This window comes from Acipenser ruthenus, chromosome 21 (assembly GCF_902713425.1).
Source record: "Acipenser ruthenus chromosome 21, fAciRut3.2 maternal haplotype, whole genome shotgun sequence".
NCBI lineage: Eukaryota > Metazoa > Chordata > Actinopteri > Acipenseriformes > Acipenseridae > Acipenser > Acipenser ruthenus.
The window spans coordinates 1,602,530-1,746,708 of NC_081209.1; the positions used below are offsets into that span (position 1 = coordinate 1,602,530).

The 144,179-nt window shown below is 41.0% G+C and overlaps 1 protein-coding gene across 1 annotated transcript; it reads left to right on the forward strand.

Annotated features, from left to right (window-relative positions):
• The first annotated feature begins 17,646 nt into the window (after positions 1-17,646).
• Positions 17,647-119,770, forward strand: LOC117427757 (transmembrane protein 132C-like). The gene is made up of 9 exons (XM_034046019.3): positions 17,647-18,250; positions 51,817-52,696; positions 68,410-68,550; positions 86,879-87,071; positions 106,239-106,382; positions 115,435-115,640; positions 116,293-116,566; positions 116,934-117,125; positions 118,105-119,770. The coding sequence occupies exons 1-9, from the start codon at positions 18,157-18,159 to the stop codon at positions 119,284-119,286; spliced, it is 3,306 nt and encodes a 1,101-aa protein (XP_033901910.3). The 5' UTR covers positions 17,647-18,156; the 3' UTR covers positions 119,287-119,770.
• Positions 119,771-144,179: the final 24,409 nt, after the last annotated feature.

The window sequence follows — 144,179 nt, forward strand, 5'->3', positions numbered from 1 at the left end:
ATTACTGTGTGTATTTACATAGTAGTTACTTAGTAAATACATGTGTACCTACACACAGTTACAATGTTATTGTGCAGAGTTTCAATGTACTTCATGTGTAAATCTTTTTGCATGATATATGTAAGTACACAATTGTGTCAGAAAAGGGTTAGGGTAATATTGTGCAAAAAGGAAAGGAACATTGAAACTCTGCACAATAACATTGTAATTGTGTGTAAGTACACATGTATTTATTAACTGCTATGTAAATACACAGTAATTATAGACACTCCATGGAAAGTGTTACTGAATGGAATAATACTGTACTGCACCCCCTCACACACACACTCCTCCCCTAGGAGGATTAAAGCATATCTCCAGAATAATATTGACTTGATTTTTTCTGGGTAACAAAGTCATTAGAGACTGCTAGTGACCTTGCCAGTGGGTAAACAGGAGTTTCTCAGGCTGCATTGGTATGAAGTCGGTTTTCAAAGTAATTAAGTGAAGAGGGGCTTCTGCAAAACCGCATCAATAAAGTGTGCTCAAGTCCAGGCAATTAAAACTAAGAGTAAGAAAACGAAGGATATGCCACTGTACCAGGATGCAGCCTTTTACCTTCTGCACTGCTGTAATTTAAATAATTCAATATCCCGAATGAAGGTGAAGAATCAATTGCCACTTTACCCCCAGGAGCTCGAAAGCGGCTATCAGTCACCTACCGGCCCCTGGGGGACCAGGGCCAGCCCTGCAGGTGTCCCCCGGTTGGCATCAGGGTCCGCTGAAGCATGGAACAGAGAAACTGATTTGGCCTCCTTTATCTGTGATTATATGAGCCTGCACACCACATGACTGTGTCTTTAACAGTGGAGCCCTACGGGGGCTGTGGCTGACATTCCTTTAACACAAATAAAATACAGCTAATTACAAGGCAAAAAACAGAGAATTATACAGATCATGCACAAGTAAGAAATCAAAGTCTGAAGTCAAGTCTTACTGGCTAGATTACTGCAGGTACAGTCGGGTGCTTTATATTAGCCACATGGCTGGACACCTAGCTTAATGCCAAAGACTGATCTGCAAATCCTGTTTATGTAAGACACCTCGCCTCCTAGCAGCATCAGCTTCCCATAATCCCTCACAGCTAACCCAGGAGTGCCAGTCACAAGGAGAGATTCACACTCAGAGTTTCCTGGAAGCGCTGATTTAGAAAGGATGGATGCCCAAGGTCACTGAGTCGTTCACCTGAGCTGGCTGGCTAGCTCTGCGCTCAGCAACTTTATAAAAGAGGAGGAAAAATGTATTTAGAATTAAATGAACTTCCTAGTCAAGTGTAAATCACCCAAAACTCTGAATTACTGCTGTAACAAAATCTGAGATACTAACACCAGCAAACCGGAATGCATTATTCGATTAGCTAAGCTGTGTGAGCTGTGGAGTCGATTATCACCTGGTCAGGAACATGTTTGGATTTGCAAACACCTCCGAATAAATAACCAAATAGGAAACATAACCAACGCTGGTGATAAAAAATAAAATAAAAAATTACATATATATACATATATAGATAATGAACAAAACAACAGTAGTTAGAATAAACATACACAGATCACATGCAAATACTGCATATAACAAAAACCCAAGGTTGTCTTCATTTAACTGTACAAACACCAAGCCGTGTAAAGAGCATGTAGGCTGAGTCAAACCTGACCTTTTAGGTGGAGCTAAATTGTGAGTTGCCGCCAGTATTAATGAGGATGTATATTATGCTGAACAATCCTGAATTGCAGGAAGGATCTGAAAGAGCAGCTCATAGCCACGTTCTCAGCACACCATTAGCACTGACATTCATTTACAATGAGGTGAAGACATGAGTGCAACTACATAGCGTTAATTACTTATCAGATCCCTGTGCTTGGTGTTTTACAGGGGCATGAGTACCTTGTGTAATAGAGATTTGACTGGGGTCAGGTAATGGAAGTTGAGATTCTGAATCCCTCTCTCTGTGTCCGTGTTCTATAAAGAGTGACCTGGTGAAGGCACGGCCGCGTGGCGTGCAGGGTGAGCCATGCAGTCAGGAGGTTCAGGTGTGTGAAGAGGATGGTCTTCGCTGGGGATTCCACAGGGAGCGTTGTTTTTATTCGAGGTAATAAAGTCCTTGTTTTGCTGGTCTGCTTGCGGCTGTGTGTGGTGCCGACGGGAGGAAAGAGGAAAAGAGCTGCCACCCTCTTATCATTTAATCTCCTCCTTATCAAAGACATGAAATGAATTCATTTATTAATGTCACGCAGCAGCATGTGGAATGGAACAGAATGAGAAGCTGCAGCCTGTGAATCATGTCTGCTAAATCCCAGTGAGAAGGAGGCAGCTCTTTTCCTCTTCCCTCCCATGACCACACACAACCGCAAGCAGAGCAGCAAAACAAGGACTTGTTTCATTACCTCCAATCTCCAGAAAAAGAGCTAACTAAGTCTTAAAGGCTCTGCATTACAGACAAGCCTTCTGGTCGGGATGGATTTCAAGCCATTTTTTTTCTCGTAGTGAAAGGTTTAGGATTATTTGCTGACATTGCCAAGCCTTAGTACAGCTAGAAAGAGAATTTGAGTTCATATTATTTGTTTGAGTTCCAGTCCCAAATCCCTGCTAAATGCAGGCTAGAAAACTATTACAGAACCCCTGGCTACATGCCTGGATGCAGCAATGAAATATACAATCTGTTACTATTGAAGAAGGTTTCATTAGAAGTCGACCGACACAGAATATTGAAAGCATGGAATGGATCAGGGTTGAAGAACTAGGAATAAAACTCAAATCTCAGTACTCTGCTGGGTACACGGGGGATCAAACTCAGTCAGGAAAAGCAATGACACCTGTTTTGGCAGAAGCTATTTACTGGTAAAGTAAATCATAAAAATCTGGAAGCATTCCAAGAAAAAACAGCGCTTTGATATGATATTTATAGTGATCTTGACAGGAGGTCACTGTATAACCTTGTTATCTTTGGTGATTGCATCGAGAAGGCTTCAGAAATACTGTACCGCTAAATATGGAACTTTATTTTCTCGTGAGAAACAAACCAAAAAAAAAAAAAGGTCTTATTCTAGAGATAGTTATTGTGCTGTATTAACATAAACTTCCAATGAAAAACCACTTCCATCCAGGTCTCAGATGTATTTCCTTCCAGCAGTATTGTAAACATTTTAAATGGTCCTGGTGGAGCTGTTGAGATGCAGGAGATGCAAAATATCTCAGCATAAACACACTCATAAAAGCTGTGGGAGAATCAATAGAGGAGCTCATATTAATGATTCAAAAGCTTTGCTCATGGAATCCGACTCCAGGTAATGAAGACCTCACGGGTGCAATTTAATATTTCAAACACATAAAGAAGAAACGTCTTCATTTTAATATCAGCGACTTTTTGATTATGCGCCTTCCCTTAGCTTTTCTGAATGCTTTGTTGCAAAAACAATATTGGGTTTTAAATGTACTTTGATAACAGTTGCACAGGCTCCAGTCTTGAAGCAGCGTGTTGTAAACCAGTGAACTCAGAGATACGGCTGGTCATTTAATAAGCAGAGCTGCATGTGGAGTGAAAATGTACGTCCGTCTTAACTACCCAGAAAAAAAAAACAACTAAAATATCCTGCTTCTTACCTAGATCCATTAGACTGCAGCAAATAGTTACTCTTCATTTTGAATCATTATTTAAATCAAAAGAAATGAGTGCTTAATTGTTTCCATTAGTAAAGCCCTGCAGTTGAGAATCACGTTCTAAAGTGATACCTATATGATTGCTACATACTGAGTTCTAAAGCGGAATTGAAGAGATTGGCCGGCTGTGTTACTTTGCAGAAAAACAAAAAGCAATTATAGGAACTTTCATGACATGATCAATAATAGAAAAGGTCAGTCTTGGAAGTGGGTTTAGTGAAAGGAGTCTCTGTGTTTCTGCATGCCTCACAGTGTCGTCAGCTCTTCAGTATTGTCACCATCAATCTTGTAAAGCTGAATATGCAAGAGGCAGGCAAGCAGAAATGAAAAACTCTTCTGTTGAGAAGGGAGCTGATATATTACTTTATGAAAAGTTTTCCTGGTGAAATGTAAAGCACCCAATAACAGTTTGTTTGTTTGTTTGAGATTTAGTGTACAGTCCCCAAACCATGAACGCATTGCACACCCATCAGAGCAAACCGCAGGTCTCTAAGGTGTCAGAATTCAAATGTGTTCCTCGCTCTCACAAGTTGGGTCGGTGAAAAGCTTCCAAACAGCCTTCAATCTGCCCTTGCCACAGTTTGCACTGTGCCTGGCTAATCCCTGCTCAAGACACATGACTGGAAAGTGCTCTGTAAGTGTGTTGCAGTGTTGGGTATTCCAATTAGGTCTCCATGTTTACAAGCAAAGCTGACACGCAGCCTTGAATATTCATGGGAAGCTGTTCTGCTCGTGGTTCAGATCCCAAGATAGGAGGCAGATCTGTATGAAAACAGAAGCCAGTGGACTCAGGTTCACTAGGGTCTTTAGAGCCTTTAGTCTCAGATTGCAGCTAAAGCCAACAGACATTATAACTGAGTATTCTCTAAATTCTAAGCTTCGTAGACCCATTTGGCAGATTGTGTCAGCTTATTTCACAAACCATAATGGCTTAAAGGTTTCTCAAGTCTTAGCTGGGCAAGCTGTGATGTGAGTTCGGACACCCTTAACAGAGGAACATTTCAGTAGTAATCTCTCTCTCCCTCCCTCTCTCTCTTTCTCTCTCTCTCTCTCCCTCTCTCTCTCTCTTTCTCTCTGTCTCTCTCCCTCTCTCTCTCTCTCTCCCTCTCTCATTCTCTCTTCCTCTCTCTCACTTTCTCCCTCTCTCTCTTTCATTCTCTCACCCTCTCTCTCTCCCTCATTCCTTCTCTCTGTCTCTCTCTGCCCCCACACCTTCTTTTTTCCTCTGCCAGTTTTACAGTCTTCAATCAATACAGGGCCTGTTTATGTGTGCATTTACCTTGGTGGTTAGGTATTAAATGTGACAAACGATTATGACTTCAAGACATGCTGAGCATAATCAGTGTTTGGAACTGAGCCGAAAGCAATGCTGGGAACGGCACTTGTGATCCTGGCACTGTAAGTTTAGTTAGGTTAAGCAAGGAATGCTAGGACTGGGGGGTGTATTAACATTTAATGTGCTGGCAGTATTATTCCTGGGTGACCTAGAGAACTTTCTGGAAATGCACCAGCTTGTCTACGAAGGAGATCAGGGCTGTCTGCACACAACACTGAGTAAACTGATTAGATATCACAATATTTTAATTCACAAGCCTCAGTGTTAAGGTAAAGACTTTAATAATTTGACTGGATTAATAACACATGCTTTTGGGTCCACACATTAGTCCTGCTGATGCATTGATCCAGACCAGACACTGTAAAATGCATTTCCAAGGGAACCCCAGTGGCTCACCTCACAGGAGTTGATAAGCTCCCTATGCCCCAGAGAAATACTCCTCTAGTGGGGTCTGTGATACCTGGAGCCCTTCAGGAGTATGTATTTTCTGGCTGCTACAAATAAATCTGGAATCATATCATCTGCATTTTCCTTATCTTTCATTTCTTACCCGCTTAATATCATGTATGTGTGTTTCGATGCTCTTAATTTACGGTGCTCTGAAAAAACATAATAAACTTTGCAAAATGTTTCTTAAAACGGTCTTTAAAATTTAGTGAATAGGTGTCATTGTGTCAAAAAAGTATTAAAAAAAACCACTTTACATTGTGTCTTTGATTACTGAGTATTTAAATAGTAGTTACTTAGTGAATACATGTGTTCTGACACATAATCACATTGAAACTCTGCACAATAACATTGTAACTATGTGTAAGTACACATGTATTTACTAAGTAACTACTATGTAAATACACAGTAATTAGAGACACTTCATGGAAAGTGGTTATAAAACTGAGAAAACAGTTCGCTTAAGAAAATCAGTAAACGCAACCTTTCCCATGCCTGCTCAGAGCTTCCATTTCTTTTCAGAGTGGGTGTGAGAAAAACACTGAAGACAAAAGGGTACACACAACAAATAAAGACAAACACCAGTTCTTTCAACAGTGAGTTGAGAGCGGCACTCAGGAAACAGAATTGGTTCAGCATTTGTGTTTGAAAGCAGCAGTCCTGGCAATTTCACGCTCCTTGAAATTGGAACAGGAGGAGTGACAGCACGTCGAATCAGCTGTAACCGGTGCACTCCAGCCAGGGGAAAGACTCTGATTGGGATTGTTTGGCAAACAGGGAAGTTTTAGGATTAACACAGAGAAAAAGGGAGGTTGTTTCTCTGTGAAAAGATTTCAATGAGATCTCTCTCTCTCTCTCTCTCTCTCTCTCTCTCTCTCTCTCTCTCTCTCTCTCTCTCTCTCTCTCTCTTTCTCTCTCTTTAACACATCATTAACCATATAATAATCAAATAATCAAAATGGTGTTGTGATAAAGTGCTACCCGTCCTGGGATAGCTGTTGTAATGCATCTCATACGGTATTTGCAATCTGAAACACTGTTTTTGTTTGTAACTTTACCAGAATTAAATCCACCGGCTACTGTCTGTTGACTTTCAAAACACTGAGCGCTAAAACTTGAGGGAACAAGATAAACACCACTCACTTGCAAATCATGTCTAATGCCATTTCTCCATTGAATACATTAAAACAAATTGTATCTGATCGGCTTCAAGAGTAGACATGTCCAAATAACTGAGAATGAAATTGTGATCTAACTACTTTTAGCAAAGTGTGTTATTATTACAGAGGACTGCAGAACTTTGATTTAATTTGCTGTAAAGACTACTGCAAGCTCTTAAAAGTAAATGTACCCTCAGTCCTGATCATAAATTGTTCAGCTGCATGCCATATCCTGGACTGTGCACTGTAGGAAGAAACTGCATAAACACATTCTGGGGAAATAAATTTTAATGGAAGAGCAAGTCATGCTGACTATAACAACTCCCATTAGACAATGAATCTATAAAGATACCCAGGGTCCCTCCAACAAGATCGCTTTCTTTTCTAATGGAAAACTATTGATTCAGAAAAGCTCCATGTGACGACCTTTTGCTGTGAGATCCATGTTCATGACCTGCAGAAGCTCCTTTCGTTGGCTCTAGCAGAGTGTTTTCACTCATCGCTGTGTTCTGGGGCTCAGCCTGTTTTCATGCTGAATGTTCTGCATGCTCAGAATTCACTGTGTAATTCCTCAGCTATTACAGGTGATATACAGTGTGCTTGTGCAAATGTATTAGAACAGCTGAAGATGTATCATTTCTGTCCTTTATATACCCACCTGCATGAAAACCTCTGGGGGTGAGCATTTCAATTTCCGCTCAGCAATCAGTGATATAGAAACAATAGGCACTCGTGTGAAAATGTTTCACCACTTTGTGCTTTAATTAGCATCTTGAACAACTGTTTTACATTAATTGCATGTGTGGCCTATTACAGTCATCATTAAACACTAATTTGCCAGTTTTGACAATTGTCCAAGATTTTCAGTTCCAGTGGTTTGATTTCATATGCACAACCAATTCAAACAAAAGAAGCAATGGGGTGTTGTAATAAACGTGCACACTGCTGTACAGTGCTCAGGCTGATGTGAGCATGCGTTGCACTTATCATAGTGACGCTGTAGTCCACGTGTCTAACTGAATTGTCTAATGAGCATGTGGTTCACATATTTTGTCCTGTAATACTTCAGCGTTTCTGGGTTTTATTCAGTAATCCAGACAGGCCACTCCTCTCACCTACTGTAACTACAGTCGCGGAAATGTGCTGTGGAGCACACGCGGAAATGTCCTGTAACAGTGTTTATTTGCATGATGAATCTCCTTGCATACATGCCTGACATGTTACAGTCTTCGGCAGTTTGTAATCAATTGCAGTTAATTCATAAATTATGTCTGGCTACGCTTGATGTTGGCTAACTGAGACTCAGAATTGCTGTAAGTGCCCTAACATACTGTGTTTGCATACATAATACTCCCTCCCGCTGCCTCCTCAGCGCCAGCCAGGGGTGGGCACGTAGTCTGCTGACTACCCCTGCTCAGACACCCAGTTAATAGTTACTTAAGCAGCCACCATCTGCCCGTGTGCTGGGATAGAGGCACAGCTCCAGATGGCACCGCCAGCAACAGCTGATCGCTCAGCGAGTTAATGAATACAAAGCTCGTTCCCTGCTAATGATGGCGCTCTGTGAAGTGAACATCTGGATGGGCTGGAGGCATCTTGTTAGCAGCCTTGCCTGCTCTGTGCACAATGCCTATGGTTCCCTCACACCCCTGTCAGTGGCTAGCAGTGGCCTAGCAGTTGGATATCAGGACTGGGTGCCAGGAGATCCTGGTGTAAGATGCAAAAAAAAAATCGCTTTGGCCTTGTTGGGCCAGATTTACACATGCTGCTCTTGTGCAGGGAATGCTCGTTTCATTTGTCATTTTGTTTCTAGTTTTAAAACATTACCAGGGATTTCTAAAGAATGTTGCATGGGATCCTGCTCAGGGTCAGCTGCTGGTTCCTGTGCACTTTATCTCATGCTGGTCCAGGACAGTGAAAGAGACTGGATCTGACTTAAAGTTCCACTGTCACAAGATATTTTTAAAAGCTTGTTGTGGGTTTTGAGTGAGGGTGCCAGCTTTTATCCATTTTAAAAGCAAAAAAATCTGATTTACTTTTGGATTTCAAACCTTCATTTCATCCTGTTCTTTGCTCAGTGAAGTTCTGTTGTTGAAGTAAATATGCAAACATGTGATTTGTAATTTATTTTAGTTTCAGAGCTTGAGGTATACTCAATGTAAATTACCAAGCAGTTTTCGATACTTTTGATGATTTTATTCTTAAGAGTTTTAAGCTCTAATAACCAGTACGTGTTTGATTAGGTGCTGTGCTATAAAGTCAATTATCCTGCAAATGTAACTACATGGGGTAGCAGTTCAACTAGAGGCTGCTGTAACTTCAGTTACAATGAAAAACAAATTACTAGTTTAATTATATAGAACATGTTTTTTTTTCCATTGCAGAAAATGAGGTGCCAGTGTGACATGATTTTTACTGCACCACTGAGCAAGAATAAAAGGTTATGATAATTGGGTGTGTTATTAGAAATGCTTATTTATTTCTACAGTATGTATAAAATATCATTTGAATCATGCACAGCAACACTCGTCGTGCGTCTTGAGGGAATCAGATCATCTCAGTGACAAAAACAATTATTCTTCATCAGTTTTATTAAAGGATTAGGCATTCAGTAACCCAGTTAATCATCTTACAACACAACACAATGACACTTTTCTTCCCAGATGCATTTTTAAGAAGATAAAAACACCCTTTGCTTTTAGGAAGACAGGTGAGCCAGCTGACCAGCTAGGTGAGTCACTAGACTATGTGTCAGGCTGAAACATTTAGCTCAAAACCATGGATGTAATTTTAAATCTGGCTTTGCGCCCCCCTCGGTTAAAGCTTACTTGAGTCTTTGTGATTGTTTCTCCCTATAGATGTATAGTACTATGATATAGTAATATAATATTAGTACAGGAGCCGTAGCTCAGGTCATGGATGGAGACTGAAAAATAATGCATGGATGCATTATTTTTCAGTCTCCAAGCAGTTTTCTATTCTGGGGTTTGGTGTGGGTAGAAGCTGTCTGGGTTACTTGGGAGTGCTGGAAATGGAAACAGTTGTACTCTGTATGGAGAAGTAGTAGTCATAACGTCAATATCTGGTGGTGCAATCTGTGATTTTAAACAAAGGTCTTGTGTGTGTGTAAAGCCACAAGGGCAGCTGATGCAGCCACTTTCAAGTCTGCTATCTAATTAAAGCGGGCCAATGCAATTAGCCTAATTTACTGTGTTTTATTATCCACTACGTGAACACAGCACGAAGGGTCTGAAATTTCAATCACTGCATCGCTGGCTGAGCCGTGGTGGTGCGTCCAAGTGTGTTCAAGTCGAGAAACCGAAACTCATATGCAAATAACCACAATTACGCCTCCCTCATTTGGCAAAACAAGATCTCAATGAATATTTGTATATATCGTAATGGCTATCTCTGATCTTTATGCAGACAATGTGGTCATGTCGTCACCCCCTGGGTAATTTATTTGCTAAGTGGATGTTTGTTTACTTGTTTGGTTACTTGTTACTTGAGAAATGTACTGCATTATTATTTCATGTTGTTTGTACAGCAGGCACAAGGACCCGGGCAAAACAAGTACAGGAAAATTGATTTAATGGAAAGAGTAAAGTAGTCTCCTGTTTCATTAGTTTTGGATTAGTTCGGATTCATTTTTCATATTTTACCTTAGTGAAATGAATCCATCCATCCTACAGTATCTCCTGCAGAAACACTGCTGTTGCAAACTACAGCAACACTACAGCACTTCCAGTGTAGTTTATTTAGCATCTTCTTTACAGCACTCCCTTGCGTGTGTTTCCTGAGGTTGACTGCGTCCTCAGTGTGGTACAGTCAGGATTGGGCCACAGTAACGGCTTGCAGGCAGTAGGCTTGGTATTTATATTGCAGTTTCACGTGTGCATCAAATGTGAAGGTGCATTCTTGCTACTGGGACTATTCACTTCTATTAAAGCTGTGCTTTTTCTCTTTGTTGGAGCCTCCACCACAAGTCTTTTTTGTATGGAATTATATACAAGAAAATAGCTATTTTGTATTGCATTGAATTGCATTGCATTGTACTAGTGGTACACGCCCACATACAATAGCATTCAATGCTGCTGTGCCCTTGAACTGAGAATAAATGAGGCCGATACATCGGGCTTGCAGGTAAATGAGAACAAACTGAGTACCTGGAAAGCACTGAACCTGTGTGGAATTTCTGGGTCTCTCTCTCTCTCTCTCTCTCTCTCTCTCTCTCTCTCTCTCTCTCTCTCTCTCTCTCTCTCTCTCTCTCTCTCTCTCTCTCTCTCTCTCTCTCTCTCTCTCTCTCTCTCTCTCTCTCTCTCTCTCTCTCTCTCTCTCTCTCTCTCTCTCTCTCAGGATCCCAGGGTGTCAGGTTCAACAACATTACTGGGGAGTTGGTTCCAGACTCCCACAATTCTCTGTGTATCACTTGTGACCCCTGGTCCTTGTTTATTTTTTCAGGTCGAAAAAGTCCCTTGGGTCGAAATTGTCTATACCTTTTAGAATTTTGAATGCTTGAAACCCGGGATAATTCTGGTCGCACTTCTTTGCACTCTTTCTAGAGCAGCAATATCCTTTTGGTAGCAAGGTGACCAGAACTGAACACAATATTCTAGATGAGCTCTTAATAATGCATTGTTGGCCTTTTTTTATAGCTTCCCCACATTGTCTAGATGAAGACATTTCTGAGTCAACATAATCTCATAGGTCTTTTTTCAGTATCTCCCATATGATATTTATAATGCACATTTTTATTGCCTGTGTGCAGTATCTTACACTTTTCTCTTTTCTCATTTGCCATGTGTCTGCCCAGTTCTGAATGCAGTCTAGATCATTCTGAATGACCTTTGCTGCCGTAACACTGTTTGCCACTCCTCCTATTTTTGTGTCGTCTGCAAATGTAACAAGTTTGCTTACTATACCAGAATCTAAGTCATTTATGTAGATTAGGAAGAGAAGAGGACCTAATACTTATCCCTGTGGTAGTCCACTGGTTACCTCGCTACATTTTGAGGTTTCTCCTCTAATCAGTATCCGACCAAGCAAATAGGTTCTTCAATTTTCAGTCAGTTCTCAAAATCTGACAATGGGATTAGGATCACTGCACTCAGAACAGCGGCAAATGTTGAAAGAACAGCTCCTGCCAAGTATTCAACCCATACCTTTGTCCACATGAGCTTTCTGAAAAGCCAGCAAATAGTCTGTCAGATCTTTGTATTTCCTTTTCTTTCTTTCTATTCTTTCTACATTAAAACGTTGCTCCAGTTTACTGCTCTGCTGACTTTTACAACACATCCAGTAAACTCTCTGAAAGCATTGCTGTGCTACGGTGTGTCTGTACAAACTACTCATAAAAGCACAGGGCATTTTAAAGCCACACTGTATTGAAATGCACACCCTAGTAAAAGATGACATCAGATGTGTAAAGAATTAAAAGCCCTCAAACACTCTATTAATCCATCAGGAAATGTGCTGTCCCAGTAAAACACATTTGTGAAAATCAGGGAAATAAAGACTGAAAAGTCCCATGCAGTGGCAAAGGGCATTACTCTACCTGTCTTCATATACCATGTCTAAATGAGCTCTTTATTGGTCATCCGGGATCAAATTCTACCTCAATTCCACCCTAACCCTTTGCACTTTGAACCCTGGAGGGCATTGTAAGCTCTTTTGACTGTAGTTCAAATATATATTTGAATGCATTGACCGTTTGTAATTGTCAATGCATTCAAACTTATTGATATAATATTGCGCTGCATAAGCAATGCTCTCCAGCATTGAAGGCAGAGCTCTTGTTCTTTTGTCTTCTGTGTTTGCCCTTTGACCAGTTCTACAAAGAAAAGGTCAATACCATTGTGTATTCAGGACAGGTGCCTGGGATGGTTTAAATCCATGGGGTCCTAACTCGTGCTCCTATCCATCGTGCGGCTGTGTCATCTGCAAGCAGGACTGAGGGTGAGGGTGCATTTGGTTGCCAGCTAAGTGACTCCAGAGTAGGGCAGAGTTTCCCTGGAAAAAAGAAGATACACAATCCGGATTCTGAGTTGAGTTGAAATTTGAATGCAAATTTAACGGAGCACAGTACACAATACGGTACTTTGAAAATGAAGGTCCTGGACACAGCTCACAAAACCAGACCCTTTTCTATATTTGTACTGCAACACTGATTGCGTCCATTTGCAACGTCAAGGTAACATACTTGCAGGTACATTCATTACACTGCAGTTACTCTGTACTTACACTGTTGTTACTTGATTTAATAGAAGTACAATTATATGAGTAGGACAATCACATCCTCACAAACACAGATTTGCAAACTAGCCATGACTAGAGCATGTGATGAACTTTACTAAATGGTGACTACAGTGTAACTATGTGCAGTTAATTGAACTGAGTCCCATATACTTTTCGATGCATGTGTGTAGGGTGTCAGTGTAATAGGAGGTCTGGTCTGGGCGGGAAGCTGTTCCATACATGGGATGTCATAAAATGTGCAGAACCATTTGAACACATACTAAATGATGACTAGTTGGTCTCTCACACCTTGATTTAGAATACACAAAGTTTGTCAAGTACAGTATGTGAGAGACATTTGAATCCTCTTTCTGCCCTTTAAGTAATGGAAATGAACCAAACCTTTCTCTGAAATCCCAGAGGCAAGCTCCTGAATTAAAGGGAAAGAGCAGCGAAGGCACGGCATGGGCCTGGGATTGAAGACAGCTATTGTAGTGACTGGAGGAGAAGCAATGAGATTAGCGCTACCCCCCGCTTCTGAAGTTTAAGTAAATAACAGGATATGTGACAGCTGGTGACTGCAGAACCTCGCAGCTCCAGAGGGGTAGCAAGACACAGCACGATGCCTGGAATATTAAAAAACATGCCCTTTATTATTGAAGGGAGTGGCTTCTCTTCTCCAGTACATTTTATTTTTTACCAGGTATAATTTATCACAGTCACGTTACTGTTTTTTTATTTTCATTTTTTTTATAGAAAAGTAAGAAAAAAAGTTTCACTTCTTAACATGATGCATATTAGACCAAATAAATCCATCCTGCATTCACCAAAGCACCATATCAAGTGCCATCACACAGCAATTTATTTTACAAAAGCTCTATTACTTTATGATGGAAAGGGCTGGTAAACACATAGTGCCAGGCTTGGGCAATGTGGAAATCTAATTCCGTTACTGGAGATGTAAGAATTACAGCCCTTTGCACTGCTGTGGCATTTGCGAAATATATACTCCGTTCAGAATTCATTAGATAGGTTCAGGTCAAGGCCAAATAGATATCAAATGACTTAAATTAGCCCCACTAGTGCCCATTGATTTATACTCAACAGTAAATTGCATCTGCCGAGAAGAAACCTTGAACAATGGCTTTGGAGTCTAATTGAACGTCACTTCTGCAGCACCATTAAGACAGTGTGGGCCACAGAGGGAAATATGGTGATTATTAGAACAATGAGGTTTTCCAGAAGAGAAAGAAAGAAAATAAAATGACTCCACATTGTGCAATCCCTTGAGAACTCTTCACCGGGGTGTTTGCAGTGACAGCCCCTCACAGCCACAGCAACGACAGCACTGCTCTCAATAGCAACGGCTTGTTTTATATCCAGCCATTTGAACAGACCGAACATACAGGCTGATGTGAAGATGGAGATCTCCGACAGACTCCCCCCATAGCAGCTCTAAGTTTTCCCAGTGTGGCCGGCTGACTTCATTTAAAAACAATAGGATCTATTCAACTGATCCCAGTAGCAGAGGTTTAAATACCTTCTGGCTGCCAATGTTGGGATAGTCAAACATTTAACAGTAACACATACCATACAGAACATGCATTACTCCCATCCACAGTGTTGCAGGGGGACAGGTTAATGGATACACTTTGGGGTACCTTCTGAACCTAGAGAGAAGACATGTTTGAGAGCTCTTTTGAGACCACAGGGTAGATTTAAAGGGTACATAAGGACCTTTTTTATTTTATTGTGTCACATGTTCCCATGTGTTGCTACAACTGTTTACGTAAGGGGTGTGTATTGTTTTAATTTTTTTTTTTTTGGTAAAAATGTAAAAAAAAAAAAAAAAAAAAAAAAAAAAAAAAATTTAAAACAACACACACACCTTAAGTAAACAGTTGTAGCAACACATGGGAACATGTGACACAATAAAATAAAAAGGTCCTTATGTACCCTTTAAGCTTCTGAGTTTTAAAAAGTGTGCAGGATGTAATGACCTAAACAGAAAATGAGATGCAAAGTGAATCTAAACGAGAGAGAAGAATACTTAAATTAACAGTGAGGCCTTAGTGGCTCTTTATAGGACTTTATATAGCGCATCAAGATCTGGAAACGGAAAAGGCTGAAATCAAGACCCGACATTGATCCTCTTCAGAGGAAGGACATTTCTCAGCGGTATCCTGTGACAAAGCTCTTTATGGTATAAGTTTCATTTCATCGGGTTTTTCAGAACCCTTGACTTTATAAAATGACGGTTCCCGGATCCCTTCAGATTAAATTATTTTTATGCCAGCTATAGCAACTGGAAAAAAAGTCATTATCGTTTAGAAGACTGATTTTAAAGAAGGCATCCTATAACGTGTCCTGTACCTTTTAAATACTGGAAACCGTATGCAGACTTTGTATTCGCACTGTTCAGATTTAATGTGTTCCTGAGCTGACCCCTGATGGGATTGGTGTTTCATTTATATTGCATCAGATTAGCGTCTCTCTCTTCGGATCACAGCAGGACATCTAGACTGACGAACACTATGCACACACAGACAAGTAGGATACCGTTATTCTAGACATCTCTGCAAACACTGCTGACTGTTCCCCAAATAGCATCGCACTGTCTGTACGGGCTGCGGCTCTGTACCGTGCAATGCGTGTGATCTGTGTGACTTTGAATGCGAGTTACAGAACAGTAATGAAATCCAAACCGTGTCCACGCATTGACCTCCCGTTTCCTGAAGTCTGAGTTCGGGAGCATCATGCGTTTTAAAATGTATTGATTTTTGAGCATTTTATTTTAAAGGAATTTTAAATGCGAGAGTCAGATTATGTTGATTTTAAAAGACTTCATTAAAGAAGAACGCATTCAACAGAAATGCGCAGTCAGGGTGTGCAAGGAAGAAATGAAACCACAAACATAGATGTGTCTGAAGCTGAGGGAACGCGAAGCCCCTTTGTGGCTTGGAATTTGCTGTACCGCACACCTGGGGAGACCTGGGCTTTGATGCTGCAGTTGCTTCAAACTTGTCCCTGAAAAATGTTTGTGTTCCCTCAGCTTTGGAATTATACACAAACCTTACGCAACCTATTAGAAGCTCGTTTAAGAATTCATATACTTTACTGTAATGTTTGTCTTGATAATACGTGGTGTACTAAAGCATAGTCTAAAATAATTAAAATTAACACCGTTTAGAATCGGTTCCATAATTCCTATACATTTTATTTTAAAGAAAAAAAAGACAACCGCAAGCCCAGCTCCAGACCAGCTATTTGTTCCACCAATTTACGCCAGACTAAATTATTACATGAAGTAATTAAACCTTAATCGCTGTCTTAAACGAGTTAATTACAGAAACTATTAAACCTGCAGCGAGATGGCCCTGCAACGCATTGGCCTGTCTTTATTGCTAGACGTATTAAATCTATTCAGCTCGGAGCCCGTCACTTTTCATAACTGGAAGTGGATCAGTAGTGTACAAGGCCCTAGAGACAGGAGAAAGCGGGTACTTCATTTGTTTAAAGGTCTTGAACTGTAGCATTTTCCACTGAACCAGAAATTGGTTAGCTCTGATTTTTAACAGGCAGCCTACATTCTCCCAGCGGTAATGCTGCTTAAAACGACTCCGCCATTCAAATCAGATAAAGAAAAAGCAGACGGATTTGTATACCCACTACATTTCCGTTTCAAACAATCCTTACTGTTCGTGTTACTTTATTATCAATTGCAGAATCTGTCTTTATGTTCTTCAGAAGCGAAGGCTTGAAAATGTGCCACTTCCGCTAATGGCCACTAGGGGGCACTAGCAAACTGTTCACTAATACAGAGACAAAATTCCAGAGAGATTGAATGCTTTACAATTGAATATCGGGTTTCATGTGGTCAGAGAATAATACACATGACATGCCCAATACATTCTAAGCATAAAGATGTGAACAAATAACTTTCTGTTGTCCGTTTCTGAATACGAATAATTCAACAGTGGTACCTGTGCGTACCAAAAGAAGAAGCACATATGTGTCAACATGGTTAAAAACAAACACACACACGCATGCATGCATGCACAGAATACACACACCGGCTGGTATCATTGAATAACTGGACATCTGTTGACATGACGTCATTGAGGACGTCACCGAGGAATTCCTCCCTTCATAAAGTTAAAACGATGCGTTCCTGCAAACGGACACGCTTAGGAGGTAGTCGTGGCTGTGAGGGGCTACCCCACTGCAGACACCCCTAATCATAACTAGCCTGAACACAGTCACCTGAGCTCTGCTTGCAGCTCCACTCTATACACTGTTTTGCTGCCGGAACCGCTCTAGCCAGGTAAGCCAGCTGCTAGTTCCTGTGCGAATCAAAGCAGTTAGTCGAAGTAGTTAGCAGTAATTAGCTTAGCAGTGTTGTGTTAACAGCACATTAACCTCAAGGGCTTTGCAAACTGTGCAGTCAACAGGCATGCCTCACTGGCACAATAAGCCTCGTGACGCCCAGCATTAAAACCAGGTTACAGTAATCACAGCTAGAATTTAAAAAGTAACACATGACACCGTGACCCTAAGCACAACCAATACTTACCTGAACGCTGCTAGCAGCTGGGTGTTTTTTTTTTTTTTTTGTATCGGCGAGGCAAAACTCTTCCTCGCAATAAAAATCTCCTGCACATTTGGATTGGCTGTTTATTGAACCCCTCCATAAAAAATATAAAACTAAAAACGCCCCCAGCCTGCTTGTATATTTTCGATTGGTCTTTTGACACGTCAGTACACCCCTCCTCCGCTGTTTTTTTTTTTCTCTCATCGAGAAGTCCTTGCCTAAATTTGTACTCTGAATCAGATATCTGAGGTAAAACAGCGCTGGGAGCTGGAGTGGAGAAGCGGTGCTGATGAGACTGGAGAAAATGCGCGCCTCGGTGCGGTTATTCATTCCAGACTAGGCTACTTCATTTACTGATGCCCACCGACTTCTGATGATGGAGTAGCTGATTAAAATTTAAAATGACAACAGGACACGGACTGCACTAGCAATACATTCGTTGCATTAAACTTTGGTTAGCAGGAGAAGGAGGGACACTCGGGTGACTACACTGCCAGCGTCTGCCAGCGCAGCCCCTCATCATGTTTGCATTTGGAATAGAAGTCCACATACGGGCTACTGCATTGTAGAGGGGTCCCAAACATCACCGATGAGCGGTTTTGTTCAGAGTTGGATTATGTAACGCAAGTACGATATTGGCAGCTTTAAAGTAACCCCATACAGCTCCACGCAGTAGTTCCCTTGTTGTATGCTGGATGAAGATGATCACCGTACGGTTTGCAAACAGGGTCAAGCAGCAGCACCCCCGTCCTGCTTGGAGACTGATCCTCGTGGCGGTGCTCTGGGAAGGTAAGAGGCATACACAGAACTGTCTGTATGCAGAATGGTACGTCGGCTAGTGCGGTGGGCGACTTGTTGCGCGAACTTCGGGAAGAGTAGGCAAAACGTTTCGGATTCTGACTTTTTTAACATAAAATACATGTATGCATAAGGGGAAAATATAAAATATCTTGTCTTACATTTAACTTTTAAAGGAAAATTATAATTCTATTTTACCAATACTTTTTAAGCACGCTCGCAGATTTATATATATATATATATATATATATATATATATATATATATATATATATATATATATATATATATATATATAAATAAATATATAATATTGCTTCCTTGAGTATTTCATTGCTCTAGTAGTTCATCACAATACATTTTGAATGCACAGGGCGCGTTCCGGTCTCCTCTGCCTGGTTAACCCTGTACACGGGTTAGTATGTTGAAGCCGGGTAAGCGGTATTCTAGTAAATCTCATGCAGCAGCTTCGTCGATGCTTTCCTGGAAGGATATGCTGTTATAAATACTCTAAAGCGCTCCGACATGCATCGATTGAAGAGGCGGCGTAAGCCTTGAAAATGCCTCATTTAATAGCAGACATTTTAAACTACTGATTTCAGTAATCAGAAAAAAAAGTATATGGAAACGATATTGTATTTTAAATAACTTTTAATTATTATTATTATTATTATTATTATTATTATTATTATTATTATTATTATTATTGTTATTGTTATTTATTCTTTAGCATACGCCCTTATACAGGGCGACTTACAGTGGTTTAATAATAATAATAATAATAATAATAATAATAATAATAATAATAATAATAATAATAATAATTATTATTATTATTATTATTATTATTATTATTATTATTATCCGCTTCTGAAAAAAACCCTGTATATAGTCCATTGTGAGAATAATATTCATTGCCTTTCGTGTTCTACGTTGCACTACATGTGTTTGTCACATTAATGGACAAATTGTTCTCTTTCAGTCAAGGCTATAGGATGATGGAGAGCTGTGTGCTTCACACTAGATGTTAAAAGCTAATACAATAATAAATTATCTGGTGATTAAACTGAAGCAAGTTTTAGGGTTTGTGCTAAAACGCACTGATATTCAAAACTGAAAAAATAAATACTAATAAAATAACCAGTTCATGGAAGGAGTTAAGACTGGGCCATTTTTTTTTATAAATCAATAATGTGCAATTGATTATATTGAAAGCCTATAAATCTACAGGGATACTAATGCTTTATGAATACAGAGCTTTGTTGTTTAATTTGCAGCTGGGAGTGTGTCTGTTAATGAGTGTAAAATAGACATGCTGAGGTGGTCTGTGGTTTACACTTCATTCTTGGGTAGTTTTTACATTGATGGGCATCAGCTCGTTCTTGTATTCCCATATTTCTTTTCAACACCATGTGCATTACCCAGCTTCTAAAATAGCCATAATGACCTCAGCAAAGTGCACTCTTATTAAAATGGCTGGCATAATGATACCGCTGCCATGTCAACAAAGCCCACTCCTTCACCGTCGGCGTAGAGGAATACGAAGTAAAGCCCCTGCTCATCAATTAAAACATGCAACTGCACTGATTGAGGTTTTACAGGAAGAAGATTAAGCAATGGAGAGAGAAAACAAACAAATAGTAGCATGTAACGAAGACAGCGCATCGATGGTGTACTTACTGGGGTGCATGTGATTGCAGAGGTGACAGGTGTCACAATAGGAACGCTCCTCTCGGACTGTGTTTGGAAGCAGTTTCATATCCATGTAATTATAATGAGAAAGAAAATCATGAAGGGTATTCCAGTCCCCACTCTGCACCCCATGATAACTCACCTTGCAGTAATAACCAGCTTCTTTCTTGAGACGCTGTTTTCATATGTGGATCCTCCATATATTGAAAGGAATAACATGGCACTCATATCTCATATCATGGAGCATGCTTTGTTCAGTCTTAATTGCTTAACACTACAGTAGTTTGCTGTAGCTGAGTTCCACCCATAATAAGAGCTTGGACATCTCTAAGCACTACAGAGACTGCAGGACTGTTTGACGAGGGCTCTCCTGCAGTGATCATGTTGCTATGTCATATGAACACTGAAGCCTGGGCTCGCTAGGGTCTCTCATGATGAGGGATTCAGTACAGGGGACCGCTGCATTGGGGTAGGACCTTCATGGAGCTGTGCTGGGTTTGTGGAAGGAGGCAGCTTATTTCTGTGATATAATGAAGGATGTTTCAGTACATCGTATTGAATGGTGTATCAGAAAGGAACGAGTCCATTGCAAGCTTTTTATTTCCTTTTAGCATTTACAGCTTTTTTTTTTTTTTTAATAAACGTGGAGTCAGACTCTGTATTACTTTATTACTTCATTCCCAGGCTCTCAGGATTGTCTGCCTCTATTCCCAGTGGTAATATAGTCCAGGTTCAGACACAGCAGGTGCCTTTATTAGTTTAGCTTTAAAGACCCCATGCTTCATTTAAAATTGAATTTAAAGCGCATTTAATCCAGTCTTTAATTAACTCCCATTTTTTGAAAGTAGAGCATTCCACATTATTGGACCAACTTAGGTGTTATTTAAAAATGCAAGATGATTCTGAGGAAACTCCCTCACTTCTACAGTTTTTCTGCTCTATTTCTTTGTAATGCAACTTGCATGTGATTTTCTTGTCCGTTAAAACGTTTAGTTGGAGTAACTGAACTCAAAACAGGATTGGCCTGTTTCATAGTCCTATTAATTGAAAATATTTTATTTAGTTTTTTGTAAAATGAACAGGCGGCATGTTTTTCTCTGTTTCTCCCGTAACGTTCCATTCGAAAGATGAACTATTGATTATGTGGACAAAGATTTCAACAGTTTTCAAGAGAAATCTCATCACCACCGCCTCTTCTACTCACCGGACAGAACAGATCAATTTGCAGGTCATCAGGGACAGGACTGCAAGTGATGCCCCCCCATCATGTTCAACAGTGTTGAGCGTGATTGTGGGACCGTGGTGACACTGCCTGTGTTCGTGGTTCGTGGAGAGGATTTAAGCACCCCTGAGTTTCACATTTTTATCAGATGATCTACTGTACCTCTGCTGACAAGCTGCAATCTCTGAATGTTTTCTGTGATCAATGGGTCTGATTATCACCCCACCCATAGCGATGGTTAAATAGACAAGCTAAGGTGAAATTTGGGAAAATAGTGTGTAGAAGGAGGGGTGGGTGGGTGGGGGAATAATCATATACACTCGCGTCTAGATGTTATTACAAGAGTAATCAGCAACCCTCCAATGCATATATGGTGTTTTTCAGCTGTATTTTTTCCATTTGAAAATCCAATCAATATAACTGAATGCCTGTAATACAAAGCGTTTCACTTACATCCATCCAAGTTCAAAATGAGAGCTGTACTTATGATGACTATGACAAATATCAACAGCATGTGCACAACACTGAAGGCATTGAAAAAGACTTCAAGTCAAAACATTTGTAAATTGAGTTTGTTTGAGTGTTTCTTAGAATGGACGAGAATGGGAAATGGAAGAGTGGTATGAGGTGTTGGTGTGTTTAAATGAAAGTTTGACAGTGTCCTGAAACACCTTTTGTGTTGAAGATGTACACGTGGAAGTGGGATATACAGACGAGAGCCGCAGTGATCTTGCATTCCTTGCTTGTTCTGTGGGTGAATGTTCTTCGAAAAACAACCAAAAAATATTTTCAGCATTCCCACTTTAAACTCTTTGAAATTCGTTAGGATGGATACAGTAGGCTACCACACCTTGAGATTATTATTATTATTATTATTATTATTATTATTTATTTCTTAGCAGATGCCCTTATCCAGGGCGACAATTGTTACAAGATATCACATTATTTTTACAATGTACAGATGTGATGCGCTTGCCAATTTCTTTCCTTCATTATGCATCTGGGTATGCATGTGCGGTCCCATTTATTAAAATTCCTCAACTTTGACAAAACAGGGAGTGCCCGAGCTCTCAGTGTATTAACTTATCACAGAGATAACTGCTTTTAGTTCTTGAATCATCACTTCCGGTCTCAGAATAGTAACATTGCCTATGAAGGAAGCTGTGCATTTTACTGTGCATGCTCCTGAAAATATGTAAGCGTGATGATTTTAAGCAGCTCAGACGGACTGAATTTCCTTTCTAAAGTTGTTCCATTCATCGAGAAATAATCATGTCCCAGTTTCCCCCATTGCACTGCCAAAACCTTTTACATGCCCTGCATACGAACTGAACTGGGCGCTATTCATAAACGACTGTGACCTGCCACGGTTCTGGGAATGGTAGCTACTCTTGAACATTTAAAAATAATTACTATAATAAAGACTGTACCGTGTGCTGTTTTACCAGAGTGATATTTCCTGTACAGTATCGTGTAAGCCTGTTTTTATCTGTGTATATTCTTAAGAAATTATACAAATAATCGAATATTCTTTCAAATTGAATTATCTGGGAAAAAAAAGAATAAATCATACCATATTTCAATGAACTAAATCTCTGAGGAGAAACCTTTTCTATCAATAACAGAATCGACCCCCTGACCAGTAGACGTCATTTATACATCGTGTTTTATGAACGGCTGTTGGTTTTATCGGCGAATGCATTTGAAGCGGTGTGTGTTTGCTTGTTCGCTCCAGGGCCAGTGCTGTGTAAGTTCCTGGCTGTGTTTGTCCTGGTACTCCAGCTCATGTAAGGAACTGTTTGTTTCTGCAGCCCTCGTTTCCTGACCCTCTCACTGCAGTTCATGTTAATTCACAGTGGGGTTTAGACTTCAGTACGTTTTTTCAGCTCGACTGCTCGGTTGCCTGGGAGTTCTCAGACATCCCAATCCTCTCACTATAGAGGGTGGCCTTGTATAAATACTGGGGCTAAGTCCTCCCAATCCCACAGCGAGGCTGCGCTACATGGCTGCATAATTCCTACAATGCATTTGTTTTGGCAAACAACGTGAGCTAAGGGCACCAAGGTTAGGTGATCACAGGCTTATCGTTTAAGGGCTGTTGAGACTGATAAAAAAAAAAGAAGAAATAAATAGCTAACGAATACAGAGCCGAGGGTAAATTAATTTAAAGTTGGCTGCCGTTCACAGCTCACAAAGCCGAAGAGTATTAAGCCTGTGGTGGAGACGCTGGTTCTAGTGGGGTGTGACTAAGCTGGGATTGTTAGCTTCAAGCTCAGGCGGATTTATTTTTGTTTTTTGTGTTATTTCCACTTAGGTACCTCTTCAGATGCCCCATAGAAATACTACTGTGCAGTACATTTGCTCCCATTTTTCTTCGCAGGTGCACTTGCAAAGGGGGAATACAAATGTTTTAGCAGCATCTGTGCAGAAGGAGTCAAGGGGACTATGGCACTCCATGGTGCAGTCTCAGTCCTCTTTAGGATCATGCTGCTGTAGTTTACAGAGGGGGCTTGGTACAGATTGCACACACTGACTTCCAGGAGGTTTACAGTAAGGTACGACGCAAAAAAAATGACTAACGAAAAAGAAAACGTCATGCTGCTTTTAAAGATTTTGGCCCGTAAACATTCTTGGATTTGGCAACTGTACTGTTTGTATGCATGACACATTCACAAAGCAGTGCAAGCGAGGGACCATCCCACACAATGAACACTTGACAAGCCTACTCTTTGGAGCAAGGTTATTGCACAGGCAAAGCTTTGAGCTGCTTTTACAGGTTTGTGCTTTGCAAATGCTTTAGGTTACAACACTCTAATCAATCCTTAGGCAATGTCTTTCATCTATAGATTGCTATATTTGGTTCTTGATCTTTTGGGAGTGACATACACAGTGCTGGAGAGTGCAGTTCTCAGGGGGGCTGCCAAACTGAGGCAAGCGCACTGTATCCTTTGTCAGCTGCTCAGCATAATGGATTAGTATTGCTTTTTTTATGAAGTGTGGTGATCAACCAATTATGTTCGTTTTTTAAACAATAACTGACTAGCCTGCTGTCAACAGGAACTCTATTGCCTTGTTCTGGCACGTTCATTGCAATCGATGACTGCTCATTTACTAAACACTACAGTAGCATTTGTCATAGATACAGTAATCTGGGTTAAATTTACATTCTTGCATACTCTAGACGAAGCAATGGGTACCATATACAAGATTCCTATAGCCTGCAAATATGACTGGAGCAGCTCTGAAACCACTTTTGTTTTCTAATGTTGGTCTTTCATATAGGGGCATTCGTAGCCTCACCGTCACTCTGTACAGTAAAATAAATCACTGTTTTGTACAGTAACGCAGCGTACAACTTGACCCTCTGTGAAGCTGAAGCACACGAGCATATAACGAGACCATTGAGACCTCCTCCTGTGCGCCAAACACACTGGAGAACATGGAATACATGTTACACTGAGCTTCTAATTCATTCACAATTAAGCCAATAAATCTTTTTTAATTATGCTTTTTGTCCTTTGTAAAATGTTACTGTTTTTTTTTTTTTATGCTTTCTACAGGATTGCTGTGCAAAGGAGACGTTGCATCTCAAAGGCTTTCCTGTATGAATAAATAAATACGTCTGGTTTTATTTTAAAGACAGCTGGGGGTTGATCATTACTGTTGGTTCTGTTAAATAATAATTGTCTTCTGTGTTATTTTTCAACTAAGGCTATATTATTTTATTCTATTGTTAATCACTTTATGGGCTGTTTTCAGTTAAACACATCTCATTGTTTTTATGTTTAGATCAGTAGAATGTAATGTTGAGATCATGACTAAGCACATTGTTAATTATTAATTGCACTTAAAAGGGTCTCATTAGACATGACAGATAACGTAAATATGTGTGACAAAAGCAATTAAAATATATCTTTAGTTTGCTTAATTAATTTTATTGGGGAACAACAGATTAATTTCAATCCTTAATTATTTGTTCTTGTATGCAAAAGAAATGTAATATATTGGGTCCTTTTGGCTGTGTTCATGAGTAAATTAAGAAAAAATATTGTGTTTGTAAACTGCATTTTCCTTCTGAAATCCAGACTGATTGTAACGGTCTTTCTGCATTGCGTGGAAAGGAGGTGTGCTTGGTTTTGATCAGTAAGGGTTTACACGATCACTCTGCCCAATGTGTTTCTTGAAAACAAGTTCTTTATAACTTTAAACTATAGCCTGATGAATTTCAGATATTTGAAACAAGAACATGGCAAGCATTATTATTATTATTATTATTATTATTATTATTATTATTATTATTATTATTATTATTAGGAAAGGGTTATGTAGGATTATAAATCATTTGAAACATACATTTTAGCCTGACTGTGAAACAGCGTTCAAAAAAAGTTGCTATGTGCGCAGCACAGTGCCGGCTACACTGTATGTGCGCAGCATAGTGCCGGCTATACTGTATGTGCGCAGCATAGTGCCGGCTACACTGTATGTGCGCAGCATAGTGCCGGCTATACTGTATGTGTGCAGCACAATGGCTCAGCTACACAATGTGGGCTAAAAAGGAAAACGCACCCGTACGCTTACAGAAAGGGCCTGCCTGCTTTATTGGTATAAACCACGTTAGGATTAACGGCTGGTTCTTGCTTCCATCATGCGACCGTTGCTGAGGACAATTTCTGTTCTCTTTAGTCTTCCTACAGTCTGGAGATCCAAGGGGATCACCCGTTGAACTCTTTATTATCTAAAACTGATCAAAGCAACCGGGAGCTCAGTCGTTTCTCTGAGCGTGCCTCGACTAACAGCCATTATGTTACAGTGGAAAGGAGATTATAGTGCGTGTGTGTGTGTGTGCGTGTGTATGTGTGTGTGCGTGTGTGTCTGTGTCTGTGTGTGTGTCTGTCTGTGTGCGCGTGTGTGTCTGTCTGTGTGTGTCTGTGTGTGTGTGTGTGTGCGAGTGTATGTGTGTGTGCGTGTGTGTCTGTGTCTGTGTGTGCATGTGTGTGTCTGTGTGTGTGTCTGTGTGTGTGCGCGTGTGTGTGCGTGTGTGTGTCTGTGCGTGCGTGTGTGTGTCTGTGCGCGTGTTCTTTTTATTCAACCTCGCTTTTTCACCATCTTATTTTTATTTATGGGATGCATTAAACACCTTCAGAAGGTGAAAAGAATCACAACATGAGGTCAAAATGACATCAATTGTAATTCAATGGGAATGCGACCATTACCATAATTATGCAAGTGAACTTCATGGTAATTCAAACATCAGCTCTTTTTTTTTCAGTTCTGCTTTGTTTAGTCATTTTCCTCGGGAGGCTTCTATCTTGGAAAAGGATAGGGCTCGTTTTTAAAAGCAGAATGCCAGTCCGAATTACCCCCAAAAAAGGGTCAGGGGGGTTGGATTATTCCTGTGTGGTGTAAAGGTTCACCTCAGTGGCACAGCGGTGCAGTGCATTGTAAAGGCTGTGTTTGAAATCCTGTGCAGGCATGATCTGCTTCTCCGTCCAGCACTAGAGTATGAGACGGACTTGGAAGTGCACAGCAGGACTGTATCAAGTGCTGAATGCTTCGGGTTATTATAGGCAGCAGCAGTGTGACATTAGTGCTCTCCTTGCCTGTGATCTGCTGTAATGCATCCTGTCAGTCACAGAACATCATTCATATTCAGCAGCTTCCCGTCGTGTGCTCTTATTTAAAGGACCTTGGACCCACATCGATTAGCTGACGTGCTTAGGGATGTGCGGGAAAAGAAGCCGACTACAGCGTTGTAATAATGCTAATAAAAAGGCATACAGCTCCCTTTGTAAGTCCCTGCTTCAGATGAAAAGTTCCCCTGAGGGCCTGATAGATCACTGGAGGGATTGTTTTTTTTGAACTGGACAGTTGCATCCATTTGCCACACAGCTTCGAGCCATTAGCATAATCGTAACCCGTAAAGCTTGTGTCTTCATTCAGACTGATAGAATTAATTACACTGACGTCCCCCTGTCCCCAACCCCAACCCCACTCCAGCAAGGCTAGAGCCCATTGTTACGGTCCTAGTCAGGACTTTGTTAGCAAATCCGCGGGTCAGTGGTTTGTGTTGCAGGGACAGCATTCAAGGAATTAAGACCGTGGATTGAGAAAAGTGATTAACCCAAGACTTGCTTGTTTCTGTCTTTTTTTTTTTAATTTATTTATTTTCAAGCTTTGCAGAACTGAAAAGCTTGTAATTGCAGAGACTGCATGATCTGGGGAAAGGCTTTTTTTTATATTTATATTTTGCAAAGTGATTAATCTTTTACAGGCTGGAATTCGTTGGAAAGACAATATTTTCACTGTTGTGGTGAAAGTCGCCTTCAGTATTTATAATACAGTTTAAGAAAACACCATTCTTTCCCATTACAAAACCAGGAATGAACGGTGAGATTGATTTTCCGCTGCGCAGGAGGAAGATTTTGAAACGCATGTTCCGTGCAGAAGTCCGTACAGTATCTGGTTTTGTTTTCTTGACATGCCTGCTCTTTCTTTCACAGTCTCTCTCCTTCTTTAGGTGCACAGTCACCGCCTGGGGTATTCAAGCTGTTTCACAGGACAGTGCTCTGTAAAGCATGTATGGTTTTAGCTGAGGGCTGTCAGTGCCGATGTCTAAACACTGGCATTGAGCTGCGTGGGAGGCAGTGCTCAAATTCCTTCTGTTTCTCTCGCACACAAGGTCAGATTCTCACCTTGTTACAAAGGAGAGTGACACCACTGCTGTAGGGAGTATAGAAACCCGACAAGGCTTTCAGGACCTGGCTGGCATCCCCTGGAGGAGATCTGCAGGGGTTTTGTCACTCTATATGGATTTGGAACTGCAGGAATCCTTAAATGGAGAGGAGGATCTAACCAGCTCTCGTCTATTGAGGCATCTCACTGGCAGCAGAAGTGGAGTGTTTCAATGCACAAGGGATTTGCTGGGGGGGAAACAAACAAACCAAACAAAATATATATATATGTATAGATATAGATATATACAGTATATAGTATGCTCCAAATACTTTGTAATCTCTGCAGTAGGTGTTAGAACAGTAGGTGTTAGAAATGTACCCACAACAACACTGTGTCTTCTCTTTTTCTAATTCACATATCCATTTTCTTACAGTACCCGTTCAACTGGAACAAACATGCACACCAGAACACCCCATTCAACACAAGTCTGAATTAATTAACAAGACAAGGCTGGTGGAAAGGGTACACTCATCCTTTTGGAGCTTTAATTCATGCGAAGCTGGCTGGGTTTTAAATTGTGTGTTTTCAGCGTCTTGTTATTCTCGTCCTTACTAAATGTGTTTCCGGAAACGATTGTTGTATTATTTGGCCGCTGGCTTGTTTTTCTACCATAATGAGCAGTGTCTTCTGTGAACTGGTATATTATTAACACCACCCCCCCCCCCCATAGAGAAGAGATGAAGTGAAAGACCCCCCTCAGAAGGAACAGCTGTTAAAAAGTTGTGTAACTGCTAAGATTCATCAGAGGCTGATTCATCAGCTGTCACTCTCCCTAATTGCTGGTTTAAAGATCTTTGTAGCAATGGCTTTCTTAATTATTTTGTACCTTTTTTTTTTTTTTTGTACATCTTTTGGGTATTTATTTTTATACAGTGTTTTCCATTTTGTTTCATAATTGTTTTTCATACAAACTGTATAATTTATACCAGGAAACCAAGTCAGGTGTGGTAGTAACATATGGAATATACTGTATGTGTACATTCATCTTCTGCGTATATATTGATGATTAGCATATTACTTACCTTGCAGAGTTCGGAATTGGGCTGAATTTATAGATTTTAAAAGATTTCAATATAGATTTTAAATGCAAGCCATAAGGGTTAATGACCCTGTAACTACAACAGGCATGTGAAAGACATTTTCGAAATGAAGAATACTCTTTATTTCATAGCTGTTTAAAAGCTGCATTGCGCACATATCAGCAATTGAATTTAGCAACGCGAAAGTAAAGGTCTGCTAAGGACTTCCATGGTTTGCTTTTTTTCTGTCTTTTAAAAGGATTACAGCTGCAGGATTCAGTGTGTTGCCTTGAAAGATAACCGGTAAATCCCAGTTCTGTGGGAAAGGGATACCAAATGTTTGTTTTTTTTTCTCGTCAAATCTGGACCTAGACGAGGGAGGAAAACTACATGATAGAATTCTAATAATCTGAGTGAGGCTGCCTTCATTACACACTCTTAAAACAAGTGAATTCACCTTCAGTAATCTGTGTGAGGCTGCCTTCATTACACCCTCTTAAAACAAGTGAATTCACCTTCAGTAATCTGCTTACCTTAGAAGTGGGATAAATAATGGTTTGTGGATAGTTGTCAAGGTAGGAAATTAAATTTAAATCTGTGTCTTTTTTTCTTCAAAATAAGCCATTTAGTTAGTAGATCCTACAATCCTATATTTCTCATAAAATATACATGAAGGAGTTATATAATGCATGTGTATGTGTGTCATTATATATATATATATATATATATATATATATATATATATATATATATATATATACTGCACTCAATCATATCAGCGGTAGGAGAATTTTCTGTTTTGATAAGATTTATGCTTTTTCCATATGTTGCTGGACTAAATAGTGATGCTGAATTTAATCTTTTTTCAGCTTTCCAGTGGATCAGATTAAATCTAACATTACACATACAGTAGCCGTTATTAAACACTTAAATACCTCAGGATTTAAGTCTTGGCACTGATACATATCTGAGCATTAAGGGTTGACACATTTTTTCTGGCGAGCTAATGGAACTTCAAACTGAATTAAGAAGAATTATTGGATTTGTTAGATATTTTTTTTTTTCCCAGGGATTCGCTGGAGAGCAGATTTCAGATAAGGGCTTTGCTGTGAGTGGCTACAGCTTTTACAAACACTCTGCGCTACTCCGTCATTCGTGTTCAGTTTTACATCTTTGCCTTAAAAGGTCCCAGAGGCTTTAAAATCCATTCCCTTCATTTGTATTAGATTCATGTACCATTTCCCTTCTTCCACTATCCCCTGATGAGCAGTGCAAGATTTATTAGAAATGAAAAGCTAAATGAAATGATAAGGAAGTTAGGTTTTAAAAAATGTTCCCCCCCCCGCTATACATAAAATGTAAGACAGTTGTTGCTGTGTATTATTTAGCAGTAGTACTAGTTTGAAGAGGAGGAGGAGTCCCAGTTGTAGTCTTAGTAGTTGTGATAGTAATTGTAGTTGTATTATTACTATTAATATTACCTGTGTTGCCTGCATGTCTATCCATTCCTTGGTCTGTCATTTTGAGTCTTCCTTCAAACTCAGCTGCGTGTGAATTTTGTCATGTGGTTGAGATCAACAAACATATCACTTGCGACCGACTTTTTGCAGTTTCTCGTCCATACTTTCAAAAACGCTGCGCTTACAGGAATGTAGCAGTTTGCCATGTGCTCCTCGTACCATGTATTCCCCGTGTTTTCCCATGCTTAAGCATGTTTTTGTTCTCAAGCTTTACCATACTCGGATGTGATTCACCATGCTTCCTTGTGTTTTATCAAGATTTCACCATGCTTTTAAACATGGATAATGGTTTATTGAAGAGGGGCAATGCCGCTGTCTTAGCCCACTGCAACGTCTCGCCTCCCAGCCTCCTACAGTATGGCCATGCCTGCCAAACGCTTGGGTGACCTTGGGCTCCCAGTGTTGAATCCTGCCAGGAGCAAGGGGATGAGGAGGTGTTCTGCAATCAAATGGTATTAAAGCCTTGTGTCAGGTAAAGTCTGCTCTCCTCTGCCTTGTCTGTAATATCGGGGAATTGCACAACACACATTCTCTTTCTTTGACATCTTTTAAAATACCCTTAACCCATCTTTATTGGTTTTCTTGGAAGCCTACGCCTTGCAGCTGTTTATATTTAATGATAGTTTTTTATTTTTTTTTTCTCGAGGCAAGGAGAAATCCTCTACCTCTAAACACCGTACAGTATTTCTGATCAGATGTCATCATCTGCAGCCAGAGGTTTAATACCAGTCTGCTGTTAAAAAAACATGGACCGTAAACACGGGCCACACTGATCAAGAACAGTACAGTGCGGTCGTATCCCAGATAAACACGGGCCATACTGATCAAGAACAGTACAGTGCGGTCATATTCCAGATAAACACGGGCCATACTGATCAAGAACAGTACAGTGCGGTCGTATCCCAGATAAACACAGGCCACAATGATCAAGAACAGTACAGTGTGGTCATATCCCCCAAATGGGTCTGTCCCAATCTATCTTGGTTATGAAAGAAGGGATAACTGGGTGGGAATTAGGTCTGTAGACTGCTGGGGGAATGTGAGCCCTAATTTAATAAATCCCGGTTTATCTGAAGTTTGTTTGGAGCGAGTTTCAGAGAGCTAATCCAGATTAGACTGCATTTAACAGATAGATGTAGGATTTGTGGGATCAGGAATACTTAGAGCACAGGACAGGGCCTGTGAAAAGCTAAAAGCAACCTGCCCAGTCTGCACATCGCACTGGGAACGTACTGGGTCAGTAGAACGAAGCCAACAAAGGCGGGGTTTGTATGTGAAATTAGGAGGGCCGTTTGTTCACAGGGGAACCACTGGGTTGAGAACAATGGCAGTGTTAACACACATGCCTGCGCTGAGAATCAAACTGCAGGACAATACAAGGGGCTATAATGGAATAAGTGACGCTGCTGGGCTGGACCGCAGCGAAGGACACAGGCGTTACTGCATGTTGAGCCATTCAGCTATTTCAATACCTGCTTTCTAAAGGCTGAACAATAGGCCATGATATTGCTGTGCAGGTTTTAAAAACATAACGATTTATTTCAAATCACAAAGCATGAAAATATGCACTGTGCTTCCCCTGCATCCATTGCAGTGGAGAGATAGGCAGGCGCATACACAAACACACACGCACCACAATCTAGATCAAATATGTAGAAAGACAGGCATTGTCTTTCTGTAGTTTTACAGAACCATGTAGAAAATGCAGGTAACTGGCCCACAAGATTGAAAGACATACTGATGGACTATGAAAGGAGTATCAGCAAATAAATTAGAAGGCAATAATATTCAAAGAATATAAACCAATTGACTGCCTAGAGCAATTGTAGAAGCTGTTGGTTAGTTTTGCATATATTCTATGCACTAAATAAATATTAAATATATACTCTGTGGAATCTGTTTATTTAGTGGAAACAGTGTTGATAGTATTTGGATCCAACATTGTTTCTTGTAAGTAGCCTGCGGTGTGTTGGGTAAAGATGTGTATTGACCACAGGCACTGACTCCATGGTGCTGCAGGGCTCAGGCAGCCATGGGGTATGAGAAGCAGCTGGGGCTGGAGCAGCCATGGGGTATGAGAAGCAGCTGGGGCTGGAGCAGCCATGGGGTATGAGAAGCAGCTGGGGCTGGAGCAGCCATGGGGTATGAGAAGCAGCTGGGGCTGGAGCAGCCATGGGGTATGAGAAGCAGCTGGGGCTGGAGCAGCCATGGGGTATGAGAAGCAGCTGGGGCTGGAGCAGCCATGGGGTATGAGAAGCAGCTGGGGCTCAAGCAGCCATGGGGTATGAGAAGCAGCTGGGGCTGGAGCAGCCATGGGGTATGAGAAGCAGCTAGGGCTAGAGCAGCCATGGGGTATGAGAAGCAGCTGGGGCTGGAGCAGCCATGGGGTATGAGAAGCAGCTGGGGCTGGAGCAGCCATGGGGTATGAGAAGCAGCTGGGGCTGGAACAGCCATGGGGTATGAGAAGCAGCTGGGGCTGGAGCAGCCATGGGGTATGAGAAGCAGCTGGGGCTCAAGCAGCCATGGGGTATGAGAAGCAGCTGGGGCTGGAGCAGCCATGGGGTATGAGAAGCAGCTGGGGCTGGAGCAGCCATGGGGTATGAGAAGCAGCTGGGGCTGGAGCAACCATGGGGTATGAGAAGCAGCTGGGGCTGGAACAGCCATGGGGTATGAGAAGCAGCTGCTCGGCACCCACCCCACCGCAGGTTTTGTTTCATGTGTTAAAGGTGATTAATGATCTCCTGTCAAACTTTATAAAATGTCAAAAATTAAAAGGTCCCACATAGTGTAAATCCATTTCTCAGTCCCATCAAACTGTAGCGTGGCGGCTTCACGATCAGTACTATTGTAGCTGTTAAAAAGTAAAACGTTAAAGTCGAACAAGTAATGGAGTTTTGTGCAAAGGACTTCAATGTGCAGAGATTAAAACTTCACTGAGACACGTTTTTGGATATAACTCTGCAGCAAACATTGCAAAGCCCCCACTGGCAGAAGCAAAAGTCAGTGCTTATGATATTGATAACGCAACCCTCTGTAGAATAGTTTCCAATCTAGGGAGGATGGAAAACACTTATTAGGAGCAGTAGAGTTTCCAGGCTGGTTTTTAATCCCCGTGCTCTGTAAGAAAGTCCAAGAAGATGTAATGCAATTCAATACATAAACCGCTTCTCTGACCAACGAGGATAGGACCTCATTGAACCCCTGCTGTGTACTTCTGTTTTGAAGACAATTAAAAGATAATTTATTCATTGTATAAATCAATGGGCTTTTTGTATGTACTTTGGTTTTTAAGAAATATTCCAAATACAGATAGCTGGTTTGTTTTTACAACAAAGCGTGTGCTTCGAACTGTGCAGCTTTGTGAAGAGTACTGTAGTGGAACTGTTGAAAGAAATTCCTGAAGGGGTTTTTAATATTACATTACAATATTCAAGGAGGTAGGAAAGGTCAATTATTTCCAATGAAAAAGCTCTGAAGATTTGCAGGCTCCTTGTGGGATTGTAAGTGTCTTGAAGCAGTAACTAGTTCACCCCCAGTGGTTTTATACTGCATGTTTGCAGTTGGTTTGCGATTAAATCCACGCTGTATCTGAGTATTCAGATTGAACTTTGGCATTGATTTTTAAACAAGGTTTTCAAAAAGCATCTAGTAAAATCCCTTAGCTAGTGTAACGTTACTGTGAGGCATAACGGTGTGAGAGAGTTCATAGTACTACAGCGTCTTGCTATTTTATATGAATGTATGTGTATGGGTGATTAATCTCTGCTACGTATCCTGCAATATATATACACTATTGACAGCTGCAGTCAGTTTTAGTCACAATGGGGTCAGATTCAGAGGAGGTGTTACTTACACTATATGTGATGGAGACAAATGTTCCAGGGAAGGTGTCATGTGCCTGCAACAGAAGAGTTATGAAGCTCACACAGCCACACATGGTGATAATGTGTCTATTTTTCTCCATGTGAGGGTGTAAACTGGACAAATCGTTTTAGTTTCATTTAAAAAAAAAAAAAAAAAAAAAAAAAAAAAAAAAAAAAAGCTTGTTTGGAAATGATTTGATGCAGCTTGTTGACGGAAGGGGTTGATCAACCCCGCTTGGGCATTGACAGAGGGCTGGGAGATGCTTGGTTGGCAGATGCTTCCTTAACCCACGATGACACACATAACCTCATGAGGAGCAGACTCAAAAGTGATGACTCTGTGGACCATTCTGCAGAACAGATTTCACTGCGGACTTCAGTTAGCCCCAGCGTGCATGAAGGTGTGTGCGGAAAGCTCCTCTGTCCTGGTGGCTCATGCTGCTCCTGTAATCTATTGACAGTGTTATAACAGACCTTTGTAATTTCATTGCAGTGTTTTTAAACCATTATGTGTTGGTTTCTGGTGACACCAAGTACTGATCTATCCCGAGAGCTATTTTCTGTTGCGTGCTTTGCAAGGAGGAAAGCCATTCGGTTTTGTCCACAGGGCTGTTTCCAATTGCTATTCCCTGCAGAGTGGGCACTGCTGGTGGCTATGCAATTACTGCGCTTTCAAACTGAGATCAGATAAGCAGTCGGGAGAAATACCCACATGGGCCTCTGATTTGAAAAAGCCTGTTAGGCAAAACTAGGAGATGCGTATCTCTCTCGGAATTGACTTGATCGTTTGTAGGAAAGGCAGCACCCAGCTCAAAGACACGCAACACGGCTGCTTTCTAATCTAATAGATGGATAAAGCTCACGCTGGATACGTTTGTATCTCTTGTTACACCTCGCAGATGGGCTCTGCCAGTACAGCTCTCGTTATCTTGGAATCTGGAAAAACGTGGGTGAAAGACTTTCTTAGAAGTGCCCGCATCTTAACTAGAGTGGCTGTCACTTAACCTGGGCAAATACTTGTAGGCGTTTCTTGTTTATATATATATATATATATATATATATATATATATATATATATATATATATATATATAATATAATATAATATATAGTTCATAAAGAAACCAGCTTTGTGTTTAAATAAATAAAGTATTCAAATTGAAGATCGAAAATGGAGTTTGCACTATGAAATCAGTTGGTTAAAAACTATGTTGAACTAATTCATATTGGTCCCAATGACAAAACATTTACTAGACTAAAGAATGCTTTCTACAAATGAAATCATTTAGACTACTGTTAAAGCCTGCAAGAGTCTAGAAGGGTTTCATGAAGCTGTCTTTGAATTCATGAAAACGGTCTACGACATGCCTCATGAGTCAAAGCTTGGGTGCATAGATCCCACTGTGTGATTCCAGTGTTTCCAAAGGGTACTGTACCGGTTTGTATTTAAAAAAAAAAATAAAAAAAAAAATAGTGTAGTTTAAATATTCATAGTCTATATATATTCTTGGTCTGCGAACCATGTGTGGTTTTAATGAATCTCTTCTGTTGAACTGATATTTTTAGCATCTGGTAGTTATAGCTGGAGGGCAGCCCCCCCTGGTCCAAGCCCTGTCCCCATGAGGAAGCTGTAAGGCTAATTATATTTACAGTTAATTCACAGTTCAGCTAACAAGGCTCCTGGCCATTAGTAACTTGTGAAAGTAATAGCAGCTGGAATTGAAAACCGCTCCAGGAAGAATCTGCAAACCGCAGCACTGAGACAGGAGAATAAAAGAATTACAATTTAAAAAAAAAAAATCTAAGAAGAAAGACGCTGTGCAGTCCCATGATGTGCGGGCAGCAAGCCCTGTGCACGGCTACCAGGATCGAGCGCACAAGGACTCATTATTCCCTGCTTTCACTGATCTCCAGATGAATAATCCTTACAGGATTACAGAATTGAAGCACCGGATTTCTCAAATTGCAGTTGAGTTTTATTCGTCTCTCATGCTTTTTTAAAATCGTTTTTTCCAGCCCCGTGGGTCCCCATTCAATATCAGCAAATTGCCTTGGGCAGGAGCAAAACTTCTGCCTTTCTTTTTCCTTTGTTCTTGATTCTACAGTGATGAGTGACATCATTTAAAACTTCAGTCAGCCCAGTCCTCGAGCTGGCCGCCGTGGAGGGAATGCTGCACAGCTTCAGAGCAAACACAGAAAGCAGCGTCTGCATGAAAAGGAAGGGAGGAAGCTTCTTGTAAAGCCCATTGATTTCCATGGTTCATGAGACAAGCTATTGACAAGAGACTGGAATTCTGGAACTACTGTAGAGCTTAAATAAATGTCAAGGCTTTACTGTAGTGTGTGGATTCTTCTGTCAAGTCAAAGATAGCTCCCACCCTCTCAGTCATTAGCAGAAACCTCTACAGTAGATGGTGATGAGAGATGTACAGTATTCTAACCTAATATTGTTATCCCCCCCACCCACCACCACCACCACCTTAACCAGAACTTCATAAAAGTAATAGTAATTCATTTTATACCTGTATGTATTTTATATGGACCCGCAGGTAACATACTATGGTGTCAAAATAATATCCTCTATTGCATCTTAATAAGAGGGCCACACAAAAGAGGCTTGCAGCTCTCTCCTCTTTGAAATGCAGACCAGAACCGGGGATAATGAGCATCTCCTCCCTGGCCGAGTGTCCTCACCTGTCTGCTTCCAGCTCGGGTACCTTAAAGGCTTGTGAGATCTCGGTGTGCGGAGGAGACGTGTGCAACCCCACAGTACAACGCAACCAGACACAGCGGGTAGCAGGCTGCTGACGAGTTCAATAAGAATCAATCTGCGCAGAGCTGCAGATGCTGTCTCAGCTTGCTTTCGTTTGCTGTCTGAAGGAATATGTTCCCCCTCACATATTGTCTTGTGCGTGTTGTTCCTGTTGTTTGCAAGTGTTTTCCAAATTGCCAATGTATCACAGGCTCGTTAACAGCGCTGTATATAAGAAAAATCTTACTGACAAAACCCAGATATGTCTTTACAGCACACGCAGGGTCAGTGGGGTATGAAGACATTCTAAATAAAAACCCTCTTCACTTGTTAGAACGAGCAGTCAAGTGGCATTATTATATTAGTAAAATGTCCTAGGTTGAGACTGATCTGCTTTATCAGTGCCCTCATTACAGCTAATCATCTGCGTCCCTGTCATGCTGTCTTAATTAATGTCTGCACTGGGCTCTTAGAGCTGTCTGTGTGAGTGATTGTTAACTCTGATAATATTGGGTGTAGGTCACACTGATTTTAAAAACAGCAGCGACTCCCTTCCAGTGTGTCGGATGTTGATATAATATGTTTAATGGAAGACTTTACCCTGTGACCCACCTCCCAGCTTAAAAGTTCAATCCAGTTTTCCAACCTGAGTTTGCTTCCAAAGCACTGCTCTCCTGTGTCTTTTGAAGGTCTGCACTGCACTCATCCTGTCCTCTGTATATTATTAGCCCAGAGCCTGCATTCTAGAACTCCTAATGCGGTTCTAGAGTTTTGATATTCAGCAGTTCTATTCCGACTCAGGAGTTTAATAATGGAAGTAAGACGGACTGAATATTAATTCTCTGTTTTTTGCGGGCATTCTATAAAATGGCAGATAATGGATCTTTATTCCGCTACTGCTGCAGAGAAAAAGTGGAATGACACTTACAATTGACTTGCCCCAATTAAAATGATTATTATAATTTGGGTTTGTCAAGTCTGCGAGACAGAAAGGCTGAGCATAGCAATTTGTGCTCCAAAAATAAGTTTGGGTGGGAGCGGGGGTGATTCAACAGATATTTTCAATATTTGAGAAGAAAAGGAATGCAGAAAGCGATCCGATAACATCACCCAAGTGCCACAGCAATGCATTCTCCGTAGATTGGCAAGCTCTGGGGCTGTTTAAATCCCCTGTCTACATCAGAAGCAGCTGAAAACAAAGTACTGTAGATTTGCTGCCTTTTTCTGCACAAAGATAAAATTCTTCTCCCAAACTACAGGAGAACAAAAGCAGCCAGTTTGAAATTCTCCTGTTAGATGCTGCTTTTTTTCCCTCAAAAATGTAAAAAAAATATTCAGATAGGCATTTCTTCTGTTCTGTGAACTATTCTATGCTAATGCAGTATCCCTGGTGTATTAATAGTTCATCTTATTTATTTGGCTGTTGTGTTTCACTGGCTCTTGATTAAAAGTTTTGCCAAGGTATATGTTTGAATTAAATGTTCCGATTTAGCTAGCTTTACCATGCTCAGTACTGAATGATGGTTTACTGTGCTTTAACCATGGTAACTCCTTGTCACATTCTGAAAAATGCCAGAACGTTACTACAGTACAGCCAAGAGATGTGTGGCAGACGGGAGCATTTTCATTCGGAGCACATCCCTCTCTGCCATTTTAGGTCCATATCTGACAGCTAAATTAAGTCTGAGGTATCTGGAGATGCCAGCCTCATTGAGGAGTGAAGTTCGAAACAGTTCATTTCAGTTTAGAGTATCAAAGTGAATATTCTTCAGCGTTTAAAAGGAGTTCCTGTGGTAGCCTTGGACAAAAACAGGTGGGAGGCAGGGATACAATCACCTGGCTTGTTAGAAGCCCGCACTTTACAGATCACTGCATGAGTAAAACATGAAATGAAAGCTAGCGGTTAACAGCAGTGAAAGTGCCTTAGGCAATGTGTTAATCCTGATAAAGGAAACGGAACATGCACAATGCACTGTACTGTACTGCAATATCATTTGATTCTGTCACAGTCACTACTGTTTTTTTACTGCTGCATTACAGACTCCCGGAGCCTGATCGACATGCACTGTACATACCACACGTCACACGGTGATTGAAACAATACATATAGAACCATCTCACACATTGCTTATGCTTTATAATTAGCTGAACATCAAACTGGGACCTGATTCGGGCCATTAAGACTGGAGTAAAGATAACAGGCACAGTGTTCCGTGGATTGTGGGTGCAATCTTGCTAGCACCAAAGAGGCACTTCACCATATTATAATGATGCATTGCAGCTCTGTGTTCCTCCAGACCCCAGAGGAGCGTCCCGGCACTTTTATTTAATGTGTGTTTATTTTAATAACAGACAATCGGATCTAATGTCCCTGAGCCGAACGCACAGCACAGATGCAAAGACCCAGAAATGAACGAGACGTGCATTTTTCCATGTTTTAATCAGTGTCCTTGTGATTGCTATGGGGACAGTAACCTGAATGTGGTTCACCAGTGCTTTTATGCAAACTGTGTTCCAAAGGGATTCGGTGCAGCTGTTCTGCAGTATTGCAATATTAGCTGAATCTGGCGCTGAATCTTTCACTATGATCATGATGTTGGGACGAGGAGTTACATTTTGTTATTTGTTTTTTTATTTCTGTAATTTGTAAGCTAGCGGTATTACAACAGGGGGCAGGGGTCTAAAGCCATGGCAGCAGTGCAGGATAACTGCAGACGATCTCAGAAGAGAGGCAGAGGTATTAAAGGGGAATGGAACTGAACTGCTCCACCACCCCCTATGAGGGCGACCCCTTCAACTCTCCCAATGCTGCTGTTTGAGCAATCCCTGTTCTGTGCATCTCTCATCAATCTAGCCCCAAGATCCTCTACAGTTTAGAGGAGGTGATAAAGAGTCGGCAGATCAAGTTAAGATCCCTTGCTGTTCAGACCATTTAGACCCTGCAGGTTGCTGGGATGCTGAGCTGGCTGTGGCCTCATGGTAATATCCCATCATTCTTCTTTTTCTTCTTCTTCTTAGTCTGATGATCATTATTGCTTTTGTTCACTGTGATCACATTTCTCTGCAATGAGAAGCCCTGGAATGAGGTCCTGCTGTGCTGAGATGAAGGTAGCAGACAGACTAGTGCTGCCTGCGCCTCTCCCACCGACACGGCCCTTTACAGATCGAAGGTGGCACTTCGGCAAGGAAGGGGGACGATCTCGTCTGTCTCTCACTCTCGGGTGCTGTGTGATTGTTCCACGGTACATTTGTTTCTTATTAATTCGAATAGAAACAGTAAGAAGTGCTTTCTGAAAGCTGGCGTCCTGTGGATTTGGCATGGGATGAGTTAAGAAATAGCCTGCTCTCTCCATCCTGTCCCGGTGATACACTTGTCACGGCTGAGTTAGCCATCCTTATCTTCTCTCTGTCTCAGGGATGTGGAAACCATCAATCTCACACAAATCCTTTAGAGCTGTCTGGCTGACAGCTACAAGAGCCCCAGGCTCCCAAAAAGCTTAGCTCAGCAGTGTAGCAGCTCCGCTGGCACGACAGTGGACAGTGTTCATTAAAATAATCAAGGAAGGATTTCTGACTTCGATGCAGGGAACCCAATTTGGCTGAACATGATTACAAGATTATGGAAATGTTTGCTCTTTTCAACCTTAGCCGAGAAGCCTCATGCCATTTCTCTTGTCTCTGTCGGGTTATAGATGGTGTTCTAATAGGCAGTGATTTCTGATGCTCTCTCTCCCTTTCTTCTTCAGTTCAACACCCTGCTTACCACGTCCCTTCGCATCCCTGCAGTGCAAGTAAGGAGTTTTGTGTTGGCCTCTAGTGGGCATATGTGGAACTGCAGGGTCAAGTGCCTCAGTAAACAGAACACAAAGCATGTCAATTTCCTGCTAAAAAGACAAATTCACTGGCATATGGTGCGACGTCAGCATCACATTCAGTATTCTGCTGTCATTTCAGTGGTATACTTTTTTATTAAAGTCCTATTTATCAATCCCATGTGTATTCATCAGACGCTAACAGATGCTTTGTCAAATACAGCACATATGCCTACAGTGCTAGGCAATGAATGAGAACCTAATTGAAGTGCGGCTTGATTTAACATTAACAAGCATGTTGTATTACTGACTGATTTATGCATTCTAACTTTTTTAAAAGAGATACAAAATATATTGAAAGGTGGCGATGGTTAAAAACTTTTTTTTTCTGCAGTGCAACCTTCATCTGCCCACATAAACTGAGAATAAAGCAGCAGCCAGATAGTATTGAACAGCAAAGGGCGCTGTCACTTTTCATATTTCTTTGACAAAGTAGTCATAAGTGGGCATAAATCACCCTGTGTCATCCGTCGGAGCCCCAGACCGACATTAAATCAATGTTTTGACATTGAGCCCCATATTTGTGAACGATCCCACAGTATAATGTGGGCTGCACCTACCTGCTATTCCCCCCTGGAATGCCTGATGTCTTTTCCTTTTGAGTGCTGAATTTAAATAACGCTTGACCTTTTGCTGGTTTCGTTTCTGCATTTATCAAGGCAAGCCTTTTTCTCTAAGAAAGGGCTCCAGCAACCCAGTGCTTTTCATTCTTCTGTGAGTGCTGGGTGAGTGGAGGTGATAACTGTCTTTATCAGTGCACTATTAATACAATATTGTGATTAACCAATACTGTCTTTGCCCTTTTTTACAAGGGCTTTGTTTTACATGTGCAGTTCAAGCTTTTGTATGTATATTTTTTAAGAGAGAATGCACATGTGTGCATCACCTTGCATTGCTCACAAGCAGTGCTTTCACTTTGCTTTGCAACGCTGTGCTGTGCTTTTAAAAGTACTGCAGTAACTCTGTGGTAAAAGCAAAGTGTTGTAAACCATTGTGACATCACAGGCAAGCATGGCTAATCTCTGGGAGTTAAGTACATCCTAGAAGAATGGGAACGAATGGGGAAACTTCTGATTACATACGGAAACTTGCATGACTTGAATACCTGCACAGTATGAGCCCAGTGCATTTCAAGTTTTAAATAATATGTATGATAATATGTGCGAGTGCATTTATAAGATGATGGACAGATTTCAAAGGTCTCCAGCGGACTAGCTGCCAGTCAACCCCCTGGTTTTAAAGGCTTAACCCTTTGTGTCCTGCAGCAGGAATTCACGAGCAACCACCCATCAGTCAATTGATGATGACAGCCCCCCCCCCCCCCCCCCCCCCCCCCGAATCCCAATGGTAACATTCAATAGCAACATTCAATACATGTGATTGAATGTTACCACAGAACAAGGGAATAATAAGGACATTATACCTGGAAAGTCTCTACAGAAAATCCAGTACATACTGTAGGTGCCAAACTTCAACATCTAGTAAGTGAATGTTTTTGACAAAACCTGCCTTTGGGATTGAGAGAGACCATTATGAGCTGTAGTGTAACACCTCCCTCTTACTTACTGTACAGTAGTGTGAAAAATACCAAACTACATCCCCAATGCAGTAGTGAGTCCTCTGTGAGGGTAACCCCTGCACACAATAAGCTCTTTCCGAAGGCTGCAACACTAGACGTTCCATTTCTTTTCAGTGGTCACTTAGTTCAGTGATCTCGTTTACATGCTGTACGACTCCTCGTGGGTTTAAATCGTAAACACATGCTGCGGTTATAATGAACGCCATTATCTGCTACTCAGTTACACCCTCTTCATTGTGGTAAATTGATCATGTGCTTCATCTCTTTTAAAGCCACCCTGGTATGTATTATAAACTCAGTAGGGAAATTACAAAAGGCTGCTATTTACTACAATTATTAAAATCAAATTGTAGGGCATACAGTAAGTCCATACAAATGAATGCAATACTGCTTCTCTATTTATACCACCAATGCATTCAAATACATGAAGACATCGGGGTCCATTTTGGCTCAATTCTCAATGCCGGCGCACAGAAAGAATATATGAAAGTTAATTGTACATCGCTGAGCTTTGTAGATAAATAGGTCTGCATGATATACTTAGTGTCTCTCCCTGTCAGAAACCATTGCTTCACTTTAGTATCTCAATTTACCATGTGTCTCTCACGGGCTGCTTGAGAGGTTCATAGCTGTGCCTCGTCTCTGCTCTGCAAAATTCTTCTCAGCAACTTGATTAAAAAGAAATCTTGGAAATGCACAAACTTTCATTGCTACCGTTTCTATGGAACCGTCTCTTTTCACAGGTTCTTGAGGCTGGGCTTCCTACTGGCAGAAGACAAGTTGTGCAGCAAATGCAGAGCTAGAATACTGAGTACACTGCTTGTGTAGAATACACAGCCTGTGCATCCGGTCACTGTAAGGATACCCACTAAAGTGCTTCTCTTTCAGAAACAAATACGACCAAAAGCTGCACCACGAGCAAGCTTCCATCGACTGGTAATCGGGGAGATGATTGTGCACTGTTCAGTGTGTCATCACCCAGCTTCTCCTCGGTACCACTTTGGAGATCCATATTGCCCTCTGGGGACATTGGCTTTGATTCTCCACCACAGCACTGCTCTTACAGAGACTGCTAGTACCCAGCATTAGGGGATGGGAAAGGAGGCTGAGCTGTCAGACGTCTGAATCTAGGAGACAGGAACTCCTACAGGATTTAGAAACGGCAGGACTCTGGAATACTTCACCGTGCCACAGAGCCCTATTCAAATCTACGCACTGTGGGTGGATTCAATTAAAAAAATATGACAAAGCTTCATTTCTTTCTTTTTTTTTCTTTTCGATTGCACTATTCAATCAAACTATGTGATGTAACTTCAGTGTATGAAATAGAAAGTATGTTTTGAATCCTTCCGAATTCAGAGCGTTACTGTACTTTCCTCAGATCAGACTTGGAGTCTGCAAACGGTAGCAATGCAGCGTGGTTTGGAGCAGCGTGATTGTTCCGGTCATTCTTTCAAATTGAGATTCAGTAACATGAACAGTCACTCGGGTGCATTGAATTTAAAAAGAGGAATCTCACTCTGCCATGACTGAGACAAGCACTGTGCCTGTGAATGATAGAGGTTTGCTTCATGTGTCAGCCGCTGGACTGATCTGAGCCCATCCTTCGATCATGCTGGGATCACCACTCGGTGGAGCACCTCTCTTTAACCACTGCATTCAGAGGGACAATGATGAAAGAGTGTTTCAGTACAAGCGGTGGATCTCGTTGCAGGCGTGTTTGTGTGAGGGATGGGTTATAGTAATTGTCGATGTCTTGTGACTGTAGTTTTATTGTTTTTTTTTCCAGATTAAGTTAATTAGATTAAAGTCTCTGGTGATCTGCACTTATCAAAACTACTTAAATGGAAGAAAATTATGTTTGTACTAGTATTAAAATAAACATCATAATCAAGGGTCCTGGGGGAGTTAAGATTAGATTAATGTACTGCTGGTGTGTGCGGTGACAAGCTCCCTCTGTTGATGAATGGTTGTGATGAGTTGCGTACTGTATAGCTGCGTATTGAATACCAAGTTTATTTTACGTATGTGATAAAATGGAGTCCAATTTCACCATGGATTCCAACCTATGCCAGAATCCAGCAGTTGTTCTTTTCACACAGTATCTATGCACCCTGTTCCATCATGACAACACACTGTCAATGCACACAGTATCTATGCACCCGGTTCCATCATGACAACACACTGTCAATGCACACAGTATCTATGCACCCTGTTCCATCATGACAACACACTGTCAATGCACACAGTATCTATGCACCCTGTTCCATCGTGACAACACACTGTCAATGCACACAGTATCTATGCACCCTGTTCCATCATGACAACACACTGTCAATGCACACAGTATCTATGCACCCGGTTCCATCATGACAACACACTGTCAATGCACACAGTATCTATGCACCCTGTTCCATCGTGACAACACACTGTCAATGCACACAGTATCTATGCACCCTGTTCCATCATCACAACACACTGTCAATGCACACAGTATCTATGCACCCTGTTCCATCATGACAACACACTGTCAATGCACACAGTATCTATGCACCCTGTTCCATCATGACAACACACTGTCAATGCACACAGTATCTATGCACCCTGTTCCATCATGACAACACACTGTCAATGCACACAGTATCTATGCACCCGGTTCCATCATGACAACACACTGTCAATGCACACAGTATCTATGCACCCTGTTCCATCGTGACAACACACTGTCAATGCACACAGTATCTATGCACCCGGTTCCATCATACTCTGTGTGCTGTTTCGCTTCTCATGTAAAAGTGCTAACTGATGCCATTAAAATAGTGCACAATGGACCTGACATTGTTTGGCCTTTTCAGTATAATAGCCATGTTAAGGGATGTGAGAACTCCATGACAACACCCTCGTCTGATGAGATGCATCATTATCATTACAAACAGTCTTATAGGGGTAGCTCCAGATCGTGACACTTTGCTTAGCTTTGAATGCTTTCAGAAACAGAGCCTTTCTTGATGGTAATTAAGTGTATGCCAGGTTGTTTTGCCATCAAGTTAATGAGGTCTTGAATAACATTAGGAGCTCCCTATTCAATACAAAAATGACATGAATGTTAATGCGTTAATTATAATAATATCTATCTGCTCCTTAACAGCCTGTTTTTCTGACAGGTCTGCCTTTTAAATCCGAAGTGGCTGTTTCCAAGATGCATGGAAATCAAAGAAATTCAGCATTGTTTGTTTATTTTCGGATGTTGAAAAAACTCAGAATAACGATTTTTTTCGTTCTGATTTTAAACACAGTCTACAGACCGCCCTCCTTTATTTCAGTTTCCGATGCTTTCGAAAAACAGCTAAATATTAAAACCAATGAATTAGCGATGGGTCCTTGTACACTTGTAGAATTTAGTGTCAGCCTGGCCTAACCACGAATTACCTTCATGTCGTGAAATACCGAGGGAGCACTATAATCATATATTATAAATAATAATTGACTTGCATCATCTATTAAGAGAACAGTAAGAAAGCTTGGAGGTTCAGGTGATTGTAAAGTTCACAAGCTTCAATCTTTCAGTCCAAGGCACCTCTAAAGCTCCAGTTTTATTCTTCACTGTACTTCATCTTTTTAGACATCATTTGCACAGGTCTGGCCCACCAATTCAGGAATGCACAACAGTGCACCTTTTTTTAAATGAGCAAACCTCTTAGCTGCGTACATCGCAGGTCACGTCTCTCTCCTTCTGCCATCAGATGTTCTCTGAATCTCATTGTTGTGTCCCTGGATCTGCACAGGTGGTGTGGAGGAATTCATCGAGAGAAAGGGCACAGAGCCCCTGAAGAAGAACAGACCTCTCCTGGGCTTCCTGCTGCTCATCAGCTCAAAGTTTCTTTATGATATGATCTCCTATCAGCAGGATCAAATCCTTTTTAAATTGCTTTTTTCACACTTGTGTGGTTAAAACCGTTTTCACGTTGCTTAGAAGGTTTCCTCTTCTGGGCTGTACACATTAATAGGAAACATCAAGAAAACAGATAGCACTGAAGAAAACACTTCTAACCCTGTCAACGACTGCTTAGCACACTCCCCACGAGTCGCACTGGATTAGCATTACCCAGTTTAATTTTTTGTTTTTAATAAGATGCATTTTTTGCAATGATATTGACCATATAAATCCTGGTCCAGGCCTTGGTACTCTCCCGCCTAGACTACTGCAACTCCCTCCTGGCTGGCCTCCCTGCGTCCGCCACCCGTCCGCTCCAGCTCATCCAGAACTCCGCTGCCTGCCTGGTTTTCTCTCTGCCTCACTTCTCCCACGCAACTCCACTACTCCGCTCACTCCACTGGCTCCCGATCACCGCTCGAATCCAGTTCAAGACTCTTGTACTAGCCTACAGATGCCTTGACCCCAGAGCCCACTCCTTCTCCACCCTCGCTCCGCAGTGGTGGAATGACCTACCTACAGATGTCAGGACCGCCCTGTCTCTGACCACATTCCGGCGCCTCCTTAAGACTCACCTCTTCAGACAGCACCTGTAGAACTCCTCTGTTTTTCCCCTGGGACACTATAACCCTGCCTTAAATGCGCTTTATTTGCTCTTATCTGCCCCCTATTTTACTGCATTTAATCCTGTACTTCAGAGTACTGCAATCTGCCAAGTGTTTAATCTGTAGTATTTTGTAGTTAATCATATCCTGATGTAACTATCACTGTTATCTGCTGTATTATTGAATTGTATGTTGTCACACTTGTACTTGCTTGAACCACAGTCATTGTATTTATCTTGCTCTTATTGTATTATTACTTGTACTGTAACACTTGAAATGTATTTGCTTACGATTGTAAGTCACCCTGGATAAGGGCGTCTGCTAAGAAATAAATAATAATAATAATAATAATAAATCAATAAGATATATGGTCTAACTAACAGGAAACTGCCACTTAGGCAGGTTAACTTATTGTTAGAACGCTGAATCTTCAGCTGCATTTCATTAAATATACAATGTGATTGCAACAACCAGACTGATTAGCAACCTAAAGAAACAATGATCTAGAACATCCTGTGATGTAAGGTACATGCCCAAACCTGAGTGTGTTTAAAGTCATGCAGGTCTGGCGTGATTTTTATGAGTGGAATCATTTCTGTGATTCAATCAATACAGGAAGGATTAATAACCTGTTGTTATTTGTATGTAACTTGTCTAAGTGGATTCAATGCAGCGCTCCTTTAATGGGAATGAATGGCTCTAGCAATTCCATACCTTGGACCAGCGTCTCTCTTCAAATGGAGGAGAGGCTGGGATGAGGCAAGCTCTTCCATTCACGCTTGTAAATATCAGCTGACGCCCAGATCGGTTTTAAGTGTGTTTGCACGGCAGTTTTTAATCGATGCTTAAAATGTTAAATTAGCCTAGAATCAATTAGTGTTACCAGCTAATCAAAACAATTATTTTTGTGGTTTAGTTTGTGTTAATTGACCTCTGGAACGTACAGATGGGTTCTACACACATTCTTGCATCTGTGTGGCTGCATCCTGACTTGCTATGTTAAGGCCAGACAGATTATGCAGTTTTTTTTTTTTTTTATAAAAAGATCCAGTCACATTGGAAATTCTAATCGATGCTTATTTAATAATTTCATATTTGTAATACACACAGAAGGGCAGACGGGCAGAGAGTTGAAATTCAACTCCTTTGGAATATTCAATGTGTGAGCACATACACACATCAAAGACATTTTCCACCCCCCTTTTTAAGATTTAATGAATTACTTTTGAACAGACTTGGATTTAGTAAAAAGTAAAGAAACCTGTTACTTGTTTGTTGAATGGTGCTTCCTTATCCAAGAGGGAACACAAATCCACTTTATGAGGAACAGCGGCTTGAAACCTGGTACCGGGAGACCTAGTTTAAGGCAGCTTTGCTGTGTCTCTCCTAGTGTGCCGTGCAGTGTCCTGAAACCTCGTCTCCTGAAACAGCGGCTTTGTGTTAATAGGCACCTGGCCCTGCACTTTATTGACAGTGTTATGGTGGGTATTTTCATTGTTTAGTCCAGCCTCTTCATGAGGTTTATTATTATTATTATTATTATTATTATTATTATTATTATTATTATTACTAAGCAGTCAAGGAAAAGTGATCTGCAACATGCAGATTAAACTGTTTCTTTCTATTTCCTTGAGAGTATTGTCTAATTTAATGTTCCTGATGGTTGCACTTAATGAGCAATGCTGGGATTTATCTCGGCTTCATTCTCTCAGTGGGATATTGCTGAAATAAGGATTTCCAGCACATTAAGGCATGGGAGCTCTATTTTAATTCTTGTTGTGCAATGCTAGCCGACTATTCAATGGGCAGGCATGTCTTCATCGCTGGAATGAAACCCAAACAGCTCTTGTTATAAAATGTAAAACAAAAAAAAAACCCAGACAAATACACCGCCCTCCCCTATTCACAAACACATTCGAAAAATCCTTTACTCAGACAAATACACCCCCTCCCCACCGCACACACACATTCGAAAAATCCTTTACTCAGACAAATACACCCCCTCCCCTCCATAGACACACATTCGAAAAATCCTTTACTCGGACAAATACACCCCCTCCCCTCCATAGACACACATTCGAAAAGTCCTTTACTCAGACAAATACACCCCCTCCCCTCCATAGACACACATTGGAAAAGTCCTTTACTCAAATACACCCCCTCCCCTCCATAGACACACATTGGAAAAGTCCTTTACTCAGACAAATACACCCCCTCCCCTCCATAGACACACATTCGAAAAGTCCTTTACTCAAATACACCCCCTCCCCTCCATAGACACACATTCGAAAAATCCTTTACTCAAATACACCCCCTCCCCTCCATAGACACACATTCGAAAAGTCCTTTACTCAAATACACCCCCTCCCCTCCATAGACACACATTCGAAAAGTCCTTTACTCAAATACACCCCCTCCCCTCCATAGACACACATTCGAAAAGTCCTTTACTCAAATACACCCCCTCCCCTCCATAGACACACATTCGAAAAGTCCTTTACTCAGACAAATACACCCCCCTCCCCTCCATAGACACACATTCGAAAAGTCCTTTACTCATAGACAGCATTTTATGTGAAGCAGCTCTTGCTTGGTGTATAGCTGCACTGTAAGATACACACACTGCTCTCCCACCAGCCTAGCTAGCAGATGCTGTTTATTTTTCCATACCATTTTCGGGGTGTCACATTTAGCTCGTGCAGTATGTACGTGCCGTAGATGTAGGTCACTCTTTCTCATGATACTGGCAGCTCTTATTTTCACAGTCATGGCGGGGGATGTGTGGTACTAACATGCTTGTTTATTTAGATGTAGATAAGCGCCCTTCGGAGGTCACTTCATCCTGCACTATCACTGAATCATTGGGGAATCCTAACAGCACTAGCTTAGCACGGATGGAGTGCTTAAGACGTTCATGCAGGTGTATAGAACCAAACTCTGCATGGCGTGATTCAGTGCCTCCACTGTAATAGAAGTGTTTTGCGGAATGAAACAGACCTGCTGTACCGTCTGCAGCTCAAGAGGCCACAGGTCAGTTCTTGTATGTGATGTATCAATCTGATTCCCCTCAATACATCGAAACGGACAGATGCAAATCTGTTTCTGACACAGGAGGGGTCATCGGTCGTAACTATCCGGTGACGGATTACTGTGGAAAAAGACACAGGACCCTGTTACAGGAAAGGTCAAAGGCTTTTTCTAGCTGCATTCTCTGGGGGGGAATAGAATTATCCTTTATTCGGCATGGATCGTCAATCTGTGATGCATCGCTTTGACTGGAATAGAGAGGATTGTAAAATGTGTGTCGGGCTGTAAATGGATTTAAGAAGACCGCAAGCAGGACAACTGAAGGAGAATTCATATTGTATTTTGGTAAAATGAATGATGGTGACCAGGTTTAACCTACTTATTATTTTGTTTTGTAGCATTGCAATGCAGATGCATAGATCTGCATCTTGCAGGTGCAGAAGTTGATCTTGACGTTTAAAACTCAGTGTGGGTGGATGCCCTTCACAGAATGGGACGAGTTGTTTGGAAAAATGAAAAAAAGTCTGTTTGTTTGAATTTGTCCAATGTCTGTTAAAACCCTGTCCACTAACTCCTGTCTTAAACCCATCTTGTTTTCATAGATGAACACTATTGGTAACTGTGTTAATGTTTTTTGACTTCATATTTAGGCTGCCCAGGGGCTCACAGTGCTTATTTCCCTCAGTCCTGGGCACAGTATTATTAGACTGGGTTTGGTATAACTGGTTGTTGTGTTATCCACACTAGTGAAAGTGCATTGTGTTTATCTACAATGGCATGGCCACGGTCATACTTCTGAACAGGCTGTACCTTTATAATAGTATCCTTAGTTGTCTCAGTTTACATTTTAATTCTGACTCTAATGGCCCGTTGGGATTCGGGGTCCTCTAGGCTTGCTGTTGGGTGTTTGCTTGGAGCAGGAGAGTGCAGGAGAGTGCAGTTTGTGGGACTCTGTTAGGCAATATGGTGACTCAGCTGTGACCAACCCTGTAGCGAGATCATGTGTGATACTAAATGTGGTGTACTGATTTCTAGAAATGCTCATGGTATGGAACGTAAGCATGTATATCTCATAAACGCAAACCTATCCTACTGCTGCTGTAGCGAGATCATGTGTGATACTAAATGTGGTGTACTGATTTCTAGAAATGCTCATGGTATGGAACGTAAGCATGTATATCTCATAAACGCAAACCTATCCTGCTGCTGCTGCCGTTCTTTCTATTGGAGCGTTTTTAGTAAGCATAAATATTTTTTTTTTAACTGTGGCCTTCTCCAAAGGAAGTGACAGATGTGTGCTGTTGTATCATTGTCCTATTATTTTCTGCAGCAAGGCCATGTTGTAAACGACTGCATGGTTTTCAGTTAGATATTAAAGGCTGCTGTTCTTTAGTCCCTTAGGCTGTCAGGGAACTCGAAGGCTGGAGATCACTTTGACAGCCTGTCATGATCACGTTTGTCTCTCCTAACTGGCAGCTCTTGTCAGGTACCCTGTGGTTGTTTTCCAGGACCTTCTATAAGCAGCTCCAAACAAATGGCTTGCAGGCAAGCATCCATGATTTCGGATTATATAGGTGGAGGCTTGATCCTTTGAATCCCTTTAGTCCTGACTTTTATACCATACAATGTTACAAATCTCCTAAAGCCCTAGCTTTGTATTCAGAAGGTCGGGAGTACAGTCCCCAGTTGTCCCCAGTTTCCAATCCGTGTTCTCTTTTCTTTCCTTGTCTTGCAGCTGTGGACTGCAGAGGAGCCTCGGACACCCAGCAGAGGTTCTCGTCGCCTACCTACCTGCCCGTCACCTCCCAGATCCAGAACTCGGAGTCTTCCTTCTTCTTGAAGGAGGCCGGCCAGGAGCTCATGAGGAACTCCAGCCTGCAGTCCCGCACCGAGCCCTTCTTCATCCACCTGGCCGACGGTGTCCCAGTGCTCAACTCCAGCTACGCCAACCTGTCTGTGGAGTGCCCCATCCCCCTGGAACTGCTGCAGGCCACCCCCCGACTCGTAAGAGACACCAGCCAGCTGACCTTGAACTGGAAAATCAGGGCGCACATCGTCAACGAGAAGGTGCTGTTCAGTAGGCCCCGAGTCAAGACCTTGTTCTACTTGGCTGGGAAGAGCTGGGGGGATTCTGCCCCCCCGGAGAGGCTGCCCTGCGTTAAAGTGTTTGCCTTTCAGGAGACCGAGGAAGTCATAGCAGGCTGCAGGCTGGCGGGTGATCTAGGGATCTGCGTGGCTGAACTGGAACTCTTGTCCAGCTGGTTCGGCCCTCCCTCGGTGGTCCCAGGACGGAAGAAAGCAGCGGAGCAGCTGGAGGGCACCAGCGTGGAGCTCTATTACACCGTGCAGCCCCTGGATAGGAGCGGAGACTGCAGCGCCGAGGACCCCAGGAAGGGCAATGCCATTCGTCCAGGGCAGGCAGAGGCCACGCCATCCATGCAGAGGATTGGTTCGGTCTACCTTTACCATGCTCAGGAAAGCCCCAGGTTCACAGAGCTCAGGCTGGATAGTAACGTCATGATTCAGGTGCCGCCCAGTCCAGTAAAACAGGGGGATATCATCTCCTTTCGGATAGGGACAGAGAGCAGCGCGGGTGTGGAGCAGTTCACGTTAAGGTGAGTGAACTTTGTTCATTAAGGTGATGTTTAAAGTACAATTACAGAGTCTTCTATCCTCCTGTTGTGCTATAGTGGGAATTGAGTTTTTAAATGTTTTACCAATGCCAAACAGATAGTTTGCCAGGCATACATTCTCACAGAAGGAAAAAACATTCAGATACAGGGGGGCAGGGAGTCATTTTAACGCTGAGGTATGTAACCAGGAACACGATACATTGCTGTAGAAGGACTTTGTTGGGCTGTTCTCAATACTGGCTGACCTTGAGAGTGTTCCCCTCTTTCTGAGGGCTGTCATCCCTGCAACCTAATGAGAATGAAATGCAGCACCGAATTAATGAAGAATAAAAAAAACACCTCTGCGAGTTGACGCTATTCCAGCTTTAATTACCCTGTAACTCCCACCTCAGCTTCTGTGGATTTTAAGAGAAATGGAGCCTCAGGTACCAGCTGTCACCTGAGTCCTCAGCTACCCCTTTAATTAGACAGAGCCCTGTCTCCCGTATCTCAGAGGATCTGCCCCAAGCTTCAGGTGTAGAGTTAGGCCTCCGCTGGGAACGGCAGCTCTCAAACCAAGCATCTCCTGCCTGCCTGGCATAAAACTGCAGCACTAATGATTTATGGAGCTGGGTGGATTCTTCAGTGGGATTATGTGACACCAAGTCCTCTGCAGATTTGTGGCGTGATGCTAGTCTTCCGAGCTCATTGATCTAAACTGCGGCGTGATGTCAATCAGGGCCCGGTTTGTCAAGCCTCTTGAATAACCGGATAATGCAGTGGTTGTTTGTTGGGCAAACAGACAAAAGAAGTGCTGTGTTTGCTTTTTCGAAAGAGCGGGATCATTTTCTTATCCCCTGTAAATCCCTTTAATCCGTGTGCACACATCGTCACTTACCTCGGTCGCTGGGAGATGTTGGTTTAGGGACACGGAAGCTCAGATTTTCCCCATGGTCAGTCCAGTGCCTGCAGGGGCAAGTAAGGAAAAGCCAACGGTGACTCGCTTAGAAGCTGCAACTGAGAACAAGTGCTCAGGGGAATTCTATTCTCTGGGGCTGATCTTGAGATTCTAGAGAGCGCTGAAGCCTGCTTGGGTGAGAATCCCATATGCTCAGTTCCTCCTGGCATCCATTATCCACATCGGTAACACTTTATATTAAAGTGCTGCTTATTCATGTTTTATAAATATATAATAGATGCTTAATAACTATGGGTTTGACTGAGAAGAGGCGTACATATTGTCCTTTGATTGCAGACATCTTTGGAAACACGCTGTAGTTGCACAATGGGCTGCCCGCTTTGATCTTCTCTTATTGTTGTCCTGTCATTTTGTCTGCCTCAACCCAGACTGATTAATATACTGATACCACTGGAGCTGCTCTCTTTCTTTCCTTCCGTTCCCCTACACACACTGGACACAAAGCCAGGGACACAAACAACCTGAGAAATGGATCCTGGAAGTGAATCTAGTATGCTCCTTTAGGAGCTGTTTTTACCCCAGCATTCCAGAGTGTGTCCTGTTCTTTGTGGAGTGAGCACTAGGGAGTGCAGTTCTGTGTCAGGAAGAACACGCATGCACAGTACTCCCATGTTTGGTTGTAAAACTCAAAGCAGGACTCTGCCTATAAACTGTACACTATGAATTTCACTCATACTACGGGCTTCAAACCCAGTTATTCTGTGGTGAAAGTCTAAGCGTGTGTGGTGTTGTTGTACACTCTGTTAAAACTGCAGGTGCTTTGCTTTCACCCCTTGTTCTTTTTAATGTTAACTAGCTTTTTAAAGTTGAACAGTAACTAGCTTTTTAAGGTTAAACAGTAACTAGCTTCGAGTGTTATTTGAAATTTAGTCAAAACGGTTGTCATTGCAGTTTCTTTAGTATTTCTAAAGTTGCCGCTATTAAGTGTTTTCTGGATGAAATATCTGTGCTGTAGGCTGCATTAGTTTAGTTCAATTTGCATTTATCTTGGAAGGGTAGACTCTTGGCACAGTCCCTATCCCAGAAACATTGACACGAGAAGAGCTATCTGGACCAGTAATGAGAGAGCAATGCAGACTCTGCCTTTGATAAAAGCTCTGCTAACACCGTTTACAGACATTATCAACACTAAAAGCACTGCTGCCGGGTTTCAGTGTCATCACAGGGAATCACCTTGCATGAATAAACTGCTGTCTGAAAGTCACTTCTGTGTTGTTCACAAAATGACTGCCGGTTGAGTTGGCAGCTGAGCTGAGATGGAACTTAATTTGTCTTTGGTTTGCATCGATTCAGCAACCCATCAGCGTGATAGTGGGGACAGGGAGACACCTTCTGCGCCAAGCACAGCAACACTGGCCTTATTAAGAATCGTGGGGCACTTTGCTAAGCTTCTGCACCAGTTCAAAGTGTGCGCCACTGCTGGCAATTTCTTTGTCATTTTAGTGCCATTTTAATAGAGTTTAGTGGGTTTTGTCCATGTGCTGCATTCATTGTAGCTTTCTCTGTTTCAATGCAGGACTGTGCTTTGGGAGCTGTTTAAAGGCTGTTCACTATCCTTGGAGTTATGTCATTTACTTAGCCATGTTTGATGTGTCATTCAAGCATGTAAAGGTCTGCAATTTACTTTACTAGATTTACTTTTCTAACTGATTATTTTGAGGAAATTGTGGATTAAAATAAATATCAAGAAATCAAAATAACTTTTTAAGCCTATATTTATTAAGGATAACAAAATGAATAAGTCCTGGTGTCCTTCTCATATCTAGATTACATGAAATAAGCTTAAAAAAACAAAAACTCATTCCATGACTGCCCCTGGCACGCAGAGTCTAGCATACAGCTTCAAACGGTATAATGAAATGGGTACTGTGCATCCTCTTTGTATTGCTGCAATGCTTATGAGCTTAATAGATTAATATGCTTTCATTCCATGGTGTCACAGTTTGTTGTGTGATAATTGCAAACTGCAATACGGCAGAAAGGCATTGACTGATATGATGGAACGTCTTGCTTCATTGGGCTTTTCCCACATTGCCTTTTCTCAATACCTTTTTCAATGAACTCGTCTGTATTCCCAATCTGCGGGTGCACTGAAATGAAATATTATTATTTGTATTGAGAGTATTATTACGCAGAGCCCTATACACTTATCCATAATGCAGCATTGTTTATGTGTTTTCCACGTAGATTAGATGTGTCGCTTAGTAGCTTTGAGGAAGTATTGAATCCCTTGAGATTTGAAGGCTTATGAATCTAAATTGAGAAATGTTTTTTTTTTTTTTTTACATGCAGATGTAAAAGTAAAGGTAATTGTTTTTTGGTGATAACTTGGCATAAAACCAAAAAGCACGAGCAGTATTGTTTAAGTATTTGCTTAAGCCTTCAAGCACCTGTCCTCAGTACTCGCTTGGATTCATTGTAACCTCTTGTGGGAGGGAGATGCAGGACTCATCAGAATCTACTGTAGCAAGACGATCCCATTGCCGTTCAACATAGAGAAAGCACCATTCCATACCATAGCGGTGAGTTGAATCAAGAAATACAGAGCCATCGCAGCCACCAAGCGTGTGAGGGTCAAGGCTGGCTAGCGGCAGGGACACCAGAGGCTGGAGTCGGGAGATGCGGTTAAGAGCTTCGCTGCACACATTTATTTAACAAAAAACAAACAAAAAGACGAGAGAAAGGAACACTAGTTGAAGAACACAAGCACCTGCTACTCTTGAATCCCTAAAGTGTCTCCCAGCTCCTCATATTATGTGGTCAGGCTAAATTGGCGATTAATTACCCAATTTAGCCTGAACACATTCTCACACAATTTTAAGTTTCCTTCTGTCAGGTGAGACTAACCAGTCCAGCCATTATTGTCACATGGCTGGCTATTGGAGAAACACCTGCCGAAACACAAGTAAACATATTATTTACAACTGCACCACACAAATGCATACAGCTGTACATGTGCCACAAGATAAAAAGTACTGCCTTTTAACTCACAGCCTGCTTGAAGCCAGTAATACATTGCCAAGCTTTCTTGTCCTCTGTGAACTGCTTGGATATTGTCGCTGTATTGGAGAGGTATGTGCTTTGCTCTGTCTTCATGGTTTAGGGAGAAGCTTTGATAATTGTTGAAACCGCTGCTTAAAAGATCCCTGGGGTGAGTTTACCCAGGCTTGCTTTTGTATGCCTTGTCAATAAACAGGTTGACAGTACACAAGCACGGCAGCGTGGGTTTGCTGTGTCCTGCTTGATTACAGTATAGAGTGTGCTGTGCAAACGGACACAACTGCAGTGGGAAGCATATCAAGAACAGACCAGGAAATGCACGCTGTCACTTCTCTGGGCTTGGAGGGTGCAGTTGATTGTTCTCTGCGGGTGTCAGCAGAGATGCAGACCGCTACTCGCTTGGAGCGAGGTCTTTCTCATTTAGATGCGGTCTCTCTGCTGCAGGGGCGAATCGTGCAGAAAAAGACTCCGATCGTTGCGTAGCAGGTTGTGCCATTCCAGGGCTTGCTATGAGAGTACCAGAGGTCAGCTGTGCTTACAAGGAATGGCTGGTACACCATGGAAAACGCATTGTGGATGGGGGCTTAGAGGCCCTGCAGTGAGGAGTACAGACCCTGGGGTGTATCCAATTGGTCTTAACAGCGAATTGCAATCACTGTGCAAGGCAGTTCCTCCTAGTGTATTTCTTTATTTAACCACATTTTTTAATCGATTTTTAAATGGTGGTGGTATTAAGATCCTAAGATCTTCCACGGTTAAGATCAATAGATTAGTGTAATGAACCCCTGCCCCCCCCAGGTGACACGGTGGCTGTGCATTGGGGCCTCCCCTGCTGAGTTAATTCCTTGGAAAGTTGCCATCCGAACTGACCTGCTGTTCCTTTTAGTTTTTGACCTGTGAGCCTTTTGACACTTTTCCCCCTCCCAACAGTTCCGCTATTGACACAGCCTCCTTCACACAAGCAGGAGACTCTTTATTATCCACTCCACGGATGAGCGAGCTGTCTCGTTAGCGCGTGTGGCTTGGCTCTTTCAGATGTTTTATTTGGTCGGGGTCCAGCGTTATGAATATTCATTGTGACACTCTGCTGTGTGAAGAAGAAGAAGAAGAAGAAGAAGAAGAAGAAGAATCAAACATGCTCTTTTGGAGAGTGGAAGAGAGCAGCAGAATGGAAATGTGTGGTGTGATTTGTGAAACACAGGCACTAGCTCTACTGTTGAAGCCCTGGGATGATCCTTATGTCTGCGTTTCTTTTCCCCCCCCGACTCCCCTCCGGCACTTCTGAAAGTGTGTATTCCACCTGCTTATTTTAGAATAACCATTCAAATAAACCTTATATCTGTTATATGCCAGTACCATACTTAAAATACTGTTTGCAGGCTCCCAAAATCGAGGTTCTCTGCAGTTTTATCACACAAAAGAGATAATTTACACATGCACTGCACTGATTCAGCTGCACTCCCAAAGTATGTATTTGTACTAAGGATCTGTCATCTGTCATACAGTAATTTGCACATTTCTAAAGTATTTCTCTATCTAAACAATTATGCAGACATTACTCTTAGAAAAACAGCATTGGGATGCCATTATAATCCCAGTTTATTACCCACTCTCAGGGTCACACAATTTGTCATCTCAAAAAGAGATGCCATTATCCAAAGTTTTACCAGCAATGGGAAGGCAATGGATATGGATCCCATGTTCAGTATTCCTGAGACAGTAGCAGACCGATAGTGTGTATTAATCTAAAACAAACTTGAGCCATGTGCACCATTCTACCGACAGAGCACACCATTATAGCTGCCGCTAGTATAGAACCATTGCATTGCAGTTGATGGCAATTTGGTAAGGATGGTGCAATCTGACAATAATAAAAACCTCTTAGCCCAATGCTGTCATCACAGTAGTAAAGATGATATTGTGGTGTTTAGCTATTGAAGGGGAAGCCAGTGTATTTCCAGTTCAAACTTGAAGTGGGCTGACATACCAGTGACAACAGTTCTGTCAGGGGGAGTGCTTAGTAAAGCTCTCCATTCCCCACCACCTTGCTGGAGGATTTCCACACCTAATTCATTCTTCTGCACTTTTTTTTTTTATATCACTTCCCTTAAACCTTGCAACCTCCCGTTTTAATATCTGGTTACTGCCGAGCCCTGCACATGCACCTTGCACAAGTTTTCACATTCCAGTCCCAGTTACCTGCTCAAAGTAATTAACGTGTGCATACTGTACTACACCATGCTAATCAGCTAATTAAGTGAGACAGGGTTTAATTGCATATAATTAACACTGCCTCTGAGCTAGGTGCTGAATATTCGCAGAGACGCTGCAATCACATTCAGTAAGTGCGTTGCAGATAAACTGGTGCAGTAATTAGCTGACACACTTCATGTTTAGCACGTTGGTAAAGTTTTGACACTTTAAAAGGAGTGGAACAGCTGTTGTGTTGGACCTTCGAATCTCTCCACTAGTTCAGTTGCCTCTGGCAGTGATATTACTGTTGAAATCGTCACACATCTGCAGAATGGAAACTATCACTGTGCTTGTTTATGGTATTTAGAGTTATTCCTGTTTGCGTGCCACCTCTAAAACATACTTTAACAAAGAAGCAGCTTGCTTTCAAACAGAAATTATACAGCTGAAATACGGGGGTGAAAATGTGAACGAGACTTAAGTACAGTAGGCAATTAGGAAAATGGCGCTTTAGAAACCTTTTAAGAAACGGTGTAATTAATTCTGAACACGTCCTCCTCATTGTATGTGAAACAATAAAGCGGTGTGCTCTTTTAATATCATGTTTATGTTTACAGTATTATCCATGGAAATGCCCTGGCAGAAAAACGTATATAATACTGTGTGAATTAAAACTAGACACGCGCACACACACACACACACGCCCGTAGCCCCATATCTTCAGACAGGATGCTCACTAAATGATGACAATTGCATTTGCTTGACACCTTTGAAGGTGGGATTGTTGATAACAGCAGCCAGAGCCGTGACATTTACAGTAAAAGGATGGCTGACTGAAAGAAGCTCAGAGGCAGGGCATTCTCCAAACACGGGGGTGACGGCCACAGTATGTTTTGTGTCAGTCATGAAGATGGCTGATGCTCTGTTGCAGCACACGTTATTCCTGAAACATCGGCAGCGAGACAGCTAAAACCTGAGAGCTGTCATTTCCTCCGGGATTAACATCTCTAATCCAGCTCCCCTCGCAGGACAGAACTACCCAGGAAATGAAGAAATGTGCCGGGGAGGACAGGACAGTGGAGATAGCGTGGATGAGGGATGGGTTTGCAAAGCCTCCCTTTCAGGGGATGCTGTTGCTGCTGATGCTCCGGAAATGGCTACTTTGAAGACATCAATCAGTACCTGCTGTTTGACTCTAGGGGCGTTCTTCTCTTATTGATTTGTAGGGAGCATTGTTCCCTTACTGAGCAGATATTATGTAGAGATAACACCTCTCTAGCTTTTCACCTCGGTGCACCTTATTGGAGTTTAGATAAGCAAAGGGGATTCATGATCATTTTCGCCTTGAAGACAGGCAAAACATTGAAAGACACTTTTTCTACTTAAAAGAAAGTGTATTTTTCTCATGTCCTTGAAGAAAGCTCATGTGGAATTGTGTTATTAACTCTTGATATAATGCTAATGCCATGACTGATGCTCTATCAGTGTTCTATCGGTACACATTCTTCTGCTTCTAGTAAGATCCCTTTTGAATCTGCTTCAGCTGTTTAAATTTCTGCATAAGCAGTCAAGGTCGGCGTGCCACTTCTGTGGGAGGGAGGATTTGGCTAAATAAGAGGGAGATTAGAGATAAGTCCCATTGACACGCTGCGAATGGCCTGCGAGTGCTTTTGAACAGCGATACATACCACATCAAGCAGGTTAAATATTTCAACTGAAAAAGAAGGAATCATTTCCCTTACAGTGGGGAAACTTGACAAGCTAGTTGTTGGTGTGAAGGGTGCTATGCTGTAAATCAAAAGAGTATTTAATTACAATGTTACTAAAAAAAAAAAAAAAGAATGTAGGGATTGGTCCTGACATTCACTACGGTGCTAAAAAATATTAATTTTTTTTGAAAAACCAAAGTGCACAGAGCCGTTTCATTTACCTGTTTATGATAGGCTAACATCAACCCCCGAATACCTAAATCAGTGTACTATAACACACTAGACAAAGATATTCTCCCCCAAAACATTACTTGTATTTTAATACTTGAAAAGTTGAATTCTACTACTAAGTGAAGAAAAAGGGCATGGTCTGGTAACTTTTAGTTTTCTTTGTGTGCAGGACTAACACCAGAGCTCCTGCTTGACATTGGAGCGTTTTCATTCCCTTCAGTGACTTGCTGTCACCACTTTTAATCACAGCGAGGGGGGGTGTGTGTGATTCACTTCACATGCAGCCTGCCCTCCCCTGAGACCATTTTTACCTGCACAATGGAATACAATTACAGATAAAACAAGAGGCTGCTACACACAATGCATTCACCCCTCATTGCTATTAAACAGGAGTGTTCTTTAGGTCACCTTGGAACGAGCGTGCTGTTAATAAAGTCGGCCTTCATTAAAGAAGTCTTTAGCTTGTTCTCATGCTGTGCTGGGCTGTGTTCTAGCATGCAGGTGCTGTAAACACACATGGGGTGTCTGTGGGTATCGTCACTGGATAACAATACATACTGCTTTCACTGAGATCACCAGTTTTACAATACAGAAGTATATATTTAGGGGTGCTTTTATAATGTACAGTCTGAATAATATTCTAGGATTTGTGTTTTCTGCTGTTTCTTTATTGTTGTGTTATTTATCATGCTGTCTACTCCACTGCTCTTCTGTTAGGTCTGGTTCTAAATGCTGCATTTCTGAAAGTGTTTGACAAATCACAACTATGAGTGTGCAGCGGTAATTTCCGCCCCCTCGGAAACTCCAGTCCTGCTGTACAAGTCATTTGTAAAGCTGAAGTCCAGCTTTTAACAGTCTGTTTAGAAGCAGCGTCCCCGTGGTTTAAAAGGAACGTCAATCAGTAAGCCTGGCAGGTGATCATTGGAGAGCAGAAATAGCAACACAGAGTATTGAGCAATGATAGAAATCACCTTGTCTTTGAATTGTGAGGTGTGACCCCCCCCCCCCCCCCCCCCCCCCAAAAAAAAAAGAATGCTCACTGTAAATTACATTTTTAGATGTCTAGTTAAACGTGTTCCAAATATAAAGCAGAATGTTTCTTCAGCATTAATTGTCACAGTGTATCTACAGAGGTCACAGCGTTAGCGGTCATACAGTAGGAGGTGTGCAGTATAAGGTTATCTCTGTTTTCCATGTACAGGATGATACATCCGTGTTTCACACGCTTGCAGTCTCATCCACGTTACTGTTGAAAACGTAATATTTCTTTTAATGGAGGACTTCTTGTGAAGTTCAAGCGTTTTGGAAATGAAAGTGAATACGACATCTCTTCTGTGGTGACGATGGTTTATAAAAGCTGAAGTTTGAATCTACTCAATAAGGACGCTCAGTTATTGCTGGAGTCTGATGTGTAACGGATTGGGTAGCAGCATCTGTATTACTTGGCATCACTTGAGGAGAAGGAGAAGGAGAAGAAGATATGACTAATCATTCTTAAGAGGGATGAAAGCCTAATGTATTTTTTATCTGATTGAGATGTAGCCAGTGATTGCAATGAATTATGCTTGAAATATTGCCAGTAGATACTTGAAATGTACTAATGGCATGCAAGCACTTTACAGAATATCAACTATTAAATGTCACCACTCTGCAAAATCCCATATATATATATAGTGCTGTATTATAGCATGTCCATCAATATTGTGTTGGAGTTTCTTTCATTTAATTGAAAACATTTAATGCAAGTGAAGGAGGCTGTGTGGTCCAGTGGTTAAAGAAAAGGGCTTGTAACCAGGAGGTCCCCGGTTCAAATCCCACCTCAGCCACTGACTCATTGTGTGACCCTGAGCAAGTCACTTAACCTCCTTGTGCTCCGTCTTTCGGGTGAGACGTAATTGTAAGTGACTCTGCAGCTGATGCATAGTTCACACACCCTAGTCTCTGTAAGTCGCCTTGGATAAAGGCGTCTGCTAAATAAACAAATAATAATAATTGACCCCCCTGTTATAACTGCACCACCTGCTGTTGTTGTTGATTTTGCTCTATAATTGAGCATTAATTTGTTTTGTTTCGTTATAAAACACAGTAATTGTTCTGTAGTTTCTGTGAAATGTTTATCCTCATTGTTAAACAGCAGTGTTCTCAGGCTGACCTTGAGAAATGTGTTATTCAGCAGCCCCGGGTTGCTATGAATTCTGTGTCTGATGATTCCTCTGGGGATTAGGAAAGAGAAAGGAATCCGGTCATTATGTATTTAAACACTGGAGGGACCATTTATTTGATCAATCAATCAATCAATCAATCAATCTTTATTTTATATAGCGCATTTCATAGTGGACCACCATCACAAAGCGCTTTACAAGATGCACCCAAAGGCTCTTCATTACCAGTCGACACCTGACTTTACATTTTATACTAGCGTAAAACATTTCAGGAATGGAAATACTGAAAAGACTTCAATTACTGTGGTCTTACTGCAAGTTTGGGTTTTTCTTCTTCTATGGTGTGACCTAATTAAGCCTACAGTAATACTTACTATGGCTAACAGCCTGCTCTGCAGTGGATGGGAGGGGGGTTTGGTGGGTGGATGGCTTGAACAACACATCTACCTTTAGGGCTTCATTCTAGCACTTTCTCTGGTTTGTTGCCTTGGGCAGAAAAAACCTTAAGGGCTGAATGATAATATGATCCACATTGGGGAAGGCTGCAGCACATCGCCAACCATCCCATACTAGAACTGCCTCCTAGCATTACACCAATGCATCGTTCTCATTGAACTGTCCCAAGCGAGAGTCTTAACCGCTCTACAAAAGGGTGGTTCCCCCTCGACTCTTGTATCCCATTCCCTCGTCTTGCTTGTAGCGCCCATAACAGCAGTGTTCTCAGGCTGACCTTGAGAAATGTGTTATTCAGCAGCCCCGGGTCGCTATGAATTCTGTGTCTGATGATTCCTCTGGGGATTAGGAAAGAGAAAGGAATCCGGTCATTATGTATTTAAACACTGGAGGGAATGCAAAACTGTGCCTTCCAGCCAGCCCACGCAATGATATCAACTCTCCCAATTGAAGTTAAAAGCAATAGTGTTGGCATCTTTTCTGACTGGTCTGACTGGAGGACGGATCACGGTTATCAAAGCAAATCACTCTAGCAGTGATGTGAAATGTTTCCCGTCATGTAGTGTCTGGAGATATAGCCCTACCAGTGCCTGTATTCCACACACTAGCCATGGCTTCTCCTTTGGATCTGCACACTCCAGCTAACAATAGTAACCCAATGCATGCATGCAGATCCAAGTTGCTTATTGTTAGTATTATATTTTCAATCGTTGGTGGTATGAAAAGACAAAATGCTGATGCTATTAAATAAAAGAAACGTGCCACTAATTGTATGTAGTGTATTATAAGCAGCTTCAGAGAAGCAAAACAATTCCATTTCATTTAGAAAGAGCAACGTCAGCACTAGCACCGGTATGTAGAATGTTAGTGTACTTTGTATTCACATGGTTATTTATTCATATTTAATTGAAGCTTCAGATCAAGACATCACTTTTACTTACTTCATATTCCATCAGGAAATGGCTTTACAGTAAATTGCTGCTTTAAATCTCAAGGGTCTGGTTATGGAAACAACTGTATCAGGAGTACCATTGTGCATTCTCAAGCCTGTCACATTAACTAATGCCACAAGAGCCCAGGGCACAGAATAGCAGTTGCCAAGGCAGCCCTGTGAAGGCCTCTTAAGCCTTGTCACTTGTGTACTCTTTAAAAATAAAAACAGAATAAGAACACAGCACTGTAACAATAAGGGAAAAGCCTTCAACTTGCTGGTGTACTGGAGGAAGCCGTGGTATTTTGATGGCTCTGTTGCTCTGTGTATACAAACTGATCTCTGCTGTAACTTTAAAAGTCACCTCCGTACTTCCATTCCAGGTCTTTGTTCCAACCGTGTTCTTAGTAAGTGGAACCAATTAAACCACTCTTAATCATTCAGTGCTACCCGTTAAACCTGGACTGGAGCTTAGGCAATTCTAAGTGCACTTGTCCCAAGGCTTGCACTGTCAGAGAGCTTGACACAAAGCCAGCTCCATGTTTTGTCAGCTTTATAAATGTCTGCCGAATCGGTTTGGAAGCCTCTGGAAGTTGAGCCCCTTGTTAATGAAATGGCACTTTGATTTGCACTGGGCGCACACAATGCTAACTGTTGACCATTGTTTCTCTCTGTAAATATTTTGTCAGCATGTTGCATATCAGATGGCAGAGCCAAACATGCTGCTAAATATAGCTGAACATTCAAGCATTCAGGCATGTTCATTGTTACAGATGGGACGGCAGATCCCCACGTGTGTGTGTGTCGTGAAGAACAGTATTATTATTATTATTATTATTATTATTATTATTATTATTATTATTATTATTATTATTTGTATTTATTTCTTAGCAGAGGCCCTTATCCAGGGTGACTTACACAATATCACAATACAAAGTATCAGATTACAGAATATCACATTACAGACAAGAGCAGTTATAAAGTACAGTGAAATCAGTAGAAAATAAGATCAAATTCAAATTCAAATAAAGAATACAGTAAATAATTACCTTCAAGAGCGAAAACTTATAGTAAAATGATTTGCTTATAAGAGTAAATTCTATTAAGAGCACGTAGTGAGTACGATAAATAGATGAGAACGATCTCAAATAATGTGCTGCTGGTTACTGTGACTGTAACATTTCTGGACCATTTTAATTACTGCTTTATAAGGATAAGGATTTTGTTTTGCAGTAAAAACAACTGAGTGGCCGCCTCCCCTTTGTGACTTTTTCTTTATGAAGAAAGAAGCCTCATCTGTATTACATCCTCCCACACCTCCTTTAGACCCTTTGGGTTGAATTTGGGTATTATCTTATCAGCTTTGACATGTTTTTAACAGATTAGATTGAACACAGACAGCGTGCGTGTCTGCAGTGGTTTGGAGTCCATACTGAGTGACTGTTCTGGACGTATGATCTGGCTGTTATTCGTGATTCAAGTCAAGCATTCACACTGTAGCTGCTGTTTCCTGTCTTGCTGTTAGAAACCTTGTCTCGATGGGTCAGACCCTACATAATGAATGAATGAATGAATGAATTCATAAGCAGTACATACATTAAATGCACTTGCAGGTCAGAGTAGCAGTTTCATCTTTTTAAAAGTTGATGTGCAGAAATAGATAGCTGGCTGTCTGCCACGGTAAACTCCAAGGCCCATCTCCACCGGTGTATCATTCCAGTGCCAAAGCCGGGATCAGAACAGATGTGCATTGTAAATAATCACAATATAAACGTGGTGAGGCAGCGCCTGTCCTTGGGAGGATGTCTGTTAGCTGACTGGCAACAAGACAGATTTGCAGACTTGCAGTCCCTCATTACAAAGCAGCTGTCAGGAGCCACTGTTGAAAGCGTTTTGGCAGAGTTTTTTTTTTCTTTTCTTTCTTTGGTGTATATTTGTATGACTTGATAAAGATCTTGCCCTGGGACACCACTTTAAAAGAAAAAAAAAAAAAAAGCCGATCTGACAATCTAGATCAAAGCAGTCTCTTTGGGTTGATTTGTACCCTTCAACCCTGTCAGCGTGTCTCGTTTCTGCAGTGGTTCCTTCAACCCAGCCCCCCAGAAGCACTGCCTGTCCCTCGGTAACAGAGCTCCAAAGTCCCAAACAGGAGAAATCCCTTCTCACCGGAGAGAAACCAAGCAGCGCTCTCCAAACAGCCTAAACATGGAGTCGCTTCATCCCGAAGGCAGCGCACTTTATATTCTATAGCCTACTTCGATTTTATTAATATCAGGCTTGATTGTGTTTTCTACAGAACACAGAATCAAGAGAATATGTAATAGTCTGTGATACGACTCCCAAAATGAGTTCCGTGCCAGAGTCATTATGAGAAATGGCATCCTGCAGGCATGAAGATTGGCCATGGACAGTTCAATATCACAGCACAGAACTTATTGCTTTACTGGCGAGCCCCCTGCTGGGTGCTGAAGCATGGGGGCTGGTTAACCTTTGCAGTGCAGTTGAGAGCGGATTTCTCACGCGCTCTGCTGCGTCAGGTGACGAGAGTCGGGTCTGTCATACAAAGAGGTAGCAACTGAACATTTATAAATGTATTAGAAGTCATTAAATCTAAATAATAATAATTAAAAAAAAACAGGTGTTCTGTTGTGGATTAAACGTTTTGAATTAATGTGCCAGATCTACACTCTCAGCGACATTATTACTAGCTGCTAATAGGTTCCAATGGTGACGTAAATATCTTGTGTGTGTATATATAATATATATATATATATACTGTATGTACTGTAAGCCTTTGCAATGTGTAATTATTCATCATGCATTCCATGCACATCATATTGGGTTACAGACTTTCAATAAGTTAGTTTAGAGTCATGTTTAAAAAATAATAATAATCCACTGAGAGTGTGGCATATGTCTCCCTGTCAAATTGTCTCTTCAATCCAATTTATCCTGTTGCGGCTTCTAACATATAAATAGCACAGCATGAAAGTGCATTAAACTGACAGCTCGAGCAATCCCTTTGGTAAAATATTGCTCTTAAATGATGCATTGTGTGGATTTCATTTATTTATGTATTTATTTATGTTTGCTGTGAGTTTTCAGTTCAAAGTGTGTATTTAATTTCAGTAGCGTTGGGACAACAGAATAAATTGTTCAAAACCAGCCAGCAAAAATCATCGAGTAACAGGCAGGGCCTGAGAACAGAAAATTGATTTTATGTAACAATTCACTTCAATGAGGCAGCGGTGGCTTGTTCTGGAGCCGCAGTGCTTTCTTTTGGGAGCTGTACTGAGCGCTGTGAAAGCTGCCTGGGGACCGTCCTCTCAAGTGGCAGTCAATACAAAGTGATCCTGCATCGCAAAGCAACGCAAATCACAGCCTCTCTAAATCTGTTGATTCGAACCCTGAAAATAACAAAAAAAAAGCCAAATCTTCTCACTCACAAGTTTAGCAACCATCACGCACGTGTGGGTGGACTTCAGGAATGAGTCGGTTCCCTAATGTATCACACCACTGCTCAGCCTGTACAGAAGAACAAAGAGAAAGGCCAAAGAGCCTAATCAAGCTCTGCATTCTCAGGAGACTGACAGGTTCTACTGGCAGGGTCACAATGACCCTATAATAACTTGTGCATTCTACAAACTTGCAGCTCGTGCAGCTCGTGCCTAGCCAAGGTGATGGATCATCCCTGAATGCATTAACGCAGTAATCGCAAGAGTTCAAATCTACAGATTGGTGGGAAGTGAGTTTGTTACCTGAGGTTACTTCCATGCTATCCGAAGCATGCGTTGAGCGTGAATCTCACAGTACCTGATTACAGGTCTATTCTTCATTCTCCTTTAATATTCAGATAATAGCGCTGTATCCCTCAGTGCTGCCCAGCATTGCTTTGATGGTTTCCTTTAGTTCCCTTACATCTTGCAGTAAGGTACCGAAAATGATCAGCTGTGTAGAAGTTCAGTGCTTGCTGGGCCGGTGTGCTTTAAGGCAGAACGGAGAGACTTGTTTTGATTCTGCTCTATCTTACCTGCTTCTTCTTTGTCCTTCTTCCACAGAGCTCAGTTTAATCAAGGTGTGAATTTCCTGAGCCTGAAGCCCAGCAACGCCGGCACGTGGGATATTAGACAAGAATCAGGAATGGGAAAGTCCGCTGTTTCTGTCCGCTGTCAAAGGAAAAGGACTTCTTCAGGAAACAGGTATGGCAAACGCAAAGCGTTCTTCCCAGGGAGCGGTGTCTGTTGTTTGGTAATGACCACTCCGCTCCATGGGGTTCATAATGTTTGTAGAAACGAGCCAGACTTTTTAAAATGTTACACTAGCAGAATGGCATGATCACCTGTTTAGAACTGGCACTGGATCAATGTGCTTTTTTATGTATATTGACCCTGTGTTAAACTATCCTACCATGGAGCAGCATGGTGCTGGAGGAGTGGGGACAATATGAAGCAACCTTTAGCTTATTTCTAGAGAAATCTGTGCTGTCTTTCCATATGACATTATTAAGCATATAAGTCATATATGATAACCCTCAATGGTGCTTATTAGTCTCACAGTTGTTCAGGTTTCTAAATACTGTATAAGTCTGCAGCAGTACCTTCACCACCAGTATTGCTTTTAAATAAAATCTAGCGGGGGGGGGGGGGGGGGGGGGAATAAGAAATTTCCCAGTGTTAATTAACTTGAGAGCTCCTGGCTTTGTTAACTGTAATGGTTTTACAAGGATCAAGACACAGTGCTGATGGAGCCTAAGTTACTGTGACAGGTATCATTTCACGGATTACAGAAACATACCAACGCAAGGCAGTCGCATTAACTGGGTTGCCTGCAGCTTTCTTATTTTGTAGTTTTCAGAAGTGCACTTTATAAAGTTTCATCCAGGAAAGTGCTGCAGTTAATTCAACTCTGTGCCCCAGATCTTTCTAATTGGGAGAGCCACCACACTAGAGAAGGTGTCTCAACAAGCAGATCTTTGTTGTTCACACACAGGAGCATCTTTTCATGGTAATATACCACGTGCATGATATATGAGATGAGATGCGGGGAAAGTGAATACCGGATCGTTACAAGGGCACTTGGAGGGTGTTTAAGAGATGTAGACAGCGTGACTAAATTGGTGAAAAAAAGCATTGCAAAGCCCAGAGAGGTATGGTAAAGCATATAAAAAAGACAAACCATTGTAAACTATGCATAGTATAATCATGGGAAAAGCATGGGAAAACTGCCAAACTACCATGCAAAAGTACAGTGGTAGAGCATTATAAGGGCCAGCCAGCGCCTAAAGTATTTGATTGATCCTGGTGTGCAATTGGGCAATTCAGGACTAGGTGGGGATTTTGCCTGTGTTTGGAATAGACTGAAAAGAGAGTACCACTGGATTATAGTAACAATGTCAAATCACACGTAAAGGGTTAGGATTAGGGTTAGAATGAAAAAAAAAACACACACACATTTATCTGATTTTTTTTGTCTTTTGGATTTAAAATTGCACAAGAAATTGAAGGATTGCTTTACTTGATGGCCAAGCAGTCAAGCAGTCTACTCTGAGTGCCTAACGAAGACATTTAACACATTTTGTATCCTGTGCTTTTCAAGTGACAACTCTATCTATTTATCTTCTCCATTCCCCATATGCTCACAGGGGGGACCGTCTTAAAAAGAAAATTCGATATTGCTCAAACAGCCACAATGGGAGCGTCTGTCAGCTGGAGGCTTAGTGAATAACTTACTCGCAATTGGCTGTTCACATGGATTGAAGAAAATGAAGTTTTGATCTTTTTAGCAGATTCCTGTCTTGTATAGGATTAGTCTGGGCATCTCCCAGAAGGAAAATCCAATGCTTTCTAGGGCATCTCCGGTCCCAACAAATTGTTTGTCATTTACGGTTTAGTCAGCCACCTTATACTGCCTGTTTCTGTTTCCACTGTATCTACGGTAAGACACTTTTCAATGCAGTTGAGATATAAAAATAAGAAATTGAACTGAACCTTGATTTTCAAATAAAGCCCTCTCTCCTCTCTCCAAACTGTGGATGCTCACTCAATGCTCGGCTTAAACACCTTCTGAGTCACTTAGCAAAAGCTTCAGCTGTCTGTGTGCAGCCTCCTAATTCAATAACACAGACAAACAAAGCAAATCATTCACCCACTAAAAGCATGCTGACCTTTTTCCTGATCAGTGCAGTTGTGCTTCTTTGAGCTTCAGATTGTGAAGCGCGTTGAGATCCATTTCATCAGCGGTGAAGATCAGCATGCGATAGCGCCAGGCGGGTGAAGCATGAATGTCTTCACCACATCAGCTGAGATTTTCTGTTTGTTTTATCTGCTGGGACTCGGATGCCGCGTGTTTGTGAAGTAAAGCATTGGCTGGCAGTGTCGGAATAGATATGCGTCAAAGCATTTATGATACAGACTGCCTCGGTTTGCATTTTATTTAGAATCTGTCTGGAAATGTTTCTGTTCACGCTGAGCATCACCACATGTAGAATAATAAGTGAGTTCCCATTGTCTGTATCAGAGGTAGTGAATTTAGAAACAGCTAGTTTATTTTTGTTAAAATGACTGTTCTGACTGTGTGAAGTAGGCTGGTCTTCGCTGGGGACTCTGACGGGAGCGTCACATTGGCCCAGGCGATCCCGTGGGTTAGGGAGGTAAAACCAGCAGGGACTGTTTCTCCTCATCGCTCTGCAGTGAACCCTGCTGGCCAGATGGCCAGTGAGCTCAGAGCAGACACCTGCAGGGCTGGCCTTTGTTGTTAGGGTTGGGGTTGGGGTTGGGGTTGGGGTTGAGTTTAGGGTTAGGGGTAATGTTAGTGACAGAATTGAACAGAATTAACAATGACAATACAACTGCAGCAACATTCCTTTTCAGTATCCTCAATATATTTTATTAATGTAAATCTACATAACTGAAATTAATTTTAAACTCTTTGTTCTTGCAGTCGTACAATAAGATCCAACCTTTGTATTATTATTAAAAAAAAAAAAAAAAAAAAAGTGAATATTAGGTGTTATTTAAACACTGGGATATACATTCAGATGGCAATTATGGAAACACAATATAATTTGACTTATTTTAATATTAGGAACAGTACAATAAAAATGCAGTTATTTCTAAAATAAATAAACCGTGAAGTCTATTTTGCCTCCATAAAATAAGCTGTTTATATGTAAATGAGCACTTTTGGAAGCTGTAATCTGAGATGCTCAATAGGGACGCACGGCAGTAGAGAAGAGCCATTATCTGAATGTATTCATTATTTATATAGTTTTAAGACAGGTGTCCCCAGGTAGGTATTTTTCTTCCAAGGCAAGTGAAAGCTACATTTCCCCTTCCTCAGGAGAAAACAGCTCTGCAGGTAATTAGGGCACTTTCCTTGCTTGTTCTTCCAGCAAGTATTCTCCTCTGAATGTGTGTTTAATTTTTATGCAGGTGATGTCAAAACCCAGGCAGGCTTTCTTCTGCTGATCCAGTACTCTCCTGAGCTACTGGCTTCAGAGTTAGTGCCATCTCGGCACAGGCTAGAAGTTAAAATGAGGCTCAGGTAATTGGACATCAAACAATGATGTTTATAGAAAAATGTATCCATCTTCTGATTCGTCTGAGAGCTTGCATCAAATATGTGTGAGCTTATTGATTTAAAAAAAAGTTTTGTTAGAATAGTTTTGTTAAATGTTAGAATATTTGTGTGTGAGCAAAGTAAATTGTGCTCAGGTTTATTGTAAGCTAAACTGTATCTCAATACTGCTTCCATTCCAATCCAAGGAAAGGTTTTAGAATAATGTATGCTGTGCTTTTAGTGTTGCAAAAAAATAGCCCAAAATGTCTACTTTAACTTTGAGATTTGGATGCATTAAGCTGCTGTATTGTGTACAGAAGCAACGTTGTTTTGTTCACATGAAAATAGATTTCACATTGTCATGATGGAACATACTTTGTACATGGTGGGTTTCTACATTTTAAAACACACCACTGTTTAGGCCATTAGAATAGACTCCCTTGTTTTTAGGGGTTGCACGGGTGCAGAAGGCTGCTTTCAATATACATGCATTTTTCAAGACACAATCCCACTGATGTGCAGAGTTATTTAATATGCTTCAGGTTTGCAGGTTTGAGGCTGCTGTCTCGCAGGGGCATTCAGTGCTAGGCTTCCCAGCACAATTCAGCTTTGTGTGCGGAACCTTCTCTCCAATTGCCTCTTACTTTAGGGATGTCAAAGTTTACACTTGATTGTGATTAAATAATCCTTTGAACAGCCCTGACCGAAAGTACACCCTCGATACTCTAACTGCATCTTGGAAGATATTCTGCCATCAGGATGAGCTGTCAAACATCAGACTAGCCAGGGAGGGAGAGAAAACCGAATCAAATGTGATAAATGACCCAGAGAAGAGACAAGTTTCTGACAGCTCGTAATATCTCGCAGGGTAAGAAGACTGGTCTAACCCTTGGTAAAAAGCTTCAGGAGACTTCAAATACACGAGCCGGTGTGTTTTTATACAGTAGCTTTATATCCTTTTAAGAAAATATAAAATGATTATTGTGCTTCCAGATGTAAAGAGCCTGTAGCCCCACTGAGACTCATATTATACAGGAGAATAACCTGGACAGCAATTCGTGTCTCTGTGTATGTGTTAATTGTGCATTAACAAAGCTTTTGAGGATGTTAATCTCTATTTTCATCTGTTTGCATTACTTGACTAACGTCCTATTATATAGTTGTTTCTTGCCATGCTAACTCCTCGAGCATGTCCCCAGGCTCATTGTGTGGGGTGGGGTGAGGTGAGGATACATTAGCATTGTGCTGTGAAGCAGACAGGTAAAGCATGGTGTGCTGAATCCTGTGCAGCTCTGATAAATGATAAATCAGTCTTTAAAGAAACACGTTTTTCGCTGGAAGGAACAGTACGTAACTGTTTACTGATCTAAACAGAAACAACAATAGATAACCCTGCAGAACACACTGAATAGGGTATTAAAGGAGTACCACGATATTAGGGACGCGTATTGCAGGGGAAGCACAATAGCACTTTAACCATTTGATTAAGCTATCAAAGAAGACAGGCAACACAAGCTGAAGATACTCCCTACTGGTGACTTCAGAGTATGTTGAGGAACATAAAAGAGAAACTGCGCTGAAAGGCATGAATTAACGGACCTTTTAATAATTCAAGTCAGTTTTTTTTGTCCCCATTCTCTGTTGTTTCAGTGCCACTAAACATGGGAAATGTTTCCTAGCAGTGTGTAGTTTGATTCTGACCTAGGCTTGAATCTGCTGTTTTGAGAAAGGTAACGCATGCAACACAGCAACAGAGGAAAAAAGCACGAGAACATGGAACTGGAAGTGCTTTTCCATGTTCCACTTCCCTTTGGGAGATTTTGACCTTTAAAACATTTGTATTAATTCCTCATTCTTTTTACTCAAATAGTAAAATAAAGTGCTTTCAGCTTATGCATATGACACTATAGATTGTACTGTTTATATACCACAATGTCGCCAAAATTGAATTGTTTCCCAAGGTGCACACATTTCACAAACCCGTATGATTTTTGACTCTAAACACCCGATTTTTACAAAATGTAAAAAAAAAAAAAAAAAATCACATGTTTGTTGTGATAACTGAAAAAAGAAAATGTGAATATTAATATGTACTGGAATGAGTCTGAACACATTTTTGCAGCATGCCCACGCTGAATTTGTTAGCAGGAAGCTTGTCACTCTGCAGTTCATACCACCAGTAACAGCCATGCATTTTTTATTATCATTACTGGACCAATAGGACTGGAAAATCCAAATGACTCCTGATGCATGAAATTAGGATCCAAGCAAATTCTAACCCATCTGAATATGATGTGTTAAAATGAAATCTGCTATTACCATAGCTGGGCTACAATAAGAGAGCCCCTTAGTTATAGCTGGGTTCACGAGTCTCGTATCTTAATGACCATCAAGCTATGTTCAATTTATTCACCAGGTTACATCGGTCACAGCTGATAAATACAAGCCAGGGTTTTCTGTTAGTTTTCTTTTTTAAATAGGCCCTTTTTCTATGATCCAAATGCACATAGTCTTGATGGCCTGAAAGCCATTTACACTGCATGCTACAGAAGATGGTCTTGTGATATCTTTTAGTCTGGCAGGTGAAGTCTGGAACACAGCAAGGCTCCTGGTCACACTGGTATTAACACTCACTACATGTTTCCATATTTCAAAGCAACATTTTGCTCTGTTGTCAACACCTCCTCTACATTATTTTTTTGCAGATGAATGTATCTTCTTTGACTCGGTGTACGTATTTGTCTGGTAGCAGAACAGGTCTTTGTTCAGGCGCATGTCTTTCTTCCTGGAGACCGGTGAACAGGTAAACGCTACAGGATCCATTTTGGGGTCTCTTCAATTGATATAAACAGTGGCGGATCTAAATGCCGCCTCGCTTTAGATTATTAAATTAGGGTTTTTTGTTTACTATGATGACCGAACACCAAGCCGAGCATCATGTGAGTCTATATGGTTGTGCCTCTGCTTTTAAAACTGAGTGAAAGGATTTAAACGACAGTGATTTAGATCCGCAGCCATTCAGATCAATTAATTAGACTTGAATGAAAGCCTTGGGCTGCTTCTGATTAGGACACAAACGGAAGTGCTGGAATGTACCGCGCCAGAATTAGCAGGACGCATTAGAAGCAGCGTTCTTAAATAAACGACATTGATATTACAGTAGACAGAGGTCAAGAGCAAAACACAAAACAAGCTTTAGAGGGAAAGTACTGAACTCTGTGGGCTTATTCAGTGTTCCTAATCTCGCATCCAATCCAGCTGTGAGCGAGTGCGGCTCAGCCAGCTCATACAAACTGTGTAAGGTACTGAACAGTTTCGAGATTATACATTTGAAAGCATGCCATAAGTTACTCCTTTTTTTATCTGGCCCAAGTTGCATTTACTTCTGAATTAATTCTGTCCTAAATGTTGATGTCAAGCCAGTTTAATTAGGGTTATAGCCAACGCTGCTCCTCTCAAATGAGAAACAGAATATTTAAATTGTGCTTTCTGTTTTTTATATTTAGGGTGACAGGTGTTAATTACTTTTTGTTTTGTTTTGTTTTTAGTATACCGCAAAATAACGAGCTGACATCCAATGTCATTATTTTGGTCTATTTTAGAATAAGAATTATCTTGACATGAATATGGAATATCACAGAATTGGTTTCCATTTCTATCTCCTAGGTAAATACGATGTTCCTAATTGTTTAATACATATTAGTATAAAATATATACAATTTGCTGTCTGGCTTGCAGTTACAACATGTGGCTACCAGGTGGCACTATGTGCTATGCAGATATCCTCATTAGATCTATCTTGATATAAAATTTAAAACAAAAAACTGCAGAAAAACATGAAAGTCTTTCTAGTAAAAACTATTCTTAAGACAACCATGGCTGCTAAACTTTGCTTTTTTCATAACCAGCCCTGGGACCAAAAGTTTAGTAAAATTAGTCCTGGAGTTGAATTTTATGAAACAATTGTTTTTAATTAATAAAAATAAACCACATTCTGAATTCAGCCTCTAATTCTAAAGATTTATTTTTAAAATCTTGCCTGGAATTAATGCCCTGCAGTTACATTTCTTTCTTCTTCTTTTTTCCCATTAATAGCGCTGCACTAAATTCTGTCAGAGTTGAAATCAATAAGCTCTCTGAGTGAGAAAGAAATGCACGGCTCACACCAGAGAGCGGTCAGTCCTGTTATTTCCACATCTCCCCCAGGCACGGTAGATCACTGAACCTCCCCCGGCCGCAACGATCAGACCTTCTCAATTAGAATGGGACGAGAGCCTAATTGAAGCATTTCAAGGTTGACCGATAGGTTTAACGTTGAATGAATGGATAAATTGGCAGTTACTAATGGATAGTCCCTTTTTGTCCCTCCCTTCATCCTGGTGTGAGCACAGACCACTCGAGCTGTTCAAGGTGGCTGAATCCAAAAGCTGGGGTGGGGGGCACAACAGGGCATGAATACATTGAATTAAATCTCCTGTCTTTTACAAACAAGAGGTCTACAGGATGCAAGCCCACAGTAGTGTACAGTGTTTCAATTTGATATGGTTTAGTAATGAGCAGCACTTACTGTGTCCCAGCTGTAGGAAGGTACCTGCTGGTGTGCTCTCCCTGCAGACACCTGGGAACCTCTACCTGGTGGAAACCATGTCATTGTGTCAAGATGACTTGGGAGGAGATTGTTAAGTGTGTTAAACCCAGCATCCAGGGCTCTTGAGTCCCCATTCAGTGATAGGGATCCCAGGCAAGATAGCCTTGCCACATGGTGGGACACCAATCGTACATTTCACATTCGTATTTCAGACCAGACATATGTGATTTCCCTTATTGTGGTCTCCCTGGGTCTCCACATCAGGAGTTCAGAACTTTGGTAATTTCGAATTGTCTGTGGAGACTCCCTCAAGACAGGGGATAGTGGAGGAGCCTGTACAAGCTGTCATGTTTACCTTGTTTTTCTTGTGTTCCTGCTGATGGCACTTTAATGTATGGTACTGTATTGAGGGTGCAGGAATCTGACTCTTGATGACCTAACTTTGCATGAGCTGTGTTTTTTGTGCTAGCGACATTTGTTACAGTATGTTAAAAGTGAATTTGGTTGTGTGTCAGGTGTCTCTTATTGCGGGCGCGTTTACAGTACATGCGTGTTGGTATTCTCGGCAGGGCAGATATTACTTTTACCAGTACCAGTAGTCTCTGACTGTCCCATCACCTTGATCCTTCAGATAAAGACTTTCATTCCCTTGGACGAGTGCCCGATTTGAACCCAAACCTTTTGACCGAAGCCCTGGAGCTCTGATGAGAGGAGAAGGGCACTGAGCCACCCCGCTTGAAACCCTTTGATGTCTTCATTAACGGAACGGGACTCTGTAGTACATCGAGTTAACTCTTTTGCCTCAGGGAGATGGGTTTTTTAATTAGCCCGAACATTAAATGGCTGTAAATTCAATTTGTTCTCGGCAGCGTAATGGTTGATGAGCCTCTTTGAAGCTGCTCTGGATGATAGCAGGTCTGCAGTTTGGATGGAGGACTTGTTAAGGGTACAGCGGTGGGCTCTTCTCATGTTAAACACTGGATCAAATGATATACACGGTAGGAACTGTTAAGAAGCAAAGTAGGACAATCAACAAGTGGGACTGCTGTCTGTGCAGGATACGGTCTGTAATCAGTAGAAGGGGCTTGGCAATTGTTTTCCCTTTAGTGCTGCTCAACGGCTGGTGTGTCTTTGATTGCCATCCCAATATACATTTTTCACACGTTGCAGAGGTCGTAAATCAAGCAGGGATCACTGCTTTGTTCACCGCTGTAACAGCTAAAAGAACAGGGTAGAAAGAGGTGTGCTGCTGTTGAATTAATGTCCAATTACATTTACAAATTCTATGATTTCAAATTCTACTCCAGTTACAAAACAAAACTCTTTTTTTTTTTTTTTAAGACAGTGTTTGTTTCTTTTTTTTCTCGGCAGTCTCTGTGGCTTTTCATGGGCAGCTCTTTAATAGCTGACTGCTTTACCATCAAATGTAATGTTGTTGAAGCTGACAATGTTGTTGAAGCTGACACCCTGGGATCCTTCAAGAAGCTGCTTGATGAGCTTCTGGGATCAATAAGCTACTAACAACCAAACGAGCAAGATGGGCCGAATGGCCTCCTCTCGTTTGTAAACTTTCTCAAATGCGGGAAACAGAAAGGAAGCGAAAGCCTTTTTGGTTCTGATAGCACGCCGTGCCGTCACCCAGATGCACCGTGACATTTCAACTGACACATGCTCCCGTTCTTCAGCTAGACTGGCATATTGTTTTATACACATTGTATCAGTCCTAATAGAATAAGCCCTTTATTTGCACTGGAGTGCAAAAACAAATAAAGAAATAAAGAAATAAGATGGCATCCTGCTTTTATCCAATAATGCAGCAATGCATTTCAAACAGAGGACGGTCTGTTCTGTGTTATACAAAAGCCTGTGAAAGAATGCAGAATGCTAAAAAGAAAAGTAATAGAAGAAATTAAGTAGAAGGAATGTAAATGTTTGGGTTTAATATTGTCTAATGTGAGTCGTTTCCCTGTGTTTACTGGTAAGGGGAAATGTGAGGCAGCCAGAGTGGACTAATTGTATTTAAAATATGGAAATCAAGAACATAAACTTAATTACAATATTGAGTGTATTACAGACCCTGCACTGAATTTCTGAATTGATTTATTTTTACCCAAAGGTTAAAATGATATGTTAAAAGAATGATTTTACTGAATCGGCATTCCTCCAACAATATATTCAAGGGCAGTTAAACGTTGTTGTTGTTGTTGTTTCTCTGTTTCCTGTGATGAGGATAAATGCTCCACATGACCAGGCTAGGTCTCACTTTACCCGTTTGACAGTCGTGTCAGCCATGCTGCCATCCGGGTGTGGGGTCTCCTGAGCGATAGATTTTTGGGTTCCTGGTTTCAGTAAGCCTGACGCAGTGTTTCAGTCACTTACATTGCAGCTTTTCATCTGTGCAACACCTGTCACCGCTCTTGAATTTGTAGATCCAGGTATTAATTGATAGACTAGTACAGTACGTAGCCCTTGGTCAGCTGTTTTGGTAATTCCTGATTAAAAAAAGCAAATGCTTTTAATCAGAGCTTGAATTGTGAAAAAGTATATTGCTTTGTTACGAACACAGCGCAGAGTGACGTGCATCTTATAAAGCAATGTGTTTCTTGAAAAGCAATGCGTTTCTTTTAAAGTAATGCCTTTCAGGGTGTTCTCAAAACTAGCCTTACTCCTCCCACGTTACCAGGCGTAGGTGTCCTGCAAATGTGCACCTAAATCTGAAGCGATTTCGACACCCCGGCCTGGTTAATGGTCACCTGGCTGTAACGGTGCCAAGCTGTCTAGTTCTGGCAGCAAGCACTGGGCTGTGTCTCAGCTTCTTTCGCTCGCACAGAAGAAATGATTTGATCCTCAGCCTTAAATCAATATATATATATTTTTTTCAGATAAATAACCAGTTTAGGCATCCTATTTGGTGGTGCTAGCTGGAGATTGGAAGAGGAGGAGGAGGATGGGTGAAGTGACAGATCTGTCACGCATTCATCTTTGGAGATAATTTCACTGAGGGGTGTTTTTCTTTTTCAGCGTGAGGCACAGCACTTCTTATTCCTTGACAACAGTTATTATACACTGCCTGTTTTGCGGCTCAAATTCAATAGCTTCTTTTCGCTCCATAGTAAAAGTGGGGCAGATAAATGGTGCAGAAGACCCACAATAAATCAAAGCACCAGGTTGGTGTCTTGGAGGAAATGAGCGGGTCTGGAAGCAGCAAAAACAAAGGCTGCAAGGCTCGCCGACACACACTCACAGCCTTTATTGGAATATTTTAGATTTTTATTAAATGATCATAATTCATACTGCAATTTGTCTTAATTATTAAAAGTTTTTTTTATATTTCTTTATATTCTTGTCTTTCTTTTTCTCGTGTCTTTTGTGCTCCCTGTAAGCATCTTCGTATGTCATTTGAATTGATTATTTCCATTCCCTTCACTCCCTCTCTGATATTTCCACTCATTCTGAGTGGTTCAGGGTTCTGTCCGTTCCCTTCACTCCCTCTCTGATATTTCCACTCATTCTGAGTGGTTCAGGGTTCTGTCCGTTCCCTTCACTCCCTCTCTGATATTTCCACTCAGAAAGAGACAATCCAGACAGAGGTTGCCTGTATATGTGATTTTTACTTCCAATTTTGATATTAATTCACCTCAATCTTGATCTGAAGCTCAAACTGACTGATTTTCAAAATCACTTACCGGTTGATCTCAGTGACAGATGAAATCGTGACATTATTTTCCATGTCTGATATGTCTGATTTATTATTTCTGTGATACAATAGGAGTCTGCAGTTTTAAGAACCCGTAGTTGTCTCCCTAGTTTTCTGGGGAAAAGATAAGTTTTATTATTATATAGTTATGTGTTGTTATAGTATGGTTATTATGGATATTTCTGTTATTCCACCTAGATAAATCAGAGAACACTTCACACAAAAGCTGCTGCGGTATTCTGGTGATCCTCCACAAAAATCTTTAAATCTGCTTCTGGCGAACATTTCGACTAACCTTTTCAAGCTCATTTTTGTCCTATAGTTTGGAAATTGCGCTAGAAAATGTCAGAAGGCAGGCAACGGCATGCTTTGACATTTCACTAAGTGTTTATACTGCCTTCCCTCCACTTTCCTTTGTGAACTTTAAATCGATCTTCAAGCTGTTCAAACTGAGAGTTTGTCTGAACTGATTCTGAAACTGACCTCTGGACCATGTCAGTCTAATTTAATCTTGCACAGTATAGCCACTGGCTATTTCATGAATCTCTCTTCGACTTGATCAGGGTAAGCACTTAACCACAATGCCAGCACAAAGTGTCAGGTTACGTGAACAGGGATTGATGTCAGGCTTTTCAGCATGTCATTTATCATAAATGATCAGCCACAGTGTTGGAACTCAATAGGAAATTGCATTTTAGTTGCATTCGTTAATTGCATTAAACCTGGCACTCTTGATTTGTAAAGCTTGCTGCAGTAAAGCATTATTTCAGCATGGACTTGTGAATTACAGTCCTGAACTAGCTGGACAAATCAACCCCACAATGAGTACACAAGGTGTCCCCAGACAATTGTATTCAAATAAAAAAGATAATATTTGCGAGATCTCTGTGATGTGAGCTGCTGCACATGATTCTATTTTCTCACCTGTGATGCTGTTACTTCCACTTCGTGCGCTACCACTGCTAATGATGTCCTTTCTTGCAGTGGTTTATTACAGAAGTTACTGGAGCGCTTCATTATAATTCTCAGTGTTATAAAAAGAACATTTCAGATGGCAAGCCAGCTTTTCCTTAGTCCCCCGCTACTTCCCATTAATCCTATTAAACCGCCTTCATTAAACTGTGCGATTTGTCATGAGATGCTGAAATTCATGCTTCCAACTGACATTTTTTCTTAATCCAGATTGATAGCATGCTGTGATATTTTCTTCCTTTTTTTAATTCCATGCATTCGTTTCTTATTTATGTATTATTTGCCTAATGTCCGAAACGATATCCAGACGCAATGTTACTCTGCACACACAGTCAACCCCCTGACTGCTTTTCAGGATGTCGGGTCACACGAGCAGGGCCAGTTTTACTGCAATGCATGGCGAAGAAACACAAAGACCGCCCAGCAGATAAGGTTTTTATTTCTGAAAGTCATAAAAAATATAGTCTAGAAAAATAGTCTAGCTTACCCTGGTTTGCCATGTTTTTTTTTTATGTGCTTTACCTTACCTCCCTGTGCTTTAAAATGCTTACCTATGCTTTGCCATGCTTTCACTGTGCTTTATAACACTTAGCTATGCTTTTACTGTGAGAGATTTTTATAAGGGTTGTCCTGTCTCTTTGCAAGTGAACCCACATCATGGTTCATTGGAGGTAGAATGCAGTGCCCAGTGTGCCCGATGTGACCACAGCGTTACAGGAGGGTCCACTCATACAGCTGGGTCCAGTTTGTGTAGTGAGAATGGTACATGCCAAGATGACCACCCCAGAGCGGACCAACACATGGCTTCAATATGTGAAGTCAGGCATGGTTCAGTGAGTCCAAATGTTTTACACTGATTAAGTACTTTGCTGTGCCTTGCCAGGCCAGATGCCTTAAAACCTGAGGGTTATTTTAGAATTTCTTTCATCCACCCATTAGGAATTTAGAACTACAAAAAGAACCCTAATAAATTCAATGACACATGATTTAGACCAGAAAGCACTAGAAGCTCCATTTCAGAGTATTACTCAGATAGAATGTCTAGCTTTTAAAAGATTGAACATTTTTTGTAAAACCACCACTGTTTCCAATTTTACAGTAGCAGCAAAGTTAAAAAAAACAAAAAAAAAAAACAAAAAAAAAACCAAGGTCCTTTCTGAAAGCTGCCAAAACATGACAGTGGACCCCAGACACAGCAGCCTTTTGGGTTTCCTTTTCAGGTTTTTGTTTGCTTTGGCCAGTGATTTAGTGGAACGAAAGTATTTTTTTATGTGACAAGCTTCTTAGTCACGGAGGGTGGACTCCAAGACAGCTTTGCATCTACCCTCATGGTCTACCGAGCAACGCCGCCCAACATTAAGCTGATGCCTGTCTGAAAGCGTCCTAGCGCATCATCCTAGTGATCAGCGTGTCAGGTGATCTCCGGGACTAGCAGAACGCTGGCTCTCACTGTGTGGAGCAGCTTTTTGGTTGTTTTATTGCAGTTTCTTTTTTCTTCTCTCTGTCAGCCATCCATCCCGAAGGAGCTCTTCCATGAATTTCAGTGGGAGCATTTTGCTTCAATTCCCAGGAGAATGAAGCACAGCTGCTCTGATAAATCCGATAGCGTTTTATTTTCTTTCAATCAGAGTGTCTACTGATAGAACGCCGGAACAAGCTTTGACTTTGCGACCTCTCGCTCAACCCAGCCTGTCTCGCAACTCAGTACACCTGGCAAGGTATTCAAGAGGAGGGGCAGCGCCGGCAATGAGGAGGAAAGCAAAGCAACACAAGCAAGCAAGGCCTCATAGATGCACAGGGGAAGAGGAAGGTCTGCTGAAGATCTGTATCTGCCAGTAAAATAACTCCATTATACATGGACTATAAAACAACTGTAGTTAAGTCGTTTTGACTCCCAGTATGTATCTGTGTAGTTGTAGAGAAATCCAATTAGGTAATGTACAATATACAAGAGTAAAGAAACATACATGGATAACTAGATTCAATGCCAGCATGCCTGAATGGTTAAATAGAAATGAATAGTTGATGGTTACATCATTAACTGCCATCACAAGCACATTAATAGATTTGTGTAGTGTAGTTACTATGGCATCCAAAGCCTATAAGTACCTCCACTGCTTGTTTTCAAACACAGCTTGGCTGTCCATCTCAAACACTAGCGGGGCCATTAGATAAGCTTGGCTGTGACCAGTGGGTATGAGGGGTCCGTGGCTTGTTATGTACACAACCGACAGTGGAAACAATGGAGCTTGAACATTTCTTCAGGGCAAAATGAAACGTTTAGCTTTGATTATCTTTGTATTTCAGATCTGCTTAGGTCTTTAAATGAACATGGTGCACATTTTAATACATATTTCTTTCTTTTTTTTTTTTTTTTTGTTCTTCTGTAACTCATCCACTATACATTTTTCAATTACAAGTTTTCACCCAGCACCTGTTGATTTGAAAATATGGCTAATTCACCACAGAGTGTGTTCTCTCAGGTATGACTCATTATTCGGGTACAAAAGCATCTGTTGCACTGCAGAACTCAATTACTGCAAACACTAACTGATCCTTAATGCACTTTTAATTTGCTTTTTAAATATATAAAACATTCAGACAAAAAAAAAATGAAATTGGCTAGTGCATGTGCTCAATGAGGAAAAGGCAGTTGCATTCAATAAAACCACAGAGGGACTTTATGCATCAACTTTCAGGTTATTCTTAAACACCTAGATTTATAAAATGCAGTTTCACAAAAAACAGGCACTTGATGTCCTTCAACTTGGCTGTTTATTTTTGCTAAATAATAGATTTGAAATCCATTCTGTATTTGGAAGCGTTCTCAGTAACACAGGTTGAAAGTTGTTTTCAATCTGCCGTTTTCTTTAATTTCCCCAGCAAGTGGTCGAGCGAGGGCTTCACACCAATGAATGAGTGGTGCTAATAGAACCTGTCTGAGGGCATGACTCCTTCTGCACACCTCAGCTCACTGTGTAACGATGGGGAGGCTGGTTTGATGTTAATCCATTCCACTACGCAGTATAGAGAGTCCAGACACGGATTGTGGGTACAAGCACAGAGCACGTTGATTTTAGCAGTCAAATGCTTCAGGCCGTACACAGCCTTGTTCCACTAGCTCCATTCTATAACATACATGTCACAGAGTCCGGTGCTTCTATTATTTAGCTCGCTAGTTAACTCCAGATACATCCGAGGCATGTCTGTACAGCTCTCCCCCCTCCTCGCAGCTGAGAGAGGAGTCTGCAAGGTGTTTAAGCTGTTCTGGAAGCGCCCAGGACCGTCCCTCAGTGTTAGCTGGAATGAAGTCTGTAGACTCGTCACATTTCAGTTTCGGATGCACTACAGTACTCTTTGAACGTTCATCATGCATCCTCTATACAGACTTGAAAAGCATTGTTAATGTGGTAGAATACATTCAGGTACTAATCAAGCTAAGCACAGAGTTTAAATTGAGGGGGCATCTTGCCCTTGGAAAGCACAGCATCTTATCTTCTCAAGCATATGCAAACTGTTCTTAATCCACTGAATCACTAGCCCAGTTTGTAAGCTTGTAAGTCAGCCCCTACTGCAGTCACAGCTCCTGTTATATGTTCCCTAACGCTAAATTAACTTTTTCTAAATCTGTAGCGGCAAGGTAATCTTCTTTAGAACACATTAGAACACATTGCTCCTCCTTATTCTGTGTCTCCAACCTTTTTAACAGGGTTCAATGCAGTGTGTTAGGAATTCCTTTAGACACAGACAGAACGAATCAGCAGGCTGTCTGCAGTAATCTCACATGGTAGGAGACCATATAAATTAACAGTGTGTAATAAATGGAGATACCATGACTCACTGCGTTATGTGTCTAATAAGAAATTCAAAGTGTGTAAGAATACATTGCAGAAACCTGGGATGCCCAAACTAGTTTTTATGTCTTGCATTTAACGGTGGTGGGATTCAGAAATGTGCATACAAAATAAACTGTACCAACCAGCAACCTCACACGCCCCAAGCAAGCGTCTTAACCACTGTACACAAGAGCCAGGCTAGTTTGTGTGTGCCATTATAGAGCTTCTCTTAGAACAGTTTACCATGCTAAATTTGCACAGTACATGGTTTGCCGTGATTTTGAATATGCTTTACTACACCTTACCTGTGCTTTACCATGCTTTCACTATGCTTTATTACACTTTGCTATGCTTTTACTATGTGGCATTTGAGCCCAGTTTAACACATTGGTCACAACCCTATACATTACACGTTGACAAACAAACCTTAGAGCTGATGTACTGCAAAGCTGTCTGAGAAGAATTTATTAGTAGGAGCCAATGTGCTGCTGGAGAGTATACTACACTCACAGGTCAACTGAATAGGTCCTATTACCTTTATTGACACCAGTCAAGCTATTATCCTTCCAACCCACTGTTGTTATTGCAGCCTAACAGCCAGCATATTTGGCTGCTAAAGGCGGTAAAGCTGGGGGTGTCATGCTGTGGTGGACACGAATTTTTAGGTAAAAGGAATTGGTTTAGACCAGAGCAGACCCCCTCCCTGGTCTGGATATCAGGACAAGCCTGAGAGTGCTGTGTGAACCACACATCACCTCACTGAGGCAACACTGGAGTTGTACATCCGACACATGAACTGGAATCAATGGCAGCTTAAATCTCAAGATCCTGGTGATTAAGTGACAGGCAGTACCTCTGAACTGATTGTTCCCCAGGGGACGGCAGGTGATTGACAGAAATACACAAACCCGGAGCCCTGCTCCGCTGCTTACAGACCACAGTGAAGCTGTCTAACCCTGCGGTTCAGTACGTGCAGCACAACCAGCAAACTCCCTAGTGTCTTTCACTACGTTTGCACACTTGCTTTTATTTTGCTGCCGTCTACAGTAGTTTAAAAGAAACAATTACTGCAGTAAAATCTTCATGTCCTGACAAACACGTTCCTGATGAAATTATTCTGGGCTGAGCAGGTCGGAGGTCTTGACATCTATCAAATAACCAATTGGGATGCTCTAATGAAAACCCTGTAAAACCGCGGCAAGGCATCTGGGTGATCAGTCTGGGCGAAACGACGAGGAGAGTCCAGAGTTCAAGGATCACTGAGACACGATTTATATGAGTGGGCTGTAAAAGGGCAGGAAATTAAACATCCCTGCCTCAGTTAGGTGTTTCACTTTGGCTCGATTTCAGTCAAGCTCTCACTGTCAAGGGAGGGGTCCTTGCTGACCTCAGTTATATCCGTCAATCCAATTCGTTGTGTGACCAGCTGGGACCAGCTGTGAACAGGCTCTCAGTTATTGTGTTGACCTGGGAAACAGAGGAGAGGAATTGGAGATAAGTCAAGACAGAACCAACACTAGGTACTGTCACTGTAAAGCCATGCTGGGAGACTGCTTGAGAGCTGGCTGTTGTGGGAAATTCTCCCCAAACAGAGCCCCCATGCAAGTACTGACTAGGCCCAACATGGCAACTGTTGCTTCTGAGAGTTGCCAAGGTCAGACCCGATGGTGGACTGGCTGCATTCAAAGTTGTAATAAATAGAGTTTAGTTTTCTTTTTGTTTAAATAAAATATAGGCAACGACACCTGACAGACAGAAATACAACTGGCCATGGCTTCAACTCTATACATCATACAGTATATGTGTATATATAAAGCTGTTTTCATAATTGGAACTGCTTTATTTCTAATCCCGTTTTTTGATACTTTGTTTTCCAGAGAGGAGGTCCCATTCTATGAGATCATGCAGGTGGACTTTGAAATAGACAGCTTCAGCAGCCTGTTGGCCACTCAGATGTTCACGTGGCGAGTGGAGTACCCAGGAGCGAGCATGGCGGGGGAGGCAGTGGATGTGGTTTCCACGCTCTATGTCAGTCAGAAGGAGCTGGCAGGGATCGTGCCCCTGGCAGAGGTAAGAGACCCCTGCTGTTTCCAGGGAGTTATCTTTTGAATTGTTTGTTAACAGAAGCTGCTGTTGAATCCTGTCATGCACATGCACACAGGCTGGTAAACTAAACTCATGAACTTCCAAACAGCCCAGGTATGACTCGGTGTAGACCTGAAATAATATGCTGCTGGTTCTTGCCATCAAAATAAGTTTGTTGTGCTGCTGGAATTGGACGACTTTCCAAAAACAAAGAATACAGTTATTTGTAGTGGATAGAAGGCTGTGTGGTCCGGTGGTTAAAGAAAAGGGCTTGTAACCGGGAGGTCCCGGGTTCAAAATCCTGACTCAGCCCCTCAGATAGATAGATAGATACCAGCTTGGTTTTGTGATGGGCTTTGAGGTATTAACCTCACAAGTAAGGAGGGTCAGCTGATCACGTGGTGTGTACAGTACAATAATACAAGGCTGTCCCCTGTTTACCATTGCCATTGAACACAGATCCAGAGATACTCTCTGCTCTACTTGAAGTGCATTTATTTTGCTTACTCAAAGTGCACAGACTGAGTGGAAGGTTTTTTTTTTTTAGGATTTTTGGAAAGAAACTGTAACTGATTTGAATACTGATGCAAGAAAAAGGTTTTCCAAGAATTTATTTGGCTTTTTTATGGCCGACGGACTGGAATATACTTGAGTGACTGTTTATGTTGTTTTTGTTGAAACTGTGAAAATTGCTTAAGATATTTACATAGTAGTTTAGTTGTATATAGTCACCGTCTTGGATGTATTGCACATGGCACTATAAAGACAGGGTAGCACATTCATTAATCCTGATATACAAATGAAATGAATGTGTGCCAATGAGATCTAATATTGATGAGGTATAGATCCCGTGGAGTCCACTGCACCGCAATGTAATTAAATGTGTCTCGCGTTTCTGTAGATATGGGACCTTGTCAGTGGAACATTTAACAAATAATTAAGAGGATTTTATAGATCCTGTCTTTTTAACTTGGGAGCCAGCTGTGGGTTCAGCTGCTCTGAGCATTAATCTCTGCAGCAGTCAGTTATCGGATGACAATCCTGTTTCACTGCCTGAACAAGAACGTTTGTTTCTGCCCCTGTTAAAAGTAAATGTTTAATATTCCTGTGGTGTCCACCCCCAGGAGAGCCCATTCATTTATTTATATATATTCTATATATATATATTCTTAGTCTCTGTAAGTCGCCTTGGATAAAGGCGTCTGCTAAATAAACAAATAATATATATACACATATAAATGAAGAAGAAAATGTGGGTGTTATTTTAGGACGTTTTGGACAAAAGCCCTTCAGCTTTGTGGAGAGAAAAGTAAACAGTGCATTAAATAGCAAATAAATTCATTTTTGAAAAATAACAAGTTTACTACACTGTGTTTTACTTTTCTGGGACGGTTCCCTAATTTGCTCCCAGGCGTTTTGTGTTGTGAGGTTAATAGAGGTTTAGCATCCTTATACAGACGAGAATGTACCCATTATTGTTCCTGCAGGTTAAGGCAAGGGAAAAAGCAACTTCACAATGATCAGGCAAGTAGTTTAACTTGAATTGGCAGAAGTGGAAATGAAAAGCCCAGTGCAATTCCCAAACCTCTCCCTAATAGGTCCACAGGGCAGTGGCAGTACAGTCTTAATGTAATTAGGGACACCCAATGGAAAGATAACTGGATGTACAGCTGTGTCACTAAGTTTCATACCTGTAGAACGCAAGAGATTCTCTGTATTACAAAACGGTCTCTGTAATGTCTAGGTGTGGTATATAATGATGTACACATCCCTAAAGGTTTACAACTGTACTAGTATTATATATATATATATATATATATATATATATATATATATATATATATATATATATATATATGTGTGTGTGTGTGTGTGTGTGTGTGTGTGTGTGTGTGTGTGTGTGTGTGTATATATATATATATGTATGTAAAGATCCATTCAAGACCATTAAATAGAACATGTGCAGCTTTTTAAGAAAACCATCATTGTGTTTTTAATGGAGGGTTAAAAGGCTTCTTTGAATTGAATTGTGTTATTACAAAAGTTGAGCTGTGCTGGACTGTCTTTCGGCTTTTGAAAGCTTCTTTTCCTCTTTGGCCCCTCAATCCAGTCCCTACCAGTCTGCCATGTAACATGTACAATAGAAGCACTGCTGTAAATGTACAGTGCTGTAACGGGCTGCTCTTTCAGCAGGAACTACAGGGCAGTGAATCACATGGTAACAGGGGTGTGCACTCTGACCACCGGCACTCACGACTTCTAGTGAGCCACCAAGTGTCTCTTCAACGATGAATTCATGTGATTTATAGTTGGTTCAATACATGCTTTCCTTATTATTTAACTTTTGCCTTTGAAAACTCAAACCCCATCATGAATCTTATTAACATCAATACATGTCCAAAAATGGCGCTTCTCTAATAAGTTTGTGTCTTTCAAGGGCTGCTTTTCTGTTGCCGTTGAGCGACACAGTAAGCTGCTGTGCTAACACAGCCCTGCTCCTGAAAATAATTACACTGGCCTTGTAAAACCCCTTTGCAGCTCTGCATGACACACACTCGTCCTGTTAATGGAGTTCCCTTATTGTCTGGACTGTCTCGCTACTAAATGAGGTTTCCAGGACGACGATTGACGTGGCCATTAGCAATTTACAAATAGATTATTTTGTAGCGAAACGAAACAGTCATTAGGCCTACACACTAACATGAAGCCATTAGTGGCTCGATTTTACATTTAGGTGTCTGGGTCAATCTGGAGTGAAGCTTTGGGAAAATATTTTCTTTGTGTCAATAAAATTAAAAAGAACACATGAGATAGCGATACTGTATATCAGTATTAGTATTGGCATTATGAGATAGCGATACTGTAGTATCAGTATCAGTATTGGCATTATGAGATAGCGATACTGTATATCAGTATTAGTATTGGCATTATGAGATAGCGATACTGTATATCAGTATTAGTATTGGCATTATGAGATAGCGGTACTGTATATCAGTATTAGTATTGGCATTATGAGATAGCGATACTGTATATCAGTATTAGTATTGGCATTATGAGATAGCGATACTGTATATCAGTATTAGTATTGGCATTATGAGATAGCGGTACTGTATATCAGTATTAGTATTGGCATTATGAGATAGCGATACTGTATATCAGTATTAGTATTGGCATTATGAGATAGCGATACTGTATATCAGTATTAGTATTGGCATTATGAGATAGCGATACTGTATATCAGTATTAGTATTGGCATTATGAGATAGCGGTACTGTATATCAGTATTAGTATTGGCATTATGAGATAGCGATACTGTATATCAGTATTAGTATTGGCATTATGAGATAGCGATACTGTATATCAGTATTAGTATTGGCATTATGAGATAGCGATACTGTATATCAGTATTAGTATTGGCATTATGAGATAGCGGTACTGTATATCAGTATTAGTATTGGCATTATGAGATAGCGATACTGTATATCAGTATTAGTATTGGCATTATGAGATAGCGGTACTGTATATCAGTATTAGTATTGGCATTATGAGATAGCGATACTGTATATCAGTATTAGTATTGGCATTATGAGATAGCGATACTGTATATCAGTATTAGTATTGGCATTATGAGATAGCGATACTGTATATCAGTATTAGTATTGGCATTATGAGATAGCGGTACTGTATATCAGTATTAGTATTGGCATTATGAGATAGCGATACTGTATATCAGTATTAGTATTGGCATTATGAGATAGCGATACTGTATATCAGTATTAGTATTGGCATTATGAGATAGCGGTACTGTATATCAGTATTAGTATTGGCATTATGAGATAGCGATACTGTATATCAGTATTAGTATTGGCATTATGAGATAGCGATACTGTATATCAGTATTAGTATTGGCATTATGAGATAGCGATACTGTATATCAGTATTCGTATTGGCATTATGAGATAGCGATACTGTATATCAGTATTAGTATTGGCATTATGAGATAGCGATACTGTATATCAGTATTAGTATTGGCATTATGAGATAGCGATACTGTATATCAGTATTAGTATTGGCATTATGAGATAGCGATACTGTATATCAGTATCAGTATTGGCATTATGAGATAGCGATACTGTATATCAGTATTAGTATTGGCATTATGAGATAGCGATACTGTATATCAGTATTAGTATTGGCATTATGAGATAGCGATACTGTATATCAGTATCAGTATTGGCATTATGAGATAGCGATACTGTATATCAGTATTAGTATTGGCATTATGAGATAGCGATACTGTATATCAGTATTAGTATTGGCATTATGAGATAGCGATACTGTATATCAGTATCAGTATTGGCATTATGAGATAGCGATACTGTATATCAGTATTAGTATTGGCATTATGAGATAGCGATACTGTATATCAGTATTAGTATTGGCATTATGAGATAGCGATACTGTATATCAGTATCAGTATTGGCATTATGAGATAGCGATACTGTATATCAGTATTAGTATTGGCATTATGAGATAGCGATACTGTATATCAGTATTAGTATTGGCATTATGAGATAGCGATACTGTATATCAGTATTCGTATTGGCATTATGAGATAGCGATACTGTATATCAGTATTAGTATTGGCATTATGAGATAGCGATACTGTATATCAGTATTAGTATTGGCATTATGAGATAGCGATACTGTATATCAGTATTAGTATTGGCATTATGAGATAGCGATACTGTATATCAGTATTAGTATTGGCATTATGAGATAGCGGTACTGTATATCAGTATTAGTATTGGCATTATGAGATAGCGATACTGTATATCAGTATTAGTATTGGCATTATGAGATAGCGATACTGTATATCAGTATTAGTATTGGCATTATGAGATAGCGATACTGTATATCAGTATTCGTATTGGCATTATGAGATAGCGATACTGTATATCAGTATTAGTATTGGCATTATGAGATAGCGATACTGTATATCAGTATTAGTATTGGCATTATGAGATAGCGATACTGTATATCAGTATTAGTATTGGCATTATGAGATAGCGATACTGTATATCAGTATTAGTATTGGCATTATGAGATAGCGATACTGTATATCAGTATTAGTATTGGCATTATGAGATAGCGATACTGTATATCAGTATTAGTATTGGCATTATGAGATAGCGATACTGTATATCAGTATTAGTATTGGCATTATGAGATAGCGGTACTGTATATCAGTATTAGTATTGGCATTATGAGATAGCGATACTGTATATCAGTATTAGTATTGGCATTATGAGATAGCGATACTGTATATCAGTATTAGTATTGGCATTATGAGATAGCGATACTGTATATCAGTATTCGTATTGGCATTATGAGATAGCGATACTGTATATCAGTATTAGTATTGGCATTATGAGATAGCGATACTGTATATCAGTATTAGTATTGGCATTATGAGATAGCGATACTGTATATCAGTATTAGTATTGGCATTATGAGATAGCGATACTGTATATCAGTATCAGTATTGGCATTATGAGATAGCGATACTGTATATCAGTATTAGTATTGGCATTATGAGATAGCGATACTGTATATCAGTATTAGTATTGGCATTATGAGATAGCGATACTGTATATCAGTATCAGTATTGGCATTATGAGATAGCGATACTGTATATCAGTATTAGTATTGGCATTATGAGATAGCGATACTGTATATCAGTATCAGTATTGGCATTATGAGATAGCGATACTGTATATCAGTATCAGTATTGGCATTATGAGATAGCGATACTGTATATCAGTATTAGTATTGGCATTATGAGATAGCGATACTGTATATCAGTATTAGTATTGGCATTATGAGATAGCGATACTGTATATCAGTATCAGTATTGGCATTATGAGATAGCGATACTGTATATCAGTATTAGTATTGGCATTATGAGATAGCGATACTGTATATCAGTATTAGTATTGGCATTATGAGATAGCGATACTGTATATCAGTATTCGTATTGGCATTATGAGATAGCGATACTGTATATCAGTATTAGTATTGGCATTATGAGATAGCGATACTGTATATCAGTATTAGTATTGGCATTATGAGATAGCGATACTGTATATCAGTATTAGTATTGGCATTATGAGATAGCGATACTGTATATCAGTATTAGTATTGGCATTATGAGATAGCGGTACTGTATATCAGTATTAGTATTGGCATTATGAGATAGCGATACTGTATATCAGTATTAGTATTGGCATTATGAGATAGCGATACTGTATATCAGTATTAGTATTGGCATTATGAGATAGCGATACTGTATATCAGTATTCGTATTGGCATTATGAGATAGCGATACTGTATATCAGTATTAGTATTGGCATTATGAGATAGCGATACTGTATATCAGTATTAGTATTGGCATTATGAGATAGCGATACTGTATATCAGTATCAGTATTGGCATTATGAGATAGCGATACTGTATATCAGTATCAGTATTGGCATTATGAGATAGCGATACTGTATATCAGTATTAGTATTGGCATTATGAGATAGCGATACTGTATATCAGTATTAGTATTGGCATTATGAGATAGCGATACTGTATATCAGTATCAGTATTGGCATTATGAGATAGCGATACTGTATATCAGTATTAGTATTGGCATTATGAGATAGCGATACTGTATATCAGTATTAGTATTGGCATTATGAGATAGCGATACTGTATATCAGTATTAGTATTGGCATTATGAGATAGCGGTACTGTATATCAGTATTAGTATTGGCATTATGAGATAGCGATACTGTATATCAGTATTAGTATTGGCATTATGAGATAGCGATACTGTATATCAGTATTAGTATTGGCATTATGAGATAGCGATACTGTATATCAGTATTAGTATTGGCATTATGAGATAGCGATACTGTATATCAGTATTAGTATTGGCATTATGAGATAGTGATACTGTATATCAGTATTAGTATTGGCATTATGAGATAGCGGTACTGTAGTATCAGTATTAGTATTGGCATTATGAGATAGCGATACTGTATATCAGTATTAGTATTGGCATTATGAGATAGCGATACTGTATATCAGTATTAGTATTGGCATTATGAGATAGCGATACTGTATATCAGTATTAGTATTGGCATTATGAGATAGCGATACTGTATATCAGTATTAGTATTGGCATTATGAGATAGCGATACTGTATATCAGTATCAGTATTGGCATTATGAGATAGCGATACTGTATATCAGTATTAGTATTGGCATTATGAGATAGCGATACTGTATATCAGTATTAGTATTGGCATTATGAGATAGCGATACTGTATATCAGTATCAGTATTGGCATTATGAGATAGCGATACTGTATATCAGTATTAGTATTGGCATTATGAGATAGCGATACTGTATATCAGTATTAGTATTGGCATTATGAGATAGCGATACTGTATATCAGTATTCGTATTGGCATTATGAGATAGCGATACTGTATATCAGTATTAGTATTGGCATTATGAGATAGCGATACTGTATATCAGTATTAGTATTGGCATTATGAGATAGCGGTACTGTATATCAGTATTAGTATTGGCATTATGAGATAGCGGTACTGTATATCAGTATTAGTATTGGCATTATGAGATAGCGATACTGTATATCAGTATTAGTATTGGCATTATGAGATAGCGATACTGTATATCAGTATTAGTATTGGCATTTCATATTATATAAGCTTAGTTTACATAATTGCAGTTGAATACAAATCTGTTCACTACTTAAGCGTGACTTGTAGCCGGATGCAACATTTTAAATGCCCTGAATACATTAATAAACCCTCGCACACCTTGGCCCTTTGATTTTAAATCACTGTGATGCTCAACTCTTATTAGCACTGTAAGATGTAACTTTTTTTTCCTTTCCCAGCAGGGTTCTATCTGCAAGAAAACGAATGGTTCCATTACCAGCCTCCTAATAGATGAAGTGTAATTAACATTGTCATGCGGATCATTTTCATTTTTCTCTCCTGCCATTACTCTTTTAGCTCAGTTTTGTCTGCTTCTAGCAAAAGCCTGCTTGATTATAATGCATTGTCACTACTGAAGCTCACAGACTCACCACAGAGATGCAGAAATAATGTAATGCAGTACAGTGTGCATTTGTAGAAGTTTTACTATTGACTCATTTTAATTTACAATATAAAATGAGCTGCCATCTATGGGCTATATTCTGGTATATTTCTGTCTGTAAAAACAGGACGATTTGTATTTTATTGATTTAAATGATGACGGTATTAAGATCTGTGTGTAATGACTCTTATACTGTAAAACAAAACAAAAAAAAATAGTTACTATATTTTATTTGACAAGTATGTATTTATAAGGGCATGATGTTTGATGCTGCCATCTGGTGAAATCCAAGGGAAGCACACCTGTGCATGCAACAGGTATCAGTTGTGTATGACATTGATAGGGGGAAATGATTAAAGCGAGCATGCATACAGATTCAGTTGTTGTTTCTTAAAAGGATGTTTAAATGCACGCCTTTTGCTTGGCGCACCTCATTAGAAGAAAGGGGTCTAATTCCCATGTTGAACACTTTTCATAAGTGCTATGGCTTTAAATTATGAAAAACGTTATGCCTTTATTAACTTCCAGTAACACACATATTATTGTAGGAGGTCGTTTAGATTGTGTTTAATTTTCTGTCTGCTAGAGATTAAATTAAAATTTAAACAATAAGAAAGAGGAGATGGTTTATACATCATCACTTTTTAACGGCTTTGTACTGTATTGAAAAATAACTGCATTTATATCCAGTTATATGGTCCCGTGGCTTTAATGCAAGAAGTACCGCTTGCAGAGTTACGGTTAACAAATAAGGGTCTGCTTATGCCATTGTGTTTTCAATTGAGTTTTTGTTAGGAAAAATAGATCCATCCTCTTAAATCCATCAACTACAGTGCTTTTATTTAAAGATTGATATTTTCTTAACAAGAGGTAATGTATTCAGTAGGACAATAAAAATCTAACATGCGTGTGGTACAGTATATTCTAAAACAACAGGGAGCCTAATTTAGAATCCAATACGTCTCCCATTCAAATATTTGGGGTAGCACTTTACATTGTGTCTCCTAATTACTGTGTATATAGTAGTTACATAGTAAATACATGTGTACATAAACGTAATTACAATGCTGTTATGCATAGTTACAATGCACTTGATGTGTACATCTTTTGAGCATGTTATATGCAAGTACACAATGGTATCAGAAAAGAGTTAGGGTGATAGCGTACACTAAGTCAGTTGTAACTATGCATAATAGCATTACTATTGCCACCTTTTAGTGGTTGTATTGCAGCTGATGACTCTGGGCTCAACACATCGCTGTGGTTGATAGCAAACACATCTGCTGGCAAGGAAGATTTCATTACATGGTTTCCCAACAAACATCATACCTAACCATGCCGGAAAAAATCCTGAAAGGATTCACTTCGGACCTCGGGCTGACTCAGGAGGAATCACCCTCAGGCAAAAATGATGACAAATTCCCAGTGTGTGCCTCCAGAACTCCCAGCAGAGCTCTGGCCCTCCCCGGACTGTTTTCTGAGCACCTTTTCATGCTTCCGTTAACTGTACTCTAGGGATAATCTAATGGGCAGTAATATTTTATCATGAGCCATGAACTCTTCTGCTGCACTTTGCTTTACATTTTGCAAAATCACTTAAGACTTTATATCTAAATTATTCACTCCCTGTGGAAGTCAGAGGCATTTATTCCCTCACACCGAGGGGGCCGTAAAAGAGCTGCATGGATATTTTATACACTTTGTACACACTTACATTTTCACATGACGAACGTTTGCTGTTTGAGGAGTTTAGCACGTTTCCCGGTGAGAAGCCAGCACTCTTTTCATGGAGCTAAAGGGGATCATTACAGCACATGTGTGTTCACCATTCAAGAACCAGTTGGCAGACTACGCTGTGTGCTTTTTGTCCTGTGTTGAACCTCTTTATCTCATGAGTACACAACACATTGCTTTAGCCATGACAGCAAACCAACGAGCAGCCCAGGTAGGCTATGCAACTGTTTTGCCCCCAGCTGATTTTGCCACTGCAGTCTCCTACAATCAGGATTCATTTTGTATTAAACCATGAAGTGCTGTTGTACATCCCTCCATCATTTCTTCATCTCAGCCCCTTGTTTAGCAGAAAGCAGCCCTTGTTCTGTTTGTGTGCAGACACAGGCTCCATCTCCCATTGATCCAGTTTAATACCATGTCTCTGTGTGAACCAAGCAATGCACATCTAATCTGTACAAGCTCCCATGTAATAAAGTACCCCAGTAATAAAATAACTCGATTTCTGATGACACCAAAAAAATGCCCATCGATACGACCTTAACAGACTGTCACCTGGAAGCACTTCCTCATGTTTTTACATTGCCACTGACATATTTGCACCATTACACACACGTCCACTCAAGCGATGCATCATTAAGCAATGCATGTTTTGAAGGAAATCCAATATGATCATGGTCAGATGGGTACTTCAAAGAATGGGGTTAGATAGAAAGAGATGTCTTTTCTGTAAGGGAAATGTGAAATAATGGCATTATGCACGACAATCTGTGCAGCAATATGGGACTGCAGTATCAAGGATGTCCCCGGGGAGTGATACTGGTCGATGCCTTTTCTTTATTGCTGGCATGGTTAGTGTTACTGGAGATGGAATTCAGCAGAGAGAAACCGTTCAGTCTCATCAACAATGTATATTTAACCCCTGGAGAAGAGGGCTCTCAAAGTTACTGTAACAGTGGATGAGTAAGGCAGCGTGGGAGCCGTGTGGTTCAGATCTGCTCTGCACGTCTGGAATGGCATTTTTAAGTGAATCACTCCCTTACCCTCTAAGAGGGTGGTCCCTCCCGGGCAGCCTTAAGGCATGTCCAAGGGGCAATATGGGGAAGATGCAATGACAGCCGCTCCCGTAACCCATGCACTGTGGATAAATGCAGAACGCTCTTCAACCACACACACAAAAGAAGCAAGGAAAACGTATTTGCACGTGCTTTGCATGGCTTAATTGGTGTAAGCCTACTTTTCAAACTCCCATGGTTTAAAACTGGATTATACGAAAAGTGTTTTTCTTCAGATCCGAATGGCGTACCATTTGGATGCATATCATTCAAAGCACAACCACATCTTTTCAATGTGTCCTTAATTGACTAGGAAGGCCGATCTTCTGCAGAACAGACATTGTTACAGTCGCTGGTCTCGTTGGGATTGAGCTTGCCAATGTCACATGACTGAAGCCTCCTTATGTAACCCCAGGACTGCACACACAGCTGCAGTCTAACTAGGATGTTGGTCATCTGGTGCCCAGCTGAGCTATGGAGCTTAAACCCACTTCACCCTGCGAGCCGATCACACACCATGAACCTGGATAAGAGCAGCAGTAATTGTCACACGGCAGGGCAGACTGCGGTTTCGTGCCCAGGACCCTGATGATCGATTAGAGAGTGGGCTTGATTAATCTTGAAGGATCTGATCTAAACTGCAATGGGAGATGCATGCTCACTCTGACATTAAACTTTATCTTTGATCTCTGGCTCATACGTCTCATGTTAATATATGTTGGCACACAGTATTTTACAGTACAGTTAACGACACACAGATCACATCACTTATTACAAATGCAATGCGCCAGTTTTATTTTGCATGCGTGCCTTTCTGGATTTATTTTGTTCCTTCACACTCTCCTACTAAGTACATTTTTATACACATTTTTAACTTATGAAAGAATGTAGTTCTGATTACGAGTGTCTCAACATCTCCAATTCGTAGACTTGTTTCCTGTGCCTTTCATTCATATCCTGTGCATGTCCAGTGCAATCTAACGGCAGATCTAATATCTGTGTGCCCACGGGCTGTAGGCTCCAGTGTTAAATATATTGCTTTTTGCTACAATTTTGTTGAGGCAAAAGAGAAGAAAGCAAATAAACATACAGCATCTACATCTTTGCTGTTTTGTTAGTTCATATGTCAACTATGCATCAGTTTTGTCCCTTTTGTGACGCCAGCCTGGAAAGGGAACTAGAACACTTTCTGTTTCATAGAAGTAGACTTTCTACTCAGTCTATTTTTAGGAGGTACAGCACAGGCTGATAAATAGGTTGAAGGGAAGATTTCAAGTGCAGCACAAAAACTGCTTCTTCTCCGGCTACCCTCTCTCTATACAGATAAATAAACAACACATACAAAATGCCAGGGTTTGCAAGCTTCTCTCAGCACAAATCAATAGCAATGGCTGCATACTGTGCTGCACAGCGCTCTCTTTTTGAAGCCACACATCCCTCATGCACTGCTGAGGAAGAAGGAATTCTGGGTCTGTTGAAGTACAAAACGAAATATTGTAAAGTGGTTCTGCAACTAGGTTTAGTTTGTTCCAGAGGTTTTTAAGTTGCCGGAGGAAGTCATGCTTGAGATCTGCTTGTTGTCAGTGTCATTCGTTCTAATGCCCGGGTTGAGTGAATGCTGGAGACGGAGGGTGCTGACAGCAGCACTAGGTCATGTATACATTTCACAACACTGTAGTGGAGGCAGTGAATGCACACATCAGAACTGTCCTGGTGATACACTGGTAAGTCATGGCTCTGCACTCACTCACTCACTCACTCAACAAAACCCATTTCAGTTTCTGTCTTCACATTAGGTTGCTACTGTATTCTGCGGTTCTGCTCAGATATGTATAGCTGTCAAAAACCTACAATGCATTTGATGAAGAATGGTTTCTACCCCTTTTCAAACAATTGTCCTTGTACACACTTCTAAAAGTTGGCTGCTATAATGAGTATCGTGATAAACATTGTGTAAAGTATAGTAAAGACATAGAAAAACGATAGTTAACTATAAAAAATATGAATGTCTACCATACATAAGATACATTTGAAAATCAGTGTGCAAGACAGCATGAACCCTTTCATTCCCTATGCACTGTATTCACTGATCTAAACACAGCCCTGTAGTTTTGTAAAGAAAACAAGAACACACGTCTAACAGTATTCAACTTTGGGAATTCTGTAATATAAAAAGTGTGGGATGATTGGATTACTGGGAATCTGTGAAATACAGAATATGTTGGAGTATCCAAATAGGATTTCATTCCTGAAAGCTCCTGAGCCAACATTAACATAAGTTGTTCCGTAATCTTGCTGAGGGGATTAAACTCTCTTTGAATTGCTTTCAGAGGCTGCAGGATATGCTGTTTCAATAATGACACTCTGACATATTTATAAAGCTCTGTATTAGACCTCAGTAAATGTTAATAATACATGATTTGCCATTACTTCACAAATGAAGCTTAATATTTATAATGATTATCGGCTCCAGGACATGCTGTTCTCATGCAACATCTGAACGTATTTATATACCAGATAGCATCCTTGCACCCTGGTGTGTGTGTGTGTGTGTGTGTGTGTGTGTGTGTGTGTATTTATTTTATCTATATAAGTGTATGTATAAAAGTATATATTTTGAAAGCCACAACTCTTCACCTTTTTAATACGCTGAACAGCAACTAACTTTTGGTTGATAGAAAGGGAGACGTGTTTCCTCTTGTGAGCCATTTCCAATGAAACGGAAAGCAATTCTGGTACAGAAACTACAATACAGTACTGTCTGTTGGCTTGCACTATACTATACTCAAATGAATTGAATTAAATAAATGATGACCGTGCTCTTCCACACAGATACACTGATTTCCGCACTAATAAAGCATGCGATTACCCGCTTCCGCATAGATCAGATGATTTCAGTACTGTATTAAACCACACGGATTATCGAAACGCCCATTATTGAAACACAGATTAACGGGGGTCTACTGTATAAAGATGCTACTCTTCCATCTGAACCACTAGGAGTTACAGTAGGTGTGCTTCAAGTAAGTGTGCATTGGAACAAATGCGATTTACATAGACTTTGAGCCAGGGGGACTGTTCAGTCGGAAATGAACAGAATCAAAGACCCAGCCTTATTGGAAAGATTTGGTTCATGTGCAGGGCATTCCGTTTGGCTGTGAAGGCTGGGATTGGCTGTGTGGCTTGTGGATGAGGGATGAATTACTGCGCTGATAATGTGGGAAGGAAGACGGGTCAAGGCACCCGTTTCTCAGCTGTTACACAATGCCACGTCTGAAGGCTGGCACACGAAAGGAGCTAGAGACGAAAAGAGGAGATGATGAATCCCAGCGCACAGAGGAAATCGAGTAGAAAACATGCTGCTGCTAGGCACAGGTCACTGTAAGAAGCATTGTGAGACCAGATTAACAAAGAAATAGCAATGACAGACAGACAGTCAGAATGGCTTTGTGTGACTACAATCCAAATAATTTATGTTATATTATGAACGAACTGTGTGGGATTTGGTTAAATGTTTGTCATTTGAAAGCACATGAAAGAAAGTCAGGTGCCATGAAGCCTCTGCTGTTTGTTTTCTAGGTATTTTCTACAATGACTTGAGGAGATGTTCATGTTGCTTAAATAACCACTTGTATTGATTCCTGATGCAGATTCAGTGTTTTGAAGACCCTGCATGGTCGATATTATCCATTTGTGGAAATGCAGCCTCAGGATGGTTGCTGGTCTTGTTGACAAAACAAAGCCTAGTTCTATAGCTAGATTAAGCACAGCCATTCAAACGACATGATGTGATTAATCTATGGAGCCTAAAGTAACTAAACCTTAGGCCCCCAGTAGCTCATATGGGACAGCTAGCATTCTCATCTAGTTAATTGTCTTACAATGGAGCGCTTTAACTCTGTCTTATTTTATTTTTTGACAGGAGTAAACAAAACATTTCTGTCTAAATGTTCTTTGATTTGTTCCACTCCTCCACTAATTGGACTCAAGAGTCACAGCTGGCAGATCTCTCTAGTTTTAACATGGAGGATGCCTAGACAACATCATCAGATACCTTGAGATTAAGAATAAATGGAGATCTCAATTGTTCACGTGTTTATATATATATATAAATAAATAATAATAATAAAGAGCCCGGAAACATTTATGTGAAGTATTTGTATAATAACGTCAATGTTGCCACGAGCCTTTTAGCTTGACTCTGTGTCGTGTCAGACGTTAGCAATGCTTATCATGACTCACACTAACTTTGCCATTTCAATTTGTCAAAGCACCAAGGAGCCTAATCAGCTTTGGGTTTTAATTAAACCACTCTCAACAGACTTTCATATTTTCTTGCTGTCTAACCTAGAGAATTGTTTCCAGGTTCCAATGACATGCGTTCCACTGTTATTTCTTAAAGGAAATTGGCAGTGCGGTGGGATTGTGTTCTGATTGGTACAGGTAGATGTGTCATTGGTCACATAAGGACCTGATATTAACAGTATAGGCGAATAGATTAAGCCCTGGCATGTCCACTGGGACACATTGCACAACATGGCCCTGTTTACTAGTCGGGTTGTGGATGCTTCTTTCAACCATTGTTTTTTTATGTCTTCATAAGTAGCAGTGACAGAAGCGCACAGCAATACGAGATTCACAAGGCAAACAAAGCTTGATTAGTGGGGCAATCCCAGTGGCTCTGGTAGCAATCCCCCAGTTGATGAATGACCCCGTTGATTTCCATGTGCAGGTCTTGTACAATTTGATTTCCATTACAGCTGTTAAGAGTAAAGAGACTTGCATGCACTGCTGGGCATGCTGGTTTTAATAATACTGGTGCACAAAAGGCCCTGATGTAAACACCAGATCAGTTGAAGAGACAACAGGAATACACAAGGGACTAGGTGGTGCACTGGCTTAATGCGCTAGTCTTGCACTTCAGCAGGCATGGGATTTAATCTGGTTCAGGTTACACATGACTTTGGTTGTCCCATCTTTACCATCACAGTTGCCACTGGTCAACAAGGGAGGCTAACGGTTATATGCTTCAACCCCTGAGCAGGGTAGGATAGTATATCGTGTCTCCAGTCCAGTCCTCCTAACATTGTCTTTTTAAGTAATTTGCAAGAGTGCTTTAAATAAGTACAGATCAAACTTCGCCTGTGGCTACTTAATCAATACAGTAATTTACTTGTGAATTAAGAGGAGTAATAGGCACAGGCATTCCTAACATCTCATCCTCTAATATCATAATAGCGCTCCAGATCTGAGCCCAATTCACTTAATAACCATGCAGCAATTTTTGCAAGATTAACATATTAACATTTTCTTCAAACCATAGCTTATTCCCACCTCTCCAGCTCCTTCCTCTTCAGCTCCCCCCCCTCTCCAGCTCCCCCCCTTTCCAGCTCTCCCCTCTCCAGCTTCCTTGCATCTATAAAAATGGAAGCCTGAAAATTCCATTCCAGCAGAGAAAGGAAAAATAATTGGAAGAAAAAAAACAATGTCATGGAATCACAAGCTCCGGGGAAGATAATTGCCTTCTTAAAAAGGCATTTCCTAACATTGCCTTGGAAGACATTTCAATTATGAGAATGATCAAGCTATCTGGTGAGCACCATGGTAGCCCTAAGAACAAATAAAGTGACTCACTTGATAAACGTACAAGATGCTAATAAGGGCAACCCGTGGAGCTTGACCAAGAACAAGTTCAGTTTTCAGTGAAAATCACAGCACTGCTCTTAATAATACTAAGAGTATTAAGTTGGTGGCTGCAGGATTATTCGCCCCTGGTTAGAAAATCCTATACGGCAGACATATAGTGGAGACACGTGTGCTTGTGCGTGCGTGCATTTGTGTCTGTGCGCATGCGTGTTTGCTTGCGTGCATGTGTGTCTGCGTGTGTGCGTGCATGTGTGTCTGTGTGCGTGTCTGCATGTGTGCATGTGCGTGCGTGCGTGCATGTGTGTCTGTGTGCGTGTGTGCATGCTTGCGTACGTGCGTGTATGTGCGGAGTGTGATATTCCCATGTTAACCCTTTTGTGTGAGGTGTGTTGTTGGCCTCAGCATATTTAATAACCACATGCAGTAAACCAAGCAGATATTGATTTGAATGGGTTCTCTGCCAGCAGTAGTACAGTTTTAAATTCAGACAGTGGCGTGGCTGTGAACAGGCTGGGCAGCTATCCACCGACATGCTGGTGGGTAAAACAGTGAAGTTAAAAAATGCTCAACTGTTGCCAGCAGAACAATGTAGCAAACAAAGTATTAATAGGCTTTGGCACGTCTCCAGCTGCTGAAGTTCTGCACCAGCTAGCCAGATCTCAGCTTGCATGTCTCAGAACTCTTGGTCTACATGCTCAGCAAAGCTTAACTGCATAGATCAACCCTTAAAACAGTCCATCTCTACAGTACACTTATTTCAAAAGCTTGCAGGAACATAATCAATGGGGGTGGGTGACTTGGTCTAAAAGAGCAAATCTTTACCATGTTTAATCATAATTGAACCAAAAAAGTGGTGTTAAACAGTACTGTGGTTTAATCCCAGGCCACTGTGCTGTGCTCATTAGATCAGCTTTCTTTATACGGATGAAGACACAGCCCTGCTTGTACTCCAGTAGTGCTGAGGTCTATTCAAAGACCCCTGCTTTAATAGCAGCAGTGTGGAGTAGTGGTTAGAGCTTTGGACTCTTGACCGGAGGGTCGTGGGTTCAATCCCAGGTGGGGGACGCTGCTGCTGTACCCTTGAGCAAGGTACTTTACCTAGATTGCTCCAGTAAAAACCCAACTGTATAAATGGGTAATTGTATGTAAAAGTAATATGATATCATGTAATAATTGTAAGTCGTCGTGGATAAGGGCGTCTGCTAAGAAATAAATAATAATGTCATCTCAAGAGACGGGTCAGCCTAATCTGGGGAGCGCCACTTGAAGAGCAAGTACCAGCTGCATCACAGAAGCTGAAATGTCAATACACTGGGTACTAAACTGATTATGCCATGCAGAGATTTACAATTTGAAATACCTGATAAACTGGCTATGACAGTGCTTACTAAGGATTTACAGCACTGAATGATAATTCATTTCTTAGAAAAATATGACATCCTCTTTATCGTATCACAGTTTCGTGCGGTTACTGCTGTGTCCTCTGTTTAAGGGACCTCTATTGATGCAGGACTCTATTTAGAGATATGAGAGTACGGGGTTGTGGTAAGTTGCTGTCATTACACCCCTTTAGTTTATATTAGTTTAAGACAGAGCAGCTACTAGTCTTAATTGACACTATACACGTACTCTGCAGTATTTGTTTCTCATCCGTTGTGCTGCTGTTGTTGGTCATGCTGTGGTTTGCTTCTGTCCAGGTTACTTACAGTTATACTGTACACTAGTATTGTAATATCCCAGTAATGGAGCTGGTTTTTTTTATTAAACAGTTCACAGCATGTATTCAGTCTTCATGCATGCCCCAGTTCAGCCCTTGTCTGTTGAGATGTTTTAAAGGGACCATGGTACTCTGGTTGTTTTGTTGTGTGGAGTGCAGCGTTGTGATTCTCCTGCTGTATTTTTAAACAATGACTCATGCTTGTTTATCATGCCAGAATAAATTGGTACGTTCTCTTGAGAGAATTAGCATCAGAAACAAATGCATGTAAAACAAAAAATGTCAACAATGAAATAACCATGTATTGAGACGCATGCATCTGTAATTTTAAAATGAAGCTGATAACTGATCTCAAAGCCTTGTTGACAGAGTCGCGTTGGGCTTACTTACTGTGACACATCAAGTGTAAAGTTAATAATTATTATTAAAAAACTGTAGCAGCCAGACTTTTATCAAAGCACCAAAGCGCAACCATGCGAGTAAAATTACATTGTTTTAAAATCGTCCTCAAATCTACATGTTAATTTACATCCAGCTACACAGTACATGGGAACAAGTGTCAAGAGATTCTATAGAGTGTTCTCCAGTGCTGTATGGATAATGCATTGTTAGTGCATACATTACCACGTAGATAGCATGTTCACCAGCCTGCATCATTCTTCACTCTTAATTAATAAAGTAGATTAACAGGGTCTGAGTTTAGGTCCATAGTAGTAGTATATATTATCAAACTTACCAATGAAGTGGTTATTACAATATGTTTGATGACAACTGATATATCTGAAGATAATGGGTAATAATTGCTCTCGTTCTCTGTTTTTTTCCAGGACTCTGAAATTCTGAACACGGCCATATTAACAGGGAAGGCGGTAGCCGTCCCTGTAAAGATCGTCACGGTGGAGGAGGATGGCACAGTGACGGAGGTGGAGCAGGTGACGGGGTGTCAGTCAGCAGATGAAGATGTAGTGAAGGTAGGTACAGCCTCACTGCTTGTGCGAGGCAGCAGTGAGATGTTAAAGAGGTAGGTAGAGGCGCCAGCTCATGGGAGAATTACTAGAAACACTAGGAGAATACTAAAGTTCAGTGATAAACGTTTTGACTAGAAGTCTTTCTCAAGGTGTTATAATTAGTTTCGATTCACTCCACTCCCCCAATTGATAGTGTGAGCAATCTCCTAATGGAGGAATGTGAGTGTGCTGATTTTACACGTAGTTGACAAGAGCCTTGTGAGTGGCACTAGTTGCAGCAGGACAAACACCCAGGCAAGCCTAGGTTAAGGTCCCAAACCATGTTCAGATAAACTGTGAAAATAATGTTCATACCGCAAAGGGCTTGAAACTTTATTGAAAAGGTGATTAACACATAATCAATGATGTGCCAGTTCCACCCAAGTAAACATTCTTCTTCATTCCATGGCTTATTACACTTCTTTTTTTTATCTACTTTATTTCACAGCTAAAAATGTAATTGAACTGAGCCTAGAGTGTTTCTGAGGCAGTGCGCAGGATAAAGACTTTCAATTCATTTCAGTAAGATCAATCAAGTGCAGCTGGCCATGTAGCAATGGCTTCAGGATCGAGGCTTAGCATTGGAGGGCATTCATATTTTTGAATATGCTGCATTATTACTACGTTTGCCCTCTTTACCTGTGCATGCTGAAAGTAGCATCTTAATACCTTGACAAAGCATATTTACAAGAACACACTGGGTCTTTAACATTCTAGAACCATTCCCAGCAATACGGAGAGTGCTTATCTATTTTTAAAATTCTAGAACCATTCCCAGCAATACGGAGAGTGCTTATCTATTTTTAAAATTCTAGAACCATTCCCAGCAATACGGAGAGTGCTTATCTAGTTTTAAAATTCTAGAACCGTACCCAGCAATACTGAGAGTGCTTATCCATTTTTAAATTTCTAGAACCGTACTCAGCAATACTGAGAGTGCTTACCTCATCTATTTTTTGTTATTGTAAAATGGAAATGAGTTAGCCCACACTACCCAATTGCGAACTGAAATTGCAATCCAAGATTTCCATAATTTCATTTCTTTTCTTCTAATAAATTGAAGACAATAACTTGTAGAAACCGAACATTGTTTTGATTGCAGTGACTCTCTTAAGTGCATTTTCCATTATATAAAGCAGTTATCTGTAAATGAATATCTGCAATGCTATTCTTTGGGATGAAGAATTAAATGCATAAGCTGCCCTTCATGTACTGTTAGAAAATGCTTATTCCCCAGCAGGGTGTATTGTTTAATTTCCAGTAGGGGTCGTAGCTGCTTTGGGCCTGAAGCACAAAACACCAAAATTCATTAAATCAATAACTGACTGGAATTCCATTAGCAACAATATAATTACATACCATAGAAGCTACTTCTTAATTACGGTACTATTAAACTCAATGTTACAGTAATTTGCCATAAGCATACACACTGAGAAATTGATGTTTATGACTTAGAAGTTCAATATATTCAGTAATAGTAACATGTTAATTAATTAACTAAGAAAGTGTCCCTTTAAATAATACATTTTAAATACAGGTTAAAGTCTTGAGTATGGTGGCAGTTCTTTACATGTCCCTTGGTCTGCAGTTCTGTGAGACCAGTTCACATCTTTCTCTGCAGTACCAATCCTATCCACTAGATTGGGCATTTGAGGCTTGATAAGTGGATACACTTTTTAAAAGTGCCTGCATGCAGAAAAAGATGTGTTATGAATATCCTGAACTGTTCACACTGTGTATCACTGTTCAAGAAGAAGAAGAAGAAGAAGAAGAAGAAGAAGAAGAAGGGTTTATAAAATGTAATTGCACAATGATGAATAACCGTGAAGTATTTGAAATATGCAGAAACAGATGGTCAGAATCTAGGAAATTAAACATACAAGTAGTCAACATAGGCTAGCCGCTACAGTATGTCTCAATATAAACATGTGTCTTAATTACAGTGGATTCCTTGGTTTAATTACAGTGAGTATAACTAGTAGCAACATCTCTTCCAAACCAAGCAGCTTCATCACTGAACAGTGGCCTCCAGATGTATACATTTTGAAAGCCCTGCTCACCACAGTAATGACCTGTCCAACTGGCCACATTGCTCTTCTAAAATGCTTTACCTGCTGCTTCTTGGGGACTTGGCATGCGTTCAATCAATCACTCAGTCGATCAATCAATCTAACAATTAGCCATTTAAAAAACATAGATTTGCACAAAGGGAATTCTCTATGTGTCTCGCGGTTCAAAGGGGACCTGCTTGGAAAATCAATAAGTGCTGCTTCCAGCCAGCAGAAGTTTCAATTTACAAGAGCGGTTTAACAAAAATGTATTGATTTTTAGCTTGCATGCCTCAGCTGCTTGGTACCCTCCTGGTGTTTTCTTTTTGACAACTTCTAAAACTTCTAAAACCTTAATAGGACTGTATTTTCTGCTGTGTTAAAAAGCAATGGGGTAAACAGTCGCGATTGCATTGTTTTAAGGCACAGAGGATTTTAAAAAGCGAATGCAGGTTTTCTGACTGTTTCAGGCATAGCTGCATGTGCCAGGGAGGCAGCTCCATTCTGACCTCACAGGGTCCTTTCAACAGCTGTTCAAAGCTGCTATTCCATTGAAGTTCTGTGGTTTAGTTCAGATTTTAAGAGTGCCGTTTAAAGCGATGTTTTTGGGTGTATTAAATAGGCCATGCAATCAATCATCTTGGTTTCTCGCAAATGAACTGAAATGGCTGAGGGAGCTGTCGGAAACCACACTGTGGGTCTGTGATAAAGACGAATGATATCTCGCCATATGGAGGAATATTGCAATCACACCAGCTAGGTCTGTATAATTAATTCCTGACCAGACAGCTACCATATTCTGTCTGTATAGAGTATCTTATCTTACTACTGTAACAGTTAAGAAAAAAAAAAAAAAGTTTTAAAGTATTTGAGCAGTGTCAAAGCTAGTTAGGGCTGAACCTCTGTACCTTATTTTAAAAGGTCACAGAAACATGATACTGGAAACCTTTTGTCCTTGGCTCGTAAAATACTGAGAATACAAATGGTCTGAGACCTGCCTGGGGTATTCATGCGGATGTCCCAATCTTCTAACCTTAGCAGCTCAGTCATAAATGTTATCCCTGCTAATCAATAACTAATTACTTTGCAATTACCTTCTAATTCATAACACGTGGTATATTATGGGAAGGACAGAAAGAGTGCAGGACTGTGCATGTGTAGTTGGTGCTGTAGAGTATATGTATATATAATGTGTGTATATGTGTGTTAATTCTACTTCTGAACAGATATTTTGTATTCAGGTTACCTGCAGACCGGGCGTTACTTTGTGTCCATTCACCGGCACATCAATAGGAAAGCCATTTCATTCACAGTCTCAAGCCCACAGAGAGCCATTAGTGGGCTCCCTGCTTTTATTACCATGTAATTACCTTTACTGACAAAGTGCTCAAGGACGTGGCAGTTAACAGGTAAAGGTCTTGTGTATTTTACAATGTCTCAAGGAGCCCCTTGGGAAAAGGTATGAGATCTCTCACTTATCTAATGTGTTTTTCTTCTTATCAAGATTCACTTTGCACTGTGGATGATTTTCTATATCAGTCATCTCACCCTGGGGACATTTTGACACTCAGAAGCACCCCTGAGAAGGTCTGGGCTCTTAAACATGTCTTCTCTTGAAGTTCTGCTGGTACACCAGAGTGTAACCGTTAACCTGTCCCCCCCAGCAACAGCAATGCATCAGTAAGAAACACCACATAGAACCAAGGTGGTGTTTCCTGCGTCCTCTGGGTAAGTGTTGCTGGGGGGAAAGGTTAGTGGTTACAATCTGGTGTAGCGAAGCTTTAAAAAGTCACCAGGATGCGATAACTGAAAATGATACACAAAGGGAATCTAAACAAGAAGGCAATTTGTACGAAAATTATTTTTAAGGAACAAAAAGAAGTGTGCATGTTTGTCAAATGAAAATGTGTTGAAGGTTAAATTGGGATAAAGAAACAGTTCCTTTGCGTAATGGATTTGTGTCTATTAGTTCTCTTTACGATTCAAATGAACACCTACCCTACTTTAGTCATTGAGTATTATACTGCAATACCGGGAACCCTGCTGTGATTGATCTTTAGTCTGCAAACCTGGCATTAACAACAACAGGAGCTTCTTCTCCCCTCCCCTCCCTTTGGTTAGCAGCCTGACTGCATGCACTTGGTAGTACCATACTAATACTTCACAGCTGCCAGACATTCAAATAGCTCCTCTTTAAATGAATGACTGAGGAAAAGAAGCGCCGTGGGATTTATTCATTGGCCTCTTAGTTAGCATATTATTCTGATTCCTGAACTGTGTTATTGAGTGTTCCTTTCCGCTGTGGAGAGAAGCACAGGAATCTGCATCTCAGTACTGGGTGATTTAATGGGATCAATGCTGCAGCTGGAGGAATTGTCTTAAAGATGAGCATTAGGGAGCATTTCTATTCTAGTTCATAAATGTGAGGTGACAGGCTATGCGATTAACTCCCTGGATTTATAAAGAAATGTTATTACCTTAACAAAATACAAATAATAAAGGAAATTGAGAAAGCAGGGGGAGGTTTGTAATAGAATTGGGCATTGACATACATATAAATCAGAAGAGGAAGCTGGTGTAATACGAGTTATGAAAGCTACCAGCTAAAGGTCCTAAACAGATCAACAGCTGATAGTCTTCAAGACCCCAGAGAGGAACTCTGTGTCTGTGCTTCAAAGTTCACAGGACTGCGGTGAAGAACAAACAGTAAAAACAAGAAACGCTGTTGAACACACAATGCACTGTGTGTCACTGCTGCAGTTTGAGAGTCTGTCTGACCTGGCTTGAGTAGCATTACTTTTCAGATCTAGCAAACATAGCAACCCCTCCAAATTAGTCCATGCATTTCAATGTTATTTTAATATATCATGATGTACAGCAGACACAGTCCTCTACCTAAACCGTATAGTTGCCATTTCTATTTGTTGTTTTTTTCGTGTGCATTTTGCACACAACTGTAGAAAAATTATCTTTGTAGTTCCATAAATGTATTAATATCAATCATAGAACTAGGTCATGCTAAAGAAATGTAGTGAATATTATAGATTGGTGGCACTGTTTTTGAAAGGTTTCCTTTTAATCTTAAGAGGCTAAAACAGCATGGCTTAACTAACCTGAGTCGGTGCAGAGGGCTGAGTCACAAGTCCTTGTGCTGTATGTAGGGAACTGTTGCACTGTGATGCACTGTTACCACCTGCATAAAATCCGTCAGACTGAAATGGCAAAGACACGATGGAGTCAAAATAACGAGCAGGACTGCATGCGACTTACTTATCTTAAAGATATATTTAACAAAAAAGATCCATTAGATAGAGAGATGTGGCAATGTTAGTGCCTGCTGTACCAGACGTCTCTCTGTCCTACAATAGGGCGATCTCTCTCAAAACTTTACAGCAGGATTCATGGTGCCTCTCTTAACTAACTCTGTCGCTTGCAGTCAGAGAGAACAGCCTTGCTCTTGCATTTTTTGAAAAATAAATGTGCCTCCTTCAGAGTCGCCTCCACCTCCTGACTGTTGACACATCTGTCATGGTAGGTACATGTTTTCTCTTTTGCCTTTTCTCCACTCTGCTGCTAAGGCAGAGAGTGCCAGTTGTTCCAGGTAATTTGACGCCCTGGTCTTGGAAATGATTGGTCTTTCTCAGCCATTGGTGGCATTTTGCATTGTCAGCTGAACAATCTGTGATTTCTCATGGAGAAAAAAAAGTGTGCCTGCTGCAGTCTGCATTGTAGAGAGCAGAGGGAATCGATTGAGGCTTGAGATGTTAATTCATTGAGTGAGTAAACGTGTGCTTTTGTCTTTGCTGGAGTCATACACTGGCTTTTGCCATTATGCAAAACAGACTGTTCTTTATTCATACGAGGTACAGAAGATGACTTAACTGGGTTATCATTTACATTAGCAGAACCTGTGTGAGGAGTCTTGATGTAACCCCACCCTCCTCCCATTGGTGTCAGCAAGTCTCCCTCCGCTAGACATCACTTATTTGGAGAACCCCCCCAAAACAGTTCAAACTTTGTTATCGAAATAAGATATTGCTCTACACAATGTAAATAAAAGGACGCTCTTATTGTAAAAATAATGTGTAAAAAATAATGTAATTGTATGTAAAAATAATGTGCATGTAAAAATAATGTGATATCTTGTAACAGTTGTAAGTCGTCCTAGATAAGGGCGTCTGCTAAGAAATAAATAATAATAATAATTGTTTGATAAAAAGAAAAGCCTATATCGTTAAGGAAGCCAATTCTGTAATTTCTGTAGAGCTATGGGAACTTTCAACTGCTTTTTATTGCAGAATCATGTTTCTTTTGTCCTACACAACATTGTCAGTGCATCGTTTGCTAGCCAGAAGGCTGCTTTTAAATTGTGAAGGTGCGAGGAGGAGGCTTGATTGAACGCAGTTTACTTTGCTGTTTAACCGTGAGCTAAAACAGTTAAAACAGCGCTGACGGGTTAACATTAAAAGAGTTACAATCATTTTTGGTTTGTTATTAAAAGATGGAAATTACATTTTAAAATAAATAAATAGATTATAATCTGACACTGTCATCTCTTTTCACAGCAGAGCAGCAGAATGAATTGTGCACGCCTCATGCTTGAACAGGTTGCAGTGTTAGTCATTAGTTCACTCAGAAGACGCTCTGCCTGTAACTCAAACACCCGCGCAGTTCCTCACCCGTCGCCTCCTTTCTTTCACTCCTGCCTGGTAGTTACACTTGATGAGTCTGCTTTCAAAGGGTAAAGGAGGAAGCAGACAGGGTCCCAAGCTTTGCTTCTGATCTTCTGAGGAAAGGTGGTGCTCTGAGGAATCCTGTACCCTTTCAACACCAAGCAAACTGATTTGAAGAGAAAATGCTTTTGTTTAGAATTTCTCAAGGCTCAAAAGAAAGATGACAATGTGTTTGTTATTTAGGAAAAGACACAGGCTCTGTTTAAATAAAGCTAAAAGAGCCTGGTTTCGAAATTCACATATTAGTGAAGGGAAATCGACAGTATATTCCTATACACAAGAGGAGCTTAAGAAACACACACACACGCTCATACACAGTGGCCAGTACTAGTGTGGCATGCCTTTCGATATTTACTGTAGATGCATCACACACAGCCCTAAACTGTTTTCGTGTGCCTTCTCACACACTTGATAAGTGGTAATGACAAAAGGGCGGGTTCAGAGATTCAGGTTGGCATGCCTCTGGGTAATGGGGCTATCTTTGAGTGTATAAAAAACAGCAGTAGGGTTGACTTTCAATGTGTTTGGAACACTGTGGAGCTGTTTATTGAAAGCAGCTTGTGAAGTGCATTGTACACTGTGACTGAGCGCGAAAGAAAGGCAAGCAAAGGATGCATTATGCAGAGCTGTACAAGTTAATTTGAGCAGGGCAGGGGCAGCCTTTATCATCACAATGCCAGTCTGACTCCGAGACACCAGGGGCCTGTGGGTTTGCTTGTTGGCACACACGGCGTCAGACATGCTGTGTTAAATAGGAAGGCTGCCACAACACAAGTGAATCAATTCATTCCAGTCAAGTTACCGTGGAACCGACAGTGACTTTAAAAGGCTCTGCGTATCACATGAACTTAAACTAACTAAAGTAGCCTACTACTACACACATGTTCCTATTGATTGCGGAGAGCTGTCGGGACCTAAAATAAATGTTCAGAAGCCCGGTAACCAGGGTTACACTTCACCTGCTGCCTTGTGTCAGCACTTAATCATTCAGTTTGCTTTAGGACTGAGGTACTGAGAAACACCACACCTAAAGTAAAGTGTTGTCTTCAGAGCAACACCAATACTTACAACCCTTCGTCCTTTCTGGGATCTTAATGATTGTCACAACTTAACTAAATGCATTCAAGTTGCACAGCCTTTCCACTGCAAATGTGTAAAGTCTCATCCCCCCCCCCCCCCCCAAGAAGCTAAAGTTCCAAACCTGAAAGCAGGGACAGCAGTTAGTAATATGCTTGACTGGTAAACTTCCATGGCTCGTTTGACGGAGCTCAATATCCTGTCACGCCTCCCCAAATCATTTAGGTGTCATAAACATCTTGAAGAATCCTGCATCACATTAATCAAGCACATTAGGAGCCCAGCAAGCGAGCAGTTACCTTACTAAATCACATCAGCTGATACCCTTGGGTAGGCACGCTTGACATCAATGCCACTGCGGACAGCTAGAATTAATAGATGATCCAAGGGAGAATGATAAAGCATTATGACAGGTCTGGCTGTGTATTAAATACTGATAAGCAATGTTGACATGTTGTGCGCACTTTGTGAACCTGTATAGCCCTGCACTGCTGTTTAGCTTTTGTGGTGTTGTAATGATCCTGTCTCAGGACTGTATTCATAAGAGCGGGAGCACACCCAGTATGTGTGGTTGCAATGATCGTTTCCAGGCCTCCGTGTGCAAGTACGAGCGTGCCTGGAGCTGAGCAGGACACATGCGGGAGGGCTGAGGCCCTGCATGTGAAAATCTATGCATTGCGTGTGCTTTGTTTTGTTGTTGAAATAGTTTGATATATTTTTGATGTAATCTTGGCAGGGATGGGGTTAAAATCCCATTCCTACCAACTCCATGTGCAGAATGTGGCTGGATCTTAATCGATTAATTGAGGAGCAATGCTGCCCAGCCACATGGTTTAAAGGAGGAGCCAGATCCATTGTTGTTTGAGTTAGTTTAGGGAAAGGACTGGGAGCACCAGGTTGTGCTCCCTGCCTCTGCACCATGATACCTCTGCTTGGGTGTGGGGTTTTTGATTTGTATATTAGATATGTTTGTTTGTTTAAATCTTTTGTTATTTTTCTAGACAGGGTTTTGCAGCCTCGATCTTTAGACCTCGGAGGCTCTTATTATGGAAAAAACCTTTGCCAGCCCGTTGTGAAGGAATATACACAAGCCAAAGGCTTTTACTTACACCAGCTTTGTTAACTAACCGCTTTCTGTCTCCCTCACTCCCACCTTAGGTGACGGAGACATGCGACTTTGTCCTGGTGAACGGCAAAGAGATGAAAGGGAAGCTGAACGTCCAGGTGAGCTTCACCTACCTGTACCTGAGTGCTCAGCTGGAAATGAGCGTGTGGGTTCCCAGGCTGCCTCTGCAGATCGAGGTCTCGGACACAGAGCTCAGTCAGATCAAAGGCTGGAGAGTGCCCATCGTCTCCAGCAAAAGGTGAGCTTCGGTGCATACTTCTCTGACCGACTCGGCATGGCCCTCGAGCCAGGGGTCTCCAGATCTGGTCAGGTCAGCTGTTTTCAGTGATAAGGCTCGCACTGCAGCTTCCATAAATCCTGTGTGTGGTTTTAATTAAGGGAACTGTCCTGGGAAAAACGGTAATATGTTCTGTGCCTGTCAGTAAATAGAAGCTTAAAATGCAGTTCACTTAAAACGTGGAAGCGACTGTATGTGTGATGCATGTACCGTATCACAAGCGATTGTAAATACTGACCTTCACATTCTTGGGCAGAATTGGAGGTACCCCAGGCTCATACAGGTGTGCATTTGAACGTAGCCAATCATTTACTCTGTTTAGTGTTTTCGAAGATATCTTGCATTCTATGCCTTACTGGAGGATGCTGCTAAAAACTGCTAAAAGCAGCAAAAATCCAATTTATTGTTCAAATGATCATTTATTTACCAAAATTAAATATTCAACAAGGTACATATCCTATTCATTTATTTATAAGATTAAAAAAAAAACATGCAGACTTTTGAAGATTTATAAGATATTGGATATTGGATGTGGTTGCCAGCACATCTTTGCATGAGTTATGAAAGAGAATATGTCAGAGGGTAAATCTATTAAATACAATGTTGTGTGCAGGCCGACCCGTGACAGTGACGACGAGGAGGACGATGAGAAGAAAGGCAAGGGCTGCACCCTTCAGTACCAGCATGCCGTGGTGCGGGTCCTGACGCACTTCGTGGCTGAACCCTCGGACCCGGCTGGAGAGCTCCGCTACATGCTCGGCTCCGACTGGCAGGCAGACATCACGGAGCTGGTGCTGGACTTCTTCAAGGTGGAGGACCCACGCATCGCAAAGCTGCAGGACGGCAGGCTGCTGATTGGAAGGGAGCTTGGCATCACCACCATTCAGGTATCGCCCGCGATTATAAAACGTGCAGCGGTTCCGAGTGTAGAAATACTGAGAGAGACTTGAATAAATTCAACGGCAAGCGCTCCACGAGAAGTCTTTGTGTTCACTGACTTCAGGTACGGAAGACGTTGAAAAAGACTTGTAAAGGGGAATGTCAGAGACCCTAATCAATTGTAATTGATCTTCTATTTCCTTTCGCCTACCAATACAGGCCGAGATGCGCTCGATTTGAAAAATAAAATCTAATATTTATAACCCACCCTACATCTTTAGAGCTGTTCTGTTTCCCTTTCCCAATCTGTTTGAGCTCTGATCTTTTGTTCGAAACATTATAAAAAGAAAACGGTGCTATCGCTCTCTTCCTCAGGTCCTGTCTCCTCTCTCTGATTCCATTTTGGCTGAGAAGACTGTGACTGTCCTGGATGACCGGGTCACGATCACGGACTTGGGTGTCCAGCTGGTCGCCGGGCTCTCTCTGTCCCTGCAGCCAAGCGCAGGGAGCCACCGAGCCATCATTGCAACCACCACCGCACTGGAGCTGCTGCAGACACCCCAACAGGTACTGGATAGCATGATCAACAGACTTGAAAGTCCCCTTGCTAAGTGCACTGTTTTGTACACACATCCACACTCTCACACACAGTACACATGGGTTCCATACAGCCGTTTGAAAACACAGGTGCAGAAGAACCTGACAAAGCTTTTAAAGGCATTGTTTTGGTTTTTTTTCAAGCTTCTATTGGAGAGAGATGAGTGTATGCAGGCACAGCTTCCGTTGCTGTGTTCTGATCTGATAGACACGTCTGTGTGCTGGGTTACAAGTGTGCAGGCAGGGAAACGAGTGAAAAGAACACCGAACTCAGGGGCCTCTGACACCTGAGTTGACAGGAAAATGAGACAAGGAGAAAAACACTAGCGACATCAACACTGTCTTTATTAAGATGAGTCCCGACAGGAGGAAATCCCAGTAACATGCCCTCTATTGTGAATCAGAGTCATGAGAACCATCAGAGGGCTGTTATGGTATTGGCCTTGGCGATTATCACGTGTCTCTTCATCGCGTTTCCTTGCAGGCAGGAGTGCACAGCTTGAAAACCACAACGCCATTGTTTGCTTCATGCAACTTCTAGGTGAAGTGCAACAGTGTATCTGAGGAATTGTAATGGATACATATTGGAGCATATGTATCTTATTCAGTCTTTAATCAATCTGCGAAGGAAGATACTAGCACAGTGAGTGATAAAGAGAACACACAATACAACTGCATAAAAGAGAAAACCAATCAAGGGCAACCCCAGTCAAGTGGCACCCCCAGAGTGCGACAATTAAGAATCATTAACCAGGAGCAGAAGGTGGGATTAGCATAGACAGGTCAGGCTCATTAAATCAGTCAATACCCCTTTATTGTCCTTGTTATAGGTTTGGGAGGCCAGCTTGATCGCCTTTTTTTTTAATAGAGTTATAACAGAGTAAAGAGAATTGTTCCCGTTTTGGATATTTATTGAATCTAAACATTGAATCTGTTTTGTTTTCCACAGGATGCCATCATTAGCGCCTGGATCCAATTCAGCGACGGCTCGGTTACACCTCTGAATATTTACGACCCCAAAGACTTCACTGTCACCGCGACATCCTTGGACGAGGCAGTCGTTTCCACCTATCAAGACTCTCCCATGAAATGGCCGGTTATAATTGCCGAGGGGGAAGGCCAGGGCGCTTTGGTCAAGGTGGAGATGGTGATCTGTGAAGCCTGTCAGAAGTCAAAGAGAAAGAGCATCCTGGCGGTGGGGAACGGAAGCATCAAGGTCAAGTTCGGCCAAAAAGATGCCGATCAGATGGGAGGCAGAGCAGACAACGGCCAGGGCGAGGGCAACCTGGAAAACAGTGCCAGCGATCGCAGACAAAAGGCAGAAGACAAAGCAGGGCAGGAAGGCTGGAAGTACAACAGCGCCTCTTCCGATCGGGAGGAAGGAGCCATGAGGAAAGTCGGCACCACCACCAAGACCACGATCACCAGCAGAGCGGACGGGAGCAAACTCTCCGGCGGTGGAGGGCAAGTCCAGAACATCCCAATAGACTTCACCAATTTCCCGGCTCAGGTTGACCTGCCGGGAAGCGGCGGGGAGAGCGACCTGTCACAGACCCCGCGGGGCCTGACCGACCTAGAGATCGGAATGTACGCTTTGCTGGGCGTCTTCTGCCTGGCTATCCTGGTCTTCCTCATCAACTGCGTGACCTTCGCTTTGAAGTACAGCCACAAGCAGGTGCCGGCGGTGGAGCAAGGCAACATGAACCACGCCCACGACTGGGTGTGGCTGGGGAACGAGGCCGAGCTCCTGCAGCACCACCACTTGGACAATGCTGCCCAGCAGGACGAGTGCACCACCATCATCGACAAGGGAGAGGGGCACGAGGAGAGCAAGTACCTTCTCAATGGGGGGTGCCAGAAGAGCATCCAGGGCCAGGTTCACAGGCCTGCCGATCCGGGATGCAACGGGAAAGACCTTCGAAAGGACCCCGTGAACTCCTCGACCTCCAAGCGGAAGCAGGTGAAGTTCACCTCTTTCGCCACTGTTCTTCCAGACGCAGGCAGCGGCCCGTACAGCAGCTCCGTGTTAATAGGCAACGAGGATAACATCAAGTGGGTGTGTCAGGACATGGACCTGGGACAGTCGACAGAAATCAGAACCTATATGGAGAGGCTACAAGACAATCTGTAAAAAAATAATAATAAAAAAAAAAACAGGAGGAGACTGCTTGTGTTTTTAACTCACCTTTATGCCTTCATTTCTGAACCGGGAGAAGGTGGAGGGGGGGGGGGGGGGGGGGAGCGATGTATTGAGTCAGCAATAGAAGTTTTGCATGAACAATGCACAGACTGACAGACCCTGAGTAAATGGAGTGGCAATTATAAGTTGTCATGGAAACACATTGAATGGACAGGTGAACATTTATTGTAGTGCAGATGGGAGAGCTGAAGATACAGAGCCGCACATGAAGAAGCGTACAGAGCCACTGAATGGAAAGGCATACACTGTACTGTACAAGCAGGCATAGTCACTGCGGACTGGTAATGACTGGGAGGAAGGCCAAGTGAAGCTGTCAAAAAACACTCTTAATACTTGTACTGGAACTTTGGACACCTTAAGGTTTTTGTCACTTAAAAGTACCCATAATAAAATGGCAATTCCTTACAATAGACAAGAGGAACATTGTTACAGTTAATTCCATGGAGCTCATCTTCAGACCCCATTATTATCGTTTTAAAGGCCAAAATAAAGATATATATATATATATATATATATATATATATATATATATATATATATATATATATATATATTCTTTTTATCTTTAAGTTATATGATTTTCCAGATATGCACCAAAAAAACTAAAATGGTTCTCAAGTTCTTTGAAGAACCATGCACTTTCTCTTAGAAAAGGTTCAGGTTTCATGTTTGTGTGAAAGCTGAGTGAGATTGATGACAGCAAAGTGGTACTCTACTGCCTCTAATGTGTCCAGAGACTCACATTACCTGGCTGAAGTTTTTGTTCTCCTATTAGAATGGGAGATGCTGGATTGAACCGTCGCTCAAGGGACAGACATTAAAGGTAATAGTGAAGATTTCCTTTTAGACAGTAGCTGGTGCTCTAGAAAAGGCAGTCCTACACACTCAGCAGATAGATGGGCCGCCCATGTAATTTATAAGTCATGTAAAAGTTTTCACAAAGGTTTTATAATCAGTTATATGATCGGGTTTTCACTGCTTATTATGCAGTCGAACACTTCCTGTGTAGTTCCTTCAAAGTGAAAAAGTCTGATGTTGCTAAAGTATAGAATCGCCTTCCCTGTTGATCCCACCTATTTGTGTACACTGCTGTGGCATTCAGCTTCACTGAAAATGTAAACCAGGTGAATCAACACAGGGAACACTTCCTCTGAGAGGGGACAGCACAGGGAGCAGAGGAACACTTCCTCTGAGAGGGGGCTGCACAGGGAGCAGAGGAACACTTCCTCTGAGAGGGGGCTGCACAGGGAGCAGAGGAACACTTCCTCTGAGAGGGGGCAGCACAGGGAGCAGAGGAACACTTCCTCTGAGAGGGGGCTGCACAGGGACCAGAGGAACACTTCCTCTGAGAGGGGGCAGCACAGGGAGCAGAGGAACACTTCCTCTGAGAGGGGGCAGCACAGGGAGCAGAGGAACACTTCCTCTGAGAGGGGGCAGCACAGGGAGCAGAGGAACACTTCCTCTGAGAGGGGGCAGCACAGGGAGCAGAGGAACACTTCCTCTGAGAGGGGGCAGCACAGGGAGCAGAGGAACACTTCCTCTGAGAGGGGGCAGCACAGGGAGCAGAGGAACACTTCCTCTGAGAGGGGGCAGCACAGGGAGCAGAGGAACACTTCCTCTGAGAGGGGGCTGCACAGGGAGCAGAGGAACACTTCCTCTAAGAGGGGGCTGCACAGGGAGCAGAGGAACACTTCCTCTGAGAGGGGGCTGCACAGGGAGCAGAGGAACACTTCCTCTGAGAGGGGGCAGCACAGGGAGCAGAGGAACACTTCCTCTGAGAGGGGGCTGCACAGGGAGCAGAGGAACACTTCCTCTGAGAGGGGGCTGCACAGGGAGCAGAGGAACACTTCCTCTGAGAGGGGGCTGCACAGGGAGCAGAGGAACACTTCCTCTGAGAGGGGGCAGCACAGGGAGCAGAGGAACACTTCCTCTGAGAGGGGGCTGCACAGGGAGCAGAGGAACACTTCCTCTGAGAGGGGGCAGCACAGGGAGCAGAGGAACACTTCCTCTGAGAGGGGGCAGCACAGGGAGCAGAGGAACACTTCATCTGAGAGGGGGCAGCACAGGGAGCAGAGGAACACTTCCTCTGAGAGGGGGCAGCACAGGGAGCAGAGGAACACTTCCTCTGAGAGGGGGCAGCACAGGGAGCAGAGGAACACTTCCTCTGAGAGGGGGCAGCACAGGGAGCAGAGGAACACTTCCTCTGAGAGGGGGCAGCACAGGGAGCAGAGGAACACTTCCTCTGAGAGGGGGCAGCACAGGGAGCAGAGGAACACTTCCTCTGAGAGGGGGCTGCACAGGGAGCAGAGGAACACTTCCTCTGAGAGGGGGCAGCACAGGGAGCAGAGGAACACTTCCTCTGAGAGGGGGCAGCACAGGGAGCAGAGGAACACTTCCTCTGAGAGGGGGCTGCACAGGGAGCAGAGGAACACTTCCTCTAAGAGGGGGCAGCACAGGGAGCAGAGGAACACTTCCTCTAAGAGGGGGCTGCACAGGGAGCAGAGGAACACTTCCTCTGAGAGGGGGCTGCACAGGGAGCAGAGGAACACTTCCTCTGAGAGGGGGCAGCACAGGGAGCAGAGGAACACTTCCTCTGAGAGGGGGCTGCACAGGGAGCAGAGGAACACTTCCTCTGAGAGGGGGCTGCACAGGGAGCAGAGGAACACTTCCTCTGAGAGGGGGCAGCACAGGGAGCAGAGGAACACTTCCTCTAAGAGGGGGCAGCACAGGGAGCAGAGGAACACTTCCTCTGAGAGGGGGCAGCACAGGGAGCAGAGCAGGACTTGCATCTGTGGACCAACATGGAGAGGAGTCTTCCCTACAGTGCTGTACCTTCAGAGGCATTTTAGAAGCGAAGAAAACGAATTAGCAAAAAACAGTAAATAACGATTGGGGAGGGAATGACAATACTAGTAATAAACCCAAATGGAGCATGACAAGTGTAAAAGGAATAATTTGAAATAAATAATAATAAAATGCTGTAGAATGCTGTAAACAGGAACACAGCAGACAGAAAACGAATTCCACATAGAGGTGCATTTTCATTCTTGTTGTTATTTTAGTGTTTTAAAGTAGGGGTGTACATTTTCATTGTTACGTGGCAATTTCTTCATCTTTATTTTAAATCCTGTTTATATATATATATATATATATATATACACACACACACACACACACACATTTCATTCAGTAAGTTATGTTATGTGGTAAAATGACAACCCCCTACCCACCTTACAACTCAGGTGACTGCTTTACAGAATATACCTAGTATGGATTGTAGATTGTAAGAATGTAATATTTATTTATAAATAATATTATACACACACACACACACACACACACACACAAAGTTGTAAATAAAACTTGCTTCAAGAGGCTTGTTAATGAACCAATTCCAGATTCAGATTCGATTTTTTCCCTCTCTGATTCCAAGGGCCGTATTCACAAATGTTTAAGGACTTGTTTTTTTTAAGGTTACATTGTGCTTTGAAAAACAAGAGTAAACGTCTAACCCTCTCAGTTGAGATGATGTTCTGAAGTACAAACTTGATTTAATTAATCAAAATGGTTTTGTGAATGAATATACAGTATGCCATTGTTCCCCTTTGGTAGTTTCCACTTTTAATAGAATACACAGTATCAGTGAGGTCACCTCCTCGGTATAAGAACTGGGAATGCAGGGTAACAAAAGGTTCAATGGACCCCATAATCTTTCATGAGGATTGCACTAATGACCTCAGCAACGCTGTCCCCTGAACAAAAGTGTTTATCGTCCAACCTCCCTGAGACCTGGGACAAGCTGCAGTGAACGAGAGTTCAGAGATGGATGAATGGACAAGCAGCTCCTGCACCTCCACAGCCAAGGGTCACCCGCTGAAACCCAGCTGCCTTGGGGAGGGTCAGTCTCAGGGCGGTTGGCAACTTGAGAAGTCGCCTTGTTGTTCAAGTCAGATGTGTTACAGATGAGCTATTGTGTTGGAGATGAATGAAAAAGGGAGGGGCACGTTCCATTGATGGCAACGTCCTCACATAGGAAGACATCGCTGGCTGAATGCAAGAACATTATACAGTAAGTATCCACAATGGTTTTGAGACGTGAACTTTTCAGGTTTTATTATATAAAGCTGTCGTCTTCATTCTGGGGAGTTTTTGCTGTAGCCATGCCCCTGCTCTGAGCCAGACACATCGAGCAATGAGAGATTCAATGGGTATTCATGTTGAAGACGCAGAGTAGGGTGTATTAAAACGGCTGTGGAATGCAGCATTTAATTATTGGCTGGTTTTTACTAGGGGGTGTGCCGAAACTCTTATTTTCCGAGTAATTACCTTAAAGGAATTTGAAGTTGTTGGGTGTTAATTACATGGAATGAAACGTGTTAATTACTGAACACAAAACAACATGGCCCCTCGGTTTCCCTTGTTTACACAATTATGAGTATGAATCAATGCCAGTCTGACAGTGTGATTTAATATAGAACCCGTCGTGCTCAAGCCAACTAAAACTTAGATTTTGTAAGCAATTATTTGTCTTACCTTTCTTTTAGCCTTATATGAAATTCAGTTTCCTTAGTTTCCTTAGAATTGAAATACATATCCCAGTTTCTACAGATCAAAGAATAATTCAATTCCAATCGGCTTTTAAACAATTTGGAGGTTAATTGCTACTGCTTGGTACTCAATTGTAAAGGTGAGGGAAGGACGACTTTTCTTGTTTTGAAATCAACACACTAATAAATGGATGTATTTAATACCTGCCGATTTAAATACTTCTTAAAGGCAATTACCAATACGAGTATCAGCACACCCCTCATGTGTACTGTATTTAAAAAATAAATCATTAAAAATACAATACAGGTAACCCTTTTATACAGGTGTATGCTAGACATCATTATGCTACCGTGGTGTTTTATGAACTTGATCAGACATCATAATAATTGTAACAGTCTCTAGTCAGGAACCATGTCCTGGGCAGAAACTTGCAGCTCGATTTTTGATTGAAAGGAATATTTGTCTGTCCTGTCACATTCTGTGATTGAACTCCAAAAGAAATCAAAGCAACCAGAGGCTTTATATATATATATATATATATATATATATATATATATATATATATATATATATATATATATATATATATATTTCTCAATTGCTATTCAGCTCATAGGTGATATATTAAAAAGTAAATTAGAGGGAAAAAGAGATGGGTGCAAAAATAATAATAAAAAAGAAGCTTTCATCTGCAGATTTTTCTAAATGATTTTATTTCTAATGTATTACCAAATGTCACTGAAGCGGCTGGCAGGATCGGCGCTGGCAGAGCGTCAGCGGTGAAGATGAATAGTTCTGCAATGCATGTAAATGGTGATTCAAGGGTTTTGCTGTCTAACTTTTCACCTATTTTGCACGCTACGCCATGAGAGACGGTGCCACGCATGTATTCCTGCCAGGGCGAGGCGGGCAGCCGTGGATGTGCTCAGGCAGGTGCCAGTCCTATTCTTCAGAGCCTCAGGACCAGCAGCACATCTGTGAAGCATCCTGGCTACTGTAGCATAAGCTGGATAATAAGCTGTCAATCTCACACACAAATCAAAACAACAGCGTCCGGGGATTCAAAATGCATTTACTCTCAAACGATATTACTACTACTACTACTAATAATGATAATGATAATAATTCCTAGAGCTCAGGGGTGTCCAATCACAGTCCATTGCACTCCAGGTTTAAAACATGTCAAATGATATAATGAACTCCTGTAGGGTTGGGATGCAGCAGAACTGTCCAACACAATGTAGGTGTTGGAAATACAACACCAAACTAGAGGCTCCCTAAGCACTGAACATTCCTTCAGGGAAAACCAGGTGCTGTGTACCATAGCTACACACTAAAATTAGAAGTCGTCTCATTTGAATCTATTTGTTTTTTTTTCTGCTGATTTATATCATGATTTGACCCTGGGAGAAAAACTACTACAGCTTGCTCATTCCTCAATGAAAATAATTGAGCAGGTGTTGGGTGATGCAGGTGTGAGAGACTCAGGCAGGTGTTGGGTGATGCAGGTGGGAGAGACTCAGGCAGGTGTTGGGTGATGCAGGTGGGAGAGACTCAGGCAGGTGTTGGGTGATGCAGGTGGGAGAGACTCAGGCAGGTGTTGGGTGATACCCCGCTTAAGAAGAGTATGACTATGGGATATCGCTGCCACAAACTGTACCATACCTTGGATCAGAGCACTGAAGACAATTCTCATATTCCAACACAAGCTCACCAAGAGTGAGCGTGCATCTGATTGGAATAGAGAGCATTCACTGTGTGTACGACCCAGTACAAAGATATTGTATTGCTCATCACACCAGTCTATTCAAAAGCACTTCAAACCGTCAGAATGATGGGGTGCTATGGAAAGGGTTAGTTCAGGCAGAAAATTCCCTTTCCTCTTTTAATATGTTTTCTTTTCCAGTGAACAAAATAAATATGTTCATTTTTTTTCACACACACTGTTTTTCTTTCAAACAAATTCCATTCCAATTTAGTAGGTTCTATTAACATGCGTTTGCCTGGCGTGTTGATTTACTGCAGTTATCAAATACATATTGTGAACGAAGTGAGACGTGCAACCTTTCATTTTCAAGCCATCACCTTCCAAATTCGATGGGGTACATTAGCAAGAGAAATGACGAAGGTGACGAAGCAAAGAAACGCTCTGTATCTCCAAATGAGATCCCGCTTTCATTTCACTTGCATTACAAATGCTGCCTTGGTTAACGCTGCAGGCTCCTGCAAGGGCAAAACATGGAGTCACTGGTTCATTCCGGACACGGACACCAGCATATTTAGATGATAAATACAAGGCTGTTTACATTGCAATGAATCTGTGCATCTTTAATACACAGCAATATAATATACGGTGTGTGTGCGTGTCTGTCTATATATACAGTGTAATGTGCATGGGGGTAGAGATCTGGGCTGGTAGGTGACGCAATATACACATGAAGACATAAGCCCGATATCTGCTCCTGCAACCTGGCTCTTTTGAAGAGCGGTACCGAAGCTGTGCTTCAGAGCGGGAGGTCTCGGGTTCGCGTCCAACCTCCGCCTGTGAGAAGAAGCCCCCTGCTTGCGGGAACCGAGGTTCGACACAATAGTAATGTGTCTATAGAGTGAACAGCAAAGACATATATATGCAGGCTATAGTCTGCTCGACAACACTCGTAGAGACCAGGTTGGTCGCACACTCAGAATTCTCTTCTTACAGCGTGGTTGAAAAACCCATTTGAGGGTGCCCTCATGTTAACTGATCAGAGATTTAGGTGCCAATAAAGTGAATCCTAATGAAGAAATCTGAGATTTGTGTTTTCTTCTTGGCGCGTGTCAATGCATTTACTGTAGCATCCCAGATACCCCTCCACATGCATCATTTCTGGGATGCAAATCACACGAGTTAGAGGTCTGTTTCCCCGCTTCTGAGACAGATGGAAAATCACCGGACTTCAATCAGATGCAGCAAAAAAAACTATGAATATGTTTCAGCAAGCAAACAACTTAATCAGAAGAGCAGACTGCAACAGCTTTCCTAAACTTTGCAATTTTCTGTCTCTTCTTGGTGTGAAATATTGCCGTTTCAATGATGTGTGTCTGTGCTCAGCCCATTTCATCTTCCTAAATTACTCCCCAGCCATTTATCCTCGCAGAGACTTATTTAATGATGGCTCTATATTTGTAGTCAGACAGCCAGGGGCTGGTATGCTAGGGATGAGTTATGGATGGCATCCACCATTCTGAATGTTTAAATGAAGCACAATCAGTTATGAAACTAAAGGGGAAGCAGTGTAGTGGGCAGTGTTATGATGCACTGCCGTTACGGATTCTGTCCCCCGTTGGTGAGATGAGGTTAAAACCACAAGAGCAGACAAGAGCAGCTCTTTTGCATAGTGGTTAAGGCCCTCTCTTGCGGTGTGCAGGGTCGCCGGTTCGCGCCCAGCCTCCACCGTTACAACTAGATGGCTGTTATACAGATCTCCCACCCAAAAAAATTGTGAACAGACTGGATGATCATAGTTCTTCATGTCCTGTGTTAATTAGGGTCTATCAATGAAAGCGCATCAATGTTGGGTTACTTGCAGATTAATAATACCATCTGTTGCATATGCAGGTAGTGACAGGAGCAGGACTACTTGTGTCATAGACTGAGATGACATCAAGCAGGCCTGTGTCCCTAGTTAAAACAAATAGCCTGAGATGATGTCAAGCAGGCCTGTGTCCCTAGTTAAAACAAATAGCCTGAGATGGCGTCAAGCAGGCCTGTGTCCCTAGCTAAAACAAATAGACTGAGATGACATCAAGCAGGCCTGTGTCCCTAGTTAAAACTACCATTGCATACACAATGAGTGCACAGGAAGCTAAACTAGTGTAGCCGGCCTATCGGTGAAAGAAAACAACTTCGACAGAAGAAAGCAATCCAGGTCACCTTTATTCTCGTGTATATCGGGAGACAGTAACTTGAATATGCCTTTTCCAATTATAAAAACAGGAATACGAACGGATATGTTTGCAAGTTTGAGGCTGTTAAAGTAATGCACAGACTACATGCTTGTACTCCAACCAGGACTCCCCCATAACTCCTCCACCGCCCCTGCAAGCACTGCGGCACACACCATCACTCTCTGACAGCTGCACCACCTCCATTATAAATCAGTATTACGGTTATAACACAAACTGTGTTTTAATGATTACATTTTTAATGTAGCTTTTAGATTGAATGTAACTTCTACCAGTGAAGAATGCACTGAAAGAAAACACAAGGAATTCCATGCCAGTGTAACACTGAACATGTGGCCTTAACCCGAGAAGTGAAAACTATCTCTCTGGTGTGTTGATAAAGACCACCCTGTTCTTATTCCGTTGGCAGGAAGCACATTGGCTAATTCACCAGACCAGTATGATGTATTGCTGGCTTTCATACACAGATTTTTTATTTATTTATTTTTAATCCTAGTGATACAAGAGATATTCGAAATAGCTTAGCACCCCTCCTCCCCCTATCCTCTCCTCTGCCCAGCCAGTGTGAAAATTACTTTTCTATGCTTAACTGAATTCTCATAAGAGCATTCTGTTTTTGGGGCCGTTAGTTAAGAAACTTATTTACTTTTTTCACGGCGCTGCAGTCACAGTTTATTTGTATCCACCATAGATCTGTTTCTAACTTCTGTTCAGTGCATTCCCTCGAACAGACATAAAAATACCAAGCAACACAGAGTCCCAGTCCTGACTAAAAAACATTCTTCTTGGGTCTGGAAGTTAAATAAGTGATCCGCCTTCACCAAGTCTAGGTGAATATGAGATGTGGAGGAAGCCAGTGTAACTGGGGGGAGGCTGGATGGGAACCTGGACCTCACACACCGCAAACAGGCTTCTTAACCGCGATGCAAAAGACCCGACAGGACAGGACAGAATCCGTAACGGCACTGCATCACACGTTACACCAGCAACCTGTGAAAGGAGTTGGTATGGTGTAGCTGAAGTATCCACTTAAAATACATACAACACAAGGCGCATCATCTCACAAATGCATCTTTGACACTCACAAATGCATCTTTGTCATGAAAAGCAAGTTGCTAGCAACCACACTGATTGTGTCGGTGGGCAGTTAAAACAGAAGATAACAGTCTTCTTAAACTTAAAAAACAATTCTAAACATATCCGCACAAACGCACCCTTATAAAAGGTTACCACAGTATTTTTGCATGGCTTTTTTTTACTATGCATGTTCCATACTTTAAGTACGGTGAGATGCCCAGCATCCCTTTGCTGTAAACAGCTTTATTTATTTTCCTTGCTTTGTATCAAGAGGATTAGATTTTATTTAAAAGCGTCCTATTGATAAACCAGTAAACTGGTCTTTATAGTCCGGTTGTTACCGGGAGCTCCTGCCTTTTATACTTAAACTAATTAAATGAAGAAAGAGAAAAAGGGCACATAAAACAAATAAAACGTGTGGTAAGAGCCTCTTCAGAAGTAAAGAAGAAATTGAATCTTTAAAATGCCACCGTGCTTGTAAATCTGTGCAAGTCTTAGTCGTGATTTAGTGTGACATTTCAAAGATTTCTGCAGTGATTCGTTGTAGTTTTTTCTTTCCGGGATTTAAATCGTCCTGTGTTTTTACTGGCTCGCATATTCTGTGGTTTAATATTTTGTTAAAACACATCAATTTGGAGGCTGGGAATTATACATTATATATGTCGACTTTATGACTGTACTGTCGCCTCATTCATACAACTGTAAATAAGCAGGAAGCACGCTGACAGCAGTCATTAAAGCAAGGCATTGTGCCCATTCAGTCCCTTAGCCTGCTAATTGCCAGTGTGAAGGACATTATTACTATTTCAGACAAAAGATAATCTTTTTTATATTCAGTGTTTCTCCTCCTTCTGCCTCTCTGCTAGTCTCAGTCAGTCTCACGCAGATCCCCCCACAACACCCACATTGTTCTATTTACGATACTGAACCATCTTAGAATGCATGCAGGATCTATAAACCTAACCTCTCCAAAGCAGCAACCCTCCAAGCCCAGTGATGTTAGAAACCAGCTGCTGATTTCCAGTGCAAGTGCTGATTTGAGAAGGTCCCAATAGACATGAAGCCACAGAGTGCCATGCCACTTTAAAAAATGTACAGACCCTGCTACAGTAAATATGCAGAGGGGTACAGCAGCACGGGTGGTTGGCTATAGATGGGTCTAATGCATGCATCTGGAAACATATATTTTCTTATGATTGTTTGTTATTGAGATCTAGTATAAGTAGGTGCTGTAACTATAGGTAGAGGTTAGTAACAGAACCCGTGCTTGTGTCAACCAAACCAGCCTTTGCAGCCAATGCATCTGTATTTCCTATGCCAATTAACTTTCATTCAATTCAACATTTGTTTCATATTTCAGTAACTTTGTTTTTGCAACCCTTTCCATGCAGCAGTATGGACTAAGTCAGAGGTGCAGCCATCATGCGCGCTACGCTATACTACAGTATCGCTACTCCGATGCTTTTTGGTAACGCTAAAGCCAAGCAGATGCTTCTGCTCAAATCCACTCCCTGATCCACAGCGAGGGAGGTTTCTGTGTGAAGCAGGCTTTGTTTCTTCTGTTCTTTAGCTGTGACTAATGCTGAGTAGAACAATGCTTTTCTGAAGATGTATCGAACAGGGGGAGCGAGCAGTTGGCTGCATGTTCAATATCCAGCTAAAAGCCCTTGCGTTCCCTGTGTGAATTAATGAGCCGGCGTCTCTTTACACTTTAATCAATGCTTGATTAATATTTATTCATTTGCCTCTTCCAGGAAGGGCATTGTAATAGAATCAGTCCACTGTTTCCTATATGGATTGATTAGCTTTGCAGGGCTCACACATTTAGCAGCAGTCAGACACCCCTCCCAGGACCACCCTTTGTGTCCACTTTGTTATAACTAACTAATATACAGTAGAATAAGAAATACTTTCAGGACTCATGCATCACTAACGTCAAGGGTCTCTAATTACAACTGAAAGCACTGTTTCCTCCAATGGGAAAACATGAGACGTTTTACACTACAAAGAAAGTAGCTGTTTGCTTTATTAGTTTGCTAAGTGCTGTAATTACTAGTCTAGTTTCACTGTTTCTGTCGTGCTCTGTGAGAAAGTGGGTATACATCCTCCAAGGTCTATTTTTTTTAAATTATTTTTTTTAATATAGAATTAAAAAACATTTTGACTTGCTGTCGATTAAAACACTTGCTAGCTGATTTTTTTTTGTAATCACTTCATTTAAATAATGGCTGCAGTTGTGAAAAATATCCTTAACCTAGAATTTTTTTTTTTTTGGTTGTAAATGTTATATGCCTGTCAGTTTCGAGGTATCAAGGGTACCGTTTTACTAATTTTGTATAGAATGTACAGGTGGGTGCACATGATACATGAGGTGCAAGGTAAAGCAAGTATACTGGGATGTTTTGCTAGATTAAGATACAAGGACATACGTTATTCCTAAAGCAGCTTAGACGTGTGTCTCCTACACAGAATGTATGCTATACTACAAAGTTCTGTGCAGGTTTTACAACTGACGCAGCAATTTACAGCCATGGCCTTAGCTGCAAAGTCACACCCTTCTGCGGTCTGTTTGAATTCATTTGCAGGACTTTCATTAGAGCTAGTGAAACAGCACATGAAAGTCACTATATACAGTAATACCCCCTCCCACACCCATTCAAATACCTTGCATGTAAACCACTCGTCTTCTTAGTTAGGCCCTTGACTTTCATATTTCTCAACAGCTTGTCGTTTTGATTAATAAATCGCTGAAGTCCGGTGATAAATCAATGGCACGCCACGGTACCTTTCTAAAGAATCATTTCAAGATGTTTGACTGGAATAAAAATGGCAGTAAGAAGCCAGATTCTCGAAGCGAAACTCTGCATAAAATTGTGGGCAGACTAACTGCATAATGTATTACTTGCTACTGGGTGTCAGAACTATTTCAATGTCTTTTGGTGCTGCGGCAAAGAATTGACTATCCAAAAATGTTCAGAAGGAACTAAATAAAAGGTGTAAAAAGGTGACACGTAGACAGGGGAGAAAAATATATTCAGGTGCAAATCTTTAATAAAAGAAACTGCATTCTTGCTCAAGGAAGGCATGGCTGTTTCAATTTGTTAAAACATTAATCAACACCTACAGAGTGCATGCAAGCGATAACGCAGCATGCTGGAATTTTCGTTTCGCAATTTGCCAACATGATCATTAGAGAATAGGAAGGTACTTAAACCTCATAGTAATGCTCTGTGAAAATGCTAATCAAACCGTTAACAATTTAGAAACATTTTATCAAACTGTGAAAGATCCTCCTTTTTCAGATATTAACCCTTTATGAAAGGCCTTGCAAAAAATGACCACCTCCCCAGAAAAACCTCCCCCAGGAACCAGCATAGGCTATACTCAGGAACCAGCATAGGCTATACTCAGGAACCAGCATAGGCTATACTCAAGAACCAGCATAGGCTATACTCAGGAACCAGCATAGGCTATACTCAAGAACCAGCATAGGCTATACTCAGGAACCAGCATAGGCTATACTCAGGAACCAGCATAGGCTATACTCAGGAACCAGCATGGGCTGTACTCAGGAACCAGCATAGGCTATACTCAAGAACCAGCATAGGCTATACTCAGGAACCAGCACAGGCTATACTCAGGAACCAGCATAGGCTATACTCAGCATGTCCCCTATACTCAGTATGCCCCTTTTAATCAGGGCACAGCTATAAAGAATTAATAATGATACAAAAATAAAAAGAAATGAATCCTTTAAGTACTTAGAGTAAGTTGAGCTTCATAGATTGTTAATTGCAGCAAAACCACACAATAAGACAAATGCTATACCAATACAATTCAAATTTAGTTTAAGTACTTGTTATAAGGATACATTGGCAACACTTTACATTACTGTGTCTCTGATTACTGTGTACTTACATCGTAGTTGCTGATAGTGTTTGTATAAAGTGCAATTAATATCATTGAGTTGCGATGCTACCATTTGTCAAGTACTCCCAAGTTTTATAAGCAGTTAATGATTTATATTCTTTTTCTGTTTAGAATTCAGTCCAGAATGGGGATGCATAAATGAAAACTAAAGTAATGCTTTCAGTTTGCTTTAAAACATCAATTTAACATTTTAGAAATACAGTTGCAAGGTGTGTGTGTGTATTTGAGGGAGGGGGAGGGGATACAGTTGGGCAGGATTTAATTCTTGGTTGGTTTAGAAAATCAACTGGCAATTCTAGCTTTGAACTGAAACTTTGTAGTTAAAAAAAAAAAATAAGAATCCAAAATGAACCAAGATCTTAAACCGTCCTGTAACAGTAAGCCTGGTCTGGAGCTCGGCATGACTGGCAAGGTGATTTATGGCTTTACGGTCTGAGCTAATGAATAATTTTCAGGTTGACCCAGTGCCTAAATGCAATCAATGCTTCAGCACTCCAGCCCCTCTGTAGCCTTCCAGAGCTTAAACACAAATAAAATGGCAGCTAATCCTTCAATCTGAAATGTACAGGCGCTGGAACATCCCAGCCTTGCCACTCTTTGAAGAACGCATGGTTTGCAGATTAATATAAAAACGTGTCTACATGCAGCTGATGAGCTCTCCATTTAAAAAGGTGGAGGGTCCTAGCAATTCAAGTACCACCTACAGATAACAGGATTAAACACACTGGGCCATATTTTCAAAACGTTTACTGCAGTCTTTAATGAAGAGCACATTTAACTGACTAAACTTGAACCGAACAACTCTGCATACCAACGAAGATCTCCAAGCAGTGTTTCTCTTAAGCTGTGTACCTCTCTGTTCTGCAATGATGCAATGGAAATCATGGAGTTCATTGAAAGGCTGCAGTAAACACTTTGAAAATATGGCACTCCTAGATAGATGCAGTCCAAGTCTGCGGATAAAGCAATTCCTCGGAAAATCGCAGAATTCGCAGTTTTCCATAGATTCACTATATTTTGAAGCTACATCGTCATCAAAATGATCATAAACAGACTGCAAAAGGGACCCGAAATATAGAACTTAGTTGTTCGGTTGTAGTTTTGTGAAATTACTAGATGTTTGGTCTCCTTCAAAAAGTAGGAATTAAAGACTGAAGTTAAGGCTTTAAGAACGTGGACCAATGAGAAGTCTCATGTAATGTTTTTGTTTGACTGTTTCTAAAGACTCTGCTGACAAAAATGCTTGATATATCAGATTGGAAGCACTTAACCCACACATTGTTTGAGATGATGATGTTTACTTGATTTCCATTTCTATAAGCTATTAATGCAAATACTAGACACAGGAGATGCTCCACAGAACACTCTGCAGATGTGTCCTTCATATTTCTGCAGTTTTATACGGATTGTCCTGCAGATTTGGACTGTCTCTACTCATAAGTACAATGCAAGTTGCTTTTGTAATGTGCAACAAAAAAATGGCTTGTTCTGCTGCTTTTATTCTTCATGCAAAAACAACAACTCATTGTAGGAATGCTAATTGCTGTAGATGAAAGGAGAATCGATTCAGGAAAGACTATGCGGGGAGAAGAATGCCTTCAAGGGTTATGATTACGGACTAATAAAAGCAATCGGGCTGCATCCCAAGCAGTGAACAAAGCAAACAAAGTGCTCTGCAATGTCAGCACATCAGTCATGCATTCCCTAACTGCCTTGGAAATGCTGCAACATCTTCATTCTCTTCCACTGTTTTGTTCCCCACTCAACATATTTTGAACTAAATGAATGTTTTATGGGTGGCAATATTTCTTCTTTTAAATTAAAATGCATGTTAGGAAAAACAATTGACAGCCATGTCTTTTCATGAGTTCGGAAGTCTGATGTTATCAAACTGCACAGTAGAATTCTGCATGCAAATACATGGAGTTTTGAAACCATGCTAATTGTTGTTGTAGCAACTGTTTAAAAAAAAATGTAACACAGGCATTAATTAGCAGACATAAGAGGGGGCTGAAGAGGCGAGTTCCTTCTTCCAGCCCTCTCTAGTTATCTGTCCTTTCAGAGAGGAGCATGAGGCACTTGAATTGCTACTGTTTGTGTTTTCCAGCGGTCGTGCATTCATTATAGCTAGCTTGTTTTTTTTCTTATTATTATTGTGCTTATCAGTTTGCGACTAGAGATATAAATAAATATTGCACCACTCCAGGCCGGTTTTTGAATGCCTATCGTTGGGTACGACTATTGCTTTTATAAACCAAATATGTTTTGCCTGCAGTCTTAAACAAATACCTGCACTGGGTGATTCTGTGCTGTTTTCAACAGTTTGGGGCAAATATTTTAAAATGACATATTTAATGAGCTTGTTTTGCAGAACTCGTCTGGCATGAAGGTGCATGATAACCAGCAGCAGCAGCACTCTGAATGGCAGTGTGTAAAGTGTGTGTATGTATTGTCATTTAAGAAATGATCAAAGGCAGTTGGTGAAGCATCACAGAATGAGTTCTCTGAAGCATCTCTGAGTTCCTTGTGGCTACGAAGTAGCCCGTCTGATCTGGAAAGCGTCCCTCAAGCACTATTGCACCCGAAATCCATACTTTATGATGTTCTGATGTTTCTGTTGTCACTGCAGTACCACTGAGCGAGAAAGGAGTACAAACAGCGTTGCTGCCTTGATTGGAGACATTTAGAATACACGGTCCTCCATGTGATTTAAGATTAGCACTCATCTATCAAAGTGCATCCAAACACAGCACGCTATCAGTACTTGTGAGGGACCGTCCACATTTGAAATGTTCAATCCCACAAGTAAAACTAGAAGAAACGAAGTCAAGCAGAGACATGTGTCGGCTTTCACCAGTGTTGCAGGTTGTTTTTTTTGTTTGTTTTTTCAACATTGGAAAGAATAATTGCTCCAGACTTTTCACCGTCCCGACTTCAGCATTCAGAACGCTGCCCGTGTGCTTGTGCAGTGAATGAGTAGAATGTAGAAATCCAGGAGGCCACATTAGCTCACTTAGGAACTTCAAAGTTGTGTTTCTGTTTTTTGCCAGGTTGATGTAGCTATTGCATTTTTTTTTAAAGCATTCTGTTTGGAAGCTGCATAGATAATTTTACAAAAGACATTCAAGTGTGAAAAGAACCACCACCAACCAAAACTTGTTTCCAATAATAGGATGGAGTTTGAAGCACTCGATTCAGGCTTGGTGGACTGTAGTATAGGTAAGAATGACATTGGATTTGGATTACTGTTGATGCACAATCCAGACTAATGGGATTTGTAGTCTGGTGTACAGTATCCAAGAGACTGAAAATAAATAATCCAAAGCTATATAAAACTCAAGTGGTGAATTTACAAAAGCTAAAAGCACTCTGTAAAACTCCATGACAAACCTTTATGAATATCAATTAAACCAGTGCTAGAAGCTACAAAACAAAACCAGCAATTTCATCTGGAGCGTTTTGTTTGTAATCAACATCTTTACATTTTGTCATAAATCACCAACACACGGCTAATGTTTAAACATATTCCAATTAGCAGCGAATTGATGTTTGGACAAATTTATAAAACACTGCGGTGTACCTGACAAATGACTCATTAAGGGTTTAAGTTTACTGCACACAGAGGGACATGCCTTTCTTCTGACAGCTTGGAGACGTTTGAGTCTCTGCACGCTTGTGTGTGGATGAAATGTATTCTCATCTGATACATGTCACCCAAGATGAAAGGGTTGCTTAATTGTAGAACTGGAGGTGATTGTTGATTTTTAAAAAAATGCAAAAAAAGGATAAGCATATGATTTTTGAAATGCAGAAATAATAGTAAAAGGGAAGCATGCTCATTGTAAAACTATATTACAGAGCCAAAAAAAAGAACATAAAAACATAAGAAAGTTTACAAACGAGAGGAGGCCATTCGGCCCATCTTGCTTGTTTGTTTGTTAGTAGCTTATTGATCCCAGAATCTCATCAAGCAGCTTCTTGAAGGATCCCAGGGTGTCAGCTTCAACAACATTACTGGGGAGTTGGTGCCTTCTATTTTCTGTTCTGAATGCCCCTTTATCTAATCTCCATTTGTGACCCCTTGTCCTTGTTTCTTTTTTCAGGTCGAAAATGTCCCCTGGGTCGATATTGTCAATACCTTTTAGAATTTTGAATGCTTAAATCAGATCACCGCGTAGTCTGTTTGTTCAAGACTGAATAGATTCAATTCTTTTAGCCTGTCTGCTTACGACATGCCTTTTAAACCCGGGATAATTCTGGTCACTCTTTTTTGCACTCTTTCTACAGCAGCAATATCCTTTTTGTAGCGAGGTGACCAGAACTGAACACAATATTCTAGATGAGGCCTTACTAATGCATTGTAAAGTTTTAACATTACTTCTGTTGATTTAAATTCAACACTTTTTACTATATATCCAAGCATTTTGTTGGTCTTTTTTATAGCTTCCCCACATTGTACTGTAGACAAGCCACTTTGCGTCAGTCAAGTATTTTTCATAAGGGCTCCCATTATTTGAATTACATTTGTTTCACACAACTGAAGTTTGCTGCCTTAATACACCCGCTACTGTCCTCAGCATACAATGTTAAGCCCGATGACAATATCAGTTTAACCACTGTAACAAACCATTAACATCTTCGTCATGGTGGTCATTTGCTTTGTGGTTGTCAGCAAGACACTGGGGGACATTGGACTTGATTATTTTATTCTGGCATCGCCGTGACATGACAAGTCAACTTGTGAAAGTGAACCAGGTCTGCTAAACATTCACTGTCTGCAGCCACAGATCAGAAACCAGAGGCAACGGCTTCAGTGTTTACCTTTCATATCAGTGCTTATTTGGCTGGAAGTGTTTGGATAGAACTGTTTGAGGTAAAATTTATGTCTGAGCGGCAAGGAGAGATACTATCATTGTGTGTGGGTAGCTGTCAAGGGTTTGCAGCAATTGAGTGTGATCAGATGATCTGAGCTTCACAAAAAAAAAAAAAAAAAAAAAGAGATTTAAAATCATTTGGGTTTGAGAACATAGAGAAGCGACCAAGGAGCTTTTGTTAGCTTCCCTGCATACTCATTTTACTTTCCAAGTTATGATACACCGCAATTGTATTGTGGAGCTATTCTATATAAAAGAGCAGATAGAATGAGAAAGCACTCTCAGTATATTGTACATCCTGCTACAGATTCACCGGGTATTGTAAAGTCAGTATAATGTTCTGGTATGAATACGGACAAAATATAACATCATATTGTATAACAAGATAGGAGTTTTAATCATACAAATGATGAGGGTCCATTAGTTTAAACCTAGGAGAGTCTAATTAGTGTACAGACGCTAATGAGACCTCAGCTGTTTTTTTAATGATGCTTTGGGAAACAAAGTGAATAGTTTAATTAACAGCATCTCTCTTATGGATAGTAATACCAAATGTAATAGGAATTGTCAGGAGCCAAAGATTTCTCAAAGTGTCTTCATCATCTTTCTGCGAAATGGTGTTCGGTTAAACTAGATAGAATACTATTGCCCAAGTTTACTGAACCTGGATTAAAAAACTAAACATTTGTTATAAAGCAAAACCTTAACTTTCAACTAGTCGGTAAAATATATATTTGTTTTATTACGAAAGACGTTGGCCACCATTAAAGCTGCAGCCACGAGCAGTGCTACTTAAACAAGCCTTGTATTTGCAACTTGGATGAGTCTGATTAATAGCTGCAAGTGTGCCCTTTCCACTAATAATGTGTTTTTCTATTGGTACTGCATCAAGCAGACTGTAAACTGCCCTCACTGGAGTGGGAAAACGAATCACCAGGAAGGAGTTGCAGTGCTGATAAAGAAAGGACAGTTGATTAGCTATGCACTTGAGAGGTCAGTGTGTAGACTCGAGCTCAAGCAGACTTCTCTTCTCCATGCTCCCTCTCGAAGGGGGACAGGACCTAGAGAAGCACAAATACTCCAATACTGTCCCAGAAGCACCTCGCAGATGAACTGGGCTGTCAGCTGGGTTCAGAGATAAACGAATTACTGAACAATACAGCTAGAGCGAGGTCAGGATGTTGTCCATATGTCATACTGTATTAAACAAACACTTACTGTGGATAAGGTGCAATATTTGTTTCTTATCGGGTTAAGCTGCTGTATACATGAAGCCAGCCATGTGTTCTTGTAATACTGTTTTTAGATGCCGTATTCCCTGCCATATTTGTTATATATTTTCTCTATGGATTTCCAATGGATGCAATTAAATGCAAACTATCACATAAGGTAATGACACTGAAGGATCATCTAGGAAAGCTGGTAGCATTAGCTGAAATGTCTGCATACTTGACTACATCTGCCTTTATGATGGCGTGCTTGAAGTTATGTAAGAATCAACATTTTGTTGTACTGTATTCATTGTTTTAATGAATGTGCTGCTGATGTACCATATTTGACATTACACCAACTCTGCAGTTGCTCTTGTACGGCCTATATGAAGCTAATTGAGAAGAATTACTGAAGTAATCTCAGATAACTGTAATGGGAACAGGGAATCTGCTACTGCACAAGCGCCCTCTGTAGGATTTTTAAAGTGTAGCATGTGAAGATGGTGTTTCATTGGTAATATAGAGCGGTTATGTACTGCAGGCTAGCTAGGGGCTCCAAGGCTGGCTTGTTTTAAGATCAGAGAAATCTAAAGTTCCTATACAAAGCAATACAAACTTAGCTATGTATAGGGCCTTTCGTGTATGCATAGGCCTATTCGCATATGAATAAATCTATAGATCTGTGTATATATATATGCTAACTAATGACCTTTTGTCCTGGACCAAAATCCAGGACAAAAGTCTTAAACTTAGATTAATCTTGCAACCAATGATAAGACTGCTGTAATCTACTTGGTTTAGAAAGACGCCAGTCCTAAAAGGGACATATTTCCTTCAGTAAATATATATACTGTCTTAAGTGACTTGCAGCAGGCAGAGGCAGCTTTTACTGCATGCATTGCAGATTGTATGTCAGGCATACTGTTTGCATTGCAATGTATTGAGTAAAGCAATGTGCACACATCTACACACTACATATGGTGCATGAGCAGTGCTCCACCACAGGCTAATTGAAGAGTGTACTACAGTAACTACGCCGGTCTGATTTTCAAATACAGCAGCAGCATTAAATTGGTCTACAAGAAATCCCAAGCCTTTAATGTTGTTCCGCATGTAAAAAGATTTGATGTGACAAAGTTAAAAGGGATTTCGGAGTTGTAAACAAAGGAAATGACTCTCAGTGGAGTTGCGTTATTGATGTGTGCTAATATTCCATTCTCAAACTGCCTAAACTCTGGAGAGTACAGAAAGAAAGTGTTATTACTAATATTATAAGTAATTCAGGGCACCCATTTACCATGAAGTGCTCTGTGGGTTTAATTTTGTATTACAATATGGGCTAGACTTACCCCCAGGCTTCTCAAGAGACTCAAACTCTTGTTGACATTTTCACTAATGAACAAAAGAAAACCATGTAACAATGCCATTGTTAAAGGCAAGTTAAGAGGCCAGGGCAATGGTGTAAGCACTGCATTCAAAGACCAGATACCTGCTGGCTTAGTTTGCTGGTTCCTTGCTGCACACACCAGAGTATCCAGTTTGTAATCTGCCCCTCCACCCCCCACGGTCCCAGATGAGCCCTTCTCTGTTATTGTCAATTCCAGGCTCACATTGAAAGCTGGTGGTTGCAGCTGTGTTACAGGTGACTGCAGTCTGGTGGGGTTTAGAATGCATTGTGTTGTCCTTCACATTTAAATTCTTCCCAGATTACTATCATGTTTCTATCGGTTTTGTATTCCAAACAGAATTCTGGCAGTAATGCAACCCCCGCCGTGTTCCCTCATTTTAAACACAATCAAAAACGCATCGCTCAGTATTGTTCAGTTCTTTTGTTTTTTTAAACTATTTTAATGCATGTCTTTTAAAAAACAAACCTTGTTTAATGTGTTGTTTTTATTCCATCTTCTTTGTTTGCTAACAAGAGAAATACGTCAAGATCTTGCAAGCAGGAAAGGTGCAAGTCATTTCAACAAGATTACAGTGCTTGACAGTCTTGCTGGTTTTGCTTGCAGTACTAATTTTCTCTAGATGAAAGGCACAGGCATAATCACGGCTGCTTTCCTCAAAGACAGCCTGCTTTTATCTCTGCATTATTTTGCAGAGACAAAGAGCCACTGATGTTTGTTTCTCAATCAGCTCTAACCATATGGCAGCTGCTAATGGTATATAATAAAATGTTATGAGCTATAAATAAATAAATAAATAAATAAATAATGCTCAGCTAAAAATGTTCAGCAAACCTCAAACCTCCATTTAGGGATTGCCATTCCAAGAAAATCCTATGTTTGTTTGGTTTTGAATGAATGTTTCATCAGCTCAGGCCAATGAGTTATCCAGATATTGTTTTATGTTGCTTTTTAAATAATAATGTGTTTAGGAATCCAACAGGAGGCTTGAAGTTACAGGTATCGTCAATCATGTGTGTGTGTTGCCTTGAATTCTGAAATCCATTCAAAGTAGATTATTTATTTTGCCCGGGGTATTTTGTGAACTGGGCACCACTGTGGGGCTTATTGAAACCAATGCTAAGTTTTTGCTTTGTGAATTGTATAGAACAACTTTAACTTTGTAAACCTAGAAACAACTCAGTAATGGAAGTGCTCTTGCTAGTTTTCTAATTCCTTTCAGACAAATCAGGGGAGCACACTTTGCACTCAGAAATAAAGTTTATTAGTTTAGAACAAAAAAAACATGTTGGTTAGTTTCCGTGGCTGGCTGGAGAATTGTAATTGTGTGAAAAGTGCTACATGAAGTCAATCGTTATTGGCACATGGTTACAAAAAACATGTGCAAAAAAATAAAATAAAATAAACTTCATAAAGACGGAAAGCTGTTGATGAAGAATTTAATTTAAATAACTTGACATGCTTTTAATTATTGATAACACGCTGTCAAATATTGCATGCTCCAGAATAGTACATGTTTCCAGACTGAGGCTTTGTGAATGAGAAATGATCTAATTAAATGCATAGATTTGATAAATGACTGATTTGATTTGATTTGACAGTAACAATTACAGATTATTTTTCACAGTGGATGTGGGCTGGGAAAGTCTGAGTCAAATTATATGCAACACAAATAATCCTTCCAATTTTAGTTTGCAAATTCAAAGTGAAGCAGACCATTAACACAGCGGTCAAGCCGGTGGTAGTTTCTTTGTTAGTTGTTGCTGTAGTTCCTTTAATCTGGGTTAGCTTTTGTTAAAATTTAATGTTGCTGTGAAACTAATGTAAGTAGACAGATCAAAACTAGTTCTGCATGGGGGCTCCCAAATGGCGCACCCGGTAAAGGCGCTCCGCATGGAGTGCAGGATGCGCCCTATAGCCTGGACGTCGCCGGTTCGGGTCCAGGCTATTCCACTGCTTAATGCTTAATGCTTAATGCTTCTTCCTATTTGTAATCCTGTCACTCTAAAATCCATTCTAAAAAGAGTGCAAAAACAAATACAGATTATGTCTCCTGGTTAGTGCAATCTGATTGGCAAAAAGTCTACAATCCTGGGATCACATCAGTAGAAACTGGAAGTGAGATCCCTACTCACCAAAAAGAGAACAAAGGAAAAAAAATGTATTTTATAAAAAACACCGCCCCACGTTAAATGAATACAGTAAAGCAGTTGAAATGAGTGTGCTAATCTCAGTGTATCCTCTAGCGGAGAGCAGTTGAAATGAGTGTGCTAATCTCAGTGTATCCTCTAGCGGAGAGTAGTCTGCTGTAGTCACTGGACACAATTCAACAGGCCCATTTTTTTGCAGCGGGTGCAAAAGCAGCAGCAAGGTGAACGAAAGAGAAATGGAAACGGTAAACTTAAGTTGGCGTTGCACTTGCTTCACAATGAGCTCAATATCATTCTTCGGAACCTAGACTAGTCATATCCAATTATGGTACCCAGATTTCAAAAGATGCTTGTGCAGCAGTTAGTCTTGCAAGAAATGGAATCGGTTTATGTAAAGCTGCGTAAGAGAAATTTGACAGCTGCGGTCCTGCAGATGACGACTGTTATGATAATGCCATTTTTATTGAAAGAAAAACTTTTTAGGAGCTTCGAAAGTTGCAGAAACCTTGATACAGAATGCTGTAAAGTATCCCTTTCATACAGCCCCCGATTGACACTTCATTAATCCTGCTTTATTCTCTCAACTTTACTAAATATGATACAAATACTGATAACAGCAAAGAAGAAGAGAACTGTTTTCTTAAGAGCTCCACTGGTGTTCAGACCACTAAAATCAATTTCTTTTTGACATTTTATTTTATTTGTATTACATTATAAAACCTGGTTATAAATCATGGATTTCCCAGAGGCAGAGCAGTTAATCCACCACTTACCAGGATGTGACAAAGACAAGGCCTGTTAAAATGCAATATTTATATTAAGCAATGTTTCTATTCAATCTGTTGAAAACCTTGAGAAACATGCTCAGGAAAGAGTCGTATTTATGTAAATATTTATAGAAGGAGCATTGTTTCAAATTCATGGACTGACAAGAATAATTAGGTGAAGCATGCTTATTCGTTTTCAAAGGCTGCCTTATAGAATGAGGATAGCAACAGATATTGAATATGTTGCTGTCCTTAATTGTAGAACAACACAATCTAATAACCTGGCAGCTACAGTAGACTATCCGATCCATCGCACATTTGTATTATCAGAAAGGTGACAGAACTATACATCTCAATGTTGCTTTGGAGCTCTTTAGACTCCAAACGAAACCTTTGCATTTGTGAACCCACACTGTACTTTCAGAACACTGATACAAGTGGGTTAATTTAACACAGCTATGGTATTGGATGTTGCATAGCTCCAGTTTGTAAAACTTGCTACTGTATATAGGTCAGGTAACATGTACTGGAATCTCATTCTGAACATGCATATGTGTAGTTGTGGAAAGGAGTTGTATAAAGAACTACTGTATCTATTAAATGTTAATCAATGAACCTTCCAGAAAACAAACGAGACGAGTTTTTATTTTCTAATTACAAACCATGCATAAGAAATCAACCAGTCACTGGGAAGGGTTTATCAAAATCCCAGTAAGTCTTACCCTGTGTACAGATGCAATCAAGCACACTTTGTTTGAGTGTAGTTTCTTATCGTCTTAGCAATACTTTGCCTTGTGGCCGTCTTGCCCATCCTGCACAAGATGACATCCCTTCTGCAATGAGGTTTTCAAAGAGTCCATCTCAGATTCCAGAGCATGCGCATCGATGTAATTACAGTGAAATAGGGTGGTAATTA

Excerpts from the sequence above, each read along its gene's own strand:
- LOC117427757 (XM_034046019.3), top strand. The coding sequence starts at position 18,157 with ATGAAGATGATCACCGTACGGTTTGCAAACAGGGTCAAGCAGCAGCAC. Across the intron at positions 87,072-106,238 it reads GGATCGTGCCCCTGGCAGAG|GACTCTGAAATTCTGAACAC; the intron begins GTAAGAGACCCC and ends GTTTTTTTCCAG. Across the intron at positions 116,567-116,933 it reads TTGGCATCACCACCATTCAG|GTCCTGTCTCCTCTCTCTGA; the intron begins GTATCGCCCGCG and ends TCTCTTCCTCAG.